Consider the following 112,040-nt stretch of genomic DNA (forward strand, 5'->3'; position numbering starts at 1 on the left):
GTCTCAGGGGTGCAGCCTTTTCTATTTTATTGCATATTTCGAATCCAATTTTGTGATGTTGAATTTTTCCACACTCAAAGTTTTATATTTTATAGATATTCATAAATGTTATCAAGGCAAAAACTAATAATAATAAATCTGGGATACAAACATGAATTAAATTCAAATTTAAACTGATGACCTGAGCTCTCTCCGGTGAAGAACTCAGTCATGACTTCACATCTGCCCTTTCCAGACATCAGGGCGCTGTACCGTCAGAGCTGCGTTTTCACCTTGGACCACAGCCAGTGTGTGTTTCACACTCTGGTGTATAATTGCGCAAGCTCATTTAGTGTGAAGCTGAAAATGTCTCATTGTGCGCTCCCAGCTCCGTTCCCTGACATACTGCGAGGGCAGGTGGCCTCTGAAAAGGACACTTGTCCGTTTTGACGTAAACATGCGGAAACTGAGTCTGATGGCTTCAAAGATGCCGGTGACCTTTAAAAGGAATCATTTTGCAAATGACACTTATCTGTTTGATTAGAGACTTGGGAAGATTGAGGCCACTCTCCTGCATAGATATGACAGTCCGCGCCGAGTGCATTAATATACCCCGGAGTCTGGACGATGAGGTCATCTGTTATCCAACAACAGTGACTTTTTATCGAAACTTCTCACATAAGAGCAAGGATGTAACTGGCTTGTTGACCCGAACAAAAGTCTGAAAATGCAAAACGGTGGAGGAAAGCCCGCGCTAAAGTGTCCTTGAGCAAAACACAGAAGCTCCAACGGCTTTAAAGAACCATGAATTAGAATTTCTAAAATGCCTCAAAACATAAATAAGCTCGGTTATACACAGAGCTGCCACGATGACATCAGCCAGGTATTAGCATGTTAAAGAACATTATGAAGATTATACTGATAATCTGCAGCTATAAAAACACCACGATGATGAAGAGGGCTTTAATTCTTTTTACCGAGGCTATGTGATAACAGCGTGTTTAAAGCTGAGAACGGCATTGAAGTTCTCCTTTGAAAACAGGAGAGTGGAGTGAGTGGAGGGTGGGGGGTGTGTGTGTGAATAATTGATAGTGGCTGAGAGCGATATGAGTTTAGTTAATGTGCCCAGCAGCACAGGCTAAGAGATGAGCTGTTAGCTATTCCACCTCAGGCCTAAAACTCAGGCAGTGGAAAGAGTTGGATTAGAGGTCGCCACTGAGTCATCCGTCTTTGGATTTTTGCGTCGCGCCATTTACTCCATCTTATCGGCTGGTGGGCGCGTGTGTCGTCTTAATTTGCATGCGTTTGGTTGTGTGTGTGTGTGTTTGGAAGCGTCTGCACAGCTGTATCTCCCCCGGTGGCAGTGTTGCTGCGGCCCTCGGGTTTCTGTCTCTGACTGGTAATGGAGTGCTCCTGTCAGCCTCCCCACATGCCGCTCCATAAGGACGCTCCGCTCTGAGTTCTGTGCACACGTGCAAATGTTAGCTTATGCTGATTTCGAAACTGAGCACTGCTCAGCAAGCCCGCTCGACAGTCAGGCTCTCATTCGGTGCCACATTTCAGGCTAAATCTCCACATGTGCTCTGCTGTGTCTCCACATTACGTTCAGGCACCGGCCCGACCGATGCTTGTGGAGTTTCCTCTCTATGCGGCCGTGCGGAGGACTTTGGATTGCTGGGATGAAGGTCTGTTTATATGTGTGGTTTCTGGAGTGGGTCTGCCTTTGTTCCACCAGCGGTAACAGATAATGAAATGGAAAATGTGCAAGAATGATTATCACGGCACTCAGCGTGTAGCTCCGAAAAGATGCACAAGGGATGGGGTCACCAGGGATCACTTGGTCAAACCTGTGGCGACACTTTTTCAGACTGAAACACGTGATGCCTGGAATCCAAAATCTCAATCCTCCCTAACTAGAACAGATTTGGGTCCTGATGCCAAAGAAGCTTAAAGTGGGTTTAGCTCTGAAAAAGTCGGCCCTCATTTAGCTAAGTTAACAGGAAACACTGACACCATCTCCCAAGTGTCTCTGTACAATAACTGACAGCATCTCCCAGGTGCCCACGCTTTAGGAAGCAGAGGACGCTCTTCTCCATCCTCTTCTTCCATCCTCCTGATTTTCCAGACATTCTCTTCCTCCTGCTGTCACATTTGGTACAGATGGTTAGGCTCTATGGAGCAGCCTGTCAGTTTCCGTTTGGCCGCTTCAATGTGACAGCGGCTCTGATGGCTCATGAAGGGTCCCTGACGTCCCCAGCACATTCCTCAAAGAGGTTCGCATGCGCGCTTCTCACCCTGCCGAAGGAAGGAAAGGAAGATCCCGGAGACCACCCAAAAGCCTGGCAGTGGAGGAACGGAGGGAGAAACTGGGGAGTTTAGATGTAGAAGTGTTAGCTGAAAGATGGTGGGGCATCAGTGGGAGGAGTCAGGAGGACATGGGGGGGATAGAGGAGCAGAGGTCTTCTGGCATGACTGATTGCAGATGTGCTGCAGGTAGAGGAAGACGTGAACAGCTGATCGTGGCTGGTGCTGAACAGACTCCAGGTGGTCCACCTGATGCACCTCATCTTCCAAAGCCTGAGCTCTTCCAAGCCCCCGAGACAGTGCAGGGTGAGGAGGAAGAGGAATGAAAGGTCCCTGTGATGGCCTTCACATCCATGTGGATGACTGACGTTATCAGAGGGTTGTGAGGAGGAACAGGAGCCAGTCACAATTCCATCAGCACCTGCTGGTGAGGCTCCAGTTGAGGCTCCAGTTGCATAGAGAAAATATGCGATCAGTTATTGGCCCATAATGAAGTTCTGAGTTTCTAATGATCACTGACACTTCACGTTTAGCTTAAAATGATCAGATTATGGTGGGTTTCATTTTCATTAAAATACTTGCGGAGGGAGCAAAAACATCTGCATCAGGCAAACAGGAAGAGGAAGCGATGCCAGATATCTAAAAAAATACAGCACTACTCAAAAATCTGACCTGTGTCCCCCCCATTATTCATAATGATATAAAACAACATGCACGCGTCCACGCTCGCGTATTTAAGCTTTTTCTACCGCCAGGTCACGTGACTACATGCTACATTTTATCTAAATAAGGCAAATAAACATTATCAGTAATATTACACTCGCTGACCCTCAGCTGGTCAAAGTCCTAAAAACAAACCTTAGAGAAGTGACAGAAAAAAAGAATGTGTTTAATAAACGAGTGTAACATGATCTAAAAGGCTGAACTAAGAATGTTTAGAGCGACAGGAGCGACCGGAGGCTCCAGAAGTGACTTCAGGATTGAACCGTTTTCCCTCCGTCACCAGCAGAAACTGTCGCGGCGACTGAGTCCACTGTTCAGCTCCATCCCGGCTCCAGGATCAAGACCACCGTTTGAGGATTCAGGGTGGGAGGAGGAGGAGGAGGAGGTGGGAGGGGGTAGAGGGGGGGGATGCTCCTGTATTGTAGCGCCTCCGGGCAATGCTCCCAGTCAATATATATCTCCACACTCGCTCCTGCGCTCCTGTTTGGAGCAGGACGCGCCGCGGAGGACTGACACTCATCCACTCTCTCTCTCTCTCTCCCTCTCTCACACACACAGACACACGCACACGCGCAAACACACGCTCGTTCGTTCGCCGGGACGGGACGCTCTGCAGGTACCGATGAATATATTCTGTTCTACTTTTTGTTTTTAAGCGGCTGCTGGAACAAAATCGGCATTTGCCGCAAATACAATGATTATATTTCAAATATAAGTAGAGGCCTGTTGAAAAGTGCTGCGCTTGCAAAGCCGGATTAAATATCTTCAAACATGCACATTCATTTAACGACCTTTAAAATACAATTGTGAGTTCGATAGTTTCGTCAAATTAATGAGATTTGTCTAAATCATAAAGTGTAATTTATCCATTCAGATTTAATCTTGAATGGATTTGATTATTTTGTTTACATATAATTATTTTTAAATTCACAATAAAAATCAATTTGACTTGATTTTACTGTGTGGAAATATTGAATCATCTGCATTAAATTAGCTGGATATTTTTGTATCGTAAAGTGAGCAAAGGAAATCATTCGTAATCTCTTTCTTTTTTCCAGAAAACCTAACTCATCGCCTCGGCAACCAGACTACAGGTAAAATATTTACTATAACAGCATGACTTTAAACAGCAAGTTAGCATATATGCTGCAGACAGAGTCCTTCTGATTGGCTGCCAGTGGTGCCTTTGCTGTTGCCTGTAAGTTATCGATGGACCTCCTGAATTCCAACAATAAATATTAAAGCGGTCGGTTTGTTTTCAGCCATAAAAGCTTAAAACAAGGCCTCAGGGTTTGAATATGGGGCAACTAGGGGGGAGCAAAGTGTCTGTATAGCGGTGAGGGGATAACAGTGGCCAGGAGAGGGAAAAAACCTACTGTAAAAATGATTTTTATTGATTGGGCCATAGCAGCAGCTGTTAGGCTCCATTATGAGCTCAAAGCCCAGATCAGAGCCTGGAGGTGCCTACGGGAGCCAATCAAATGGTCAGCCAGGAAACAAGGCAGCTCTTGGGGGTCCAGTTGGCAGATCGGATGGCGATAGCCTGCTACCCTGTTAGTCTTTGAACGTAAGCCATCGCGCTGCTGCTTTTCCATCGATGAGGCCGTCTAATCGCTCAGGATAGCCAAGCATTTATCACCCCTCTTTGTTCCAACATCCCCCATTTCAGTCAAGTGTGACAGTGAAAAAAGTTTTATTCCACTTTGGTTTGGACCCTGAACGTCACAGACTTTCATCAGTGAGGGGCCCTGAGGGTAGTGACAAAATAAAAGCCTCAAAGCAGAGGCTTTTAAATTGGGGAGTGCGCTTCTCCTTCACATCTTCTTCCACTGCAGGGTTCCCCCAACGGCCTGGCTTAAAGTAGCAAAACATCACAAGCTTCTGTGATTTAATAGATGAAAAGAGCATTTATTTTAGGGCATTTGCGTTGATTTTAGGGAATTAGAGAAGAGATGAAAATGAATTAACTTATAGAGCGATGAAGAGGAACGGGGCATCATTTGATTCAGGGAAAAGATATAGAACATCACGTAGCATCACTCATTTCTTCCTTATCATAATTCACTCTCTCAGAGATGAGATGGAGGGCAGAACAGCTGAACTTAGGCACAGGCCTTGACCCATATCCCAGATCAGGCGCTAATGATGCCCTATAGGCACGACGCCAGTCTCTCATTAAGAGCCAGGCCTCGAACCCCGAACTCAGCCCGGCTGCTTTCTGCCCTCAGCCGGCCTCCGAGGGTCCGGCCCCTAAACTCCATTGAGGGTCCCGCTGCACAGGTGCAGTCGCATTTTCCCGCCAGCCTGGCCGCGCTGGCGGCCGACGCTGCAGTGGAACTAATGAGCAGTGGCAGGTACATTGAGAGCAGACCAGCCCGGGACCCCCTGCAGTCACGTTAGAGGCAGCACTCAGTTCAGGCAGACAACAAATGTGCTCTGATCCACATATGTGCATAATGATACTGTTAATTCTCCCCTCCGGTGCCTACAGAACTTTATTCTGTAAACTTTTCTTCATCTTTTGTGCTCCATCCTGGTGTGTCTGGTTCATCTTTCCCCTGATTTGTTCTGCTTGTGCACCTCCAGATCTTCGTCCGGTCACCAAATTCACTGCCGAGTGAAATGAATCCCGGCACAAAGAGCCACTCTTGAGCTGAAATCGACTGTTTGACGCGCCGGATCTCATCCCTTCAATCATGTCCAAGGACGATACGTGTAAAGTGACATCTGCCAGCAAGCACAAGGAGCGCAAGCCCAAGAAGCCTCACTACATCCCCCGACCGTGGGGGAAACCCTACAACTACAAATGCTTCCAGTGTCCCTTCACCTGCATGGAGAAGTCTCACCTGTACAACCACATGAAGTACAGCCTGTGCAAGAACTCGCTTTCTCTGCTCATCGAGTCGGACTGGCCGTATAAAAAAGGAAACCTTCTGCATCCGGAGCAGCTGCGACCTTTTCAGCCGGCCCACGGCCTCCGTGTTGTGGGGAGAGACGGGCTGGAACAGCTGACCGGCACCGAGGAGAGACAGAAGCTGCAGCAGGTCGCAGAAGAGGAAGGAGAGCAGAAGGGACAGGGCCTGGAGGATGAGGAAGAGGCAGGTGGAGGAGAAGGAGCGGAGGTCCCTGGGCTGACGAAGGAGAGCCCTGGTCTCACCAGTGGAGACAAAGCAGAAAACCCGATGAAGAAGGCCAAACCGCTGGAGTCTGAGCTCCTGGTGGCGGACATGCTGTCTCTGGAGGATCAGCTTCTGCAAGCACGATCGGTTGAGGTCGAAGCTCAGCTCAAACACTACAAGACATGTCTGACAGCACCCAGCGTGCTGTCGGAACAGTGGCGGTTGTTAAACTCCAGCCACAAAAAGGCCAAAAATGAGGGCGCCCAGTCCCGAGTGAGCGGTTCGATTCCCTGCTACCCTCCCCCGCCAGGCCTGATGGACTACCAGGACCAAGCCGGACTCAACCTGTCAATGCTTGGGGTGGGCTACCCCGTCGGCGCCAGTCTGTTCTCCTACATGAATTCTACCATTCCCGCGGCCACCGCTGGTGTCGCGGCACAGTCCCAGATCACCCAGTTTCCCTTCCTGGCATCGGCCGCCCAGCTGATGCACCCGGCCTCCAGCTCCCATCCCGACAGAGCCCTCATCCCCCCACGCCTCTACTACCCCTTCATGTGCGAGCATACGTTCAGACCAGCCTCTGGCCAGAGCGACGCCGGCAAAGCACTGAAAACGTCCCAGAACAGCCTCGAAGTAAATTCCCTCTCTGGTTTCCAGCCCAAAGTGAATTTGTGGAAAGTGCCTGCTTTGCGACCCGGAGCTGCTGTGGTGTCGCCTGGCGGCTGGGCGTCACCTCAGAGAGACTCCCCCGACCAGGGCTACAGGGTGGAGGCTAAGCTGCACGCTATCGCAAAGGAAGGTAAAGCAAGTTGGGGCCTCAAGAGGTCAGGCGCCCTGCTGGGGATGCACGAGGCCCCTGTGGAGAAGAAGCAGGCTGTGAGTTTAACTTTGGACCTTCTGAAAAACATTCAGAGCGTATCAACACTTAACATGGCGGCAGACAAGCTTCTCTACCACGACAGGTAAAGACAGTTTCAACATGAGAAAGGTTTTATTGTTTAAATGTGCATAAGGAAAATATTGAATGTGTGTATTTTGGTTACTATATATATAAAAAGGTGAATTACTATTTCCTCTCACCCTCAGTCTGAAGGACCCTCATCTTCAGGCACGACCCAGCGAACTGTGGTACAACGACCGAGTCCCCAGCCCCAACAGTGAGACGTCGTCCCTCTCTGCCTGCGGGGGTCCCAACAGCCGAGAATCGGCTCCAGAGGCAGTTGGGGAGGGGGCCTCAGAGTCCGTGGCTGCTCTCCTCTCTGACCTCTCAAAGGCCTTGCAGGAGTACCAGGACGCTGAACGCAAAATCTCCCACCTGGAGAAGGAAGACCTTCCAGCCCAGAGGCACCTGTGGGAGCACCTGAGCAAAATCCGCAGTGAGCTCTCCCACATCCACCAGGCGCTGGAACGTACAGGGCGCAGCAGCGACGGCCCCCTCGACCTGTCAGTGAAGAGGGGCTCCTCAGATCCGGGAGGTGACCTCGGCATGACAGAGGTAGGAGGCCTGAAAGACAACAGCGCAGAGACGGATGAAGAGGAAGAGGAGGAGTTACTGGAGGAAAAAAGGGAGGATGAGGAGAGGGCCATGAGGACGTCGTTGGAGAGCCGCAAGCAGTCGCTCGACATGCTGATCAAGATGAGCCAGGTGGGGAACGCAGAGCTTCTCACCCCCGGTGGTCCCAGCACCAGAAGCGGTTCTGCGGAGGCTCTGTGGCCCAACAGGACCACCAAATGTGAGGCAGACTCCAGCGTGCTGCTCTGCCCGGACGGACGCTCCATGGTGTTCACAGACATCCCCTCCTCTGTCAAAAACGCCAAGAGACCCCCTTCCATCCAGCGACTGGAGGTCCAGTGTCCCGCGAGCCCGTAAACAAGAGGAGGAAACCACGTGACTCATCACAAACATGTGTCTGACTGCACCAAAACACATTTTGCACCCTGGAAAACCCACAGAGACTGAAAAGGTTTCAGAAACGGCCCTCAGATATTGATTGCTGCAGACATATTCCCATTAAACTGTAACATCGGCACAAATGGTATTGACAATCTTTTATCTGATCCTGTATATATAAATCATGTAAGTAAAATGGTTTTTATAAGATGTCCTGTTTGACTGCACTTCATGATGAATTGTATTATAAATGCTGTTATTTGTTTCAATAAAAAAGTAAAAACTACGTTTATACAAGTGAAAGAATGAAATTCTGAAAATGGATCAGTGACAAAACTGATTTTTGTGAGGTGGTTTATTTCAACTCAATCAGTTAAAGAATATTTATAAGGAAAACCGTTCAAATAATTCTAATTTATTTACATTTTTAAATGATTTTAAATAATTTTGTTTTAAAACAATTTGGTTGGTTTTTAGATTAAATTTTTTGTTGAGAACCAAACGTGCTGATAGTGACCTCAACAAGATATTTAAGATTATTCCAGCAGGTAAAAATAAAGAACGTTTCACTGCTCACCCGGCGCACCAGCCCCCCCTGCTGGCCACTCTTCATATCACATGTTCTGTTACATGTAGCTGTGGAGCTACTCTCACTTTCATTATATCGATACACTAAATGGCACAAAATTCCAAGACAGAATAATTTTGGATGATATTGGGCTTCGGTCAGTTAGGTACCAACGCATCATTAATCCTTCATTAATGGCGACAGTAGCACCTTTTGGTCTTTTGATGTCAGGCTGATCCAAAGGTCACAGACCACCACCGGGGTCACCTGTAATTCTGCTTACAGTTTTATAAGGTCAAGGCCTCGAGCACCTCAGACTGACCACAGGACCCCCGTCCCCCCAGGCCTGGCACTTCTGAGGCAAAGGTTAGCTGCCACAACCAGAGGAGGCCGCCGGAGATATTCACCCTGCAGGGCTCAAAATGACGGTTCAGACCACGGAAGGAACGCGGGCGGTCCAGAGAACCGCGGCCATTCTGACACACTCCGTAGAAACGCCAGGTTAATAGCGCCCCCACGTGGACATAATATATTCAAACTCGACGTGTTTGCGTCTGTAATTCATTTGTTTTGACGCTTAAAACGTTTAAAATGTCGCAAACTGGCTAAACACGGGTAAATAATGAACCTTTAATGGACAACCGAGCAACATTACAATTTCAATTAAAGTATGCCAACATTTCCAAACACTTCATTTATTCGACGTGATACATTCAAATGAAAATAAAAAATATTCATACATTTCATATAGAGCTAGTGAGCAAAGTACGAGTTTAAAATAAAACACAGAAGTTTTCCGTATGGCATATATATGTACACAAGGCGTGGTTTGAATACTATACAGTGTGTATCCATAGCTGCACAGGTTTCATGTTGTTAAATATTCTTCACTCAGTTGAGGCACGACTAGATTCAGTGAGAGGTCAGGGAACGGGGCCAAGTGCTTCAAGACTGCCGCTTACAGTAAAACGTTTCATCACCTAAACTCGCAAAGCAAAGCTTATTAGTGTGAGTTCCCACTAAAGCATAAAATGAGGCAACATTCTGCAATTCTGGCATGCAAACTTCTAAATATTGAGATGAAATGTCTCACACCAAGTCAAAACTGAGCAAACAAATATTTCAGAATATAAGGATCTTTAAAACAACACTCTAGCATCACCAACAAAGTCACAAATGTTTACTAAATATCGAAAAAAGCCGGGAAGTTTGGTTGGACTGCAAGAGTTGAATAAACCCATTTGAGTCGGGTAAGAAAAGAAATTAGTCTAGTTCCCTCAAGTAGTCATAAGTGTGCACCCTCCCGTTTTATAAAACTCTCATACACAAGCAAATTAAGCATCACATTAATTTTCCACTATCAAACCATAGTTGTCATACAGCAGATGCCTCAACTAAAAAATTTTAAAAAGTGTATACACACACATACATGTGTGTATACACACACACACGTGTATATGTGTGTATATCCCTCTCTCTCTCCATCCAGTAGTTATGTACAACACGACTGGTGCAACAACAAACACATTACAAATTAATATAGAAACTACAATAATAAAATACAGCAGATAATTCAATTCATATTGGGAAAAAATATATATATACTTTTTTCTTTTCTTTTTTAAATCATACTGTGTATTGCTATCTGTTTTGGCATTGAAGAATAAAACGGCTGTCACGTACCATTTTCAGCTTATATGACACATCTCCACTATGGACAGATTACATATTTTTAAAGAATTCTTACACAGGTTGTATTAAATAAAACATTTCATTTAAAATCATCTGTAGCCTGAAAGCAGCCAGCGCAGGTTTAACAGGAACCTTAATGGGTTTTTAGCTTCAGAGTCTGAGAGCAGCAGTGCTGCAGCAATCCAGTCACCAAGCAAAGCCGCGGAGGAGAAACTGATTCTTCGGGTTCAGATCTTTTTGGAATCTTTTGCCTCAAATAGTTTCATGCGCTCCTGCACAGTCAGTCCCTCCTTCAGGCTCTGTTGAAGAGAAGACATGGGGTTTATTTGAGAGGTTATTCCACAACACAGAGGACACAGCAGCTTCTGGTTAGATGACTCTAACCCTTCAGACCCACGATCATCTCCAACATACACAGCTGGGAAAACGTGTTTGCCTCCTTCCACATTTATTTATTTTTTGTTTACCTATTTGTCACACTTACGAGACAAAGTTCAATACAAACTGCAAATTCTGGGTATAACTTTTATCTAGAGAAAAAAAAAATCCAACCATATATGTGAAAATAAATGAAGCAAACCACTTCTTGTGCCACCCTCTGGAGCCATAGTTGCAGTCAAATGTATGGAACAACTGTGCCACTCTTCTTCAGAGTTGTTTGAACTCATGGCATGAACTGCTTGTTTGAGGTTTTTTCCTTATGAAAGAAAGGCCTCCATTAAAACCTGCATTTTGTGTTGACTCGAGATATTTGTCACTAAAAGTTATGTGATGAAATAACATGTCGGTGCGCCAAAAACTCAACAAAAAAGGAGTAAGGGGTGAAAACTTTTCCCCAGCCCTGTAGGTCAGGTCTTAATGGGTTAATGTGAATGCAGGATGAGGTTATGATGGATACAGTCATGCCACACACGTGCACACAGAAACACAAAATGGAGGATGAACGTCAGAGATGTTAACATGTTAATAATAGTCTGTGATTTGACACATGCTCAGATACTTTTAACAGTTTAAGTGCTGTAAATGTGAAGTACAGGAATAAATGTTATTTTGCTATTAAATATGACCAGGCTGAAAACGATAAATAAAGATTGTAGCTTCTATATAAGTTCTTTCCAGAGGCTTCCAAACACTGCTGGCGCCCGTCATATTCAATGGACTCAGTCTTCGGCAGGGATCATGCAAGAGTAGCGGGGCCGTGCTGCGTTCTACATCATGCTATACCTACAGCACAGCGCGGGGCAGAGGTTGGGGGGAGAGTCATCCCCACCATGAGGGGGTCAGCTATCCCAGGACACCTGTTCAGTGACAGACTGACGGACAAGACAGACACATGACAACCCTCCAGCACTTGGCTGAAAACATCCTGACTGACAAACCGAGGAAGAATTACGCAAGAATGTGGCAGCTCGACAACAATGAGGCTTTACAGCAGACATGACCGTAAACACAGAATGATGAATTGCTGCGTCTGGACAAAAGGCTAGCTTAACACTCACCTTTGACCTTACGCCTCGGGACTGCTTGGACTGCTTCTTCATGAAATCTGGATTACTCTTTGATTTCATGATATCTGGAGACAAAATGGGAGGGGTTTAATTGCTGATGCAGCATCGCAGGATGTCAGATGAAGACCCACTGTGGTCAGTGTCGTTTTGAAGTTGATTTAATTACCATATCCTGATGTGACCGTTTGATCTAACGTCTTCTCGCCCAATGCTTCTGTGGCAATTAGCAGTTTCTCCTTCAGTTTGCTGATGTCACAGTCAGCCTTTGCTTTCACAATGCTAAGCTCCGTATAGATGTCTTTATATTTGTCTGTGGCATATTTCTTGTCCTGTGGACATGAAATAATATCATGTTTAGGTTTTATTAATTAATTTTCCTTCAACAAAGGAGAAATGATGTAAGCTAACCCTTAAAGCAGACTGCAGTTCATCCTTTAAAGAGTGGATTTCCTGTTTAAGATATTGGATCTCGGATTCCTTAATGCGAAGCAATACCTACAAAATGGGAAAAAAATTATGATTTACAAAAAGTCAATTCATGTTGGAGCGCATATCTGTGGTTTCAAGCAGACCTCCAGTTCATACACATCTTTGCCCTGGGTAAGTGGCGACAGTGCCGTTTCACCACTGAAACAGGAGCGCATCCGGCTGATTTCTGCAGTCAGTCGGTTATTTAACTCCTATTGGAAACATCAGTTTCAACACACGGAAAGAACTGGCCTTGTACACACCTGTATGTGTGTGTGTGTGTGTGTGTGTGTGTGTGTGTGTGTGTTCAGACCTGGTTGTGAGCGTTCAGCTCCTGGTTTTCTCTCTGACACTGCCTGAGGGCCTGGCGCTCAGCCTCCAGTGCCTGGGCCAGGTGAGCGTTCTCCAGGCATTTCTGAGAGTACTGCTCTGACAGCACCTCCAGTTCCCTCTGGATGGACCGCAGCTCCTCCCTGCAGTGTCACAAAAGCAAAATCTGGGATTTTCACAAACACAATTGCATTTTTCCAAGCCAAACAGTGGCAGAACAAGATGCAACAGAGGGGTTTTCCCTACAGCAGCACAGGTATTACTTCTGGATCACTCGTCTGATTTAATAAGTGGAATATTTTTATAAACGTACTCATATTGTAAGCGAAGTTCATCGATATCAGAGTTCAGTCCGGTCAGTTGGGAACGATGGGTCTTCTCCATTTCCTCCTTGTGTGCGTTCTTCATAGCCTCAATAGCTGCATTAAAGACACATCAACAACAATTAAAAGCCACAAATCCCTGAATTATGTAGAGCTCTTCTGAGCAGCTCAATTCACCAGCAATGGTGGCGGCAGTCTCTTCAGCCAATAGCCTCTCTCGCTCCTCCATGAGCTTGGAAATCTCCCTCTGGTGTTGTCTCTGGAGATCTTGGATGACCTTCTGATGCGTTTCTTCCATTGCAGCAAACCCCCGTTCGCATGTGGCCTACGAGAATAAAAAGTCCACGGTGCATCACGACAGCATTGCAGCAAGTTTTATTGACGATCCTTAGATGAGTGCGGTATCTATCGATGGCTAACTAGGCTACACAGGGTGTCATGCAAGTTCAGTGTCATAAAGGCATGCAAATGTATAGGATTTAAAGCCGGGACGTTAGTAAGAGAGGTTATTAACAGAGTGCAGTATTTAGAACTGAACGTGGGAAATGGCATGTCCATAGGTGCCGAGAATGACTGCAATAGTAAAAATGAATGAAACTGGAGTGGAGCTAAATCTGAGACTGTAAAGGGACACACACCATTTCCCAACGCTAACTCTCCAGTGTATATTAGTACTTTTATAGACTATTTCTCTATTTCCCCCTGTTACTCCCTTGTTACATGAGTCCACTAATGGAAAATGAAAGAGCAAAAACCTTAAGACTTTCAAAGTCTCTCTGGTATTTCTCTCTCAGGCTGGCCACATCTCCTTCTAGATGCTTGTTCTCCAGTTCATCCTTCATTGAGTTCATCTGAGTCTCCAGCTCCTGGATCCGATCTTTCAGAACCACCATGGAATCCACCTCTGACAGCTCCTGTGAAGTCTTCTCCTCTCTTTGCTGTTCTGCTTCCATTGGAGAGGCAGCTTCATCAGAATGAGGTGAAGGAGAACCTCTGGAATGTCTTTTCTCCTGCTGGTACTCCCGGACAACTTGAATGTTTTCTATATACTGGGAATGTAGCTTTTCCAGCTCCTCTTTGTGGATCTTCTGGAGCTCACAGATCCTCTGTTCAAACTGCTCCTCTAGATTCCTCAGGTGACTCTCATGTTGCTCTTCCATGGTATCCATGTCTACCATCAGGACTTCAAGCTTCCTCTGACTGTCAGATGTGGTCTCCATGAGGGCCAGCTCCATTGATGCCCGCCTTTTGTCTGCTAGTCGTAGCTCCTGCTCGTGCTCCAGCTTGAGCTCCCCGGTCTCTTTCTGGAAGCGCTTCTCCAGGAGAGCCAGTTGCTCCTGCTGCTGAGAGAGCTGGTTCACTCGCTTGCCGATCTCAACTTTCAGTGTTTGGTTCTCCTTCTGAAGGGTGCCCATAGTTTGTTTGAAGTTCAGCCGCTCCTCTTGCAGGGATGCTTCATATTTCTCCTGGATTGAGCCGATGTTGCGCGCATGCTGCTGGACAAGGGCATCCATGTCCTCACCTGTCTTTTTACACCAGCTCAGCTCTTGCTCATGCATGACCCGTAACCTGCATGCCACGTAAGCCACTTGAGCCTGAATGAGAGCTTCTTGCATACAAAGAGAGGTGCTTGTGAAATTATATGGAGTTTGGTGCCTCAGAAGCAAAGAGACCATTTCAGCCAGTTCAGGGTGGTCCCCTCCACTTTCTATGTCTTCAGCAAACTTGTGTAGAATGATCGCTTGCCTTTGAAGCTCATTGGCCAAGTTCCCATGTGCATCCTGGAGGGATTCAGTAGAGTCGGAAACAAAAGGGGGCATTTCTCCAGACAAGTGTCTGTCTACAATTTCCTCTGCCAACTCTCTGGCCTCCATCTTTTCAATCTGCTCCATGTAGGGAGCGAGTTCAGGAGGATGAATGTCAGCTAATTTCTGTTTACCAAAACCAAACCTATGCTTGACTTCCTTTATTACATTAGTCAAATCAGGCCTTTTCGAGGCTTCAATAATCATCTTCAGAGCCACTTCCCTTTGATGTAGATTTTCCCGGGCTTCAGCTAACTCCCTCCTCAGCATCTTGAACTTCTCTTCATAGGAATGTTTGAGGTTTTGAATAGAGTACACTAATTCTGCTTTGATAAAGGTGCTGAAAATAACAGCAGAATCAACATCTACATCTACTGGAACACAACCCTCTTTGGATTTAGCAACACCACCCCCTGCACTCTCCATGTCTTTCCAGAGAGAACTCTCCAACATTAACTTCCTGGTCAGGACATCGGCATAGACTACAGCCAAGCAGTCTTTGTCACTCTTTGTAATTTTTTGTATTTCTTCCCATATTTCTGCAAGACCCTGTAGAAGGTTCGGTTTCGAAGTCTGCAATAACAAAGCAATCTTATTCAACACTACAGCCTCAAAGGATAAAGTTTTGGCTAGAAGGTGCACTGCTTCTTTTGGTGCCTGCCTGGTTTCGCTGGGAATGGGGGACAGCTCTTCCAGTGTCTTCTGCCCCTGTCTGATGTGCTGTGATGCAATCAGCAAATCACTCTCTACCTCTGACAAAGACTGCAGCTGTGAGTCAGTAGAATCACATGACCCACTGAGAATAATCCTGACTTTCTCTCGACTGTTCTCTACACATAATAGAGCGTTGGTGTAATGCTTGCTGACAGAACTAGCCAACAATCCACTGCTGCAAACAGAGTCTTTATTAGCTATAGGTTTGCCTTCTGTCACCTTTAGATCAATTTTGGAAATCTGTTCCATTTGGGCAGATCGTTGTACTTCTAGATTCTGTGTGAGGTTCCTTAATTTGTCCTCAGTGGCCAGCAGTTTAGACTCCAGAGCATGAATGATGGAGATGAACTTCTCTGGATCACTACTGTGAGGAACTGTGGTTCCCTCAGTTAGCACAACACCTTCGCTTACACACTGATTAATGTTTTGTTTTGTCTCTGCAACGGTACTTCTCAAGTCGCTGGTGTCCATGTTTTCTATGTTCATATATTTTTGACACTGAATATTAGAAAACCGAATCCTTGGTCTCCTTGCAGTGGACTCTTTATCATCTGGTGAACTATTGTCCCCTTCTTTAATGCTCTGTTCTGGGGTTTGATGCCTTTCTAAGCGGAAATCAGCATAGTCTAACTGCAGGGCACTGAGATGTTGCTCTAGCTCTGCTATGCGATCCTCAGCAGCTGCAAGCTTGGCCTGCAGATCCTTTTCAGCACTACAGGGTTCAACTCTATCTAAGAGGTTCTGACTCATTTGGCAAAGAAGCTCCTCCTTCGCTTGCAGCTTCTGCTCAGTTTCCTCTAGGCTGCTGCCAAGTACAGACAGCTTTAAAAGGGCCTCTTTCAAATCCTCCTCTTTACGCTCTACCAGTCTCTCGTACATCTCCTTCGTTTGTCTGATATCTTCTTCTTTTTCTCTAAGAAACAGGCTCATTTTCTGAAACTCTTGAGTCGCTCTCACATAGGAATGCTCTAAGGTGTTGTAATCAGCCTCCTCCGTGTCCAAACGATTGCGGAGCTTATTTACCTCACGGTCTGCTTCTGCAATCTGGTTAAGTAATTCCTGACACCGACAAGTGAGCTGACCTTTCTCTTCTTCTAGCCTACGCACATTCTCCTTTAGAGACTCAACCATATCTGTCTTCTGGGCCAGCTCCCCTTGCAACTTCTGCATTTCCTCCCAGCATTCTTTCCTACCCGAAGCCTGCTTGCCTCGTAACAGGGCCTCTACCTGCTGTTCAGCTTCAACTACTCTGTTTTGCAGCTCTTTCTGTGCAGTTTCAGCTTCAGTTAATCTTTTACATAGATTCTGTTTTTCCTTGAGATGATTCTCTTGTAGGGTCTGCTGTTGGCTCTTGAGGCGCTCCTCCTTTAGTACCTGACCTTCCTCAGTAGCATTAAGCCGAGCAGTCACTTCCTGCAGCCTCTCCTGCAGTCTCTGTATTTCTCTCATGTGGTCTCGCTGTAAGGCTTGTTGGCGTTCCAGGTGTCTAAGAGCCTGGTTCCGCTCCAGGAGGCTGGCCTCGACTTCACGTAGTCTATCTTCACTCTCCTTGAGTTGAGCTCGTAGAGTGGTCTCACTGCGGCCATGTTCTTCCTCTTGTTCTTTTGAACGCTCTTGTTCTAGCTTGAGCTCATTGCGCATTCTGCCTACAGCCTCTTCACTGGCCAAGATCTCAGCCATTGCAGATGTTAACTTATCCTGCAGAGCCTGAATATCAGTCTCATGACGGTCTACAGCGTCTTGGGCTTCAGTGTAGCTCCTTTTAAGTGCCCGAATCTGCTGCTGAGCAACGTCCTGTTTGCGCTTTTGGGCCACCAACTCACTCTGCAAGTCTTCATTAAGGGCATGCAATTGCTGCCATGGCACTCTGTGCGGTGAGGACGGATGAGGAGTGGCACTCTTGAAAAAGATTGAGACAGTTTCATTAATGACATCACCTTACTTACTGACTGCTTACAGAGAGCCACATCTCAGGGTTACAGGAAAGGTTTTCCAGTTCCAACCTGACTTTTTCTAAAGCTTTCCCATGTTAAGCTTCCACTGTGCTTTTTCACAAAGTCTCCAATTAAAACCCCAAAACAACTGAACAATAAAAAAAAAGATGCCCAGAAAAGTGAATAACTAAATTTGAGGCAAATATAATGAAATATTCAGTTTGCCAAATGGGAGAAAAAAAAAAGAAATGACTTTGTTTACAACTAAAACACCAAACAGCATGCAGAAAAGACACACAAACAAAAACACACAAGAGAAAAAGCACAGCATAAGGCCTCTTAAACATATTTCTTACCTTAAAAGTTTCAGATCAAATCAATTTTCCCAAGAGATGTGAAACTCCGTACAAACAGTTAGTGAAAACTCATGCTAAGAAACACCACAACCATGCATGTCAGTTTCAGAAAAGCACCCACACCCGTTAGTAGAATTTGTAAGTTACAGGAGCCAAATATACTGTCTAAGTGGTACAAATACAATGAAATAAATCTAGTGTAATACAGTATACTGATCAATCAATGAGGTTGAAAAACACGATATCCTCATATTCTTTATGCTGATTTTTTTTGCAAATTACCTGTAAGGTAAATTAAAATGACATACTGGCCCTCAGAGGTGGGTGTAAGTGCAATACCTGTAATACATAGCCTTCTCTGGCATTCTGTTCCCTTCCTAAAGCATTTTCCAACTGCTCTTTCAAAACATTGTTTTCCTTCTGTAGTCTTTCCAGTTCTTTCTGCTTTTGCCCCAACTGCACAAAGAAATAAAATTAATTATTGAAGAAATTAGAAATTAAATGAGCACATTTTGACATGATGAAGAAATATATACAGTTGTGCTGGAAAGTCACTCCTACGTTAAATGTATGTTAAAAAAAAAGAGTTTGCTGTTTGGCAAACGAACAGCTTAATTAGGTAAGAGTTGGGTTTTATAATTGATGTCACTTTCCTGACAGTTATGATTGCAACGTGTTTCTCCACATTTTGCAAAACCCACCTCTTTGTCAAGCAGTGCAGCGAGCTCATGTGCAGGTAGTCTGTCAGAGGTTCCTAAAGCTGTGTTGATGGGCACTTGCTTCTCTTCCCTTAATGGGGTTGTCTCCACTTGGTGCCACCTCTGCTCAATCTCTTCTTGAACACCTGAGGAGCCAAGATCCTTTTGATCATCAGTACAAGGATGCACTGCAGCAGAATGGTCCACCTCCATTCTTCCTCGCTCTGGACATTCAGGTGTCTCTGGTGGAACCGGTGCTGCAAAGTTCAGTGTTGAAGTCATTGTGACGGTAACATTATTTGGCGTATGTGAAGTGCTGGGTGTGCTCTGTGGAGAGATGCTCCTCCAAGCATTTTCTTTTTCAGCCACTTCTTTCATAGGTGGGGGAGCACCTGGCGCACAAGAGGTTGGAATGGAGGATGCAGAGACAGGAGAAGATGCTAATGAAGAAGGGGAGGAGGAGGGAGAGCAATAGGAAGAAGCTGTTGAGAGTGATGAGCTGAGATCAATCGTTTCTGATCGTTCCCTCCCAGGTTTTTCAGTCGGCTCCATTTTAAACTCAGACCAATCGAATGTCTTGGAGCGGCCCTCTCGTCTGCGCTCACGGACTCGGCTTTTTCGGGGCTCAGAGGCAGGGACAGAGGTGCTGCTGCCAGTGGACTGTCTGTGACTATCAGGAATGGGGCTTGGCTCGGAGGTCGTCATTGGCTCTAATGTAACGTTTGCCTTCTCCGGAAGGGATCTAAATGAACAAAATCACAAAGACACAAGTTGTAAGATAAACACAGATATGAATTTTTCTTTGCTAAAGCTACATTACATAAAGCGTTGCATGAGATAAAGCAGACAGGTCAAAGAGCACCACCAACCCAATGCGTTCATCTAAAAGCAGCTTCAAAATGAACAAATCTGTAGTAAATGTTTTGTGTTATGTTGTGCATGTGTGGGTGGGGGGGAGGGGGGAACCTCCATTAAAAAGTGACCAATAATAAAATCTATTTTGAGTAGGGGTGTCAGCAAGTGGAATGCAAGGAGAGACAGAAATGAAGAATGAGAAATAGGTGTCTGAGTCACATCTATGCAGAAATACCAAAAATATCACACACTGCCTTGAAGAGAACTGATGACAAGAGAGGTGGCTTAAGGGCTGCGACGCACTAAACATAGGTTAAAGCATGTATAATTGCACATGGGAGTCATCTGAAAAGAACTATTAAACTGGAGGTCCCGATATCATGTTATAACCACCTTAGTCTTGTCACATTTTTAACTGTTATTAATTGGACTTTTAAAGCCTGTTCTGTTGGTGGGGGTAGGGACGTTGGGTGTGGGGGGTGTTATAGATACTAGTGTGGTGATGTTATTGCAGTGTGTGTCACTACAGAGGCACAACTGACAGAGATATTACCCAACAATCACATGACAGAAGGCGAAATGACAAACACGGGGCTGACATAGCTCAGCAATAACATCACTGTTTAAGGAGGGGGAGGTTTTTAAACACACAAGCACTCCAACCTGGGCTTCAGAACGGATAGTTTCAGAGAGATGTTTTTCCTGGAAGCAGGTTGAAAACACCAGTTGATGAAGAAAGAGGAAAAAAAGGAAAGAAAGAGTAAGGAAGAGAGATGGATCTGAGCAAATATGTGAAATCAACTGTGATATCCGTCACTGGATAAACTGTTAATCCTCATTGGGTATTACCGGGTGACATCTGGGGGGATAGTAGGTCGCACATTCTTCATGATGGCCTGAATCCAGTTACGACGGATACCAGAAGTCATGGCTGACAGAGTACATGCACCCTCTTTACACTGAAAACAGAAGGACACGTTATGCCTTTATAATCATGATTCCCAAGACCCAAATCTAATAAATCAGCTGACTGATGAGTACACTGTATGCAATTAATCTAATCTTAGCATATAACAGTGACCCCTGGTGGACATTTGATCATTTGTACAAGGTATAGTAGGGAATGCGCTCTGGCAAGGTGCCAGTTAACTTCTTGAGTGCAGTGAAGGTGCCCTTTAGCAAGGCACCGCTCCCCAATGTTGCCCCCTGAGTGCTCAAGAATGGCTGCCCTCTGCTACTTGCATGTTTATAATGTACCCAATACGCACACTACTGTGTTTGTATGCATGTGCACGTAACTTGCAAGTATAGGTTAGTTGCAAAGAAAAAAATTTATCTATATCCATGCATTTTATATATTTGACAAAGCTTTCTATTTCTGTGTAGATTCTCAATCATCTAGGTCATAGTTATCCAAGACGCAGAACTGAAGAAGCCTTCTGGATAGAAGGCGAAACGTCTTCAAAAGAGAAGAAAAACAGTCCAGTTGACACAGAAAACTACCTTGAGTTTTTATCTTTTATACATTACTTTGTCTGTGATAATGTAGTCAGATAGCTACATGTTCATGTAGTAGTAGTAGACTGTGGTGACATAAACCCAAACATGAATGCACAGTGACATCCAGTCAATAATAAAACCATTGCACGGCATATATCTGTAAATCCAGAAAGAGCCAATCAAGTGCAAAAAGTCTTTAATTTGGACAGAATTAGATATGTTTTTCATATACGGTTTCTAACCATGAGTCCACAGCCACATTTTTAAAACAAGTTTTGTACGAGTTCAGAAAAACATGGCTTAGAGTGATGTAATCCATGTGAGAGTGATTTAGTCATGTGACACCCATCAAAGGTAACAAAGGACTTTTTCAGTCCGATAAATGGTTTAACCTGATACTTAATTGGGTACCACTTGATGACTAAATGCTGTTTTTAGACAAGTGTAGATAATAAGACTCATTTTCACTGATGATAAATGATGCAGAAGAATATGCTGACTACAATTATCACTCACCAGAATTTGGAATCCATAATTCCTCTGAACTGAAAACTCCTTCACATCATAGCATGTGGAAAGATCAATCTCTCCATCCAGTTCTGATGCCTGAGGAAAAAAGACAAAATGACTTTTTCTTTCTAATAATAAAATATCAAATGGTAGTAATGTCAAAAGCTGCCTAATTAACAATCAGAAATTTAAGCTCAAGTAAACAAACAGTACCTCTTCAGCTATCGAGTCTCTGTAGTACTTCAAACTCTGATCTGTCAGGACGAACCAGTGTTTTTTCCACTAGGGAGAGAAAAAACATTTAATTCAACTAGTCTAAAATGACACCATCATCTGATGAGACCAATTTACCATTCCATCTTCATACAGTTTAGTCATCCATCCCTTTTTGAAGTTTAACAGATCTGGCTGCAAATAAAAGAAATTAGATTGACATCAATCTTTTATACAAAAATTAGGAACACACTGAACACACAACCCCACCCAGACTTTCACTACATTTTAAGTACGGTAGATGCGCAGTTACAAACATCAATGATGGCAGTATAATGTAACCTGCATCACCGTTTTTCATTTTGAACATTTGTGTTGCTGCCTCACAGAGAACTCCGAGTCCTGCTTAGTGAACCAAGTTAACTGACAACACTGGACTTTCCCTGTGAAACACAAACTGCTGCACATCGACACCAAGACAACACTTGAGATTCTATAACTATATAGAGCTAAGGCCTGCACAATTTATCAATACCTTTTTGTTGAGCTTCATCAGGTGTGGTGTCACTGTCTGGCAGAGAGTCATTCTGATAACTAACTGCCTTCCCTTCATATGTTGACAGTCTATTTCTTTCTGCTCCTCTCCAGGACATACATACAAATGAGTTTGCTTCTGTGCTAGCTATTTATAATCATCAGTGGCGGCAGCAACACTGGTGTGTGACCGTGTGTCTGCGACCCTGAGCGGGTGGGGTTTGCTGGCAGCTGCAGTTTGGCCAAGAGACCAACCACAGACTGAGTGGATCACCCCCAGCAACACGGTGAGAAGTCCTTAAGAAAACTCCAATAGAGTGGTACAAAGCTTTGGTAATACTGTTTGTTGGATGACATGACGCTGTGGTGCATGACATCATGTACATTCCAAAAGTAACAAACATGAATAGCAATTACACCACATGTACTCACAGTCATCGAAGACTCTGTAACTCTGCGGTCCAGAGACTTGGCTCTTCTTAAACTGGCAAAAGTAGCGTTAGACACATCAGGGACTAAATGGTCTTTTCCTGCATCCAGGGACATCTCCTATAAAAACAAATTCAGAGTTTAACTCTAATTATATAGCACATTGGCTGCTCCCCACATACAGTATAAACACTTTAATCCATAGTTTGAAAAGGTTGAACACACATGCTTGTTAGTCAGATTGCGCCTTTCACTGCGGCCTTGTCGCTGGATCATTGTGGTATCAGCAGAAGGCTCACTGGGGCTGCTGGTGTCCATGTGGTCTGCCTGCTGACCCTCCTCAAATCGCGAAATGATTTGAGAACGCCTAAGAGACACAACAGGAATTCTCACTTATTCCCGGACCACACACAAACAGTATTTATAGCCACACAACAGACTTTAAAATAAATTATGCATCTTGATCATTCTTTAAATAATATACATATATACAATAGCGTACTAAGACAGAAAATACATCTATTTCCCAATAATAGCATCCCCGATTATCCAAGATAGAGCACATAATCACCAAATGCAAAACAACATAATCAATATTACATCAAAGCACCAAATATACCCAAAATGAATGTGCAATATAGCGATAGTTTAAACATTATGGACAACACCACAATTTGGAACTAATATCCAAAAGAAAGTAACCCTGATGCATCAAAAAAATTAGAGCTGTGCTACATGATTATAGATTAGAATATGAGCAGAATGGAAGGTTAAACACACCGCAGAAGTGGCAGCAATGGAAACATCAATGGCATTACCTCAAAGCACGGCACTGTTGTATGTGTAATGTGGATGGACAGTGTGTGGGCCTCCACGAGAAAGGGTGAATAGATCGAGAGAGTATTTAAACCCACAAGCAGAACCAGTATGTATAGAAAATAAGTGTTCCCAGGGTGAACACAGATGAAATGACAGAAAGCAGGAATCAGCAGGGTTCAGCATTGGGACAGGGGCAGAAGGAATGGCTGAGAAAAAGCTCTGAGCAGTGCTGTTCAGGAGTATCTGGAAAAATCCAAACAATAAAACAAACTAGCAAGAGAAAATGATATAGAACAGAAAGTATTTTGTGCACTTACACCTTCAAAATTATTTCAGTTCCACAATTGCTGAGCAAACCTAATTACAAGTGCATCAACAAAGTAGCCACGGGGTGGTGCTAGAAGGTGAGCTGCCAGTTGATGACCTGGCATGCTGCACACATTTAAGCTGCAGCCAGCTACTACTGCTTCGTTAATTATTAGCATACTCACTGTCAAGGGACAAGCATTTTGATTGCCGTTACAATATGTTTGCTCAGCATTTATCTGCCATGTCAGGTGAGTGCAAATGCTTTGAAATATGAAATGTCTCTTGTTTGTTTTTGTTCTGTTTTTTTTTTTTTTTTTTTTTTCAGTGTGCCAACCTTGATACCGTACCTATCCTCTTACCTGCGCTCCTGCCCAAACAGGCGGGCAACTTCTTCCCTGCCAGGACTCCGCGTCCGTGCCCTCAACTCTTGGTGCTTTTTCTCTGGGCGGAAAGCTTCCCGGTAGCTCAGTCTGCGAGCACGCGGCACATCAGACAATGCTGCGTACTCATTGCCAGATCGTCCCACTCTGTTCTCTCCACCACACGTACTACCATTACTTTCTCTACCACCCTCGCAACTGGGTGAAGGTCCGCTGGGTTCAGAGTCCAATGAGCTTTGTGAGGAACTGATGGTGGAGTAACTGGGAGAAACAAGCGTACCTGGAGATGGGAGAGGATCTTGGGAGGATTGATAAGGGGACAGTTGGGGTTCTGACTCAGAGGTATACCTGGGACTGAGTGCTCCTACAGTGGAGGAGGATGCTGAAGAGCACAGAGGCAGATGCTGGGGTGGCTGAGAATGCTGAGCAGGTTGAGAACAGGGTTCCGACTTGGTCTTTTCCAGAGAAAAGTAGCCACTCTCCACTCGTACTTTACGTCCAGTAAATACGGTACTGCCATCTGAAAAAAAGCAATAATAATGTAAAAGCTATGAACACAATTTTGATTGTTAGCTATCTGACCACACAGTTAATCATAAGCTAAGCAACTTTGGGCTACACCCATTCGGTATCCAAACTAAAGTCTAGTTTGTTCGACTAGTGTAAGCACTCTGGGGGCTCAACAGCCTGTGAGACTACTATGTCTGGTATGTGGTTTGGTAATTCTGGTAGTTGAATCATAGCAACTGGACTCTTTGAGTTCCATGAAGACATTTCACCTCTCATCCAAGAGGCTTCATCAGTTCTAACTGACTGTTGGGAGGCCTAATAGTTTCATAGGGAAGTGCATTTGTACAACATACATATTTGTACAACAATGATAAAGCTTTCCTCTTCACCCTAAACACAAATGACAGCAAAGGATCATGATAGTCTCTGTAGACCATAGGTAATGTTATCTGCTCAGTCTGGGACTGTGCAGTGTTTCATATCACAGGAGGTAACTTGCTCAACAGACTCAGGGGCACCTAGGGTCTGTGTGAGGACACTGAGAGGACAATAGTATATTCAGGTTAGGAAATGGATATGCCAATATCTCTGTCCCCACCATCCTGGTAAGTGACGCAGGGGTCTGGGTGGCTTTGGCTCAGCTGGCTGATGCAGGAGGTACTCCGACTGCAGGGAATAGTGGTCCTGCTCCAGCGGCTCTCCTCCTGCCATATACTTGCACGGCTGATGGGTACGCGCTCAGCACTGGCAATGCTGCTGGGCAAGCACGGGATGCTTCCTCCACTACTGCTGCTGGTCACCGTCACCTTCGCTGGTCCAGGCTCCTGAGCAGATATTTGGTTTGGGAGAAGTGGATAAGAAAGAAAAAGGAAACATTGGGAGGTAAGGTCACAAAGAGGCTGCACAAAAGGAATACAAGGAAAATGGGGATCAAGGAAAAAAAGGAATACTGATAAACAACAATGAAAAAATATGTCTCTTTGTCTGCCATCCATTTAACCACAATAGGGTTTATTTATGTTTTAATAATGATTTTTTTTAATTGTTATTATTGTGCATGCCTCTGTGAAATCACTGGTGAAATTTTTTTCTAGAAAAGTGGAAAAGGGTTAAAGCCTGACAAAAAAATAAAATCAGAAATCATTCACAAACAGCACCATAATACAATTATTAATCGAGATCACATTTGTCATCCTTAAATTATTTAACATATAAAAATTAAACACTTGATCACATTAAACACCGTTGCCAAAGCCAAACCTCATGGAGACTAAAAGCATGACTTCCAAATCAAAACAACACTTAAGCAAAACCGTTTTCATTAATCCAACCAGAAACATGCTCATACGTTTGAAATCACTTTCAGTTTTCCAGTCTGGAAAAAAGAAAATCACAACTTTATGGCACCTTCACCTGGATTTCTTGGAAATTAAGATAAAAAATAGTCTGATTTAAAAGCCAGAGGGTTAAGCAGGATGAAGTTTTAGGCCAAGCTGAACTCACTGGGTGTCCATTCATGTCTTCAGTAGAAAAACAATGGGTTGCAGATACTCCACCCTGCCAAATCAAAAACGCCTTCCATGTTAATATTTTGCAGCATGAAACTAATTACAGGTAGCGCCAAAATATGTCGGCTTGTTTGAACTGAGATGTCAAAGGTAGCTGTTTTCTGGCCAAAGGAAAAAACTTCCAGACTACTACCGGTACACTATAAAGTTGCCTGTTACACAACAGGCAATGCAGCAAACACTAGCATTCCTTTTGATGACAAATACACCAATAAATGACATGGCATCACTTTTTATCTTCATTCAGGGACACAACCCAGAAGATAAAAGATATTGAAATAACTACTCATCTATTATTAAGAAATTGTGATTTTCCTGCACATTTCCAGTAAAGTCAACAAAAGTGGGGAAGAGTTGAGCAAGAAATATCAGGAACAATGCAGGGTACGTAATTACATTCTGTTATATATCTGTGTGAGTGCAAGAAAAGCGGAAAATAATAACTCATCAGGATTCTCGGAGGAGGTCAGAGTATGATTGTCCACAACTTGGTGCCCATTTCTGGCACAAGAAAAAAAACAAGAGAGCCAGACACAAATGATGGAGGTCACATTGGACACAGTTAAGGTCACTGCTGTGTCACCATAGTTTCTCTGCAAATGAGCCTCTTGATGCGAGCACAGAAGGCTCCGGCTCTGTTCTAAGGCGCCGTCATTAAAGGAACCCGACAATGAGTTTTATGTCCACACCACAAATATAAAAAGGAAAGAAAGGAAATCTTATTCTTATCTTATTGTGAGTGGTCTGTACAGCATTATGTCAACATTTCATTTGTCAAAACAGATTTACCCGGTGCTGTTAGTTTACACTGCATGCACTTCACAGGGAGCAGTCTGACAGCACTGACATTTAATTAGAAAACGTATCTCGTTACTGCCGATGGTACAAAGGGGAGTAATAATGGCTCACAGAGAGTTACTTTAGCAGTGATATCAATACATGGCTGTTGCGATGTGAATTTGGACCAACCTTGTACCACCAAAGTCAGATGGACAGCACAAAGAATGGTTGTAGCTGAATATATCTTATATATATAATATATATGTGCCACTGAATGCTACTGCTGACATCAGCAAAAACAGAAGTGCTCTTTGTATGTTTGTACAAGACATTTTGGTTTCTAAGCAAGGAAAGGAAGATGAGAAGGGCATCCTCTAAAAACTATCAATAAGGCACCGATGTTGTACAATAATATCGTGCAACAATGCAACAGTCTTTTGAATTTGCCGTTTATTGAATTTGGCTAAACTACTTCAGTGCTGTGTGTGTAAACAATGTCATTACCTGGTGAGTCTGTGGATCAACTTTGCGTTTTTTCTTATGATTTTGCTTGTTGGTCCTTGGATACACAGTCAGAGCCTCCTGCCAACTACAAAAAATAAAACATTGAAACACCAAATAAAGTAAAATAAATATACACAAATGTAAAGAACATCTAGGATGTATATCTAGCTTTTATTTCATGGCTTAATGTCTCCTCAGTCTTCTGAGTAATCTAAATTGAATATGTATTTATGTGCACCCAAGGTTTCATTGCCAGGTTAATGGAACTTTTACACATGCAAATGTGGTATGTGAAAAGCTAGAATTGACACATGGGAGCCAGATGGTTGGAGTAGGAGTGCTACAGTGATAGAACAGGTACCATAACGGAGAGTGGGTGCTGTGAGTCACAGCTCTGCAAGAATGACCCTCATACACACACGAAAGACAGCGAGGGGCTGTGATGCACAGGGGGAAAAAAAATCCTTTCCTTTGTATGGAAATCTGAGACCTGTGTAGGATGGTGTGCAGGCTAGAAAGACAGTGAAGGTAACAGTTTGAGAATGTGCAACGTCACTGCAGTGAGGAAGACGAGATCATCACAAACCAACAGCAGGGGGCAGGGCAGTTTTGGCAACCAAAGCAGTCGTGTCACAATTCTTATCCTCCTCATCCACTGAGACCACACAAACCATACACATCTCACAAAGTCAGCCTGTCCTCAGCTACAATATGTCTTACCCATTAATAATTTCTTTACACTCTGCCCGTATGAAATGCTCTTTTTCAGGGGTCAAGATGCACAGCGAGTTTTTCTGGCCCGTCCTGGACTCTCCATCGATGACATCAGAGCACTGGTTCATGTTAATTGTTCCCTGTGGTAGAGTGGTGGGCTGCAGGACATAATGGAGAAAGTGTTAAAGCAGAATGTGCATGTAAACACCTAACCATATTTTACACATCCCATCGAAATGAATGCCAGGACTGTCAAGCCACATGCTAAAATAAGAGTCTGGGCACAGGCAAATGTTCTTGATAGGTCTTGCTGTGATATTTTTGTGTTATGTAACGCAGCGTTTTAAAAATAGCAGAATCTTTTCAGCAATATCAGTGGCAGTTTATTCTAGAAACTTGTTTGGAATTACACAGGCTTCACAAGTCCACAATCAAAATACTGCATGGAATGTTTTATACTGTAAAAGTAGCATAAAAAGCTCAGCTGTGAAATGACAGTATAAGTTCATGGGTTCATTAAGTCATTTGAGTATAATCTGTCTCCTGTCTAGCTGTGAGGCATAAACCCAAGTATGCACGCTGATTACACTGAGCACCGTTAGCATAAATAACACTTCCTTCACAATAATCCTAGTGTGTGTACAACGCCTTAAGTTGTTACATCATCCATGTTCATTTAAACATATACGGTCTTAGAAAACATTGGCTGGACTTTCCCAATCAATGTGTATTTGTCAAATATGTTGCCTAACGTCAAATGATCTATCTATCTATATAAATAAATAAACACACATAGATGTATGTATACTCCAATAACAGATCGCTTGATGCATAAATACCTTCCTAAAAATACACTGAAAATAAGGTCTGTATGCTTACATAAAGCCATAGAAATAATCAGAAAAGAGAAATGTGGTTGGCCTGACTTCTAAAAGACCTTTGTGGGCAATGAGAGATCCTTCATAATCTCATGCTAACTGGGGATTTGTGCTGGTTCAATTAGGAAATTGAGTACTGCATAGCTGAGCACGCGGCACATAGGTAGCTTGAGGTCCCACTTTCACTAGCAGAAACATACAGGCGGAATTAAAGACACCAAAATACCACAATGTTTCCAAGCTTCCAAGTACAAATTATTCACAGATGAAAAATTACAACTCTGAACTAAACAAAATATGTCAACAGATAGAGCCTAAAAGAAAATTAAAAGGTATCATGTTCACATTAGCTATTGACTAAATAAATCTAACTCAAAGGACCCTGCAGTTGCACCATAACCATAGCCTGTCAGCAGCAGAGCAGCGAGGCCTTCGGATGGCTTTTAATGTGGACAGCCAAGCCAACAGTTAACAGTTTATGGTAATCCCACCCTTAGAGCAGACGTAAGGCCCTGTTTACGTTGTCACTGTTAAATGTTCTTCAAATGCCATTTTCATGCTGAACTTATAACTGCTGTTTATACTGAAAATAATAGAGTAACAATTTGATCTAAAATAGGAAAATAGCAACTTTGTTCCATGAATTGTAGCTATAGGCCAGAGAAAATCAAACTGGCGCATCTCGTGTTTGGATTCGATTTATGAAGTGGCCCACCTTGCTAAAGTAGTCAATTAGCTTGTGCTTGGCTCTTGTTTACATGCATTTTCAGTAGTCTACACCATATTATATATCCCCACAATTTCTGACACCCTTTTCCAGGCAATACATTTACTTAGTTACCCAGAGTGGCTCACAATTGGCTGCTGCTGTGGCCACATTGCTGTCATTAGCATAACGTTGAGCTTTTCTCAACAACTTGCCGCTCAAATCACGTTGCTCCCCGTCGCTCCAGTCATCCATCTACATGAGCATTTATTGAAAATGAATGGCCAAAATCTCTTTTGGTGTGAGTGCAGAATAAATTTGCAAACTAAATCCTTTTAACTGGGTACCTACTGCTACATTGATCTGTCTCAGCTGTTAGGTTCCCAGATCTATCTGGTGCAGAAGGTAGCTACTTATTTCAGAATGCACCTATGGAATCTCTAAAATCCTACACATTTTTGTGGAAGTAAATTGTGATGAAGTACTTTCAACACAAGCCTGAAGGGAGAAGTGTTATGTATATTCTCTTTGAGAGTTCACAAACATGGCAACCAGCTCTGCCATTATTACTACCGCAGCCAATTCAAAAGATACAGAAATTTTTCAAATATGACACGGTGGTGAATGTATGCTATGCCAAAAGCTAGGTCCAGCCAAAGCAGGATGAATATGCAGATTTCTTTTAGACTCTCCATGGGGGACTGCTGTCATTAGTGCCAAGTAGTGACATTCTAATTTAGATGAAGATGTTATGCCAATGGATGGAAAATGTTCCATCACTAAAGGGTTCTCAAGAGGCCAAGCAACAGCCGGGTTTGACACACAGGCAGACAAAAAGACTTTAGAACAGCTGGGCGAGGGCCTGAGCCTCCTTCAGACTGGACAGAGATTGGCGTGAGCTTGACCTGAGAGCCCTGTCACTCTCAGACATGAGAAAATGAAAGGAGGTTTGCGGAGAGACACCACAGTGTATGTTGAGGAAGAAGAGATGAAGTTGGAGGTTAAGAACAGTCGTGCTGAAGGATAAAAAAGGATTTTCTGGACCATGATTGTGGACTACTGGCCATCTGTCCATGTAAACAAATCTAGAGTACACCAAGTGGGCTTGGGCATTGACCCCTGGTCAGAGGATAACCAGAAAAATGTTTCAAATTCCAAGAATAGATGTACAAGCAGCTTTTGGCCACAGCTGATAATCACAGGCACTGGATTTGATTAGACATTTAAGAAAAAATAAAATCATTTGCGCAAAAGATTAGAAAGATTAGAAAGCTGTTTTCTCAAAGCTGATCGTAACCAAGATGTTTTTGAGTGCTCACACAGGCGGGTAGAGTGGGGACATAGGGTATGATCTGCACTGGAACCATGTGGAAAATAGCACATTATTCCCTTGTCTCACTAGGATTGGCATTGTCAGCTGATCCCCAATCTTCTTTGGGTGACCCATTGTGGCTGGAGCCCCTGAACTTAGGCCCCCTGAACCCACACCTCTCTGTCACCTAGCCTAGACCCAGTCGGTTCTCCCTGGGCCATGGCTCTCTACAATGGGACCTTTGTGAGTTCACACAATGTTGGATTGTCAGCTGCTGTAGTCCACAGAGCCACTCCTCCACTTAACCCTCAACAAGGAAATGACTGAGACACGGGCCCCAAACAAGTGTCCTTTTGTCATCAGCACAGAAATAATGAAGCCACCATAAACTTATGCTAGTCTCTGAAGTTATTCCTATAACATGAATACTGTCTCCACAGCAGTCATTGTGCAGAGTCTCAAATGGAGACGGACAAATCAGTCATAATATCAATGTGAGTCTGGTGATGATAAAACAATTTCAGCAGCACTAATAATTGAGATATATGAAGAAAAAAAACTGCAAATAAACTGGCAAACATATATTTGGAGCTGTTGTTGATCCTTTAAGTGGAATAACATGATACAAATTAGAGTGTGCTACTGATAATCATTATCAAGTATAAATGAGTCAATCATCTGTATTATTACTTATTAATAAGAACAAGTATATAAGACATAAATAAATGTAATTACCATTTTTTGTACAGGAGGAGAAGGCAGAGACTTAACGAATGTTGTAAAAACCTGTTTATTTCCCTGTCACTTTGGATCAGAGGTGTCAAACTCAAATACCCAGTGGGCCAAAATTCAAAACTGGGACAAAGTCACAGGCCAACATTGATATTTATTGAAGAAAATCTTCCTCCACTTACAACACGGAACCTTTTGATATGGACCTAAACTAGTTTTGCTCAACAACTGAACATTGAACAAGCAAAGCTTAACACGATACAATATATAATTTATTATTGCACACGTGCAAAATCGAAATTCAAATAAAAAAAACACATCACTGGCATTCAGTTCTTCTCTTTTAAATTTCAACAGCAATCTTTTGCTATTGTAAGTTAATGTAATGTAAATGTAATGCCTTTTCATCTCTTCTACTTTCTGGCACCTTTGAGTCATTTCCAGCTGCTTGTGCTTGTCTTGGTGTTGCGTTTTATAGCGTCATCTGTGTTGTGACAGGTCTGTCTTTTACATATCTAAACAGATATTCTGCCTCTTACCTGTTCAGAAAGGTCCTATTTTCTGCCTTTCCTTTAATCATTTTTCAGAGGGGTAGTGCGGTGCCAGAATTAGCATTAGCATATAAGGTCGCTATGACTACATCCTCTTTCTTGGTGGTTGGCTAGCCACAAATTGGCTCATTACCACCACCAGCTGATGTAGAGTGTGGATTTTCACACCAAAACACCAGCAGAGCATTCTGGTATTTGTAGTATTAGCACATGCGCTTTAAGCGATAATACCGGTGGGCCAGCTCTTATAGTCAATTGGTATGGCTTTGGGGGCCAAATATAATTACATTACGGGCCAAATTTGGCCCACATGCCAGAGTTTGACACCTATGCTTTAGATGGTTTGTGAAAAATAGTGCCCGCAAGTATAGCAGCATTTTAAAATGCATTCCTCTGTACTCCACTCTTAGCTATTTTGTAGCCTACAAAAATCTGTTTCTCTCTTATGATACATTGGGAGAAATATTTGCTTAATTGGGAACTGTTTGATGGTCAGACTTTAATTTTCGGTTGTTGAGAAAATCATCTTCTACTTATATTAACATTTTTTGATTAGACAATCTAATTTTATGCCATTAAAATGGAGCAGTCATGAAATTATGTCATATTTGCAATATATTTTCTAAACTATATTTTAAGCAATACATTTGATAAAATAGTAAAATGGCACCTAAAATAGTGCACAAGCATAGACATGATTATAAACACCTGTGGCATCTGTTATTTGATATGATGTGCCAACTTGTCTGCCAATGTTGAGGGTGACAAATCACAAAGTTATCTTCAAACAGTTTCCAAGTTCTTCACCCTTCAGAGAGGAAAGCAGCGCTGGCACCCTTCACCCTGACTCATGAACATGGCTGAGAATCAGGTCTTTTCAGGGGCCAACATCATTACAGATAACAACAATTGTGCAATGAATCTTTCCTTAGCAACTCAGGATAACAAGGGTAAACAAGATTTTTGTGAACAGTGAGCATTCCGACAACCAGCTGTGGGGAAACTTTCTCAGGTGCCAGACTGATGGAGTCACCTCTGATCTTACCACAGACATCAAACATTTTGTGTGTGTCCGATACAAATCTACAATAATGCAACTACAACTACATTCTACTCACAAAGCAGAACGAACCCATTAGCACAATCATCACAGATTGGGAATCTTTGTCATCTTACAATTTTAGCATAGATAAATGAATGTTCAGAGAGGGAACTGAGAGGTGATGCTGACCTTATCATCAGCTACAATCTTATCCTAATCCCTGCCTCTATGGTACACATATAGCTCTATAAAACAGCCACATGTTGGACATCTGACATCTCTGTTGGCAGCCCGTTTAGTGCTGCAGGCATTTTCAAAAACACCTCACTCCACTGGTATGCATTCAAGGCGTTTGGACGAGTGCTTCAGCATAGGGCGAAGCTCTGACTCGGGACTCGCAGCAACAGAAAACATTTCAAAGGAAAATAACAACACACACATTTTTCACATTTGTACCAGTGTTGTGGGTGGAAGCAGAACGGTTCTTATGGAGAACAGTGAGAGGAGGTGGGTGGATTCACGCCATTAGGAGGCCAGCAGCTGACAAATGCAGAGGCGGAGGATGATGAGGGATAGTTGGTGGATGAAGACTGGTTAATCCGACAGTACAGCAGAAGTATTTTGTTCCTATTCTGTATTGCATTGGCAGTCTGTCTATCTATCTATCTATCTATCTATCTATCTATCTATCGAGACACACGTGTGTGTGTGTGTGTGTGTGTGTGTGTGTGTGTGTGTGTATAGAGTGAAAGAACAACAGAGCAAGAAGGAGAAAGCGTAACTATGAGCATATAACACCCATCGTACTCACTGCACTTGCGTCCTGTCCTATTTTGAATTGATACACAATTCTAATGCTCACCTATAAATGCCTCAATGGACCTCCCCCTCCCTCCCTTCAGATATATATCACACAATCCTCCAAATGTATTTTCGGGGCTACAGGCAGCCTCCTGCTCCTTCAAGTTCCCAGAACCAAGCTTTGCACAATGGGAAAACATGCCTTCTGCTTGGCTAAACCTCACCTATGGAACAGCTTCCTTATCCAGCTGGACAGAGTCTAGACTTAAAGTTGCCCTAAAACTAGGCATATCACATGTAACAATATATGTATTTTTATTATGTAATGATGTGAGTGTGTGTATATTATGATAAAAATCTGTCAACTCCAATAGCTTAATAGAAACTGCTTTTTCAGGAAAAACTTTGAAAATGAGGAAAGGATGTGTCATCTTTCCTATCAATAAGCTACACAATTTTCCACAATGCAGAGGAAGATTTTTCCAGGGGGCACCGTACACAGTGTTATAAAACCTTCAGATATTTCATTGCCTATTTTTCCATTTCATTTCTAAGAATTAAACAATCATATGCTTTAATGGGGTTTTCAACGAACAAACAAAAAGCAAGTATTTGTCAATATATGTCACAGTTATGCATGCTTCAAAACCTAAATATAAATGGTATCTGTCAATGTTAATACATTCAGACAGGTACAAAATCAAATATTATATGAAAGACCTGTTAATAAGTCATGTTGTTTTTGTGCGCTCCTCTAATTTAAGCATAAGTATCTCTTTCCAGTGCATATCTAACCCATCTCTTATTATGCGATATATTTGACAGCAGTGCTTTACACTAACAGTGATTAACTTATCACATAACATTTTCTCTCAGTGTTTTTATGCAGCAGTTTGAGTCAAGATAAGGCATAAAGGCAAATAGAGTAAGCTCATTAGGTGCTTTTTGGAAGGCATGGCTGATAGCTAATCCAACAGCTAATTTTGGGCCAAATCCTGGGGAAACTGGAGGAGTTTACTAAAGATCAAGTGGCTCCAATCCATCATATTTAGTTTACAGGATATGTGGAATTTATGAGCACAAGTAAGGTTAGAAAACTGAATGTCTCCTGGGAGATATTGTCTACTCCAAATAAATACATCAGGTATGTCCAGGAGATTATATTTTGATTTCCAAGAGCCGATTCCAGAATTTCCTTCTCTCTAAAAATAGCGGTGATACAAACCACTGACCTTAAAAGGTGTTGGATTTGGCAGGGCACAAAGCTGAGGTGAAAGGTTAAAGGTCATCCAACACCCCTGCAACAGTTGCACATCTGAATGAAGTCAAGCTACAGCTGTGACTACTGCAAGCAATCACAACAAGATAAGAAGAAGAGCAAGATATTAGACACCCAACCTGGGCAGACTTTACAACTGAACTTTACGTTCAGTTGTAAAGTTGTAAAGTTAATGGCATCTGAGGATAATTCACAATGATCTGGTAGGAGCCTACAGTGTACATGTGAATTCCTTTATACATTATTTCCAAATGTTTTCTTAATGCATGTAACTATTTAAACAAACTTTAAATTAAACCTTTTGTCAGGGTCCTGGTCTAGAATATAGAAAAAAACGGAGCAGAAAGTCTGTCAGTCTGGTTTTATAAACGAGGGAGGGTTTTGGGGGTAAAAGTTACACAATGTTGCTGGCTGGGCTCTCCAACACAAATTATTTATTGGCCAGTGAGAACAGGAACGAAAGAGAGAATAATAGAAAGCTGGGATGCAAAAGGAAGGGAACGTGATTCAGACTAGATAATGAGGAAAAATAAAACTGTGGACCCTGCTGCCGAGACTGGATGCTAGCTGAGCCAAACAACTCGTGGAGCCGGTCTTTCTGTAGAATATGAATAGCTGCAATCATTAAAAAGTGAATACAAAGAACACGAGAGCAAAAATATATCTGGTAGAAAAAAAAAGTCTAATAAGGACTCTTCACCAGGGCAAAACCAAGGACTGCTATTAATTATTTTTAGCTAAACAGAATATAATGGGTCCATTTAAAGGAAAACTGATACCTTATTAGAAACCAGTTGTTGCAAGTACCAAAGGTGCTGATGGATGTAATGGCCCATGTTAATTGATCCTGTCCACAAACTCATGCAACAGTGCACTCTAATATAAGAGACCAGACAGTTGGACTTGTCTGTCAACCTCTTGTCATTAGCTTGTGTGTGGAAACCAGATCAATAAAAGCCAAAAATAAATGTGCATTATTTCTGTTGGAAGACACAAACATATGTATCTTAGTTGAAGGGCCCTCTGCAGTGCCTTAGGTCAGGCATTTACCAAACTCTCCTCACATTTCTAACTTAATACTTGTTAAAGGCAGCACATGCTGTTTGAGAGGGACAGCTCATTCCCCTCTTTGCATGCATGACGTGTGCACGGGCTGCAGAATAATGTAGTTTTATTATGATTTGAACTTGATGAGTGCATTTTGATGGCCATTATTTTTAGACTCATTAGGTAACTCGGCCATGGAACACAGACACACAATGACAAATGAGCGATGTGGAAAGAAAGCGCGTTTCCAAAAAAAAAACCTGACAGGCGAACATTGATTTAGCATGATGACCTAAATTCACAATGGGTCAGCATGATATAAAAAACTAATTTTGTATTTACATTATCAAATGTCTTTGTTGGGAGGAAGAATTCTTTCACTGCCAGGTCCCTTAGAAAAGCCCTCTAATGTTAAACCAGGTTAAAGACACAGTGTCAGTTAGTATTAATCTGCTTTAGTCCAACATAACATGGTGCTGATGCGCTTTCTGTCAGCTGTCCAAACTTAACATACTGTAATTTCCAGTATGCTGTTGAAGTTGTGTAGGAGTTCTCTTCAGCTCAAATCTTCGAAAGCAAAAGAGCGACGCTGGATAAGCATAGTGATTGATGTGGATGACAGAATGAAAGGTGGGTAGTCTGCAGAGAAGAGAATGAAACAAAACATCTTCAACCTCTGCAGAGATGAAATGTGAGGAACCGGTGCTACTGCATCATAATGGTTTGAAATTCTGCTTAACGCACGACCAACAAGGATAACACTTATACTGTAGATACAGATGTTCCTATACAGTAGATGATGTTATATACACAGTGGTACCAACTCAGTAATCGTTTCAGCGACCGGCTTTGTCACTGGCCTTCCGACTTCCCCCTTCTACAGTGCATCTGTGATTGTAAAAGAGCAGCAGAAATGCTTTAGCAAAGGCCTCTGTCATCAATTTGTGTCATGTTTGGAGGCTTGTGCACAATGACATGCACATAAAAGCAGAGTAGCAGAGGTAAGGGAAATGCGCTAGGGTAATTAACCGTGGTGTTTAAATTGAAGTCACTCTTAATGGACTGAGTGGTTACTAAAAGTACAGATTGTAATGCTTGCACTCTCAAGCTTACACACACTAAAATCATTAGATTGAAGACTCCACCAACTAACAATTTAAAGGGGGCAGTCACAAATGAGCATTGCCTGGAAAACTATTGAGAAAATCCTAAAAATAAACACCCAAAATCTTCTTTAAATACAAATCGGGGGAATGTTCTTAGTAAATATGGTATTCTGGGCGTTAGCTTCATTTGACTGGCAGTCCCACTGTTGTAGACCCTGATGATTACAAGCTGTGTGAATGACTGTTCCCATGGTTTTGTGGCTTTGTGCAATTGGAACAGTGACCCCACTGTAATCCACGGCTGTTTACATTCCAACAGATCAGTTCCTTCTGGAACCATGGGGAAGGAAGGGCAGGGGTTAAAGAAGACTCTCACACACAATATCTACAAAACCAACATGTCTTACCAGGAGCCCACTTATTAAAACAATCCACAATGATACAATTGAAAAGGCTGATTATTCGTAATCAACACAGTATTTGATCAGAATTCCAACGTTCCATCTATTTGAATTTCTTACATAATGCCTTCCAAATAATGAGTCATCTCCAGGCAGTCTTTTTATTTTTCCAACTGTACCAAGCGGATTTCTAACCCCCAGTTAATATCCATAGTTTGTCAGGGTGTGGTGTTGAGCCAACACTTATCCCCAGTAGAAAATGCCTGGAGGTAGCAGCACAGCACAAAGGGAAAGCCGCCTCAATTCTTCAGAAGCTTCTCTTTCCCAAACAAACATTAGAAATAAGAAAAATATGTTACAAAAATTAGTACTTTTGTCATAGGTTTATTAATGTTTCCACATGTCAAAAGGTCTTGCAAATCTTAAGAACATATGTGCTTCTATGTGCAGGATTCTGACAGACAGCGAAGTTAAAAGCACAAAAAAGTGAAGGAAATTTAGACAAAAGTCAGCTGGCAGCTGCTCCCACATTAGTGGGGCAGTGGTCTACTGTTTAGCTAAGTGTCTCATTAGAACAGAGTGTTCTAGTTGGATAAACAAGGGAGCTCTGCTATAGTCAACTGCAGCCAATCTCTTTTATTATCAAATTAAAGTTTTAATGTACTGCCAGGGGACCTGATGTGCAAATATTACCTTTTGGGGAAAGGTAATATTTGCGAAAGATTTCAAATTCTGTCCATTCTTCAAAAAACTTTTTAAACCCACAGAACTGCCCTCATGGGGTGATAACAAATCTTTGTGTGCCTTTATCTGTTTTCTCACACCATCTAACAAAAGGTGCGAGTAGCTCCTCTTTATGACACGTGTGCATGCCTTTTTAATCTGAAGGGTTTTCTCCAAGCCTCCCACAGAAAACACCTGTTGCTGGCACGGCCTCCACAGTCAAGTACCCTCGGTCACAGGTGCCACAAACACCCACATGCAAAAACAAGGGCTTCAGCTCTTCACATATTCTGTTCAACTAGGCTTTTCTGCACGGGCTTCAAAGCTGTGTCGGTAAATTCTGCTTCTATAGCTACGGTGTAAAGATTTGGATATGACAACCTCAGCCCACACGCTTATGCATCACTGGTAAAACGTTCTGTTCTATAGAGTCACAGCACAGACAAGACAAGCGCTCCATAACAGTCACTGTCCTGTGTCACACATGGCACTGTTACCTTACTAGACAAAGGCACAAAGCATGTTGCCTTGGAAACACATTGCTGTAATAACTGCTTATTTGATCTGAAATCCTGCCTGTGCATGCTGCAAATAATGAAGACTGGATTGAGATTAACCTTAAAAATGCACTACAAATTCGTAGTTGGTATTTCTAAAATGCAACCAGCTAATTCACAACAAATTTTAATTTCTCCACTTGGATTTCAATGCCAAGAGCAATCCTTTAAGAGCGATGCCAACTTGAGCGTTGCATAGCAGCACATATTCATTGCAAGCCAACATTTTCAGCTATTTACCCACTCCCACCATCCTCCCAGTCAGGACTCATTTTCTCTACTTTTAAAAGGAAGGACCTGTATATTGCATGCAATGTATCTTCAATGGCTTTATGCTATTTGTATGGGTGTAATATGGATGCTGATAGATGGATGCTGACTGTAGGTGGGTGGGAATCACCAGAATGATTAGCTCCCTCAGACCTTTGCTAACCCATTTTTGCTTGCAGAGCAGTGTCACATCCAGAGAGTTAGGACCACAGTCTATCCGGGTTTGGGTAAAACCCAAGGCCCAGATTCCAAAAAACTGGGTTAGAAGGAAAACAGAGGGACTCATCCACAACAAACTTGTGTCAGAGGAGTACCGGCATGCTGGGGAGTGATGTATCTTAATGAACAGAAGGGGGGCATTTTGCAAGGCGCTACTGTTCTAGCTAAGGAGTCAACAACCCAAGCCATCCACCCACCCAAATGCAGGAAGGAAGACAGCAGCCACCTCAACCAAAAAAACATCAGTGGGTTATTTTATCTATCGTGAGTGCTTCCAAAATTGATGTATTATGTAAGAAATCTGCAGACCTTGATGAATGTTTCCATTTGTCTCTGAAGGATTTCAGTAATTGATAGGAAACATTGAAGACCAGAAGAATGTGAAAATGATGAAACAGTTTCCTCAGTTTCATTCCCTGTTAACCTCAGACTCTCGTGTCTAATGTGAATTAGGTTGTGGTAAAGAACTTCAGTTAAATGGTTAACTGCAGACAGTAAAGCTAATGCTGTGGCTGTGGCTGTCCACTTTCTTTACCACGGATACAGGATTGTATGGACAGCACTGGTGCTGCTACATTTATCATTTAATTAGACTCGTTGAAGGCTTAACAGCAAGTCCCACTGACGTCAAGAGCCAATAGGAGATTTGGACGATGTAGTTCTGTTCTCATTCTAGTGGTCTGAACACCTTAAAATCCAACTACTGTGCTTAGCTGGCTAGCTTAAGCATTGCTGACCTTGAGGCCCTCCCAATGCGAGTTGGGGAAAGCTGTGGCAACACACCTTGGGAGAAAAGTTTGCTGTGTACAAACGTGCCCATTTACTGCAAAGGTAGAAGCAATTCTCAAGTATTCATACACTTTGGTGGTATTTATGGGTTGTTGGGTATTACAAATGTTTTTGGAGAAATTTCTCTGCCTCACCGATGTGATTCCATACAACCCCTCGTATGGACCAGGGAATGTAAACATGCCTTTGATTCTGCAAAACTGCTCCTCTGCAGTGCCACTGTGCTGGCTGCTCCTGACTTCATTAGGTCCTTTAAGATTGAGGTGGATGCAAGGGCTACAAGGGAAGGAGGTGTGCTTCTTGATGATGGCATGGACGACCGTCACCCTGTCTCCTACATCTGAGTTAAGTTCAAGCGCCATCAAATTCACTATTCCACGATATAGAAGGAAACACTAACCAGGCTCCTAGCCTTACAGCATTGTGGGGCTTATACAAGGTACAGGACCTGTGGTAGTTTACACAAACTACAGCCCCTTTGGGTTCCTGAACAAAATGTGCAGTCATAACTAGAGGCCGATGCATTGGACACTGCTCACCTAAGGACGTGAATTGGAGATCAAGCACAAAAAGTTTGCTAACAATATCATTAGTGAGTGCAATTGTATTCTCTGTGGCATTCCTGTGTCTAGGTAGATGGCTTCTTATAAGGGAGGGGATATTACATCCTCTGTGTCTGAGGGACCGTGACCGTATATTGCAGAGATAAACCCTTGTTCGCAGTACCTGGGTTTTTGTTCACGCTCCCACTGCTCTGGTCATTTCCACCATTGTCACAAACCCACGCTCCTTGCCCAGCCTCCCTTCGCTCATTCTTTTCTATGTATTTTTCCTAAAGATCTTCCATGTATGTGAAAAAAACTTGTCTGCTTCTTGCAATTGATGAATTTATGTTGCTCGCTTTTGTGATCTCCCCATAGTAAAAGGTGTAAGGGTCATACCATCTACAGGGGACACCTGATGCGGAAAAATTATATTGTTGTGGGGGTACTGCAGTGCAAGGAGTTGGTAGTTGTTAAATTAAATCTTCCATAGCTAATCTACATATGTTGGTGTACTAACCTGCAGAATTTAATACCCAATCATACATCCTCAGGAATACTTTTACTGCCCATCTACACGGAAAACATCGGTGGATAGCTGACAAGTTTGACAACAATTATTCTAATGGCTGTGATGTGACATGATTCTATATTTGGCATCGATTCATATTTCCATCTCTGGGACCTCAAGACCTCCTGCCCTCCTTTTGATCGTCTATTCAGAGGAGATGAAAAGATGATGAGTGACATCCAGGGAGACTGATGAATAGAAGGAGGACATCCGGCTCTTCCCTTTGTCTCTTCCAGTAAACACCTCATCTGGATATTTTCTGGCATTATCGTTCTAACCAGTGCATTAGAGATACTGTATATTGCCTCAAGTTTGAAGAGAAAAATATTACCTGCACATTTTTAAACTGTAAAAAAAAAAAAAAGGCTTTACTTTATAAGTAATAATTAAACTGAAATTAGCCTAAAAACACATAAAAAAATGTCAGAACTCCTGCTTTTTCTCTTATGTACATCCATAGAGCCTCTGTCCTCTTTGCCAGAGAGTGTCACATATTGTATGAAAGGGTCCCCACCACGGGCTAATACTGTTTAAACTACCTCTGCATTCACCTCAGAGCAAAGCACATTCCATTTTTAGAAAAATAAAATCCACTGTTGAGCATTGCTTCGGTCAGTCAATATTCAGCACGGCTGAACTGAGCAGGATATCGCGTTTATGAAATGAAAGCGATCTCCTGCTCAGACAATCCCAAATTAATGTATTATATCAGCATTAATATGGGGACGACTTATTTGCAGCAATAATTACATGTCTGAAGTGGCCTTTCCAGTTCTTAAAGAACAGGACGTTAACAAGGCATGCTTGCATAACTTTGTAAGCCACTGTAGCAAATATTAAGCTAGGCACATGATTTTAGTATCAACATAACCCCTTGTGACACAACTGTTGTTATCTTAGTGCTGAACACACTTGTAACACGCTAACTGGGGCTGTCAAATGTAAGGCAACACGTAAAATCCTGAGGCGACTGCAATATATTAATGCTACTAACTAAAATGAATTGAAATAAGAGTAAGTGTCGTATATGTCTTCTTTGTTCTTCAATTTCTTTGGTCTGCTTATTTCCAAATTGAAATAAAGATTTTAAAAATTGTAGAATAAAATCTTATTTTTAAGTTCCACTGCTTTTTTTTTAAATTAATTAATGGTCAGCCATTGTACAGAGTTGAAGAAAAGGTATTAAAGTAAGAACAAAGCCACTGATCAGATACTGTCCTTCAAAATGTAGACTGCTAAGAAAACAAAACAAGCAGATAAAAGAAGAAAATATTTGACTCACCATTTCATCCAGAGCGTAACGGAGTAGGCCATGCTCATACAGTATGAAAAACCTCCTTTGCCATTTCTGAAAGAAAAAAGAAAAATAATGGCTTCACAAACTCTTGAATTTAAAAATAGGCAGTGTGTAAATATGCAATGGAGTTTCACAAATGTTAAAGTATAAAAAAATGCAGCACTTTGCTGACCTGGAGACCGTGATTTAAATGATCAGGTGAAAATCTCAACTTTTATACAGTAAAAACATGTCAGGCAAGACTCGTCACACAAACATTACTAGACTACAGAGGGAAAGAATGGCATGCAGTGGTAGCCCAGCACATCATGCACCATCACGCTGGAAAAATGGGCCGGAAAAATGGGCCAGACTGCTGTTACAAAAGCAACCATTGGCTCCCAGTTCTCTTTATAAATGTACGTGTTAATAAATAGAGAAACATCTGCTTTTTAAGTGGCCAAAGAATAATTCACTTTACAATACTGCACATCAATAAAAAGATACGCACAGAAGTATGAACAAACACACACACAAACATTCCTTGAACTTGAACTGATGATAGTTATCTCCCAAGATATTTTATTATGTGGACTGCAAGATGCTGAGATATAAAGACCGTTTGGAAGCTATGGGCCAAGCCAAATTTCATTCAAACTGTAATAATTCTGCACAGTATGTTGGTTGGAAAGGTGGACATTTTTTGCAAATTCCATGCAGTCAATTTCATTAATCTTTTGATGACTTCTCCAAGGCCCCCCTGTCATCCTAATGCACCATTTCATCTCTGCTCCACGTCTCCAATTCCAACTCAGCTCACGTCATTAAATATTAAAAAGTGCTTTGTTACCCAAAAGGTCTCAACATGGTGCGTAAAAAGAAACGTAAATAGAACACTGAAATGAATACATGAAAGGAAAGATATGGTTGAAATAGACCTGCTAGCGATCAATTCTGCCATGTTGCTGATGAACAGATTAGCTGCAGACAAACGACCGAGTGGTCCCAGAACATGACTCACAACACGTCAGCTCTTTTTCCTCTGTGATTAGACCGTCGGTCGAACCTGACCATCCTGCTCGCCTCAGCACTATGTATAGGCCAATAATATGCATGTTTTTAAAGCTGAGGGTGAGAATAGACCAAACACTTTAGTAATTATGTCAGGGCAGCACCAAAATGTTGACAGTAGTTTGAGTTGAAAGATTCAGAGGTGCTTTTCCTCAAAAACCCCATATGGAAGCCATCAGTGTGGCTGTGAGAACTGGGACTTTTCCTTCTCCTCCCCCCACATTCTCTCAACTCCTTCTTTGGGATGCACCACCACACTGTAATCTGGGAGCAGATAAAGGAAGTGGTGCAACAGTGCAGGGCTCCTATTACATGATGCTTGGAAAACAGGATTTCATAAAATAAAAGTCAATATTAGGCTCATTAGTGCCCGAGAATGAGGCTTCTTCTGATAGGAGGCCAATCCTCCCACAGGAAGCAGCTGAATCCATGGAACGGTGTCAGGAGTCAAAACAACAAGACCTCCTGTTTGTCAGATGTCAAATGAGTGCTAATGGGAAAACTGTGCAGGGCAATGAATGTTTTTAACATTTGCAGGTCTGTAGGGGCAAATATCAAATATTTATCCATGCTTGTTATTGAACGCAGATATAGTATTGCTACAATGAACTTTTGCAAAAGCAAATGGTAAAACAAAGGGCTGCATAAAGATTTTCGGTTGAACATTACTATTCTGTTTTTGCATATAACAAAGAGTATTTTTGGAGGATTTTTGCTGAAAAGCTAGTGTTTCATTTATGGGTAGCGAGTGAATACACCGTGGAAAAACAACATACGATACTGCTTTCAATGTACATTTTAATTTGATGCCTAAGGCTGGAAGGACTTACCCGAGATCTGTGTAAAGGATTGTCAAAATTGGTTCCCTCTGGTGCCAGCAACAACCACCCTCCATAGATAGGTTTAGCCTAGGAAAGAGAAAAATACAATTACAACGTACGGTCGCAAACATCAAAAAGGAACAATAACAGCTTGATCATGCGTATTAAATGCAGTTTTGAAACTGCATATTTGAAGGCTTCACAAGAATTTATGCAGTGGATTGGGACAATAACACACATGTTTGAGGTAAACCGAGAGGAGTATATTAGTTATTATTATGCCTTCAATCAACTGCAACTACATTCTGCAGTTGGCTTTAGCCCAGAGCACCATGCTGTCCTGGGGGGGGGGGGGGGGGGCAACACATGATGTTCCCTCTGATCCGGTAAGTAGGTGAACTGGAGTGCGGAGGGGGGAGCAGAAGGCAAAAGTTAGCATTAAAAAACACAAAACTGTGGATGAGCAAGCGCGAGAGAACGGAGTCTGAGAGGTTCTGTGGCCACAGTTTTGCAATTCACTACTGAGAGATGTGAGCTGTCCTGGCAGTCTTGAAGAGTTCTGGTATGAGTTTGAACTCCTGCATACTTGCAGTCAGCTTTTGTTTGCTGCGCCAGGGAGATTCTGCATAACAGAGCTGTGGGGTTACTTGCATAAAAGTTCATTTTACTCAGATTTTAAAAAGAAAATTCTACTCAATGCTCTTAGCAAATATTCACATACTCCCAAACCTATGGTTTTATAAATTAGAAAAGGTGGGTATAAATGAGAGAAAAGCTTTGACATGTAAAACCACCTGGCACCTCTGTATTCCTCCAGTGGGTTTGATTATAGTCGTAACTTGATCTAGAGTATAATTAACATTAAAATCCTGTTCCATTTTGATTACAGGAAGCACAGCATATTAGTCAGGTGAGTGAGTGAGTCAGTACAGAAAGACAAACTTTGACAGTTGCTGTAAACGCTCCCGGGTTTGTGCACACTTGCAACGGGGGGAACTTCCAAAGGACAACAGGAGAGACGATAGCACACAGGATGCAGATGAGACTGTGATAATAGGACTATGAGAACAAGGACTGCACCAAATGTTGAGGAGGAAATCATACTAATCATAGGATACTGGCTTCCTTCTCTTTGAAGAAATTCAAGGAATAACGGTACATGAACCAATGTTCAAGTTCAGAATAGATGAAAAACATTTACCACCTTCTATTTTAAAGATATCTTAGAGTATATAAGCATTTTTATGTTGCACTTCAATAGCCTGATCTATCAACCAAGATACCAAGAAGACACCAAATATCTAACTGAATGCATATTTTCATGCATTCAAATGCAGTAATGGTGGTGAAGTCACACATAAATTATGCACAATGTTATTACAAAGTAGTACTAACATGCTTAATTGTGGCACTGCACAGTGCATACCTTCAGAAAACAGCTGTAGCAAGAACCTAAGGGAAAATAAGGTATGCGTTGCAGTAATGCAGATGCACCATCATCCTTCATTCGACCTGACATGAGCCCAAAGTGGTAATTCATCTTCAGACAAGAAAATGTATCTCACTGTACATCTAGGTCATTTTTTACCCCTCAGTGGTTTAATGGAGTCACTTGAGTTTAGTGTTTATTTCACTACAGCCTCCCCACCCTCACTCACAAATGATTTGGTGTGTTTGCAAAAAGAAACCCTTTACGTTCTGAGAGATGTGGAAACTTGAACGCTGTGACCGGCCTATTCAGAGTCTGACAGCAGAAGATAACCTTTGACTTTGCATGGTCATCAAAGCACGAGAGGTGGGGGGAGAAATTCCCCAGAGAATTTCCTCATTTCCATTCCAACAGAAGTCGCTTATCACGGTACCAGCAGATGATATGCCTGTTGGTACCATGGGAACTGAACCAGTTCTGCTATAATGAAGACAAGTGAGGGAGCGTTAAATCCAGTCCATACAGTCTTTCTAATCATTCGCCACCAGAAAAAAGGCAAAAAAGGGCTCTGTGTGACCTGATCCGTCCAGTCACAACACAAACCAGGAACAACACAGACCACAACAGTGGAACATCTTCATTTGGAACTTGTACATTACTGGAAAAGCCCAAATACCAGTGACAGCGCTTCCGTTTTCATGTAAAACATGCAAGAAGAGGGTAATTTTCAGACAAGACAACAAACAGCTGCGTGAATTAAGGCCAATGTGAGACCTGGGGCAAAAAAAAACTATTGTAATTAATTTACCAAGCCTTTTGCACTTCACAGGCCAACTCAAAATCCATCATCCGAGCCACATTCAGTCAGTGCAAAGCGCATTTATTCACCTGGTTTAGGTCCTCGTCGTTCAGCAGATGTGATTCTCTTGGCTTGAAGCAGTTCTGGCATTTACTTTTGTTGAATATGTTAGCTTGAAATTTTCGACAGGGGTTGTCTTTGAATGACATGTTGACAGCGCACACAGGGGGAAAAAAAGATGAGAGGAAAATGCACAAAAAGTTCCTGTTTGTAAAGCGAAGCGGTTCCCTTCTGGCACACCGACGGCTTGGGAGTCAAACAGCTGATGGAGAAGTATAATAGGTCAACTTTCTAGAACAAACCCGTTAGAAAAAAGATGCGTGAAAGTCCATTGAACAGGCAACAGTTGATTCGGACGCGCTCGGTACCTGAATAACCTCCCGTTAAGTGATATCTACCATAGTTACCTTGCGCAAGGGGTCGCCTCTGGCCGCTAACGTTGACCTGCTAACTTTTTAGTGCGTAACCTTGCTAAAAGTTGTCAAATAACTCCCCCAATAAGGAGGCAGGTGCGCCGGTCTTCCCCTTAATTACGTCCCCCAACGACGTGTCTACGTATCACAGGTGTCACTCCGGGCTTCGAGCTCACTGCAAAGGTCCTGTTAGCTTCCATCGAGCGGAACGTTTCCTACCGAGGGAGGGAGTCCACTTTGGCCCCCCTCTCCCTATCTAACAAGTGACACCGCGCTCATTGCTCTTTCACCGGCTTTCACGCTTCAGACGTTTCCATTCAGGGAAGAAAATTCCGTTGGCCGGTTCCAAAAACGCCATTTGTTTGTAAGTCACGCCGTCGGGTCCATATGGTCGGCTCGCTTTCGTCGTTGCACCCGTCCCTGGTACGCAGACTGCGGTGGATGTTTTCGTGAAAATCCTCACTTGGGCCGTGAGTCCAGCCAGTGGAGAGAAGGGGCGGTGCTCAAGAGAGAGTGGAATGTTGACTGGCAGCAAGGTCGACCAATCAGCTTTAGAAATGTGCTCGCGAGCTCGGCCTGTTCCTTTAACTGTCCAATGGAAAGCGCCCTATAAATTCCGCCGCTCTCCCTCATGCTAGGTGGGCTTTAAAGAGCCTACGACAGAAGTAACTTCAGTTAACACACGCCTGAAATAATATTTTCCGTTCGAGATTAAAAAACCCATAATAATAATAATACATTGTTGGGGTGGGGAGGAGCTTGCAAAAATATTGTTTTTAGAAGATTTTGGGGTTTTATAGCCTACATGTTTATTTTTGTCAAATTTCGTTTAAACCAACAAGCTCACGATGAGCCGTCAACTTCAATTCGATGATCATGTTCATCACCATATAAAATGCCATAAACCACAGTGCATTCTCAGTTATTTCTCTGAATAAGAAAATTAATTGAAGATTTTTGTTCCTTAATATAATTTAAGCCACCTTTGGTTTCTGTAGAACTCTTATGATTCAGGCATTTGCTTAAAAAAAAACCTGTGTTTGTTAAAGGCGTAAACCATTTTGATTCCAGGCTTAAGAGCACCATCTGATGGTGATAAATGACTCAGTACTGTTCAGCTCTTCTTTTCTTCGAGATGAAAATACGTGTGAGTCACTTGAAGTGAGTTATGGCTAGGTGAGGATACGTTTAAGAGAGTTGCAATCACGTGTTTTATTGACAATTTAAGGTGCTGCTCAGTGGAACAACACCGATCCTCCGGCCTTTGGTAATTAGCTCATATATAAAATAATACATTTTTTGTGAAATCTGACAGTTTCATGATACATACGTCTGATACAAATCGTGTTCTGTATAGACTACATTTGTTAAAATATTGGTAGATCTCAGATTGTAGTTGCAACATGTATGTATGTACGTGTGTGTGTGCGCGTGTGTGTGTGTGTGTGTGCGTGCGTTTGTGTGTATTGTGGGAGTTTAGTGAAAAGTAAGCACTTGCAAAATATTCAACTTCCACTCTTTGCTTCAGCGCCATCCTCAGGAGAAAAATGTAGAAAATAAAAATAAGGAAACTATACTTTCAGAGACTTTCAGACTTTCTGACGGTTTTATTCATGATGTTTCAGGCAGTTTGAGACAGGCATAAACATAAATTAAACAGAAAAGTTCAGTTTTGACACTAACTTTTAGGGTTTGCTTGTGCAAAATGTGGTCAAACAGCAGAATATCATTAAAAAATTTGGAGAACATTAATGTGACCATTATGTGTCATAAACATGGCCTAAAACCTTCCTTCAACATTCTCATGCATTCTAAAATACAGCTTTTGCATTTTAACTATGACTTTACACAGTAATTTGAATATGTTTTGGATTCCCAACATTGTCTGTTTTGTTGCTTCCATAGGTTCCCTCCTATTTTCAAGTACTTTCAGGTATTTTCTCTTCAACATAATATCCAATGAGACGCTTAAAGAACATTTTGCTGCAATTCCTGCAAAGGTTAAGAAGTATGAAATAAAGTGATTATTTCTGAGAAATCGAAATGATTTCTCAGGTTCTTATTTGATACGATGTAAACACAAACTGAAACAGGATTATATTTCCACAACTTTTATCACACGAAAAACAGATTCACTTACTAGGAGAGGACATGAATTGTATAATAATTAGGCATCAAAATAGCACTAATGCAGGCTTAAAAGAGATTTGCCTTCTTTTTCATGTCATTCCTCTTCCAGAGTGGAAGTTTGTCAAACTCTTGAATCGTCATGCCAAATACATCAAAGAAGGAATCAGGAGACAGGTGACGCTGTAGAGAAAAGCAAGACAGCGGTTACTGTCCATGCTAAAACAATCTGTTTTCATGTTTTACTCAAACAGCAGGTTCTCCTTAAAAGTTAATAACAGCAATGACTGTGATCAGTCCTCCAAGAGCAGTCACGTTGGGAAAAAAAATGCCTTCGCCTTACCTCCAGTCGTGTCCTGTCAACATTTCTGGGAAGTTTCACTCGTCCCCTGTTAGCCACCATTAGCATTTCATATGGATAAATCTGGATATAAGATAGAAAAGTCGAGATAAAGGGTTCACTCAAACATAACCTTTTAGCCCATTTATCTACAGCAGAGATATGAGATGAGGTAGGTAGATGGAATATCTTCAAAAGAAACAATTTTAGTTCTTTTACATTTAAATCTCACATAGTCAGAAATGGAGATACCCCAGTTCAGTGCTGTTTACAAAAATGACCAAATAATACTTGCATTGGGTTCAAACAAATTAGGCATGGACACGCCTCTGCCCATTCCTGCTAAAGAACCATCATGGGTGGGCTGTAAGGAGACACAGCAGGGTTAGGCAGTTCAAATCTGTGCATTCAAAATACTTTACAAGTAAGGTAATGTTCACATACCTTATAGTCTGAAGGCAGGAGAGAAGAAAGGCAAATGAATCATTTCCAAAGAATTATTCATGAGTTCATCCTGTGACACTTGGCTGATAAAGACCCACTTACCTCTGAATGTGTCTCCACTGTACCGGGAGAAATCAGCTGATCGTGGCTGAATGAAAAAAAAAACACAAAATACAACATGGAATTGACTCAATTCTATTGTGATTGTTAATTCATCTGACCTAATACAAACAGAGAAACCAAATGGAATCTATGTGCAAAAGTGTGCTTCCATCATATAACCAAGACTGAGAGAAAAGAAGTTGCTGTCAGACAATTTACCAAGGTAAGGCTGTTGTGCCCATATCCAGGCAAAGAGGTGGTTTGGGAGGTGGAGGAATTTGGATCTAAGTGAAAGTGAAACAGCAGACAGATTAGTGAGGCCATTTACAGCCAGACGTGGCTCTGTGCCTAAACTGTCTTACTGAGCAAAATTTGCTTTCAAGCTCTTAAAATAGCATTTTTATTCTCTACTGACACTTTTTTTTTGTAATCCTCCTCAGCTGAAGTCTGCATGCTCAGTGTTTGAATCATGAATCAGTCTTAAATGCAACTTTACAAACATCAATAACAGAAAGATAATGACAATTCACTGGTATTTTATTTTAAAAATCCAAATAAAAGTGAATATTTTGTGTGGTACCTTGCTGTTTATAAATCGGGGGCTTCCTGTACATGTTGAACCCGTCATCTGCAGATAGAAAATGCAGAAATGCATCTTTATTCAAAATAGTTATACTAAAATAAAGCACAGCTAAAAATAATCCGGTCACACAATCAAATACATCAATACAGCATGTGTGTGTGTGTGTGTGTGTGTGTGACAAAATGACCTAGTTTGCACAAACCAAGCAGAATTTATTAAAGATCCAACCAAAAGCAAAGCATAGTAATTGCTCAAAAAATGCAAAGAATAAGTGATAAAAACTATAAGATAATGGGATTTAAAGACTTTAATGCCTGTAGTATTTTAATAAATGATTGTGTTTAATCATTCAAAGACAACTGAAGCGCCACCATCAGGGCAGTCAGGGTGCAAAGTTAGTTGACAAAGAAGTGCAACAAAAGCAGGAGAGGGAATAAGGGTGAGAGGGGGTGAGGGTCCTTACCTTGGTTGTGAGGGAGAAAAGTGTTACATAAAGGGGAAGAGGGACTGCTGTCTTTGTTTTGAGAGGATAAAGACGCAGAGAACATCAACCCTGCTCATGATCCCACAGCAGGAATTGAAGGAGACAGGAGAAGGTGGTGAAACAGGGCACAGGTGAGCAAAACAAACAACTCAAATTCCTTTGCTCTCCTCACCTGGTCGGTGGAAGTGCTGCGGTGATCTGGACAGAGAAGGGGTGTAGCTATGGCGACTGTATATTGCATTAAGGCCGAGGGAGCCATGGCTTGTCGATTTTGGGATGCTCTTTCTCTCATCAAAGCTCTCCTTCCAGAGCGAGACCAAAGACGTGGAAAAATGTGCAAGAAATCCTTTAACTTTGCCAGCAAGCAAATGTTCAGTCTAATCTACAGGGATTCAGTGGAATATTCACCTCCGTGGTTTCAGATACAGCCCCTAGTGACTAAATGGGAAAGACACAGAGAAAATACCTTAAAAAATGATCACAGTTAACAGGTCCGTCAGTACTGCGTCACTAATCAAAATGATGCCACTCACTGGAATGTCACATGCTACAAAACCAGTGTGTGTGTGGGAGTGGGTAGGTGGGTGGGTGGGGTGGGTCGTAATTTGAACAACACACAGGAAATTGGAGTTGGTGTTGGAATTTAGATAAAGGCGGATAATAAAGAAAACACAGTTTGTGACGAATTGCTGTAAAGTTGGGAACTCACTACACAACTTTGATGGTCCTGACAGGTTTTGAAAAGTCCAGGAGTTGAGCAGATTTCTGTGTGACGAAAGACTGGTGTTTCGCACCAATATGTGGCTGTTTAGTGGGGCGTGTTTGCAGTTGGGTCGGTCATCAGATCACACTACAAAGTTTGGTTGACTGTGACTGATTTCAGACTGAGTCTGCATCCCTCACCTAATTTTAGGGTTGACCCTTCACCCCCAAACACACCACATGCTATCTAATCTTGCAGACTGTCCCTAACTGGTTCAGATTGGTGCAGACATTGCCCAACTACGAATCGTAAGCAAAATCTGTCCCAAAAAATAAAATCTTTTCGTACTTCCTCATCCTAAATTGGTGCAGGAGTACTCTGCCGCATATTGTTTATTATGATATCAAAAATAAATAGTGTTTTCTTTGTCAATGCGCAGTATTGATTTTTGTGATGGTGCCATGACATTTGTGCATGTCCAAAATGAGTGTCCATTTTCAATGTCAGTCATAGTCTGAATGGAGCATTCGGTTAGGTTACCTTGACAACGCTTTGACTGTCTTGCCTGTTGCGTCTCTTCTCCATAGTAGAGGAGCTGGCGTTCACATTCTCATAAGATATCATATCAGGATGCTCTATGTCAAATATAGCCTTGACTCTGGGAATTGCAGCTAAGTCTCGGTAATCAATTATCTCATTATCTACTTTTGCCTGGGACCAAGACAGGGAGGAGATAGGTGGGGAGTGGGAGATGAGGAAACAGAGGAGGGAGGACAGAATGGGTCAGGTCAAAGGTTGCTTAATACATCACTGCATGGAGGAACTAGACCCTAACCCCACAACACCACAGCAGTCTGATTTTGGTACATTTCAGAGTTTATAAGAGTCCTTCTGCTTCACAACATCATTTGGTTATGTGGGGGTAGAGTTTCTATTCCACACAATTGACCATTAAGGACAATGAAAGCACCAGGTTGTTTTTGAGATCAAATGCAATCTAAATTGCCAACGCATTTAACTTGTTAAATTAAATAAATCTAGACTCCTGTTCAATGTGTGGTTGATGCATCAACATCTGGAGTATATCAGATATTATAAAAATGATCTTCAACCACAATTGAAATCCTGTGCCTTTGCCACACAAACAAATTAAAACTATTTCCGATGAGTCAAGGTAAAGAAGATACATAACAAAATAAAGGAATAATGTTTTTATTCTAAGACTCTTTTGACTTTTCCTATAGTTCCTATGGTTCTTTAATGCTTGCATCTATTTTACTGGCGAAAGAATCATCTTGCAGGACAGACATTTTGTCCGTGCGACTCCCCTGCATAAATAAGGGATAAATCAAAAGTAAATCAGCCCACGACAGATGGAACACCATGATGAGCAGACGCCGCTGGAGGAACTTACAGAGATGGTTCGACTGGGGCTGCCTGGAGTGCATGAGCCTGGTCTGGAGCAGGAGCTCTCAGATGAGGATCTGATGCTCTGAGAAAGACACAGACTTGCTGTTAGTTGGGTTCTCAGTGCTGAACCATGACAAGGTTTCTCTTAGACCCCCTTAGATCTTTGTTTTTAACTGAGGTTTTTATGACATGTGGCGGGAGCCTTGAAATATCTATTGTCAATAACTTCTGACATGCAGTCAAGACAGCAAAGCCAGTCATGCCATAAACAACGCTGAAAGGCTACAAAAGGAAACAGTTTTAAAAGTTGCAATATTTAATCAATTGAACAAAAAAAGACTTATATGATGTTAATGTGGTTAATCTAAAAAGACCACAGTCTGTTTATTCAGGGGAAAACTTCAGCTGCACACAGCAGGCCTGCACGCAATATTAACCTTCAGTTCATGAGAGGGGAAAAAGTAATCAAGGCAGGGCGTTTTCGGCCTCCTGGCCTGCAGGAAAAAAAGGGTTTAGGCAATAAACACCCGCTCAGGACAGTGACAGACACAAATATTTACATCATTTTATATCGTAAATGCAGCAGCTGGATATTCTAAAGTTGTCATTATCTAATTACAATCTGTAAACATATGCCTGCAGTCGAGCATATTTACAAATAGTTAAATGGAGCCAGCTATTCAAACGCTCTCGATGTGCTACTCCACGGTTGACTTTTTCAATCATCTCCTTGTTATGTGACACAGGAATGTCCTACCCTGTAGCCGTCCTCAGTTCCGCTGCTGTTCCTGCAGTGAGGGTGCCAAACGGAAGAACCTGTGTGGACAAGCAGGGACAGTTAATTACCCTGGACATGGGGGTAAATCCTCTGGGCACAAACGTGCTCACATACCTTGCAGGTACATTTCGTCCCCTTCTGTAAACAGTTTGCCACATTGGCTGCATTTTGCACAGGTGGGGTGATAATGTTTGGCCCCCGCCTGTGTAGCACATAAAGAGACAGATGCAATCTGCAGTTAATCTGTTACAACAAGGATTGATCATTACTTTGAATTACCTCTTAACATTATCTAAGTTGTGCAGCCCAGACAGACAAATGAAGTGATGTGGCACCTTTAATCAAATGATAAGTGAGTACTGGCTGGTGCTGGCTGCTCACCTCTAGAACTTTTCCAGTTATAAACTTCTGACAAGCTGCACATTGAATCCCAAACTTATTCTGGTAGTCCCTCTCACAGTAGGGAATGCCATCCCTGAAGGACAGAGGAGGTCAGGTCTTATTTCTGTGTAAGCTGTAGTTCAAAGGTGGAAGTGCGAATGCGTATTTACCTGGTGATGTATTCTCCGCACAACACTTTGTGGCAGATCTTACACTTGAAGCAGCCAAGGTGCCACTGACCTCCGAGGGCCAAAAGAGCTTGGCCGTTCTTGATGTCTCTGCCACAGCCAGAGCAATCTACACACACACACACATACACACACACACACACACACATGAAGAGCTTAGCTGTTTCCTGAAGTTCACAGAAAACCAAAAGCTTTTTAAGGTTGGATCCTCTCCCATCTACAGTTCACACTAGGGTGACTTTTCCTACTTAGTCTTATTGTGAGGATGAAGAGAATTTAGGAATCTTTTTTTAGCATCCTTACACACATAACTGTAACCTTTGTATTTGCCGAGGCCAACAGGTGTAGCTCTGCCCTTGAACGACAGGATGAACTGAACACCCTGGCTGGTACATGAGCCAGAGACGGACAAAGTTCAGGACATAATCCTGTCTGATTATGTTTGTATGGGAAAGTCTTTGATCTACTTTTAAACTCAGCGATTGGATATTTCTGATATGAGCACTTAATTGAATCACCTCACTCAATTCATGCTGCACTTACTGTTGGGATAGCTGAGCTGAGTCGGAGACAGCGGTTGAAAACAGTGCTGGCAGAAGAAGTCTTTGCCACTAAAGGTTACAAACTCCCCAGCAGTAAAGGACTGTCTGAAGAAACAGAACAGCGTCATCCATTATGACATATTTGTAAAATACTCCTTTTCATCAATGTGTTCTCTGCATAGCTTTGAATGATATGGGTTTGAGTCCTGGCTGCTACCAACATCTGGAGCTTTGCCTCCTTTGTTAATGTCTGACTAAAATCTTCAAAACACTTGAGTGATTTAGGTAGGCTTATTTAAATGGGATAGACACTTCTGTGAAGCAGAGGAAGAGTTAATTCTCACCCTCAATCTTTCCAAGTTTTCTGGGCACTGTTAGGTATTGCTCCGTGAGTTTTAGATATAAACCATAAACTGAAGGTGAACAATCACTCATTAATTCAACAACTATGATTAATTAACTGTAAAGTTAACCAACTCTTTTGTGACAGCATATCACCAGAGGGGGATCGATATGCTCTTGAATTTGGTGAGCTCCTATATCTTTATCTCTATATACCTTTCTTTGTAGATTTTTTGGTGAATTTGCATTTCAAGACCATCAATGATGTCAAAAACATAACTAGACTGGGGGACTTTAAACTTACTTGCAAACGGTGCAGACGAAGCAGGCAGGATGGTAGGTCTTCCCCAGGACCGTCACCACCTCACCCTCCACAAATTCCCGGCAATTGTTGCAGAGCGTGCCGTGAAGCCTCTGGAAGTCCAGGGGGCACAGATATTCACCGTTCCTCATAAAGAAGCCGCTCTGAGCCATGTCGCAGCCACAAACTGCACACACGCAAAAACATGTTCCAACAGAGATCAACTGAATAATAAATGTTCATCATTTCTGAATAACTGCACTGTCAAAGTCAGCTGAGTAGTTTGCAGCGACAAAGAATGTCATTGCTATCAACTTTATATCCCCCATTTAATAACTAGCTGGTTAGCAAACACAGCTGTTGAGGTGGTGAATGCCTTCCAGCTCTTATTTGTTCGACAAAATGGTGTCAGGCATTTAAGCGCGAGTGATGCCCGTTAAATGTCAGGGAGGATGTGTATTTGACGAGAGACATATGATACCTTGATTCTTACGCTGCTTCTAAACATGCCACAACACAAGCCAAGGATAGACACTCCAAGTATAACCTGCTATTCACAAACAATGAAGACAGCATTTAAATATTCTCATTATCAAGCACTGAACTAATGTCACACAACATGGTAAACAAGAGTTTATTGTGTCCCCTGTTGTACAAATGTTTTAATTACCTCATTAAAGCCTGTATGCAGAGAATTATGGGGGAATTCTGATGCTCTTGCCGCTTCAGACCAGCTTTCTCTCAGTTAAAATGCTGCAGGGTTTACTGCTCTGAGAGTCTCTTTGTTCCTTCTGAGCTCTGAACAGCATCGCAATGTGATGAAAAGGCAAAAGCACGAGAAGCTCGTCACTTTCAATTAACGGGGACAATGGCCTGCTGAGGAAATCTGTTTTTCGGCCAGCAGGTCCACTGAATGCCGGACAAGTTGGGAGGTTTTCACAACCGCCCATTGTACATGGAATAAGTTGATTTAGATGGAATAGATGGCAGGGATAGATTGCTAGTGATTTTAATGCTGAAAATAAGCAATTTTAAGGCTAAATGTTAGCTGTGTGCTGAAAATGCTGCCTTGTTCTCATGGGGCAGCAGATACTACCCTATTCTGCTGCTCATCAGGCAATCTTGGATTCTGTCTAGGTTGACCATCAAGCTTTTCTGGTGAGATGTTTTCCTCTGAGCATCTTTGCAGGATGCCGCTCCTCTACTGACCTTTGCAGGTAAAACACTTCACATGGAAGTGGTTGGCCTGGACTCGCAGCACCTGTCCTCTGCAGGGTTCACCACATCTGAAGCAATGGACCATCCGTCTCCCTGATGAAGGACTCTGAAGGCAGCCATCCTGCGTGTGCAACACTGCCATGACAAAACACTGTAATTACCGGCTTATAACGCATAAAAACCACTTTAATGTGTATGACAATGGCAACCTGTAGGTTTTTGATTTAGTAATTGCCTTGAAGAGCAACTTAATTAACATTTGCTATTTACACAATCAATTATTCTACAGACATTGGCACTTATTGTTGCCTATGACCTTAAACTTATCCTGCAAATTGTCGAAAATGATTCTTCATGTAATTTACTTAGCCAACATACTGGTGTTAATGCCCCCAAGCTGCTGGAGTGGCAACAAATAGATGCTGAAGCAAAGCAATACCTGGTCAACCGACTCTGTGCAAAATATAAAAAGTGTAACTGGATGGTCTGGTAATTGTAACTGGTTGATCTGGTAATTTTAAAGTCCCAACTATGCAGTGCTTTGCTCTGGTTCATGGTTGAAAGTCCAAACCAAGTCTAACATTGTAGGCTTTAAAGTAAAAAAAAAAATTTACATTTTTAAAAGAAATTATTTTTTAAAACTAAACGAAAACCAAACCAACTATTTATAACGCTAATACCTTCGTGTGTGTATTATTTTATTGATAAATCCGTTTCAGAAGATTTGCAGCTTCTCAGTTTTTAACAAAACAACAAAACAAACTACTGATTTCTCAAATTATTCTACTATCACTATTCACCTTGTTTGTTACCATTTGTTCTCTCCTTCACGTCTAACTGCTGCAGCCAGCAGGAGGAGCGGATGCCTGAGCAATCTAATCAACCCTTGAAAGGTCTTGAATGTGATTAGTAGAGGAGAGAAAGGAAAGAATGCAGCGCATGGCCCCACCACCTCTCCCTGTGTGGACTTGCATGATATTTTCATGCACAGAATCAACAGCCAATCTCTTATGGAAATAAATCCTGCATGTTCTGTTATACTAACACTACTTTAAGTGCCAGCACACACAGGAACAGCCCAGACTTGTGAACACAGAAGAGAGAACAGTTTTTTGGCCTCAACCCCACCTCTGGTGTGAGAAATCGAAATTCAACTGTAATTTTTTCCTGCTCACAGCAGATGATGTGACCATAAGTGTCCAACAAGTAACCAGTTCTCACGTATAGACAAGTCCCTCTTCATCATGAAACAATGTGATGGACAAGGAACAATTTTATCCTTTATAACAAAGTTTGCCAAGTCTGACAGTGGAAACAGGATCCATCTCAGAGTCTGCCAACACAGACTGAAAACTGCCCTTTGTCCCAGAGCACCTCATATACGTACGTCCACAACACCATCGTCATGCCAACACAGTTACACAAGAGTAAAGGTTTACTTTAAGATGATGGATGGAGAAACAACACAAGAAGGGAGCTCATCTTGTATTGCTTCACCTTCACAAGCATCTTTGTTATGGTAACTGTGTGTGTCATCCACATGTTCTTGATCATGCATGATGCTGATACAGTGTCATGGATTAGCAAATGATAGATTTAGACATAGAGCAAGTGGAGAGAAACCTGAGAGGGATGGATAATCACACCAGCAGTCTATAGCAGACATCTGCCTGTGTATGTCTGGATGAGAACCTAGTATTTTTCCTCTTTAATCATCTTCAATTTACCGTAGTCGCAGTTGCAGGTTCCATGTCATTATGAGGATGTGAACTACTCCTTTGTTAGTTTTATCAAATATACTTCCTGCCCAAGTTTTACAAAAAGTTTAATATAAGCTTGCCTACAGCAAAATTATGTCTATGGTTGCATAATTATGCTGACATTTTGTTGAGTACATTGTAATATGACGGCTCATTTCCTAATTTGGAAACCACATAATTTTTTTAAATCTTCATATTCAAAATGTGGCCGAGTTTGAGACACTTGATAGATACGACTTTAGGAACTGTGTTTTTAGACTATCATCATCAACCGTAATTACTGCAACAACAGAATCTGTGTTCTATAACACACTACACGACAAAAAAAGACCAGTGCTGGGATACCTCCATAGCTGTACTGTTAAACAAATAACATGCTCACAAATCATAAATTACACAAAGGTAAATTAAAACACACATGACACACTCACAGAGAGAGAGAGAGACACAGAGAGAGAGAGAGAGAGAGAGAGGGAGGGAGGGAGAGGGAGAGTCTTCTACCTTTCATGACAGTCGCTGTCTATGCGTCTGTGTGCGATCGCTGCCGAGCAGAGAATGTGGAGACTGGACTTACTGGACCGCTGGTCACGGGGGAAATGGGGGTGGTCCAAAACACAGAGGGGCAGGAGTGTGTGTCTGTGTGTGTGTGTGTGTGTGTGTGTGTGTGTGTGTGTGTGATGTAGCAAGAGTAACTAATAATAAATAAAAATAAATACATTTTAAATACTCGCAAAGCTCTTTAATTGTGTAAGTTGCACAAACTCCTGTTGTGAATCTGTGTATTTCAGCTCCGACATAGAAATACATTTATGATGTGAAATGAATGCTGACATAAAGATATTCTCTAGCTCTTTCTTTATCCACCAAATAAAGTCAATATTTGCCTTTTGCTACATTGAAGCACCTGTGATGGATGCAAATTCTGGAGGCAGATCAATGAATGTGAAATGATGGTTTGAGGCCAGATTACTTAATGCTGTCCTATTACAGCTTGGAAAACAATGTGTGTGTGTTTTTTAAAAATATATTTATGTAAAAAAAAATACAAAAACAAATAAATAAACAAAACCCAAACAACAACTCAGTGTCCATAATATAGAATTATTACATTTACAACAACAAAAAAGTCCCTTAACATGAAATATAAGCAAAGCCTTGAGTTGTGTTCCTCCAAGTTTCTGCTGATTACCTGACATCTGTGCTGGTATACTGGCCAACTTCTCACACAGAACGTAGTCGTTGGGGTTGAGGAACGGCAGCTGCTCCATCATGGACTGTTTAGGAATGAGGTAGAGAACCTCTGCAATTTCCCCGTCCTCGATTATTGACATGCGCCTGACAGAGTTCTTCCTCTTGACACGTTCCAGGACCACCATGTCACTGCTGGAGCCGCAGATCCGGCCGAGTGTGTTGAGGTTGAGGAGGCTTGACATGCTGATGTCGTTGAGACGTTCGGCCCAACAGCTCAGGCTGCAGGTTGAGTCCAAGTGAGAAACCATAAAGATGTCACAGCCCTCCCAAACTGCCCTCTGTGACTGAGCCAGTGCCTGTCCGTGTGTGTGTGTGTGTGTGCGTGTGTGTGTGTGTGTGTGTGTGTGTGTGTGTGTGTGTGGCAGGCAGGTAAAGGACTAACTCCAACCACGACCCGTTAAGAAGATTAAGTAAGTATATTTTTAGGGTTTATCTTCATGGTAAACAGGATGTAAGCTCAAGGATGTCTGTATCAGATGCCCTTCCCTTAATTCCTTGACATTCACCAAGAATCTTTCCACATTTATATTTACTCAGTGAATGTCAGTTTAAGCCGAAGCTGTGAACTTTACCTTGAATATTGAAGAGTCCACCAGATGAATGCAATGGCCTAATATTCAGCATACTTCCCCAATCCTCTGACTACAAATACTAAATTGATTGTTCTAGTCCTTTTGTATGTTATCCAGGGCACATTAGTATTTTGAATAACACTAAAGGGATATTTTAAGTAAAGCTTGATTATCGATTAATTATTCAGACAAGTTGCCCTTCAGGTTATTTTTATTGTGTGCTTCAGAGCTAGATACGTTTCTCAAATATTCACAACAAAAAAACCCAACCGTGTCCATCGGAACTGAGCCAAGTCGTTAATTAATGACACCCACATTCATTTGAATACCAGCAGTCAAATGAAAGGCAGATATGTTTACACAGCTAAGTCAACATGTTACTTGTCTTTCTTGTCATTTGAGTTCACCAGACATGAGCAAAAACCCAATCCTGTTGAAAGTCCAGTTTATCCACAGCAAATAAGCATGGAAAGAGCTCCACCTACTGATTTAAATGTGCTAACATCGAGTTAAGTGGTATATTTCAATGGTTTTTGCTGCTTTGTATGTTGTCTAAATGCAGAATATGCAGCATTTCACAATTATCTGAGCTACATATGTTAAGCCCACTTAAGTCACCTCAGGTATTTTGAAGCTGCAGGGTCACTGCTGATAATGAGCTCGCAACATGCTAACTTGCAACAGGGAAAGGTGAATTTAGAGAGATGATTAAAAACAACAAACTCAAAAAACTTTCCCCCTAACAATTTGCCACATAAATTAGAATAGAACCATCCGGATAGGTTTATAATTTTGTTCTAAAGCCAACAATCATGTCTTTCTCTGGTGATTGAGCCCATTATTTGGAAATTTCTATATTTAATTCTTCTAAAGCAGTTGGACACATCCGCCAAAATATAATTCAATATTATGTTATTCAAGTTTTGTTTTTTCTAAAAAGAGAGGGATCAGAGGAATCAGAGGAAGTGAGCAGGGATGAGAGGATTTCACTTCATTGGAGATCTGATTGACATTTCTTGAGCGTCCTGTTTGAGGCTCAGTGACTCTCTGTCGTCGTCTTCCTCCGTCTGCTTCGAGCTTTTCCTCGTCTTGTTCAGGATCCCGTCCTGGGGAAGGAGAGTCATCAGCACAATGGCTGCTGCTGATGCATTAAACAGAGGACGGAGTGTGTCTGCAGCCTCACCTGTCTGTGGTCGGAGATGTTGAGCAGCACTGAGGTGATGATGCAGCAGATGTTGTTGAATAACAAGTAGATCATCATCCACTGCCAACGCCACAATGGAATTTTTGCCTTACTGGATAAAAGACTGCACGTCAGCGAGTGTGTGACAGAAAGTTTGGCTATTCAAGGTACATTTACCCGTTTTTGGTACCCAAGATGGATCCGATTATCAGATTAGATATCCCAGTTCCAGCCACGGACACGGCCCCTGTCACACCGATGGCGGTTCCCAGAGTGGCCCGAGGCACCACCAAGGCGATGGATGGCCACGTGCTCACCTGGAGTAAAGCACAGACTTGTTACTACACCCTAAACAGCTCCACACAGCGGGACTGGCTGAAAAAACCTTTTCAGTTAAATTCACACCAATCTTTCTCACCACATGCACGAGACAGCCAACTTGTGTCCCCTCATCTTTACAGTTCCATAAATATTTACTGATGATATTACGATATTTTGTGCTGGGCTAGCTGGCTTTGCTGATATATGCCACAGCATGAAAACCATTTTAGTTACACAAATAGCTTAAGAGCCCAAAGTAGAGCCACCATGGATGTGGTTCGGGTATCTTGTCAGAATGCCTCCCAGGCATGTCCATCCAGGAGAGCACCCCAGGGCAGACATAGGAACACCCTAGGAACCCCTTTAAGGAGCCGCTGGAAGTGGCTGGGGAGAGGAGCGTCTGGGTTTCGCTACTGAAGCTCTTACCCCTGCGACCCCGGACGTGAATAGCAGGTGTAAGATGGTCATACATTAACCGACATTTCTTTGTAGTTAATTCAATGCTACATTCAAATGGATCCAAACTCACAGCAACAAAAGAGTAGGCCAGTCCCAGCCATAGAGTGGAGATGAGAGGAGAGATGTTGGTGAAGGCCAAAATGGCTGACACGGGCAGCGTGAGGATGGTGCAGGCCAGCAGAATGACACCCCGCAGACCCACAAAGTCCTGGAACGAGCACAATGGCAGAGCTCAAAGGTGAGCTCCTCCACTCATAATAATCCGCAAAGGCAAACAAGTCTGTATTCTTACTATGAGACAACCTGCAACAGTTGTGAAAACCAGTGCAGTGATATAAATAGTTCCGGCAACATTGGCTGCCTCCTCCTGACTGTAGCCGCTGAACTTATCAAGGATAAACTTACTGGGGGAGAGACAGAAGATTGTCATGATTACAGCAGTGCATAACATGGAAAATCTGACTGAGCGTCTGTGATCTATGTGGCATGAGCCCAGACAGCACCCAGGATATTCCCTGCATGAGAATTCAGCGTCGGCCCTGGCAGTTGGCACATGTTGACAGACATACCTGGCATCAGCAACGAAGGGTAAAATGATGTTGTAAAAAAAGGTGATGCTGAGAGTTAGCAGGTAGTATCTCAGTGGCAGGAGCTTCACGTCCTGAATCCTCTACAGAGGAAGAGGGAGAGTAACCTTTAGGAGTGGAAAAATCAAAATGGCATCTGGTATCAAGCTTAGTGCCGAACAACATATATGCACATGTAGAGAACCATACTATTTTGCTAGACTCCTCTTTGATGATCCTATCAAGACCCAACTGCTTGATCCCCATCTGGTCCAAGAATCCAGCTATGAGGGCCGTTCCAAAGGCAAAAACACACAGCAACGCACCTGCAAATCAAAGCCTCGTGTGTGAATCTCCACGTGTCTCTACTCCGTCAGGACCCGTGTGGCAGACCTACCGCCCCAGAGTGTCCACTGGAGACCATATGTTTGTTCAAAATTATGAGTGATGAAGAAATTCAGGACGGAACCCAAACGAGAGAAACCTATGGTCACCCCGAAGGCCATGCCCATCTCCTTGCCTTTGAACCAGAAAGCTGTGATGCGATCCTGCAAAACTGAGTAGGATGCAGAGAATGGAGTGAAAAGGTCCTCTGAGGCGACGCTGGTTTATGATTTTGAACGTGTTTGCTTTCTTACCAACTACAGATCCGCTGCCCGCTCCGAGGAGCAGTCGGCCTGCGAGCATCAGTGGCAGCAGGTAGGGAGTCCCATTGAAGTGGGAACCCAGTGCAAACAGTGCTGAGCCCAAAATACACAGAATGGAGAACAGATATATTCCAACTGCAGAGGTGGGGAAAAAAAATCAAAGTTATGATCAAATCAGCATCATAGATTTGTAAATAACACACCCACAAACTTACAAAAGTTTCCCAATTTATCGATCAGGAACCCAGACATGAGCGTCACCACCACACCCCTGATGAGAAGACCCAGAAAACATGTAAGACACTCGCCAAATCCTCTTATGAGGAAGTGTGTGCGAGAACTTACGCCCAGGAATGGACAGCAAAAAGCAGATTGTACTGCTGGGGGGTCATGCCCATGCCCAGGACACAGTCGACTGTCCCGTTGACCTCTGTTGCATTGGGACAGGTCAGGTTCTGAGGAGAGACAGCATCATGTAAAATGATCAATAAATACTGATCAATAGGGCCTGTAGGCTACTGCCTGCCCTTCCTTACCCCCTGGAACTGATCCTGCAACACACTGGGGATGTCATAGCAAAAGTAGGACCCAAACGTCTGCAGACAGTTGAAGAGCAGCACCACAAAGCGATAATAGCCTGTAAATGGAATGAGAATGAGGAGGAGATAATTCATTTCATCGAAACACACTTTTTATAAAGTAATTATAATCATTCTGCATCATATGAGAACTCCCTGCTTTTTGTAATAAACCACCTTATTGCAGTACACGAAAAAAAAACGTATTTTTTTTAATCAAAAAGGAAATCATCAGTAAGCAACCAACTGACTCTTCAAAGAGCTTCGGGACAAATTTAACCTCCGTGCATGAATGATTACATTGACCTTTTTTTTTTTGTAGTGACATGGAAATGGAAGAAAAGTTGAAAAAAAGGGAAACTTTTTTTTTTAAACGTTTGTGCATGTACAAATGCAAGATGTGAATCAAGCACACAGGAGGATTTAGGACAGGATACCACCTGTGAGGGTGAAGTTTTGATCACCCGCGCTGTTCGTTCACCAGACTCAGATCAACCACGCAAACAACAGGAGTCCTTGCAAGGGAGAGTCGAGCAGCAGTTCAAGCTTCCTCTGTCAACTCTGCTCGTCTGCTGCTCGCTCACCTCTTTTATTGGTCAGGATCTCGTAACTCATTGTCTTCTGACATCTTCTCCCATCTTAACGAACTTCTCTAATCTTGACCAACAGGATACATCTGGGTGCTGGGCTTGGTTGGAAGCAGCTTCAGCACTTTTACAAAACACTCTCATGTTCTTCTTTTCCTGTCAACATTCCTCAAACACTCAAAATCTACATACAATAGCATTTAAAGATAATACTAATAACAACAATAACAATAATTCTTCTCACACACCTTTATGCCAACGCCTGGATCACATACACTCACCGGCCACTTTATTAAGTAGACCTGTTTAGTGGCTTGTTATCACAGAGCTAATCCACCAATCACATGGTGGACACTGCATTTAGGCACGGAGACATGGTCAAGACAACTGGCGGAAGTTCAAAAAGAACACCAAAAAGGGAAATAAAGGGGGACTGAAGTGACTGGTTGTTGGTGCCCGACAGGCTGGTCTGAGGGATGGTCCAAAAGGAGGAAAATATCCAGTAAGCAGCAGTTGTGTGGATGAAAATCTTGAAATAAAAAATAAATTTTGATGTGAGAGGTCAAAGAACACTGCTTCCAGATTGTGGAAAGGCAACAGTAACTCAAATAACCAACCAGAGAATGCAGAATAGCATCTCTGAACACACAATATGTCCAACCTTGAAGAAGATGGGCTACAGCACCATGGGCCTCACATGTGAGCTATGAACAGCAAAGTGTGGCTACAATTTTGCATAGACTCAGTAAAATTTGACAATAGATGACTGGAAAAATTGAAGAATTAAGGCAGTGCTTAAGGCAAAACTGGGTTCCAACATTTTACTACTTGATAAAGTGGCTGGTGATTGCATAATTTTTGTTGCTGGATTCTACACATAATACATTAACCCTGCATGTCATTATAAACTGTCTGGCCAAAAAGGTTTCCGTTGGATTTACTACATGGGAGCAACTACATGGGAGCCTGTTATTAGATAATTACTCCCTGGGAGATGATCTTTCAGCTGGTAACAAGTTATTTAACCTCACCTGATGCAATGATTAGCTTCTCATTTCTCATTGACGTCCGTCAAGCAGAGAAGACATACAGTATAAGGAGACTGAAGAAACTACTAAAATTGGGTTAAGAACTGTCCAAAACCCGAATAACAACTGGGAACCATCATCTTCGAGGAAGAAATGTGGGCGGAATAAGATCCCTGAACGAATGTGGCCAGCGATCACTTGAATATCTGCTGAAGTCAAATTGTGGAAAAACAACAGTAGAACTCAGGGCCACTAATCAGTGAGACTCATTAGAGAAAAAGGTGTCACGTTGCTGGGGAACCCAAAGATTGTGCTAGACCATTGGAAGGTCAAATGGTCTGATGAGTCCAGATTTGCCCAGTTCCTGAGTGATGGGATCCCCGGGGTAAAGAGGGAGGCAGATGCAGTGGTCACGCCTCGTGCCGACTGTACCAGCCATGATCTGGGGTTGCTGCAGTTGATCTGGTCCAGGTTCAGCAACACACACACAGCATGGAGCCAGCGCCTGCCCTAATCACTACTAGGGGCACTCCAACAAGATATTCGACCGTGGGACTTTTTGGTGGGGGCGGGTGGTGCATGTGGCCACTCAAATGGAGCTTTTTCTTTATTTAACTTTTGATGTCAGCCTTTAACAACAGACAGATTAGGAGCTACTACAGTATATGATGTCACGTCTTCCCAACATACATTAGTTTACTTAATGAGTCACTACTGTGCATCAAACATGTGAGCACTTATGCACCTGAGAGCTGCATTTAACATCTCTGAGAAAGGAAAAACAAGACAAGGTGCAACTCAAAGTTCTTTACATACCCCCCCCCCAAAAAAAAAAAACTTATTTACTTTAAACTCATCAAAACACACATTACAAAATAAATACATGCAGTTATTATGAAGACATAATGTAATAATATCGTTACCTTTCTCTACGAGCGGCCTGAGCAAGATGGACGACATTGTTGAACCTGGGATTCACATGTTTCCCAGATACTCCACCATACTTACGGAGAGGAAGATGTAAAGCAAGCCTGTCATCTCCTGACAGGTGTTTTGCTCCACTCGGTACTTATGTAGAGCTGACAGCCAATAATAACCAATCACAGCACCGCGTCTCCTCTGAGGGGTGGTGCAGAGCCAGCGGGAGCAGGCCAGTTGTGCGGAGGCTGACAGAGCTGTGTCTTTTTATTCAGAAACAGCACAATAGTGGCAGCAAATATGAATTCAATTAACAATTCTTAATTGCTGTAATTTTTGGTAATCCTTTTGTAGCTCCAACACCCTTTCACCTCTCGAGCTCCAGGGTCCCCTCAGTAACTGACCTTAGTGTTCTGGCTGGTGCAAACACATGTAAATTACCATTTATAAAATTGTGTGAACACTACCAGGCCCTAAAGCGCCTTATTAAAATGTACAATGAGGGTAACCTGTATGCAGATAGTTGTTCCCAAACCTACAGGCACGATCTAATGTTTGCTGTCACTATGCTAACATGTTAAAGGAACATGCATTTGCATCCTGGCACCGCGTAGATGACGTCCTTATTTAGACTCTGGAAGACATTTTAAACAAGCTTACTTCAATAACCCCGTCAAGGTGATGTAACACGTACATTAGTGTCTCAATTGTAGAATAAGAAATTTAAGTGTCTGTTCTTGAGATTTCAGACATTATTAACATGTAACTTATCTCTGAAAGATTGCTTCAAAACAAAGATACAAAGACACTAAGGCTGTATTCTTGTGCACAATGATCCCAATCTGCCAAAATCAAAAAAATCTGGATGTCACAGAAACATCCTGAAACATTTTGGTCAGCGAGGTGACATATTTGAATGTTTACAGGATATATTTATAGTATTAGTTAGACTTGTAGAGCCTCTGAGCGTAACTGCAAATTATTATAGTGTATGCTGTGTTTCACCATTTGTCATTTACTTTGGGCCAATGTCATCCTGATATGCTGAACACGTTTAAAATATTTAATCATTCTGACTATGCACATCCCCATCAGCTGTTCTGTACAAGCCTGACACTTGTCAAGTTAGCTTTTTGCTATTGTAATGCTATTTTGCCCATATAAAGGATTTCTGGTCAGACAATTATGACACATTTTTGGTATATTACATTGTGTGAGTTTTAAGTTTATGGTACTTGCTAAGACACTTGGGAGGTAATGTTGAGGAACACAGGAAAGTCTGAAATAGTTTTCATTTTTAGTTTTTTTCCCCAAATATTTGTTGATAAGAGAAAAAAAAAAAAAAAAGAAAGAACAAAAACCCTAAAATGTTGTAGAAGGTATGATGAACAAGTCAGTGGAGAACAACGGAATTACCTACAGTATTTAGGCCTACTGTAAGATTAATATGGTAGCTTTGTACAAACATTTGTGGCCAATACTGCCTTTGCTTAATTACTGTGAATAATTCAGGTCTTCATGCTTCATTAGACAAGTGACAGATGACTAAAATGTCTAAAATATTATACATGACACATGATATACATCACATACAAACTGAAACGCCTTGATATGTCATACAATTAAGAAGAAAAAGGTACCTAAAACTCTTAAAGAATAAATAAAATTTAAGAGTTAACAGAATGAGACCTAAACCCTTCATCATCCTCTCTGTGCGGCTCCTCCTCTGCCTCCCTGAGTTGCTCTCTCTCCGAGTCTGTCTGCGCCTGCTCTGACCTTTTCCTGGTCTTGTTCAGGATTCCGCCCTGCAAAAAAAGGAAGACCTCAGCACACGTTGGCTGAGCCGATGCACAGAAGAGCTGGCAGCGTCTGCCTCACCTGTCGGTAGTCCGCGATGTTCAGCAGCACGGAGGTGATGATGCAGCAGATGGTGTTGGCCAACATGAAGATCATCATCCTTTGCCAACGCCACAAAGGAATTTTAGTTTCACTGGACAGGAAAAGGAGAAAACAAGAAAAGTCAAGCTCCATAAACAAGGTCTGGAGATCCCACAATTCATTACAATAATAACACTGAATAATTCCTACCTGGACTTGGTGCCCAAAATCTGTCCCACAACCAGGTTGGATATGCCGATTCCCACCATCTGTAGGGAAGTTGCCAGACCCATGGCGGTTCCCAGAGTCGCCTGAGGCACCACCAGGGGAATAGACGGCCACATACTCGCCTGGAGTACACAAACAGGCTCCAATATAATGCAGCTGTATAGCACTTCATTTACATAATGGGAAGATTTTACTGGAGGACATCACTGTTCTTCTTAAAGCTAGCTAGTCATGCTAAACCACAGCTGGTTGGCAAGGAATCATCAGCTACGATAAAATTAAAATTGAAGTATATATGAACTAAGCTTGAACTGAGGACCTGGAGAACAGGGATATTAACCTCTCCAGAGATCTGACCTCTTTCACTAACTTCTAATTTCATGTTATACATATACCGGTATCTACTCATCATATGCCATAAGGCCAGTGTGCATTCTGCATGATGACTAAGCTTCTACCTGTGTTCATTTAAAAAAGATCTGCCTGAGAAAAGACGTGTCAGACATTCATGGATAAAAAAACTCACAGCAGCAAAGGAGTAGGTGACCCCCAGCCATATGGTGGAGACGAGAGGCGGGACATAGCTAAAGGCCAGGAGACCAAACACAGGCAGCGTGAAGACGGCACAGGCGAAGGCAAAGATGCCCCGAAGGCCTACATAATCCTGAAGCAAACAGGTCATCAGAAACAACATTCTAACTGAGTGGGAACAGAAACCGATTCACATGCTTACTATGAGAATGCCAACACTGGCTGAGAGGACCAGCGAACTGTCGTAAACTGCTCCGGCGATGTAGGCCGCCTCCTTCTGACTGTAGCCGCTGTACTTGTCCTGAATAAACTTACTAGACAACAGAACAGATCAGATCACTTGTTCATTTTAAAGTTACATCATATTTAGGTCTCAAGGCTGCGCTATATTATTTAGTGGGCCCTCGGCCCTTGAAGAGTTCAGTGTGAATATGCATCTGTTAATGTGTGACCAGTTCTAAATGTACATCATGTGTCAATCATAAAGCCATTTCTACAATAGGAAGTGAGATCTTAGCGTTGATGGCTCTACCTGGCATCTGCGATGAACGGGAAGATTCCATTGTAAAAAAACATGATGGTCAGCACCAGCAGCCAGTATCTTAGTGACAGGAGCTTCACATCCTGGATCCTCTACACACACACACACACACACACACACAGGCATTATTTGTATTATTGTAACGTTATGTAGAGAGGGACACATTAAAAACAATATGACATCATATTATAACCCTCTAGGTCTAGTTAATTTGCCTCACACTTTCTGATACATCTGTACACCAGTCTAAAAAAACAAGACAAGCTAAAATGAGGAAAATAGGCCTAGAAAATATACGTACTACTTTGCGGGACTCTTCTTGGATGGCACCATCAAGTCCCAGCTGTTTTATCCCGACCTTGTCCAGAGTACTGACTACAATCGCTGATAAAAAGCCCAGAACACACAGGAAGGCACCTAGAAAAAAAGGGTAGTGGTCCAGGTGATTTTAAGGGCCAATGTAGCATAGGTGATCATTTACACGTGTGCAGAATTACCGCCCCAGAGTGTCCACTGCATTTCATATTTCTCTTCGAACTTCTGGGTGAGGAAGAAGTTTAGGACAGACCCAAGTCGAGAGAAAGCCAGGGTCAACCCAAAAGCCAGTGCCAGCTCCTTTCCTTTGAACCAGAAGGCTGTGATCCGGTTCTGAACAACTGAAACAGATAAGCAACAGAGTCAGTGATACTGTACTGGATATGAAAACAAGGGTTTTGGTGAGTTGTCCGTACTGGTCAGAGATCCATTTCCTGACCCAAATAGCAGTCGGCCCGTGAGCATCAGAGGCAGCAGATAGGGAGTTCCTTTAAAGTGGGACCCCAGTGCAAACAATGATGAGCCCAAAACACACAGAAAGGAGAACAAAAATACTCCAACTGCAGAGGGGAAGAACAAGGAATAGGTTCATCAAATGGGATGTTAAAGCAGATGCTAATTTAGCACTTCTAGACCTGAGAGACTTACAGCGGTTTCCTAATTTATCAATAAGAAATCCGGCCAGGATCACTACCAATGCATTCCTGTTGAGAGCATAAATGCAAAAATGATATGCTAAAGTCACTCATCAGCCTTTTACAGTATAGCTATGTGTGTATTTGCATACGTCCAAGCATAGATGGCATAAAGAAGATTGTACTGCTGGGGGGTCATGCCCAGGCCCAACACACAGTCTGTTGTCCCATTGATCACTGTTGCGTTGGGACAGGTCAGGTTCTGGAGTGGCAGAATGTTAACAATGGAGTCATGTGGAAACATCAATCCATAGTGATCAATACTAGACAGATGCTGTTTACTTACCCCCTGGAACTGATCCTGCAACACGCTGGGGATGTCAAAGCAGAAGTAGGACCCAAACGTCAGCAAACAGTTAAAGAACAGCACCACAAAGCGATAATAGCCTGTAACAAGACAAATAAAACAATATATCATCGAATAGTAATAAAGCCCACGTTATTCCAGTTTAGATCGACTTTGGTTTTTAATATTTCTTTTGGAGCAAAAAGAATACTCAAATAAATTAATAGATAACAGATGTACACATTAATACTGCAAAAAGCATTTATACTAAGAAGAGAGGGGAAATGAATTACTTATTACTTGCTTATTGTGGTAAACGATAAAACTTTTGTTTTTCATTTTTTCAGAAGAAACGTTAATATAAGTAGAACCTCCAAGAGTTTTAGCAACTTCCCATTTGGTCACATGCGCGACCCCAAAAATCAAAACGCTGAGCGGTTCACACTTAAGACCTTGCAAAACATAAATAGATGAAATATTATTTTACCTTTTTCAGCCGGCTGAGTCATGGTGGCGCGAAAAGGTACGGAGACTTCTTAAAACTAAGCAGTTTACATGCCACAGCGTTGATAAAGTCTTCAGGTTGTTGACATGAGCTTTCTAGCATACCACCAGTTTGCTGGAGGCTGACCAGAGTAGATCTATAAACGACAGGGATGGCTTAAAGACTGTATAACGCCGCGATCAAATGGTTTGGAACTCTGTGCTGCCTCTTCGGCTTCCGTAGAGCAGTGTCTAAACGTGAAACTAGTCTGATTCTATTAATTGTTCCCTAGATAAATCACGTCATGTTTATAAGTAGTCGTATGTGTCCCAGCACAAATTGCTCATTGTATTATGAGGTGTAATCGTACTTGGGACAAACCCCGCAGATGGTATCAACTTGTCTTGTGTCCATCCATCTGGTGACAGCTGCTGTGTCTCTTTGTACCTTCTGCTGTTTGCTTCTAAAAGTAACCCTTTCCAATCTTTCAAAGAATTCAATTCCGAGAAGTAGAAGTAGTCGTTGCAGTGGTAGTCCAAAACTAAAGTTTGAAATAGCAACTTTTAGGTTTTATTGTTGAAACAGCAAAGGTAATCATTTTCACCTTCAAATTTGATTTAAAAAATGTTGATATTGTTTCAATATTTATAGTTCTCTGTGTTAAAACAATCTGAAAGCTAGGGATCTGACTCTTACTAAAATAAGATGGGGAAGTGCCAAAGCAAAGTTAAAAGTTTTGACGCTGATGTGGCAGGAACTATCTGCGCGTTTCAACTCTTTTGTCCATCTGCGGACACCGTCGCCGTCATTGAAAGCTTTGTTTTCATGTAGATGTGAGAGTTTTATGGCCTTTGTCGGTCTGAAATGTCAGTGCTGCACAGAGCTGAAGCATGGGACATGTCTGAATCCGAAGAAAGCGACACTCAAATGCAATCAAACGTAACGATTGATGCGAAGAGCGCGACAGAAAATACATCCTTAACGCAGAGTCGGAGCACAGAACACGAACGTCTCCCATCGTCTTCAGTTACAGAAGGACGGACCTCTGCTCGACCCGGTGGACCCGTCACTGCGAGTCCTGCACGAAAACGCCGATCAAAGGAAGAGATCGAGGCGGACAGAGAGACAGCCAGGCAGAGGAAGGAGGCGAGGGAGAGACAGAGAGCAGCCAGAGCCCAGGAAAAGGAGCAGCGAAGACAGGAGCAACGGGGGAGGAGAGAGGCCGCAGATAACCTGAAGTCCCTTCGCCCAGAGAACTACCTGAAGAGTCTGACTGTCTGCATAGACCCCGGTATACCAAGCTGCCTTCAACGAGAATTATCAAATAGATATAAGTCTCTATTTCTGTATTTTCAGCTGAATAATACGATGACGAAGGAAAGGCCCAGTGCCATCTGGCCTGGATATGGCTTTCACACAATGAAAACATCATGAAATGATGCTAAAGTTTGACTGTCTGTGCCCTTTAATTTAGCTCTGTTACAACAAGATGGCTCAGACATCTTGCTGGACACTTTGGCTACTCTGGAGTGGAGGTTTGACATCACCCCCCAGCTGATTCCCCGCAGTGTCACCTGGAGTAGAGCTTTGCTGCAGGTAGTTCTCGCTCACATGTAGCGATTCGCCTGACGGTTAAAATGTTAGTCAGGTCATGCAGGAGTCACTAAATGTTATTGTGTGTAGCAATTAATTGATCATTGTGTGGTTAGTGTTGGTTAATATTTGATGCTTTGTCTTCAGCAGGGAGATGACAAAAGTGACTCTGTGGAGGAAGACCAAGTGGTTCTGGTTCTGGATATGAGTGACTTTATTGAATTAGTTCTTTCTGTGAAGAAGGTATGGCAGATGGATTCTGAAATAAAACCTCTTGGATGCTCTCTTTGGAGCCTTCGTTGTTTTTAATCCTTTCTTTTGCAGCTGCTCAACAGCAGAGAGGACGGGTCAGGTGAGGGCTCTGTCACCAATCCTCTTTTGGAGGGTCTCAACAGGGAGATGAGGAAGGTGGTCATGCTGTTGCTAACAGAGTCTCATCCAGATTGCCCGTAAGTGCATACATCCATGTAGTTAATAAATTCTCAGAAACCCATAGTTATTTAATTTTGTCTTTCTTGCACATTCTATGTTCTATTTTTAATCCTTATCAGCAGGACCCACCCTTCTGATGAACAAGAACTATATGAAGCCCTAAACACAACACTGGGGATGGAGAATCCAGACATCGAAGAAGTCTGTTTATTTTGGTTCTCTTTTCTCATAACACCACAGTAGCTCCATAGTCCAGATTCATCCATTTTACAGAAAGTTCTTCTGTCCTCCCCAGGTTCTTGTGTACCTCCAAGTCCATAAAAATATGTCAATGGTCTGCCTGGACAACTGGCAGGAGATCACAACCCATGTGTGTGCTGTAACCAAGGCCTTATCAAAGCGACCTTTTAGGTCAGGGCTGCTCTGGACAGATGAGGTGAATGACCATCAGACATTACCTGTCTCTCGTCTCTTTCTTCCTCCAGACTGCTGACAGAGCGAGCAGAGCTGCCGTTCTGCGTGGAGGGTTCATGGGCCAGTGGAGTTCGTGTGGACAGCGACGGATCAGGGCTGATCCAGGTCTGGCGGAATCAGCTCCAGCAGCTGAATAGAGTCAGCCCTGCTGTGGCCTCTGCTGTGACTGCAGCGTACCCGTCTCCTCAGCTGCTGCTGCAGGTGTGCCAGGCTCATTTATCTCACTTCCGTGATAGTTTGTTACATTTAGGCTCATTAGTTTAAGGTTGTGAATGAACTCTTGCATCGTTTCAGGCATACGGGGGCTTGGCAGCAGAGGCGGACAGAAAGGGGCTGCTGGCTGGGCTCTTGGTCAAAAGCGGAGATAATGAAAGGCGCGTAGGGCCAGAGATATCTGCCCGAATCTACCGTTACCTCACAGCCCAGAACCCACAGTTGGTTCTGGACTAATTTGGATGGTTTTCAGTGAAGATGAAACGTGTTTAAAGACATGTAACCACTCAGGTGCTAACAAGGTCGTCTTTACAATCCCAAAATATGCATAGAAATTACAGTGATTGTAGATAATATCGAATTTTTCTTCTGAACTTTATAGATTGTAATATGTAAATATATTGTTGTAACAAATGATATTTTCTAAAAAAAAAAAAAAAAAAAAAAAGGAACAATGCAACAAGACTTGTCTCTTTTTTAAATATTATTTTCTGGGATCACAGATAAAAAAAATCACCCTCTTTTCTACAACAGCAACCAACTGCAGTTGGTATTTAATCTTGGCTGTGAACATGCATATCAAAGTCCCAAAAAAAAATATTTTTACTGTAAAAAAAACCAACAGCTTTCAGCCACTTCCAACATGGAGCCAGAATGACCACTTTAACACTTTAAAAGTCATACTCGCCATTACACATTAATTCAGGTTTGACTGCCATGAACATGCTAAATATAGTGACGATCCACTCCAGTACTGGCTCTAAGTTCACCTTAAAGGTTCGTGGTGTGACCTTTCGTTGGCAGTGACAGATGTGTTCCGGACACCTTTGTTCTGCTGCTTCATGTCCAGCGACATCTTTTGCTCTGGTAATCCTCTGGCTCAGAGCAGCAGCTGTCGTAGTCACTGCTGGGAGGGGTTGGAGGACAGTAGCAAGTGCAGGGACAACCCCGACGGGATGTTACACAGTCACACAGGGGTTGGTCTGGGGTAGGAATCGGACTGGTGTTGAATACCGTAGAGGGGATGGGACCAAGACTGCAGCTTGAAACTGGCTCTTCCTGGAGGTTTTTGGCAAAGTCCTCATACTGCTCTGAGGCATCAGGGCTGCTGCTGCTGCTGAGCGTGAACACCCAGCCTAGCTGCACCTGGAGGACGGTGCGCAGGCCTGGGGGCACATCCAGCTCTCGAAGCACATCCAGGTTGGGGGGCATCGTCTGCCGCAGCTGGGCACAGCAAAGGTACTGAAGGGTGGTGGGTGTGTGACAAGCACGGATTACCTTCATACTACTTTTGGCTGCGGTGGAGCACACCATGGGATAGAACTTCTTGTTCTGCAGCCTCGTGGCAGCAACGCCTACAGCAGACAACAAAACCAGTTCAGAAGAGTGGGTCAAATCAGTTTTACGGACCTTTTGGCTTTGCACATTGTACCTATACAGCGGCGATTCTTGTAGAAGGTCAGGGTCCCGTGCCAGGTGTCCAGATGTATTCCAATAATGGAGCCCTGGCCAAACTGAGATGAGAACTTCACTTTGTCACCTTTGTGCTGCAGATAACCTGACCAGATGATAACAGAACATTTTTACTTAAACAGTTAACCTGCTTGCCTACAGAAGTCAAACAACTATCTAAATGGGAGTTAACAGTAGAAATGTTTCACCTACCTGTGTAGGAGAGGCCCCAGCTAGCTTCATCATGGCCCAGCAGGCTCCCAAAGTTGTACTTGAACTTCTCCAGGTTTACCTCTGAAGTGCCAATTCCCACCATCTCCACCAGCGTGGGAAAGGCATCACATATTAGAGAAAAAAGTGCTGACCTGTTAATGGCCACACATTATTCAATACCCACCATATCTGTCCCGTAGACAGGAGAGGTCATCTTCACTTCCCAGAAGTGCTGGCCGTCTGCGAGCTCCTTGGTTCCGCGGATGGCCGCGGTGCCGGAGCTGTAGTCTAGGTGGAAGCTCACCTTCCTGTTGCCACAGCTGAGGAAGGCTCCAGAAGACTTGAAGTGGTTATCCCACTCCCAGTCAAAACCTGGGTGAGGAGCACAGAAACAGAGAGATATGGGATCGCATATGAAATATGTAGTCGTATTCTCATTAAATCCTAAAATAGCAGGTGGGGTATACTCAAAGTCCAGGGTATTCTCACCCTGATCATCCTCCCCACAGAAGCATTCACTGCCGAGGCCGAGGCCGAGGCCAGACGTGTCCTCCTGCTGTTGCTCGCACTGGCAGAAAGACTGGCCGAACACTGGCACCACGCTGGACAAGGCTGCTCCTTCACAAGCAATCTGAGGAGCCTGCAGGTAAGCCTGCAGCTCAGGCTCTCGCTCACTCATCTGCTGGGCAGCAGCAAAGTAAGATGACAATGATTCCGTGTGTTCACTTAAGTGGCAGTGACGAGGATCAGAATATCAAATAATAATGAATAATGACTATTATTCTAATGACAATGAATATTATGAATACTCAATATTATGCAGTATAATGATGGCAGCAATGCTTTTAAGGACCCTAATAGGATGGCTCATAGTCCAGAGTCAGCATGGAAGTCTTCCCCCTCAACAGGGTTCACAGCTTGTGTACTAAATTAGACCCCTTCCAAAAATACTGGACCCAGCTTCCCTGTCTGTAACACATACTGGGGCAGTCGCAATAGTATTAGTGTTACATATAACTTGGTACAAGAGGTAAAATAAAGTATACTTTGAAAGGGAAAGAGGTGAAATTCCCTCATTACGGTGCAGGAGTGCCTGTGTGTCATTTTTTCCTCCTTTCTCTGGTTGTTCAGAGCCTTCACTCACTTAATTTTGTTAATTTATTGCTGGAATAAACACCTGCTTAAAAACAGTGGCAACTCTAACAGAAATGTATAATCTAAGCAGTAACACAGAAAATGAACTGTGGAGTAATTACAAGACAGTACACAGTACATTTCATTATATACCAAACCTACATGGAAATATAATTTGCTTTATTACTTGTCTAAACCTAATAATAGTAGGAAATGTCTCCTTGCTCTATTCTCACGGGCTCACCTGCACCATAGGCCGACCTTCCTGTTCTTCCTGCTCTGAAGTCTGGATCAGGGCCAGGGCATCTGTGTCCTGCCATACCTCGCTCCAGACCAAATGTCGAGTCCGTCCATTCCTGCCCTTTCTCAGCATGGCAGTTCTAGGGACAGCACACCCAACACCTCCTGACTACTTGGCCCATGCATGGCTTAATGTACCGGTATATTCATTTAGAACATCCAGCTCTACTCCCATTTGATAAATCATTTCATATTTGATATTATTTTTACACCATTTATGTTAAGATCTTTTCATATGAGAGACTTGAGAAATAGAGAAGATTGTGGTGTCTGTCATGACCTCTGCTGAAATTCCTGATATCATGATTCCCTAACCTACAACAGGAAGTAGGTTAGGGAATATTTTAAGAGTACCGGTATAGAACTGACAAAGCTTCAGGGGAGTAGACCTGATCTTGACCTGATCTTGGGGTTCCAGCTCCCCTGTTTTTATCACATGTTGCACTTGGCAGCAGGAAGTATTTTCCTGCACTTGTTTTGCACTTAACCCTGGTTCACTGTGCCGCCGTGGTAACCCGAGTCCATTCAGCCTCTGCTGAGCACAGGCAAACCCAGGTCATTGTAACAGGCGACTATATGTCATCATCAATGAAAATATCTGATTTCAATACCTTTGTGTTTACACCCCTTGGTCTATTGCCCTCTTTATACACTAAAAACTGTAGCATTAAAACTGGGGAGTAAATATCCAGTCAAGGTATCAGAATTCCATTGGTTACACAGTAAGTAATCCCACAACCATTTTGTAAAAAATCACATGTGTCTCAACCTGATAGCATGTCTCGGTTAATTCCACAACGGACCGTGGCAGCTGGTGACCGCTTTGCAAGCAGGTGTGGGAGTTAAGTGCCAATAGTTCTGATTAGTCAGTCTGGTCTCGCTTTAATTAGGCTTTACCCTACATACATTAAGTCTATCATCTGTACGGCCCAATCTGGACAAATTACACTGGCAGTGTCCTGACTGACTTGACATCAATGCAGACAGTACAGGACTGTCAGAAATCAGAACTTCTTCACTCTTGAATGATGGGTTTTTAGTGATCCACAGATCAGTGGAATAAAAGCTTCTCACACAGTCAAGGTTTATCCTATACATAGCAGTCACTGCATGTTCAGAAATTAGCATTCCACCTGATATTGGATATTATCTTTAACTGAAATGAACACTGTACATTATATGAAGCTGACTTTGCTCTTACCTTACAGAAGTGTTCATATATTCTGTGTTGGAGTGGCTCATCACCAATTGCGTTCCTCTAAGATATCATGTATCCAAAACATGTGAGAACTGTGTTTGACCCACATCTGAGGGCGAAGTTGCACGTAAACATGCCTTCTGTGCATCGTCGCGATCCTATTGGATGAAGATGGGTGTGGGCGGAGTTTATGTTAATAGTTTGGTTACCAGAACTAGTTAACCAGCTCTGGCCCATCGTTGGCATAGATGGTGATGTATACATGTACATATTCTAGGAATTTCGATCACATTTTTAGCACAGTATTTTTTTATCTTTTAGCTATAGAGTCAAAGTTATTGCACCACCTTCCGGTGAAAGGAACTTACTGGTACACTTGTGAACCCTGTGAAATTGTGAACCTTTGTACATGGGTCGGAAATGGTGACAAATTCAATACTATTGTATTGATCACCTGACATTTGATTCAATATTTGTTTCACTTTTCCGGTCTTGCCAGCCTTGCGCATGCGCATTCTGAGCCTCCGTGCGCACATCGTACTAGCAGGCTCGTGGCTAATGGGACTGGTGTGTGATTGGCTGAACGGTGGGTGACGACATACGGAAGTTCAGTAGTCTCGTGCTATGTGTAAGGAGAAGTTCTGTATTTGAAATATGGAACAAAATACTGGTAAGAAGAAGAGAGCTATGATTAAATTAGGTCAGAAGGTTTTGATAATATTTGTAGATAACTCAAACTTAAGAAAAACTGCAGTTTGAATGGTTTACATCTAAGAGATGCTGATGAAACATTTCATAATAGTTCTCAGTGTATAAGATAGGTTGTTTCTGCCACTGCTGTTAATAATTAGTCATGGTTAGTTATTATTATCACTATAGCCATCCCGAAACCTAAAAAATGTAATGAGAGATGATGTGTTCACATCTTAAACAACAAAATCTTCCGGCGGTAATGTAATGATTCGCTGACGTTTAGCTGTGCGTGTCTCGGTAAATATGGTCAAATTAACCAGTTTCCCCTCATTTCCACATGAGACGGGAACATGGCCCAAGTCCGGCATGTGGTCTTGGTTCTGTCCGGGAAAGGTGGAGTAGGAAAGAGCACCATCACCACAGAGTTGGCTCTAGCTCTCAGGCATGCTGGTAAAAAGGTGAGTTGTGCAAGCAGCAGGTTGGCGTCACCATACATTTTGATGTAATTCATGTACAAATACAATATTTCAAAATACACTGTGGTTATTAGTCCACTTGCTGCTGGTTTGTCGTTTAGGTTGGCATCCTGGATGTTGACCTTTGTGGGCCCAGCATCCCTCGCATGCTCAGCATCGTGCGCACTGACGTGCATCAGTGTGACTCAGGTTGGGTGCCTGTCTACACAGATGCCCAAAAGACACTTGCGCTTATGTCTATTGGCTTCCTGCTGGAAGACCCAGATGAAGCAGTGGTGTGGAGGGGTCCTAAGAAAACAGGTATACTCTAATAATGAAAGTACTCCTAAATCTTATCATGTACTGTTGCAGATTGTGTTTTCTATAAGATTCCCTTTTTTGCACATCCAACAGCTTTGATTGGCCAGTTTGTGTCAGATGTTGCTTGGGGGGAACTTGATGTGTTGCTGGTGGACACACCACCAGGGACGTCTGATGAACATCTGGCAGTGCTGGAAAACATGAAAAAACACAGCAGTATAGATGGAGCCATCTTGGTAACCACACCTCAGGTAACCGCAGGTCTGGACAACTACCCTTAGTAGACAGTGGCAGATCAAATTATAACATCTTTTTTCCTCCTGTGTATTGACTGCAGGCAGTGTCTACAGGAGATGTGAGACGAGAGATCACCTTCTGTAAGAAAACAGGAGTAAAGATCTTGGGCATCATAGAGAACATGAGTGGATTTGTTTGTCCTCATTGTTCGGTGTGTAAACTTTATTTTTGGACGTAAACCCCACATGAAGTATTTAGCAATCACGTGCCCAGGGCGTTTTGATTGATTAAATCGTTGTTGTTTTTTTTTTAGGAGTGCAGCAACGTCTTCTCAAAGGGTGGCGGTGAAGAGTTGGCGAAGCTGACCGGATCAGTATTCTTAGGTGAGCTTTGGGAGTCATTTCGTGTAATTCCTCCTTCCGGCCACAAGGCGTCACCAACTCAAAGGCAAAGGCAACCGCTGCTGTCCTGCTAAAATTTTTGGAACAAATTACATTATAGCTGTTTAAGATTGAAAGTGTGCTTCAGGCCCTTCCATAAATCTTGGTCTATCATTTAAATGATATGGAGTTTTACCACAATGTTGTTGGCTAATACTGTTAACAATGATCATCCATTTTGTTATGATTTAAATGCCAAACTGTCCACAATTGGGATATTGTGTTTTTCAGGCTCGGTGCCCTTGGATCCTCTGCTCAGCAGCAGCCTGGAGGAGGGCAAAGACTTCATGCAGTCGTTTCCCAACAGCGCCACCTTCAGTGCGATCAACAGTATTTGTCAGACTCTGTTAAATAACCTTGAAATTGATTGAACACTCTCCTGATGTCTTTTTCTGTTGGCACCCTAAATATGAATGTTGACCCTCTGTAATTTAAAAGAACACATGATCTTTATATAAATAAAAGGTTGTAGATTGAATAAATAAAAATGCTACATGTCTTTGGAAGCCATTCATATCCAAGTTATAATCTTTAATTTGATTGTGACACACGTCGGCACATCAGGATTACTTTGATATTGTTGATACAGTGTTTAACTTGGGGCTTCAGTCAGCGTTTCTCCGACAGGAATAGTTTCAGAAAACTCCAGATGGAATCGAATCAGATATTTCGTAAACCTTGGCCCAGAGCAGAACACCAATATTGCTGGGCTTCATGCTACAAAACGGTCTCAACATTTGGATTAAACCAGCACTTTGATCTGGAGAAGTCTTCTGAAAGTAGCCTGCGCTTCCATTTCAAATGCAACAGCAACAAGACACTGGAACCCATGCAGGACCTAAATGGCTGGAATGTAGGAGAGATGTGGGACATCTACAGATGGATGAGTCAAATGGAGAATGAGTTGAAAATTTCACTGTGAGACCCATCATGGGGCACACTCCTTTAATGCAAACAGCAGAACTACAGGAAAAACACTGGGAAAAATCTGTAATGATTAGAGTACAGCTACACATAAAACTTCCACTTCACCAGCAACACCAAAGGCAACCTTATTAACCAAGAATTACACCCAGAGGAGAGGAATTCTGACCACTTATCACAAGTATCCCATTGCATTTAATCTATCTAGATATTTATAGATCTATATATGTATAGTATATCCTGGGGGGGGGGGGGGGGTTGCTGCATTATAGACTTTCATTAATTGAGGAATTTCTTATAAATAAAATCTGTGAGAAAAAAAAAAGACAGTCAATATACATATTTCTTTACAAATAGATCCTCAAGATTAATGCAGAAATGGTGTCAATTCTCTCCCCTCCAGGTTGTTTGGGGAGGGGAAGCTGTGTGGTCCTCTGGTCGGCTCCGATTGCCTCTGCTGGCACCAAGGCCTCAAATAAGTGGAAAGGAATCATCGTACAATTGCTTTGATACACACGCACACACGAGACAGACGAATCACTACGTTGCTCATTTACATGTTTACTGACACGACTGTACACACTGTTGAGATAAGACCATAATTATGGTGTCATTTTAACTCATTTTCCTCCCACTTTTTTTTTTTTTTTTTTTAAACAAATTTTCCCACATTCTACACTCCAGCAGCAACAGAGCACAGATCTTGCGGCGGAGACGTTGTGGATGATTATTTTGTGGACAGGATGAGGGCGACAATGAGCCCGTACAGACCCAAGACCTCAGCAAAAATCAGGATGAGGATCATGCCCACGAATAGCCGCGGCTGCTGAGCTGTGCCTCTCACGCCCGCGTCGCCCACTATGCCGATGGCGAAGCCCGCTGCCAGGCCGCTCAGACCCACGCTCAGACCAGCTCCCAGATAGAGGAAACTCCTGAACAGAGATGAGTGTTAGAGGACCGACCACCGTTAATGTTGCGCTCAGGAACAGCTCATTTCCTGTCTGAGGGTGCATGACATTGAACTGACAACTGCTGACAGATGTAAACCCTCGACATGCTCTCTTTCAACTCGACCATGACTCATGTAAAAGGACAAAGTTTCCATCTTTTAATGCGTGCAGTAGATCAGGGAGGTGATCTAACGGCCCTGGCTCTACAGTTGTTAATCATTTCTAAACACTGTACATGTTAAAAAAGACAACAACTCTGCAGCACGAAGCCACACATGCGCTGGACTCACTTGTGGAGGGCGAGCCTCTCGACAATGTTGTTGGCAATCAGCACGGCGACCACCAAACCGTAAATGGCTATGATACCCGCCATGACGACGGGGATGATGGACTTCATGATGAGCTCTGGCCTCATGACGGACATGGCGGCGATGCCTGTGCCGCTCTTGGCTGTGCCGTAAGCTGCGCCCAAGGCTGGTGAGGGGGAGACAAACAGAGGTACACAAGAGGTCAGGTTGTCCACAGAATCCCAGACACAACGAATGCAGGAATGAAACGGGTCGTTGAGCAACATCTGTTTCTGTTCCTGCTGAAAATACAGCATTGCTCCACATGGGGAAACAGGAGTCCATCAGCAAGAAGAGCAGGTTATGATTCAAACTGAAACTGGACACATATCTGCAGAGCTGTAAACGATTCCTTCAATTAGATGGAGCTCTAGCAGCTATAACGCACACAGGAAACCATGACAGCGCACCACATCCCCAGAGACAACACCTGTGAAACACAGAAAGCTGTAACATCTGTGAAAGCACAGGCAGCACTCCTGTTCCACCAGGCAGGACAGAAAAGAGCGAGCAGTGGTGGGAAGGACGCCAAGCACACGTTTAAATATCTAACTAAATGACCCACTAAAATGTTAAGTGCTGTCCATCTTTGCGACACCTCTAAGATATATAGCATTTAATATTTTGGCTGCTTTATTGAAAACAACTTAAACACTACATACTTTGATGACACAGCATTTTTAGGACATTTTAACTCGCCGCAGATTAGAGCTCTGTGGCAAGACATGAATAATTGGCCACAATAAAATACTGGAAAACCAATGTAACAAGAAAAAAAACAAGCCTCAGAATTACACAGAACATCCAGCACACAGCCCAAGGTGCTGATAAAGAAAGGCCATTCTCCTTCTGGTCTTTGGTCATTCTGACACAGCGCACCGTGAGGTCCCGGGTCCAACGCCTCCACTGCCTACTGCCATCAATACAAGATTAAACCATTATTTAATGAGAATATAGTGGACATCACAAACATGATGGAAAAGATGACTTGGAAAGGCAACAAAAAAGTAAATCCAGTCACTAGTCACTGATGCAAAATTCACCATCTTTTACAAAATACTACACTGACACCTTCCTTTTTTAGTAGACCATTATTCATTATTAAACATTAACATCACAATCAATCAGTAAGATAACCAAGCCGTACGCTCTGGTAGTGCAACAGTGCTCAAACCATCGCCCAGTTTTAATGCACAACAGCTTGTGCATTTGTGTTGAAATACGTTTCTAAACACTGATATTAGGGTGGAACCCTTTTAAATGGCCAGAGATCATCTCCCAGATGGGATGGCCCGGATCAGAGGGGGCCTCCAGCTGCAGACGATCGCACATGTCCATAAGGTATACACGAGAAGGTCACATTTTCAATACTTTGCGCTGCGTACGATGCTTCTGCCTTAAACCTCACTATACACAAGGCAACATGGAGACGTTCTCAAACACCTTAAGCAATCTGTTACATCACAGGAGGTGGAACCCTTACAGATGACTTCCTCTTCATTTAAGGGAAAAAATAAGGTCAAAGGCTACATCAACTGGAAAAACCGCTCACTTCTAAAAAAGAAGCAGTTGATCACGAGCAACAGTTTAAGCAAACAGCATCGAAGATATTGACACTATTAAAATGCATTCACTCTTCAAATAGTTAACTGTAAAACTGAAATGGCCTCTGCTTACATTCATTAAGGATTAGTTATACTCTAAAGGACAGAATCCTTTAATTGGTGGCGTATAAATTTGAAATGCTGGCTTGTTCAAGGTATATTCCAGCCATGTTAGACGTTAACTGCCTGAAGGTGCAGCGGGATCAATTTCACTAGTGGCATTTGCTCAGCAAGTAACTGTGTCTACAATTCTGACTCAAAAATGAACTAAACCCAGTAGCAGCCAAGTAACTAATACAACATTGTATTCAAAAAACTCATCCATTATCTAAAATTGTGTACATCCAGTGTAAATGCCATATGCAGCTACCATCATCATCCATTTAATGTAATCTTGAATCTTCATGTAAAACCTCAACAATTATTAGATATGGAGATTTTACATCTGCCTGTGTTGGAAACATGTGTAGACATCCATGCATGGTAATAAATCGAGTCATATTACAGTAAGATGACATCCATTCCTGATGGTTACGTTTTACTTTGCTCGTATTAAAGAATGAAGCAGTCCCGGAGGGCAGTTCCCAGCTCCGACCATGTGACGATCATGTGATCTGCTGTCATTCCTTTGAGCAATGAGGAAGTAAACCAGCTGAGTCTAGTTTCCAATGGTCACTGCTTACAGGGAACCTTTTTCCACACAATTTGCATCAAAATATAACTTTGCAAAAAAATACAAATAATCAGAGCGTAAAGCCTTACTCAATAATGCAAGGCACGGTCAAGCAGCATGTCGTTATAATGACATAAAATACTTGGTAATGTCGACCATTGAGCACCGCTTAAGTTGGACGGGTCTGGGTTATTACTACGAATCCCAGTTTGTCGTTTCCGTTCCAAAAAAAAAAAAAAAAACCCAACAAATTTTGCTAACGTCAAGGCTAACTTGTGTAGTCGTCATCCGCTAGCTAGTCATGATAGAAATAACCATTATTTTTCCGCCGAAACACAAAATGGTGATCGTGACACGACCTCTGACGAAACAGCACCATACATACAATACAATATGAAAAATGAGTGCTGACTGTCCGTCCACTGTTCACATTTAAGGAAAATACAACTCAAGGCTAGCTTTGCTACGTTAACGTTAGCAAGGTTAGCATAAGAAGTGAGTGCAATACATGCATAATACAAGACTGTGAAAAAGATGGAAAATGGCTTGGCAATCATTTTGATTTTCTTCAAATTACTATGTGCGTCAATGTAAATAGTGATGACGGTGATAATTACCACTGAAAACCATCGCCGCTGAGGCACCCATCACTGCGAAAAAGGGAGAGTATTCTGGGCCTTGGTCCGTCATTTTTTTTTCGGGACACGATATAAAAATACACAAAATGTAAAAAAAAAAAAAAAAGAAAGTCAGTCAAACGCGGACTCCACAAAAATGGCACTTCACGAAAGCAAGAAAAGGCCACAGGCTTGAAGTCGACGACACCAGGAAGCGTGAGACCAGCTGACAGTGAACCGAGCGAGTCACGACTCTCCCGATAAATACCCGGCGCAGCAGCACAAAATGGCGAAGCGGAAAGTGTCACCTGATTGGGGAGAAACGGTTCGGGGAGCGGGGGCGGGCAAAAGGTTAGCTAATTACACAGTGTATTTTAAAATTACCTTTATGGATCAAAAGGTGTGTATCTCAAATGATTTAGCGGTTAATACGTATGAAAGTACACATTGGGTTTTTAAAAAATCATTATTTCGAAGGTCACCCCCGTTAAGCATGTCTTTGGTATGCCCCGCTGCGGGTTTCCCTTTGATGTCCTCACCCGTCGGCGTCAAAAGGATGGAATGATGGGCAAAAACATTGAAGAAAAAAGATTCTGTAATGGAGTAATAGTAAAAATCTGAAATGTATCAACATGGACTATGACTAGCAAATTAATCTATTCTTTGTTTATAACATGCAGAACAGTTAACCATGCTGCATAACTACATGCATTTATCTGCTGAGCAGCACTGTGGTTAACATTCAACTGTGATATGCAGCAACTAGGAGCATTAAAGTGAAAGAATTCAAACTGTATGCAACGGGGGAGGGGAGATCCCCTTCCTTCCTTGTATACCTTCCAGCAAGAGCACACAGAGACCTAGGAAGTGTGTGTGTGTGGGGGGGGGGGGGGGGGGGGGGGGGCTCTGCTCTTGTCTAGTCAGCAGCAGCAGAAGACCCCCCCACTGAAGCCTCTTCACTCGTGATACAATTCCACCCCAGCATCACAGGGCCTTCCTAACACATGTCCAACACATGATCTTTGGGGATGGGGGGGATGCACTGATGTGTTGAAGGTCACAGTGGCAAATGCTTTTCACCTGGTTGTCCTTCACCTCTGACTGGCACGACGGGAACGTAGATGTGGACGTAGGTGGAACCTTCATGTTGGGTTATAAGGCTCTTTGTGCTTTTTGACTGGTTCCAAAATGAAAGCTCATGTAAGAACCACATTATTTTCATTTGTTTACATTGATATCTATCATTTCTAATCATTTTTTAATGCTTTTCCTGCACCCCTCTCTGATCTAGGGTGTGTGTGTGCGAAGGGGGTTAGTGAAGACAGGCTGTTTAAACACATAATCATCTCATTTCTAAGGGCTAGAGAGCATCATTTTCAGGAAATGCGCCAGGCCAACTCAGAGTCGTAGCTAAATATAGATGTGCACGTGTGATTAGCTGTGTGAGTCTGAATGAAGAGCCCACCCATGATGCAGGATGGAGACTATGCCATCATTAACGGCTCTGAAAGGAAGAGCCCATTCGTTTTTTAATCTGCGTCTTATTGCTGCTAATGGAGACGTTTGAATCCAAGACATAAATGATTCATATCAGACGAATATTTCCCAGTCATGCAACTCGCCGTCAGCTTCCTCAAGACACCCAAACAGAATTAGACCTGCGCCAAAGACAGCTCATTAGTCATTTAGTACCGCTTAGCCTTTTCTATTCCACAATTAAATATATATTCGGTACAGCTTGATATATTGTACCAATCAAAGCTAGTTTAGGTTATATGAGCATGCACGGGCAGGAAAAGCCAAGGATACAGGTTTAATGGGTCAAAGTCATGGTCAGCTGCCCTAAAATGGCATCTGACAACTGACTGTCAGAAGAGTCTCTCTGTGGGGACAAAAAGAAGATGGGATGAAATGAGCACTGAAGACACAACAGAACTTAAAGCATATTAGTTTATTCACATAGAGATTACAGTTACAGGAAGACAGCACCTTTACCCTACAGATGAAACTACACTTGGCTAGCAGGGTACAATTTGTGGACAGTCATTACAATGTTTGCATCAGAAAGGACGGAAATAAAGGAAAAAAAGTCAGAAAAGGATCTTCATCAATACCCATGATGTGTAAAGTAAAAACAGCTTATTTCTTTACCAATGTGTCGATAATAGTTTCTGGTATGAAAAAAAACAAACCAAACTGCCGTTTATTTGTCGTGGCAAGAATGGCAACACTGATCTTCACCGCTGACGTTCACAACAATAATTCACATGTAAAAACTCACGTCCACAAAAAATCAAAACATCTTTACATTTCCTTGAGAACATGAAAAAAAAAAAAAAGAGTTTGACAGAGCCATCTGGTAAACATGGATTCTTAAGGACAGAAGAGCCATCGGAATTTTGGCTGATTTTGAGCTAAATCACAGCACATGTGACTGAATTTACATTCAGGGATTCAAACACCAAAACACCAAAGATGAAATGCAAAAATAGAAACTGAAAAAGGTCTCAACTGGCTCCATATTTCATTAATTGTGGATTCTTTGTACTGCACTTCACTTTAAACACGTGCACCACTGTACATAACTGCCAATGCAAAAGTAAACAAGGACAGAGAGATTGCATTTTTGTTCCCATTAAGAAATCTAGAATAGGTCCATTAATAAATTAAGCCTATATGATGACGTGGGACGGGTGGTTTGATTTGCACGTGGTCCATAACTGTACGCTTCTACATTGTTTATGTAGTATTACGAGTTCATGGCATCCTGGAAACCCCAGACCTCTAGCAGCCCAACCTGGAAGGTCTCAGCACAAAGTGGCGGGTTGTCAAAGGTGGTGCACCTGCCAGTGCGGCCATGGTTGAGCTCAGAGTCGATGTAGAGGGCGTTACCTTCACCTCCCCCTGGACACCAACAAAGGCACACATTTGGCATGAATCACTATTAAAAAGACGCATGGCTGAGTTGGCCCAGTAAGCTACAGTCCACTCACCCACTATGATGGAGTCGACGGTGCCGGCCATGAACATGGAAGTATTCTTGGAGTTGAGGTTGAAGTGGCGGGCGGAGAGGAAGGGGGAGATGTCTCCGGCAGGTTTCTCTGGCTGCTTTAAGCCGTTGTTTTCTGCGTTCTGGCCGTCAGTGGGGGCCAGCTCTACTTCCTCCTGGGTCTTAACTGAAGAGGCTAACTCAGGGTGGCGGATCACGACCCACTCATAACGTTCCATCTCTGGTTTTAGCTAACAAGGAAGCAAAGCATTTGTCATGGCACACACCAGATTTAGTATCACTGATTTCATGTTAATAAGTTCATCTTAACTGCAGCCTAAGTCACTAATCCCTCTTAGCTTATGTGACAATCTGACCACTGTTTAGAGAAGTAGCGTCACTCTTTTCTATCGTTAAGACTTCTCATGTTACGGTCTAACGAACATGTTCACTGGTTTACACGTGAATGGCCCATACCTTTTTTAAAAAAAAAAATTCTCCACTACATATGAAACCTTTTTGCTTCATAACCTCGTGTGCAATGAACATGTAGGTGTGGTTCCCTTGTACTCACACAGCCAGAGGAGATGCCGAGCGTACGTCAAAGAATGTTTACTTTGTGTTTAACTGCTTTGTTTGCATTAAGACTGCCAACTCTTGGCTCTTCACATAAGTTTAAAATTAACATAAGCATGTTAAGAACTACAAAATACATAAATGCAAAATACAATCACAAAGCTGGCATAGATTGCAGAATATTAACAGTTTATACAACAGTCAATTCGTTGGAGTTTCAAAATATTTCTCCCAATTTTGAACTGTTTCTGTCTCCACTGATGAAGAATTAAATTATTGCTGCGCTAAACAGATCAACTAATGGAATAAAAGGCAACATCAGAAGGACGTCAGCTGTTGTAGACGTCTCAGTTTCCATTAGGTGTCATCTGACATCCAGGTCAGACACTGAGGGCTCAGGTGTTTCTGCTCCTGTACTGTAGAATAAGCACATGCTGTGCTTGGTCGTCTGTGCATCAGCACATAAGGCAAATTATTTATACATACATGACTGGAGAGGCAGGATACTTGGCTGTATCTAACTTTGTGTTTTAATTACATCATATCCCAGAGTTCCAAGCAGATAACCCAATGCTGACAGTCCAGGTGAGGTACTCTCATTACAGTAAACTACATTTTCCCAATTATACGTCAATTTGCGACTAGTGGCACAATGCTCCAACTGACATGAAATCAACGTAAACGACTCGTCTTCCAATGACGCCATCTCCTGATCAAAACCGGGTACTGCAAGCAGTTCAACTTTAACGCCATACACGTCTTCATTGTGCCAAAACATTCCAAAATGTTTAAGTATCAGACATAAAACGGATAACGAAAAAATAAAAGTGAACTTACTCTGAAGACAAAGCACTCGCCTGTGCCAAAGAAGCTCAACTTATTGCCACCTCTTTTCCGCTCCTCCCAGTCTGTAGACAAGAAAGCTCCACAAACCTGAAGCCGGACAAAAACATTGTTGTAAGCTGCTAATATTTGTAGAACATGTGCAGGATCAGCGATTCTCATTTGGCTGTTGCTTACATCACCGTCTGTTGTGCGGATGAGGAGCAGAGTGGGCTCGTGACCTTCACAATGCGAGTAAAATCTGTAAGTGGAAATATTGGGATGAAAATGCACATTTACCTCTAAGAGTTGTGTAATCACAAATATAGAACCACCTAGGCCTAAACCAGACCGGGCGTGCTGTACCTGTTCAGGCTGCAACCATGATTGGTGGTGGTGAAGAGGAGGTGTGGTTGGCACAGGGCGAAGCGCTCGGGGATCCACGACCAGATGTCCCTCATCTCCTTCACGGTGACAATCTCAGAGGAGAAGTTGTCAGGATTAAGAGCCAAGTGCACATTTTGCCTGCAGAAAGTAAAGAGAAACTTCAACGATCAGGATCGAGCACTTAATGTATACAAAGGCAGTAAAAAAAAATAATATTTATTTTTTTAAATGGAAAAAAAAAAAAAGATGAAGAATGTGGAGAGCAAAGAAGACCCACCTAGAACTGTGAAATAACCAATGTAGCAAACACCGTGATGGAACGAGGTTGGGACAGAAGATGGCGGATGGAATTAAACACGACATGCCCCAGACAAAAAGAGATAACACCGTGATGTGAATGGAAAAACACCACAACAAAAAGTAAAACAAAAGGGATTTTCTAATGAAATGCAGCGGTGCATCTGTCATTTGCTCAACGGGACGGAGAACATCAAAGTGATCTTAGCAGAGCCCCGTGAAGAAAGCTAGGAAGAAGGTTTCTAAGGACACAGAAAGTTGTGTTCACAACACAATATTGATTATACCGCTTCTGGCTGACGGTGATGCCTTTCTGCTGCAGGGACCTTTCATTGGTGAGCTGCAACAACGTGATTTCTTTGCGGCTGAACAGACGAATGGAGAAAGCTTTCTCAAGCAGCTTGTCAGGCGTGATGACCGAAGCGATGCCTTTGACAAAAGCCCGGATGTCCGCCCTGACTTTGTCAGAATCCTGCTGCGGCGGCTGGCCGCCCTGGCCTCCCTGGACCCCCGCCTTGTGCTTGCGGTAGAACTTGAGCAGCGCTATAGCTACGCGGAAGAGAATCTTGTAGCCCTCCACCAGGAAGACATCCAGGATCCTGACCATATGGCTAAAAGGCAGGTCACCCAAAACCCAGCGCTGCCAGTCCGAGTACACCTCCAGCACATCCTGGGCTGTGGCCACAATCAGTTTGTGGGCGCTTGTGCAGTATTTGTTGGCCAGGTCTCCAAAGGTCATGCAGCCCGACTCATAGCTGAGGAAAGTCTGGTCCAGCAGCCGTTTGCCCGGCTCGTTGCAGGCCAGTATGCGGCTGATGTTCTCGAAACACTGAGCTTCATCTTTACTGAAGTGCAGGAGCAGAGATGTGACAGCAGGCAGTGAGGGGCAGTAGGAGATGTCTGGCAACTGTCCAGCCACGCAGCTGATAATCTGATGCGCTGAGGTTAGAGACTCGGCCTTTAGGCAGTACTGTGGCACAGGGTTTCCATCCACAAAATCCGGAAGTGGAAGGTGGGAGGACTGCCTCTTAGTGGCCGCGTTTCCCATAAGGTCGCGATACACTTCTGCATCTGGGGTGACCGTGCGACAGGGAATGGCTTTGATTAACTGCTGGTAGACTTGTGCACGGAGTTTGTGGTTTTTCGCCCAGTAACCCTGCCGAGCCAGCTGTTTGAACTCTTTTAGGTCTTTACAGTCGACCTTGGTGGGGCCGCTGCTTGTGGCCAGATCCCCCATTTGGTTCCAGTCCACAAAGCTGCCATATTCTTCATCAGCCATGGTGATGGATACTCGCTGGGATACCTGAGAGGGTGGAGAAGAGGGATACTTGGGGTGTTGAAATGACTTTTCCTTAACGGCCCATGATGGTTACTGGAAGACAGAAACAGATTAATGCAACAATCGCAATAAAGAAACCTAACATCTTATAACTGGCACCATCTTGGTATTAGACAGAAGTAAGTTTAACCCATTGAAGGTTTTTCCCCACAACAGGTCATATGCAACAAATTTTCATGTATGAATCTTGAATTTTCCACACTTGCTACAGTAAATTTGTACTGCAAAATAGCCTCGTTACATCCCCGCTCCCCATTTATGCGTCTTAAGGAGTACGAATGCCTGCCCAAACTTCGCATTTCAGATTCCATTCAGGCTCCAGTCCATTTATTTCATGACAATAACAGCTTAACATTGCTTATCTGACAATCAATTTGCAAAAGCCGAATGCTAAAACGATGTTGAACTCCTCTCAATGGAAAACCGTGAGCACACGGAGGTGTGCGGCCTCAGATCAATTGCAATTTACTGAAAATAACAGCTGTAACCACCAAGAAATCATTTTTCTGCAGCTTCATGCAAGTCACGCTGCGATACAGAGCAGCACATTATTCCTCCATGTAAATATGGATCAGTCACGATGGCCTTGACTGCCCGCATCAGGTTTCCTCAGAAACAACACATTGGATTGAATTAAGGCTTCTGTGACATTTGGCCCTCAGTAATCATGAAGCCAATAAGCCAATTAAGAGCTGAACAAGAAAAAGCATCCTAATAATGTAGATAGAAATGCTATTTAACCCCACAGCAGATCCAGGACGCCCAAGTTTAGACTATGTCCACTACAGATATTTCCTAAAAAGAAGGAACATTGTTTTAAAACATCCATTTAAACGTTCCAGCTCATCCTGATGCATCACTACAGAGAAAAGGGGGGGCCCACAGCGTTAGGGTTGTTTAATGGGATCTCTTTGGATTTTCTTAGCAGCAGGGAGGGAGCAGAAACATGGCTAACCCCTCGGTGGGGTGTGTGCTGCAGCAAGATCACAAAATCTGTGCCTGCAAATATTAACCTGCTGCCGGACTGACAGTTGCAAAAAGCTGCGCACATCCAGCCCCGTGACGCACGAACACCCAGGCAATCCGTTTATTCCAAGAGGGCAGCAGCTAACGCAGCTGAGCTGGCGGAAGCGAAGAGCTCGGAATAAAACTAAACCTGAAACCATCTGAAACACCCTTTTCCATTCACAGCTGCCAAGTTAGCATCGGCGGCGTTAGCTAGCTGCAGGCTGCTCCTGTCAGCTCGGCTCGGCAGCTAACCAGAAGCCAGCCCGACTACTAGCTGCGTGACACAAGCTGCGTGACAAGACAACACGCAAGACAGGGCAAGAAAGGAGCAGTAAAACCCGCCCGACGCCGCACGAACATGCAGCGTGCTGTCCGACATGCGAGCGACATATGACCGACCGTAAACCAATTTGGGTCCTTTCGATTCTGAGGCTGTCTTCAAGTTTGCTCGCGTGATGAGATTGCAGCTAGAATTCGTGGGAAATCGTTTGACCGGCGAACACGATGAATTGTTTCCCCCCGAGAAATGCTGGTAGTAAAGAATAATTAAGTATTTATGTTGAGGAAATCACCGTTGTCCTTACCTGGACGCGACGTGTCTTGAGACGCGAAGCCCGGCTGATATGAAGTGCTGTCGGGCATGCGCAGTGAGTCTCTCGGGAGCGCGCCTCTGCTGGAGCTGCAGGGGCTCAGGTGGGCTAACTAAATATACACAGGGCTCAGACGCGTTACTCTGAGCACAGGACCCAGTTCAAAAAGATCAAATGCTCATTTTACTCATGACGTGACAGCCACCGAGCAGTCCCAGTAGCCTTCAGCAACATTGCTAGCAATTCAAACAAACAGATAATTTCCTAATAGCTAATAGGGCTGGAAGTCAAAACGCCAAACTGGTCATTCATTAAATAACCCAGTATCCTGGCATTTTTAAAAAAAAAATTCAATATTTGTTTACTTGCACAAGTCCACTTGGAAAGTACATTAGATTCCCCGGGATAACAAACCCTCTCTTTGTCCTGTACTCAAAGCAACACATGACACTTATCACAGATAATAAAATTATAGGACCAGAATTGCTTTTGCACAACAAATTGCTGTGTTTTGCCCTTTAAAAAAAAAGAAAAAAGAATGATGTTTATAGCTCTCATTTAGGTGATTCAGTGTTGTGGGAAAAAGCACCCCATACTTTTTTATCCCTGACATCTGTAAACTGTGCCTGTAACGTCTGTGACAATAGTATGGAATGTCAGTTATAAACTGCATAAGACTTTTATATAGTTCCGCATACATGACATTACTTACACATAATGTTTGATGTCTAGAGACTTCAGCCCGCCCGTCTCACATACACAAACACAAGAAAGCACTTATACAGTGCAACAAATATTCCGTGTTAGCGGCACACACTGCGAATGTACTATAAAGAGTGGGTGTAGCTCTATGAAACTGTTATTCTGTGTCAGATAAACCTCTGAGCAATTAACAAGCACATTATCATTAGAATAAGATGAGGTTCCTCTAAAAATGCACCTAATTATCCGATCTGCTGCAGTCAGCAACTTTAAAGAAAAAGGTTGAACCATAAGTGATAATGCACCAGTTGTTCCAGTTGTAAAAAATAAAACCAATTAATCGAATGCAATGGATTGCACATCATTTGGATAATTGTTTTGATTGTTCATAAACAAGCACAACTGGGTTTAGCTGTGTTTATTATCGATTATTTTTCCGGCAGTACAACAACCAACCTGATTTAATTGAAAGCACATACGCAGCTCAGGCAGATATGACAGAGGGAACCAAACATAATGGTAAATTCCGACCTTGGTTGAACAATGTTTCCTTTTTTGTGTTTACATGACATGGGTGCAGCTGCTTTTCTCTTGTTTAGAAGAAAGTAAGAGACAGGCACTCAGGCCACCATCTTATATCTCAATCTGTGTAAATGAACACAGTACAGTAAACTGAAAGCGAATTAACATCTTTCCACTGGTAAAATCCCAGCTGTGTGTTTCTTCTTTATTATCTAGCTCGCTATATTGTTATTTCTATTTAATTTGCGCTGTTTCGTGTTTGTATTGTGCCATTCATTGGCAGAAATTTACCCCATTTGAGCAATTTAAAAGAGCCAATTGAGTATCACTTCACGACTGAGGCTTAAGTCTAGTCTGAAAGAAACTGTGTCACCCAATAGCGTGGGCTTCATTGTGTCTCTGAAAGGCCTAAGTGGCGCGCTGGTTATTGTCTTCTTTAAAGGGGAGTCGGGTTACTGTGGCAACTACAGGATGCCGACCACCAGGCCCTGAGACAGCGAGAGAAGGGGGAAAGAAAGTGAAACAAAAACGGAGGCAAAACGCTTCCAGGCCCCAGCTTTATTTTCTTTTTTTTTTGTAGGAGTTTTTGGGAGGCCGAGGCCTGCAAGTGGGCCAGGGTGAAGACCAGAGGAGGTGAGAACGTGGGTAGGTGTGTGTGTGTGTGTGTGTGCTGAATGATCTTTTCTTCTCAAGCGTTGCCATCTGTCATTAACATTGTTCGGTGACAGCAATGTTTCTTCACTTCTTGCTTATCGAACACATTTAACAGCAGATTCTCACCCAGCCATCGCATCTATTTCTGCCTGCAGACATTTTTCATATTAAAAATAACTCCTTATTGCTCATTGTTCAAAACATTACAACTGTGTTTATTTGTCATTGATCCCATTGTAATTTCTTTTGACAGCTTCCTGTGAACAGAGGGTCATGCATGTTGCGCTGCGGCCTCGCAGGTACAGACTGCCTAACTTGATTTGCTTTTGTAACAATCGTTTTTACTGCACATCCTGTTTTAACTGGCTGGAATGAGAAGTGTCACAATGAAAATTGACAGTTGTAGTCATGTTATCAAGCATGCAGAAAGAAGCAGGTTCCGGATTCTTGGAACAAACGGGTCCGTTGTTTTATTGTGAATATGAAATTTCACATGGAAAGCCTTAAACCTTCTCTTCAGGGTTGGTGAATTTACTGGTCTGATGAAAGATGCATTACTAACACTGATCTGTGGAACCCACAGGAGGTTGACATGGATCAGGTTATTTCTTACCTAAAAGTTCTGTCACCATTGAATTATTTGCATTTTATTGTAGCCAATGAAAGGCAAAGCCATGCAATCTGCTGAGGTTTTCCAGCGATTAAACCTGTTGCCTGCTCTTTTGCGCCCTCTAGCGGCTGCCTGCTACTGTGTCTGTGTCTGTCGGTGCTGACCATGCTGCTGCAGAACCTCTGGATGCCTCTCGACATTACCCGAGATGATGCGACCGGAAGGTCACCTCAAGAACAAGGTAACGTACGCACTGAGTTTGTGTTGCATTGTGGGTTTGTATTCCACAAGAGGACACAGATCAACTCAACTTTGAGCAGCGGAAACACTTTTTTAAGCCAGCATTGTCATTATTTGTTAATCTAAAAATGTGATAAATTACCACAGTTTGACCTTAGTGGCCTTATTTCCACATCCAGGGAGGGACTTGATATGGTGAGGGAGATGGAAAGTAAATATTAATATAAATCAGTATTTTGTTTGGAGCTGGCCTCCACTAAAATGTTTTTCTTGTAGTTTCCAGTTTCACTGCAAATTAAACCGGGACTATAAAGGTCACCTTTAAAATTACAATAATAGCTAAAAATCAGTCCAACAATGGAGACAAGAGCTACACCATTTACAGTTTATTGGTTACCATTTGACTCATCTTAACTTATGCACATCATTTTAACAGCGTAGGCAATCTAGAGCTTAAAAAAAATGTGTTTAATGTACCGTATAAGCGTCATTCGTAAGGTACAAATCCACATCTCTACCAGGAGGTGGCACTAAAACCTAGAACCAGAGCAATAAAGTTGCCTGTGTAGAACCTCTCAACCGATCAGTTTTCAGATATCTCAACAGTGGCGAAAAAACAGGTTAAAGATAAAGTTTCTCTCTTCCACCACACAATTACTGACCTGTCTACAGGAGTGTTTTCACAGAAGTCCCCAACAGAAAGAAATCTTCATATACTGCCAACTGTCAGCATCTTGTCTGTGGGTGGGTGGTGGTAGTGTTGGGGGGGGTGATGGGGGGGCAGTTCTCAATGTAAAACCACATAGCAGTTACACACAAATGCAGGTTTGTTGTCAGAAACTCTGACTAATTTAATCTCTATCTGTCATATAATATCCCCTCAGGGAAATCAACATCTGTGAAACCATGGAAACTTGGAAAACACACACAAACACACACACGTACAGTATTTGTTTTGCAGTCAGTCCAGTTAAAGAATAACATTACATAACTGGTCTATTTCATGATACACTGAGCATAACTTGCAGTTCCCTGTACACTCCTGCTGCTGATGAGGCTGTTTGATACTGTACATGTGTGACACGTCATGTGGTATGTGCTGTATACGCAGGTCAGCGTGGCCACACATTCCATAGGTTGGCTGTTCGCTTGGAGGCTTTGAGCACTCAGGTGCAGAGGCTGAGCAGAGAGAGAGATAAGAGTCAGCTGACGGGAAACCACCTGAGCCTGCTGCTGCAGGGGTATTCCGCACTTACCCTTCATACACCGTGGAGACGCTGTCTCATGGCGGACGTTCATGCAGTGTGTTGCTGCATGTGTTTTTGTCTTCCAGCTTCAGGCGGAACCAACAAGGCTTGGCTCAGTTAGTAGAAAAAGAGCTGAAGAAAGTGTCACAGCAACTGGACACGCTCAGCCGCCTCCATCACCCCGAATCCCACATGCTGTCCCCTCTTGATGCCCTCAACCTGCGCACAGGTGAAGCCCTGATTCTCTATCTTCTTAAAAACAGCTCCCAAGGGTGAGGACAAAGCACCTGGATTGCCCTCTAGTGGCTGGCTAGTGAAATGGAAGAAGCCCGCTTGGTTTTTATTTGACACCCAACATTTTTCACAACACAATTTATATCCGATACAATGTGAAGATCCACTCGTCATTTAGATGCTGGTTGACAGACAGCAAGATGGCGGCAGTCAGTGTTGTCTGTTCAATAATCGGCTAATATTAGTTTATTCTGTTGCTGGCTGTCATGGTTGATTGACATTCTGTGCGAAATACATGGTTCAAATACTCACTAAACGTTAACTACACAGTGAAATTAACAAGCTGTGATAATGGAGGCAAATGGGAGGGCGGTCAAAGGGCATTGGGTGCAGGTGGTTATGGGGGATGGAGTCCTTGAATAGAAGTTTAACAAGCCCCATAGAATGACGGTTGATCAACCGGCTCTGGGGAGAAAAAAAGAGTTGACATCTATAAGGTGACCCTCAGGTAAGAGTCAGCATGCACATCGGGTTAGCACATAAGGGTCAGTTTGTGCGTGCGTGCGTGTGTGTGTGTGTGTGTGTGGAGATTGGTGGTGATGGGTTTTCTTCCCTGAAAAATGGACACATGGCCTGTGTCTGTATGACCTCTTCCCTGAAAAATGGACACATGGCCTGTGTCTGTATGACCTACAGTACACACACACACACACACCACCCACATGCACGCAAACAGACACCTGCCCGTCAGCAGCCTGTCCTCCTCCCACCCACCTCTGGCATTACCTCACACCCATAAAACACAGCTGAATTACCCAGGAGTCCTTTCACTACGGTGTCGACTTAGTCTCTTGTTTTTGCTGAGGGAGGCACTTTTTTTAAGATGCGTGTCTATTATATGTCACTCTCTTCATGCTTTCACACCTGAGCTATGCCATTTGGGTTTTTTCTGTTTTACTAGGTTGTTTTATAAAGTTAAATATTGTATCTTTTGGCATGGGCTAGCATTGTAAAAGGGTATGTTTGGTAGGAGGCAGGTTGGTCAAGTGTGTGTCTGTGTGTGCATTTCAGATGATTGACACTGGGAGTAGATGGTGGGGGTGCTCACAGGAAACGGCCTCTGAGAACACATCTCCTACCTAATGTTTCATACTACTGTTCCCTGCTGTGAACCATCCAAATGTTGTGTGACCTCGTTAACATTTTTATTGTTTCTTGCACTAAATCATCTGTCCAGGATGCTTTAAAAAAAATAAAATACTGACGGTCAATGTTGTGGAATAATGATTCAGACTTTATGTTACTTACAACAGCCTCCACAGGGCCTGATGAAAACTGTGAGGTCCCTGTGGATCCTGCATATCCGCTATGCGCACAGAAAGTAGAGGTAAGACTGCAGTAGCAGTCCAAAAGCTGGATACGGGGGTCAGGTTTACTGTATCTTAACCCTCTATTTCGCAGTTTCTGCAGGCCCATTGGCAGTCAGACCCCTGTTATGCCTTCTATGGGGTGAATGGTACTGCTTGCTCTATACTGACATACCTCAGCAAAATAGAGGACTTTTGTCCCCCTCCTCATGGAAGAAGCCACTCATCTCTGCCGTGGCATCAGAAGCCACCCTCTTCTACAGGGAAGGTAGTATGGATTGATTTAATCCACTCTAAAATGAGGGGTTCTATGCCCTTTTTGATGCTATGACATTAAACAGGCTGAGATTCGTACGACCCTGAGTCCACTGTATGAGGACCTCAGCAACAGCAATAGTCCCGCTGTGAACTTCATACATTCCAGAGTGGAGAGGATGTCTGCTCGGTGGATCCGAGCCGGGCTGAGGATGAAGCAAAGGGTCAGCAGTGTGGGCTCGAACCAGATGAGGGTATGAAGTTTCGAAATGACATCAAAAAAGTGCTCCCCATGGTAACGTTTTCCACTCTGGACCTGTAGGTGCTGCTGTATCCAGGGGCTCTGGCCGGGACCGCAGGGCAACATTTTGAAGCCATGGTAGAAAGAGGGGGTCCTCTGGGGGAACTGGTTCAGTGGGCTGACCTCAGTGCCTGTTTGACAATCTTAGGTCACAATCTGACCTTTAGCACTTCACTGCAGCATCTCCACAGGTTAACATTAGCTACCTTCATCTGACACAAGCATGCTAACTACATGGCTCTGATGCAATCAGTGACATGTTGTTGTGACTGGCCCAGGCTGATAGGTGCTCCACCAGGGGGTGGCAGCTGTCCAATTCAGAGGCCCTTGACCTTCGACCTCATCTATACCGACTATCATGGCCTCGCTCACCTTCATGGGGCAATGGGACTGGCTTTCCTGCATTATCAGTAGGCCCAGTCTTTCTTATATTATTGGAATTTTTGTTTTTTCTCTTTATGATTGCTTAATTTTAGGAAACCTTAAATGCTAAAAGTCTTACGTGTTATTGTGACTGAATTGTGACACCTAAAGATGCGATGAGTTATTTAATGGACTCTCTTTAATCATTGGAGGTGCCGCTTCAGAATCCTGGACTCCTTTGGTACGGAGCCAGGCCTTTAACCTGGACACTTATGCACGCAGCCATGGATATAAAACTCTGTGGGGGAGCTGGGCCCTGCAGCCTCTGCAGTACATGACGATGTTCCGTAAGTCTCTGTCTTCCTCTTCATGTCATCAGTAGATATGGTGCATATAAACGGATTTTATAGTTTCCCAATACCTTAATGGAAAATAATATGCTCCCTGAATATTCACTATTTCTTCCCAAGCAGCACTTATTCTTTACTCACACCCCTCATAGTGTTTGGATTTATAGCCGAGGCTGAATCAGGTGGGTGCCCAGACACAGCTCTCATTCCAACACCTCTCTCTGTCATCTTTCCCACCCTGCCGGGAGATGGAGGCAGGCTGGACACGCTGGGCCTTTCTGCCGGAGCCCGGATCACTGTTTATTTGTCCTGCTGAGGGATGAGAGATGGTTTTCAGCTGATGGTGAGAAAAGGGCAGAAAAATAGAGAGACAACAAATAGAAAAAATGGGACGGAAAGAAGAAAAAAGAGAGAAACCTGCGAAAAGGGTCGGTTGGGTGTCTTTTTTAAATGAAGTGGGAGAAGGGTTGGATTTTCAGGAGACAGCTGAAGCACGGACACTGAAGGCAGCCGAAAGAGCTTGAATCACCTGCTTAGGTTCCCCGAGGAGCAGCGACGTCACAGCTTGGTCTCAAACATCACGTGTTCTCGATCGGGTCTGCATGCTGTTCCAAATCTCTACTTATCTGATAAATGAGTTCACATGAGTTCAAGTGTCAGTGATGAGTGAAGACAAAAGGAGCAGCGAGGAAATTTACTGCTGCCGCGATGGGAAATGAGTGAAGATTTAGCACCTCTTTTAAACATTTAGACGGGGGAGAAGGAGACACATTCCTGCAGACATTTCCAAAGATGTGGATGTTCCTCCTAAAGTAAATACTCATCTTTCAAACCAGATTTAGTGCCTTGAAGGGTAGTTGCTTTCCCAACCTTACAGAAACAGCTTTGTTACATACAGTATGTGAATCTAAGCTGATAAAAATGGAATTGTTTTTTATTTAGAATGGCCCGCTTGTGTTCTTCACAATTCCAGTAGTGATTTATTGTAGCCATTCCTGTAGCTCACACACCTGATAACTCCTTCCTGGGATTTGTGAGTGCGGAGGAGGCGAGTGAGGAAGAGCAAAAGACGGATCCCAACAGGAAAGAGAGGATAGCAGTTGTCTATGGCAAGCAGGAGTACATGTGGCAGGTATAAAGCATATATGCGTAAGTAGAAGAAACCAGTGTGTTAGCATTAGCCTGTCCTAAACCCACCCACCCATGTTGTGATGATCAGGGTAAATCTGAATATGTGGGCTTGATCAGTGAAGAGCTGGAGACCCACGCTACGGTCTATCAACCTCCCGGACATTCCTCTAATCTGCCAAGCTTCATCAAAAACCACGGCCTGCTGAGTCAGGATGACTTCCTACAACTAATGCGCCGAGCCAAGGTCAGATTCGTCGGAGAGCACTAAAACTGTAAAATCTCTCCTAACATTTGCCTTGTACTGCGAAAGTTAAATAACAAGCAAGCTTTTCTTACCCTCTCAGGTGTTTGTCGGTCTTGGCTTCCCCTACGAGGGCCCCGCTCCCATTGAAGCGATCTCTCTCGGCTGCGCGTTCCTCCAGCCACGTTTCAGCACCTCGCACTCGTCAGACAGTAATGACTTCTACAGCGGAAAGCCCACCACGCGACAGGTACGGCAGCGCAAACACCACAACTTTAGCAAAACACGATCGGGTTTCAGCCCAGACATGTCGGACCCCAGATTTCCTCCCAGCACCCGTATGCGGACGCATTCATTGGCAAACCCCACGTGTGGACAGTGGACCTGACCAACAAGACCGCTGTGCGCGAAGCGGTCCGGGCCATTCTACGCACAGAGGTGGTCAACACAATGGTTCTGCTCTTTCGTTATATTTTATATAGGTATATGAGCCAACATTCCAAGGTTATGTGGTGGTTTTTGCAGGTGACGCCTTTCACGCCACGGGAGTTTACGTGTGAGGGAATGCTGGAGAGAGTTCATGCTTATGTCACTCACCAGGTACCATATTTAGTATATGAAAACTAGCTTTACTGCTTGTCTTTGCCAAGTCACTTGGTTCTGCGCTGAAAGACCAGCATATTTGTATCAGTCTTAGGGTTTTTTCTTGGCTCTCCTCAGAATTTCTGCAGTAAATCTGTCCCTATTTGGCCACCACAAAGCGCACTGAGGCTACACCTGGGTCCTCTGGGTCAGTCCTGTGTAGATGTGTGTCAGCGATCTTCTCACGTCTGTGAACCAGCTCTGTTTCATCACCTCAACAGTCCTGCTGCATTTTCCAGGTGACAAATCAGCAAAAATAGGTGGTGGAGTGGAAACTCCGAGTTCACGCTTTTGCCTTGGCTTGTTTTTGATCATAGCTTGCAGTTAAACTAATACCTGATCACCAGTTTTCGGTCTTTTAGGCTCGGGCTAGGCTGCTCCAGTATGAAGCAAGGTGTGAATCACCTGTTTCCTTCATATAGCCCCTGGGGCCGACACTGTAGCCTTCAGCAGGAGCCGCTGCTCTTCAGCTGTGCTGGATCGGACCCTAAACAGCGCAGGCTGTGTCCCTGCAGAGCTCACATATTTGGACAGGTGGCGCTCTGCCTCGACTGCATCTAATGCTGAAAGAACTCAGGAAACAGTGGAAAATGGATGAAGCCCAGGCCAAACCAAAGATCCATTCTCAGCCGCACAGCTGTCCTGACAACATCACTGGGTCCCAACGAACGTTGACCCAGGAGACCCCTCAGCTGTATTTAAATCCAGAATAGGCGGAACTGAATTGTTTGTGTTTTAAAAACTTTTCATTTGGTCTGGGAAAATTATGGAAGTCGGGATTAATGATGTTTTCTTGAGCCATTTCAAATGAAATTGCACCATTTTCAAATAATTACACCTGACTCATTCTACCCAGCATTATGCCTTGAGGACTTAAAGAAGATCCCCGATTCATGAACAATCATGGAAACGTTATACACAGTCATTTAGCGCCACGTATAGCGTCTGAAGCTACACAGACGTATCCCATCATCTGAGCCTGCAAGAAGAAACCAGCGATGAGACTAAGCTTCAGCTCAGGGTCAGTGTCAGTAAGTTATGGGGTGCTGGACGTACATGGCACAGCTGTTAGCAACGACGACTCCAACGATGACCACAAGCTGTTATTTCTGAGCTGGATCAATGTGAGGTTCTTCTGGGAAATGAAACCCAGACGAGTGTTAATTGACAGACCTTTTCCACCTACGCACTCAATATGACCGGAACACATTATCACTCGCGGATCAGGCAGCTCAGGGCTAAGAGGACCCGACTGTGATTGGCATGCAAATGCATGTGAAATGATCCGTGCAAACATTTCTGAGGACGTTGGTGCTTTCCGGTGAACTCACTTGGCCCCGTCAACGGTGACTTTTGCTGTCCAAACGTGATGGAAATGAGTTTGCCTTTTTGTCAGAAGTCTGGAATAAAAATGGCCTTTTACTCAGAGGAATGGTTGTGAAACTTTGTGGAAAGTGTTGTGTCATACATGAATGATTCATGCTAATTAATATCAGTTACATGTGTGAAACTGTGGCCCACTCAAGGGTCAGAGAAATCAGCACTGAGGAGCGTGGAATCAAATACAATAACACGAAGATGAGGATGCAAAAATTGTATAGTTTCATTTTTATGAATCTATGTGATAATATTACCTTTAAATACTAAAATGATGCCTAAAATCAAACTAAACAATAAAATTACTTTTTTGATATTGTAGGAAACGTAGTGTTATTACAGTCAGTTTGGACTTCATTTATAATAAAAAAAACTTTTTTTTTAAAAAGATAGTGAAGTAAACAAACAGTTTGTGTTATTTCACCGTCACTGGATGATCCCAGAAATGCCGACAGATTCAGGCATGGAGTGAATATTTGTTGAAATATGTCAGCCTGGACAACATGACACTGTGGAGGATCAGCACAGGGACCTGTACCCACGCTGAGCCCCACCTCATAATGTTGAAATAATAACAGGAAGGTTAGAAAACAATGAATGATTGATGGAGGAGCGAAAAATGAAAGAAACCGGTACAAGAAATATGAACCAGTGTTAGCCAGACATCATGGAATGTTCATGCAGCAGCAAAGGTCCAATAATGTTTGTCTAAGTGCTTTTTAATTTTACATGAGAGACAGGAACTCTTTTAACCACACAGGGACTGGTTCCCCTGTGCCATTTGAACTGGAATGTGCCGGCAAATCAAACGTCAGCGCCAAGAATAATGTGGGATCTGGTGGATGGAAGCACTACACAGCGTTTCCCATCAATTCAAACTTTTAACCTGTGCCACACCTGTCCCTTTATGACAGATAACAACACAAGCACAGAAACCTCATGCAATGAACAAGCGACCAAACAAGCGTTTTTGCTCCAGACTTTATGTTTAATCAAATCCATCACTAATTTGCTCAGATAAAGCTGTCAAATTGGGCGTAGTTCATGTTAAAGGTCCAAAATGATTGCTTTGCAAGGCTTTAAGAGCAACATCAAGCTACAACTTAGCTAGGTTATCGCGCAGTTCTGCTCTCTCTCCTTGGCATCATTTTTGCATTGCTTCCCAGAGTACCTTTTGGGTCCAATCAAACACCACGTCGGAGTTTTCATCCACTTTCTGGTCCACCACAGTTGTCTCCCATCATCTTCAGCATTTTTATCTGTGCTTCATTCTCATGACATCTTAACACAGTCTGGGTCCAATCAAGCAGGTTTTTACTTTAAATCCCTTTCTCACATTAACTTTGCAGCTTGGGAAGAGGTTTGACCTTTCCAACCCCCCTCATTTTTGGAGTGTTAGTGATGAGAAGAAGGCATCCTCTTCATATAAACATTTCCCTTTGTCAGTCACACGGTGAGAACCTAATACGAGTGGGATCACCTTTGAAACGAAGCAAAGAGATATTAACTTTTACACCACACTGATGTTGAACTGTATGGGCCACATTGCCTTTTAGCTTTGCAATAGCAAATATTGTCCGAAAGGGGGCAGTGTGGTCAAGCTACACCAGAAGCTGCACAACATGACGCAGAGCAAGAGTACAACTCTGCAACCTGCTTAGGAAGTTGGTCACACCTGAGCATAGACAATGAGAAGCTCATGGAAATTTGTTTTAGTAAAATGTGGATGTAAAGAATGAGCAACAAATGGAGTAGCTAACCAGTTATTTCAGACAATGCACTTGCAAAACCTGGAGTGGAGAAGGAGTGACGCTTAACTACCAGAAGAAAGCAGCTGCTTTTATTGAAACCTGTTATTGGCGTGCCAAGATTACACTCAGCAACAACAATCCTCCTCCCTGCAAGCCAATAAAACGCTAACAACAAACACTTGGCTTGCCTCAAATGCTGTTAGAAGCCACAGAGTTTGGTCTTAATGATACTTGGTAACTATTACAGACTATTAAACAAAATAAATAAAAGAGGAAAAGACGGGGGAATAAAGGAGTTAAGAGGTTGTTTCCGGACACACAGTAATGTAGGTAGCTAGGAAGCTTGTCCACCATTCCATGTTTTCCCACAATGAAAGAAGAACAGCCTTATCTGCTGTTGCATCAATCAGCAACAGTCCAGAGAGCAGGTTCTGTACGCTTGAACAGTCCTGGATACGTACGGGCCTTTTTATAAATTCCCCAAAACGTTTTGTGCCACTATCCTCAGCATACCTGAGGAACTGTGAGGCGATCATGCCTTCCTCTGTGTTCAGAGTGCAGCTAATTTCATTGTATTTATGTATGTATTCTGCTGAGTGCCGTCTGTGACCTCCAGGTGACAGGAGAGGTCATCTACATGCTACGACTGAAGAGTAAAGCAACCTTACATTTTAGCCACCATGTCTGCACCGTGCACTGCACTGATCAAAATTCCTTGACGCAGACTGATTATTTTGAGGCACACACAAAAACGTGTGAGGAAACCCAGAGCTACCAACCAGCCGCGCCAAAGCCCCCGTCATCTTTCACGCTACAACCCTGAACCACCTTCATTTACTTGAGGCCCATAAATTGGCTGTTAGTTTGCCATTAATGGCCCTTTTTTGGGTGGGATTTATGGCAAGTGATAGCAATGGTGTGTGTGTGTGTGTGTGTGTCTGCCTGTGTGTTAAAAGCCACCTTTTGATGTGACCCCCGCTAACAGGCAGTGCGCCTGCCCACATGCTGCACGGTGCCTTTGCCACACACGGCTGTAGCGTGTGACTCACACAAGCACATTAAAAGATATTAAACTGCTTTTCTGCTTTCATTCAGAGTCTTGAGAAGTAACAGCCGAGCCGGGTGGTTCACGTTAAAGTGTGCGCCATTTCCTCGCCTGTGATTAAAGACGCCCAAACAGGGGGTCTCTATTGTTTTGCTACACCTCTGATCTCAACCTTTTAAATGAGCATACATCTTGTATGGGTTTTTTTCCTGGAATATGTTGAAAGAACAGAGTCTGGATTTTATGGTGATGATGTGGTTTCAGGGAGGTTTAATACTAAATGTCCATCAATTATTTGGTCTTCAGTATCAACGACAACAAAACATCTGAGTAAAAATCTGTGAGAATAAGGGAAGATACCCAAAAAAGATTTCAAAAGCCTTAATGCTCCGGTTCAAATTATTATGCCATACTTGTTCTATAATGGCTTCTCTATTTATTTTTGGGTTCTTTTTTTGAAAGGTTTGTAATACAATGAAATTGTCAACCTCTACTAAACTTTTCATGCTCAGATTTGAATACAGATTCATGCTGCACTTTTATTTTTCTCTGTGGATTTAACAATTGATGTCTAAGTGAACATCACAAAAAGTTAACAACTATCCCTTTTAAAGTGTGACTCTGTTCTTAAATATATGAGACTCAGTGTTCCCACTGGATTTTTGTTTTGCCTTCACACCTCCGTCCTCTTTTCTCTGGCTCACAGACACTGTTGTCTCTATACCTGCCCATCTTTCCTCCCCTTTCTGCCCACTTCTCTCCCTCTCTTTTCAGAGGCAGATGAGAAGTGTGATAGCAACACAGACAGCTGAATGCCAGTTACCACTGTGATGACAGATGCCAGCCCAGGTGCACATGCAGCTGGAAGCCAAGGAATGTGTGTGTGTGTGTGTGTGTGTGTGTGGAGGGGATGGGGGGAGCAAGAGAGAGAGAGAGAGAGATTTGTGTGTGTGCCAGCATCATTGTGCGTCGGACATGTGAGGAAAAGGGACCTGGGTGCCCATGAGGACACAGGTGTGTGAGAGATAGCGGGAGCGTGGGAGAAGTCTGCAAAACAAGCCAAGCAAAGAGCAGCAGTGGGGGCAACCCGGCTGACCTTTGACCCTTTTCATCATCCAGCTCCAGCCTCTACTCTGCGCCTCAGCTTTTACTCATTGTGCAGACGTTTGTCTGTCGCTCGGTGCTCACGGTCCCAGCCTGCCGGACTGGGTAAGACGCGATATCATGGCAGGGTGTTTGAAGAGCTCAGAATACGTATGGTTATAAATCTTTCTCATTTTTCACATACCTTTCTTAATTGATGAGAGAAAATATGATGTTTTCCATATTGTTAAAAATCCTACTCGTAACTTCTGAGTCATCACTGTAAAGTCAACCCCCCCCCCCCCGTACACCTGTGAGACACTTCAGCAATCGTTGCTTCATTTGTTCTTTTCTTCTTCCCCTTCTTTTCCTCTTCCTCGCGCTCCCCATCTCCTCTGGGAACATTCCAATGTGCTTCTCTTGTGCACCCTTTCCTATTCGCCCTCCAATCCCCCCACCCCCTGTCCTGAGAGCGGGAGGCCGCAGCGCCATCACTCACCACTTGGTGATAACCGGTACAAAGAGGGCCTTGGTGGCCTTGTTGCAGCCGCTCAACGTGCATCGCCACTGGGGAAAGACTGGAGGAAAGTCTCCCGCCTATCCCAATCCCCTCCAGTCCTCATCTCCACCTCCTCAGACGATGAAAACTCTGTCAGTGAGGATTAGGATGGAGCGTTGTGCACTGACGCGGGGAATAACGGTGATAAAAGCCATGCCGCTGCACCTCTGCCTGTCCATCCGCCTTTCAACTTACAATGTTTCACTTTACACCAATTTTGGGATTCCAAGCCTTTCATGCTGCTCTTTACATCTCAAAAACAGCTGTTAAGCCTGATCTTGCTTGGCTAAGTGTCTCGCCAGTGAATATAATGATCAAAGTCTGTATGCGGGCACTCCCAATTTTCAGGTATTATATAGCTATTCCATGCAAAGTGCAGACAGTCCCAGGAAGATGTAGCCTAATCCAGGCAGGAAATGATGGCAGACATAATGAACCCATTCCTGACAATCTGAGACCATGTTAGGATGCTCTGGACAGAAGTTGTTTAGTTCAGGGTGATGTGGTTTGCATTCCCTGGTGTGTCCTCCAGCAAAAACAGATTGACCTTCTTAAGAAAAAACGAAATTAAACAAGGTCGGTTCTAGTTCCACTTGCAACAAAGAGTGATAGCAGGCAAATGGGGTGTCTACTGCGACAACAGTGGGTGCTATAAAGGCAACGTGCTGAAGGATTCTGGGAAGGGGGTATGAAGTTGAGGGGGGGCAGTGTGCTCATTCTCAGGCTGGCACAGCACCAGTCTCACTTCATGGTGAGAGAAAACGGGCGCCCAAACAGAGTGGCGGGAGGTTGCAGGCTCCGAAATTGATTTCATGCCGGAGTCAGACGCAGCCCCAAGGAAGAGAATATGTGTGCATGTGAGCATGTGTGTGTGCGCATGTGTGTGTGAGCTAGAGTTCAGTGTGAATTCCAAGGGACACACAATAGAAAGATGAAATACAGAGAGACATAGAGAGAGAGAGAGAGAGAGAGAGAGAGACATAGAGAGAGAGAGAGAGAGAGAGAGAGAGAGAGAGAGACACACAGAGAGAGAGACATAGAGAGAGAGAGAGAGAGAGAGACAGACAGAGACAGAGACAGAGACAGAGACAGAGACAGAGACAGAGACAGAGAGCGATAGATGGAAAAAAGAGGGGCCGACCTGCATCAAACAGCCAAATCTGCATGTGAAAAAGCGTGATGCTGTTTTGTTGTTGCTGCTGGTTCTTCGCTCTGACTATCTGCGCTCAACAGAAAACCGGAACTCCAGTTTGCATCGTTTCAGTAACCATCAATGCAAATGGGACCGGCTTTCAGTCAACTATCAAGCTCTGGCAACAGCACAGAGAAATTCCATCTTTACTATGCTATAAAAACATGGCTATTTGCAGATGTACCAATGACTGAATGTGTTCTTTAGAGTCCTGCTTTCTGGCAAATTGTCTATTTTTTTTGTATGCTTCTCTCTCCTGTTTTGCTTGCTGTAACTTCCTGTCACCTTCATCCTTTCCCTTGATCTTCCCTTCATTCTCCTCTCTTAGGCTCTGCCCATTCTCTCCCTTTCCTCCGCTCTTTCCCCCTGTTCTTGGCATCAGTGGCAGCATCTCTTTTAAGGCACATGTCAGGGGAACTGTCTGCTGCTTTCAAAGGCCTTTGTGTCCAGCCTTTCTTCCCCTTAATTTGGTTTCCCCCAAACACTTTCCCATAGCATGGCCGTCTCGCCCTGTTTTCTCCCAGCTACCCCTGTCCTGCCTCTCCCTCCCTCTTATTCCTCCAAACGCCCTAAATACATTTTTTTAACTGTCGATAAAGTTGTGCAATGTGACATAATTGAACATGAATGACTGGGCACGATTAAACATCTAAAACTCTTAAATTGTAAAATTCAATCAAGCCAGTTTTTTTTTTTTTTAAGAGCACATGTTTTGTTGTCTGGATGGAAAACACACAGAAAAACAGTATGATGGAATGCTTTTTAAAAAATTCCACAGCAAGAAATATTCAGTGTCTTATGACAAGCAATACCAGGCCCTCCGGTGCATCCTGGGCATCCGGTTTCCCCGCTGCCTTCTTCCCATGACTTCTCTGACCGCATAGGTTTCTTCAGGGAGCTTCTTGCCATGGCAACGCTTTCCAAAGTATTGTTCCGTTCGCAGGCCAAGAGGGAAGATGACCTTGCAACAAAAGACTATTTGTTTACTTTTGCGAGATGAAATAGATGAAGGCCTCAGCAGAGAGTTGCAGACAGTTGAAAGTTGGAAGGAGGACTAAATTTCTGGAGACAAGCGTGTGGCGCCCATGGTGGGTGAGAGGTGACGTCAGGGTTTCTTTGCATGTGTGCGGTGTGCTCACCTCAGGCACTCACATGTGGTTTTAATCCACTGTATGAGGACAGACTCCCTCCCTTAATCTGCACTCTTTCTCCCCACGAACCCTCCATGGTGTCTCTGTACCTGTCACACCAGCTCTACCTTGGCTCCCTTTCTTGCATTTCTGGCATCAGTCTTCCTGTCTTTTACCTTGCCAATAACTTTTTTCCCCCTACGGTTTCACCTTTTTTCTCCCTGATAAAGTCTGCCCCCCCACCATCTGCTGAGTGCATCTCCTGAATTCTTTGAAACGTCGTCCCACCGGAGCGTCGTGACTTTGTCACCACTGGATTTCTATCTTGCATCTCACTGCCTTGAGGGTGTCATGCTAAAAACATCTTTCTTCTTCTTCTATTTTTTGTGTGTTTGTGAGTAGAGTTGGATCCTAAAGGGGGTGAGAAAAACACATGGAATCCACAGAGAATGAAAATTCCAAATGTTCCGAATCTTTGCTTTGAAGGTGTGTGCAAGTGTGTGTTTCTGTGGTTCTATGTAACTCATAATCCTGCTCAAGTGTGAAGGAGATGTGGTGTCATG

The 112,040-nt window shown here is 43.1% G+C and overlaps 10 protein-coding genes and 1 pseudogene across 27 annotated transcripts; 4 read left to right on the forward strand and 7 right to left on the reverse strand.

Moving 5' to 3' along the window:
- The first annotated feature begins 3,304 nt into the window (after positions 1 to 3,304).
- On the forward strand, positions 3,305 to 8,287 carry prr35 (proline rich 35). Its single transcript, XM_029825280.1, has 4 exons — positions 3,305 to 3,622; positions 4,065 to 4,100; positions 5,593 to 7,087; positions 7,212 to 8,287. The coding sequence occupies exons 3-4, from the start codon at positions 5,703 to 5,705 to the stop codon at positions 7,993 to 7,995; spliced, it is 2,169 nt and encodes a 722-aa protein (XP_029681140.1). The 5' UTR covers positions 3,305 to 3,622; positions 4,065 to 4,100; positions 5,593 to 5,702; the 3' UTR covers positions 7,996 to 8,287.
- A 910-nt stretch (positions 8,288 to 9,197) lies between these two features.
- On the reverse strand, positions 9,198 to 47,932 carry LOC101067528 (myosin phosphatase Rho interacting protein). 10 transcript variants are annotated; one of them, XR_003886576.1, is made up of 27 exons: positions 47,049 to 47,932; positions 44,741 to 44,818; positions 42,846 to 42,911; positions 28,044 to 28,195; positions 27,324 to 27,408; positions 25,975 to 26,028; positions 25,070 to 25,370; positions 24,310 to 24,481; positions 23,941 to 24,222; positions 22,679 to 22,820; positions 22,457 to 22,573; positions 21,629 to 21,685; positions 21,491 to 21,559; positions 21,284 to 21,373; positions 20,117 to 20,226; positions 19,931 to 19,969; positions 18,416 to 19,154; positions 18,054 to 18,170; positions 13,661 to 17,323; positions 13,083 to 13,230; positions 12,896 to 13,001; positions 12,566 to 12,725; positions 12,357 to 12,464; positions 12,193 to 12,279; positions 11,951 to 12,113; positions 11,505 to 11,849; positions 9,198 to 10,575 (listed from the first exon to the last, which is right to left on the reverse strand). XR_003886576.1 is itself a non-coding variant. In XM_029829474.1 (26 exons), the coding sequence occupies exons 1-26, from the start codon at positions 47,166 to 47,168 to the stop codon at positions 10,504 to 10,506; spliced, it is 7,458 nt and encodes a 2,485-aa protein (XP_029685334.1). In that variant the 5' UTR covers positions 47,169 to 47,932; the 3' UTR covers positions 9,198 to 10,503. The 10 variants fall into 10 exon arrangements, 2 of the variants coding, with proteins under 2 accessions (XP_029685334.1, XP_029685418.1); XR_003886591.1 differs by having other exon boundaries at positions 11,505 to 11,589; positions 11,776 to 11,849; positions 23,941 to 24,481; XR_003886583.1 differs by having other exon boundaries at positions 11,505 to 11,646; positions 11,776 to 11,849; positions 23,941 to 24,481.
- Positions 47,933 to 49,024: 1,092 nt separating this feature from the next.
- Positions 49,025 to 60,652, reverse strand: LOC101067305 (actin-binding LIM protein 1-like). 2 transcript variants are annotated; one of them, XM_029850476.1, is made up of 21 exons: positions 60,325 to 60,652; positions 57,367 to 57,510; positions 56,161 to 56,344; positions 55,516 to 55,619; positions 54,955 to 55,081; positions 54,785 to 54,878; positions 54,518 to 54,605; positions 54,383 to 54,441; positions 54,063 to 54,119; positions 53,630 to 53,707; positions 52,756 to 52,926; positions 51,921 to 51,950; positions 51,685 to 51,814; positions 51,492 to 51,581; positions 51,026 to 51,073; positions 50,665 to 50,729; positions 50,446 to 50,491; positions 50,344 to 50,351; positions 50,195 to 50,263; positions 49,903 to 49,983; positions 49,025 to 49,742 (listed from the first exon to the last, which is right to left on the reverse strand). In XM_029850476.1, the coding sequence occupies exons 1-21, from the start codon at positions 60,632 to 60,634 to the stop codon at positions 49,629 to 49,631; spliced, it is 2,097 nt and encodes a 698-aa protein (XP_029706336.1). In that variant the 5' UTR covers positions 60,635 to 60,652; the 3' UTR covers positions 49,025 to 49,628. The 2 variants fall into 2 exon arrangements, with proteins under 2 accessions (XP_029706336.1, XP_029706346.1); XM_029850486.1 differs by lacking the exon at positions 60,325 to 60,652 and adding an exon at positions 59,637 to 59,701.
- A 499-nt stretch (positions 60,653 to 61,151) lies between these two features.
- LOC101067084 (major facilitator superfamily domain-containing protein 1-like) lies at positions 61,152 to 67,368 on the reverse strand. Its single transcript, XM_003961430.2, has 13 exons — positions 67,251 to 67,368; positions 64,671 to 64,771; positions 64,480 to 64,589; positions 64,350 to 64,405; positions 64,126 to 64,269; positions 63,885 to 64,043; positions 63,698 to 63,813; positions 63,491 to 63,591; positions 63,214 to 63,325; positions 62,992 to 63,129; positions 62,319 to 62,458; positions 62,142 to 62,253; positions 61,152 to 62,064 (listed from the first exon to the last, which is right to left on the reverse strand). Exons 1-13 carry the CDS (start codon positions 67,285 to 67,287, stop codon positions 61,945 to 61,947), a joined length of 1,446 nt encoding a protein of 481 aa, XP_003961479.1. The 5' UTR covers positions 67,288 to 67,368; the 3' UTR covers positions 61,152 to 61,944.
- A 929-nt stretch (positions 67,369 to 68,297) lies between these two features.
- On the reverse strand, positions 68,298 to 72,415 carry LOC101066857 (major facilitator superfamily domain-containing protein 1-like). The gene is made up of 13 exons (XM_003961429.3): positions 72,207 to 72,415; positions 71,720 to 71,820; positions 71,526 to 71,635; positions 71,387 to 71,442; positions 71,155 to 71,298; positions 70,921 to 71,079; positions 70,725 to 70,840; positions 70,415 to 70,515; positions 70,085 to 70,196; positions 69,878 to 70,015; positions 69,334 to 69,473; positions 69,124 to 69,235; positions 68,298 to 69,050 (listed from the first exon to the last, which is right to left on the reverse strand). Exons 1-13 carry the CDS (start codon positions 72,226 to 72,228, stop codon positions 68,913 to 68,915), a joined length of 1,449 nt encoding a protein of 482 aa, XP_003961478.1. The 5' UTR covers positions 72,229 to 72,415; the 3' UTR covers positions 68,298 to 68,912.
- A 449-nt stretch (positions 72,416 to 72,864) lies between these two features.
- LOC101066633 (probable crossover junction endonuclease EME2) lies at positions 72,865 to 75,363 on the forward strand. Of its 3 annotated transcripts, none has more exons than XM_029851332.1 (8): positions 72,865 to 73,494; positions 73,678 to 73,799; positions 73,947 to 74,039; positions 74,121 to 74,245; positions 74,348 to 74,429; positions 74,524 to 74,639; positions 74,714 to 74,903; positions 74,997 to 75,363. In XM_029851332.1, the coding sequence occupies exons 1-8, from the start codon at positions 73,068 to 73,070 to the stop codon at positions 75,150 to 75,152; spliced, it is 1,311 nt and encodes a 436-aa protein (XP_029707192.1). In that variant the 5' UTR covers positions 72,865 to 73,067; the 3' UTR covers positions 75,153 to 75,363. The 3 variants fall into 3 exon arrangements, with proteins under 3 accessions (XP_029707192.1, XP_029707185.1, XP_011601759.2); XM_029851325.1 differs by having other exon boundaries at positions 72,867 to 73,494; positions 73,944 to 74,039; positions 74,351 to 74,429; XM_011603457.2 differs by having other exon boundaries at positions 72,869 to 73,494; positions 73,944 to 74,039.
- Positions 75,364 to 75,388: 25 nt separating this feature from the next.
- Positions 75,389 to 79,358, reverse strand: spsb3b (splA/ryanodine receptor domain and SOCS box containing 3b). Of its 4 annotated transcripts, none has more exons than XM_011603481.2 (7): positions 79,216 to 79,358; positions 77,959 to 78,094; positions 77,070 to 77,259; positions 76,765 to 76,952; positions 76,581 to 76,683; positions 76,348 to 76,473; positions 75,389 to 76,270 (listed from the first exon to the last, which is right to left on the reverse strand). In XM_011603481.2, the coding sequence occupies exons 1-7, from the start codon at positions 79,254 to 79,256 to the stop codon at positions 75,756 to 75,758; spliced, it is 1,299 nt and encodes a 432-aa protein (XP_011601783.2). In that variant the 5' UTR covers positions 79,257 to 79,358; the 3' UTR covers positions 75,389 to 75,755. The 4 variants fall into 4 exon arrangements, with proteins under 4 accessions (XP_011601783.2, XP_011601775.2, XP_011601787.2 ...); XM_011603473.2 differs by having other exon boundaries at positions 77,070 to 77,262; XM_011603485.2 differs by lacking the exon at positions 79,216 to 79,358 and adding an exon at positions 78,784 to 78,852 and having other exon boundaries at positions 77,070 to 77,262.
- A 393-nt stretch (positions 79,359 to 79,751) lies between these two features.
- nubp2 (nucleotide binding protein 2 (MinD homolog, E. coli)) lies at positions 79,752 to 81,856 on the forward strand. The gene is made up of 7 exons (XM_003961426.3): positions 79,752 to 79,882; positions 80,248 to 80,363; positions 80,483 to 80,681; positions 80,775 to 80,932; positions 81,019 to 81,129; positions 81,232 to 81,301; positions 81,590 to 81,856. The coding sequence occupies exons 1-7, from the start codon at positions 79,867 to 79,869 to the stop codon at positions 81,727 to 81,729; spliced, it is 810 nt and encodes a 269-aa protein (XP_003961475.2). The 5' UTR covers positions 79,752 to 79,866; the 3' UTR covers positions 81,730 to 81,856.
- An 18-nt stretch (positions 81,857 to 81,874) lies between these two features.
- On the reverse strand, positions 81,875 to 86,749 carry atp6v0cb (ATPase H+ transporting V0 subunit cb). The gene is made up of 3 exons (XM_003961298.3): positions 86,474 to 86,749; positions 83,523 to 83,706; positions 81,875 to 83,214 (listed from the first exon to the last, which is right to left on the reverse strand). Exons 1-3 carry the CDS (start codon positions 86,544 to 86,546, stop codon positions 83,010 to 83,012), a joined length of 462 nt encoding a protein of 153 aa, XP_003961347.1. The 5' UTR covers positions 86,547 to 86,749; the 3' UTR covers positions 81,875 to 83,009.
- A 1,656-nt stretch (positions 86,750 to 88,405) lies between these two features.
- tbc1d24 (TBC1 domain family, member 24) lies at positions 88,406 to 94,631 on the reverse strand. 3 transcript variants are annotated; one of them, XM_011603412.2, is made up of 8 exons: positions 94,476 to 94,631; positions 91,832 to 92,916; positions 91,525 to 91,530; positions 91,227 to 91,385; positions 91,059 to 91,122; positions 90,876 to 90,971; positions 89,467 to 89,713; positions 88,406 to 89,377 (listed from the first exon to the last, which is right to left on the reverse strand). In XM_011603412.2, the coding sequence occupies exons 2-8, from the start codon at positions 92,821 to 92,823 to the stop codon at positions 89,223 to 89,225; spliced, it is 1,719 nt and encodes a 572-aa protein (XP_011601714.1). In that variant the 5' UTR covers positions 92,824 to 92,916; positions 94,476 to 94,631; the 3' UTR covers positions 88,406 to 89,222. The 3 variants fall into 3 exon arrangements, with proteins under 3 accessions (XP_011601714.1, XP_011601720.1, XP_003961474.1); XM_011603418.2 differs by having other exon boundaries at positions 94,464 to 94,572; XM_003961425.3 differs by lacking the exon at positions 91,525 to 91,530.
- A 1,528-nt stretch (positions 94,632 to 96,159) lies between these two features.
- Positions 96,160 to 104,766, forward strand: LOC101065726 (alpha-1,6-mannosylglycoprotein 6-beta-N-acetylglucosaminyltransferase B-like; annotated as a pseudogene).
- The last annotated feature ends 7,274 nt before the right edge of the window (positions 104,767 to 112,040 follow it).

This window comes from Takifugu rubripes, chromosome 1 (genome assembly GCF_901000725.2).
Source record: "Takifugu rubripes chromosome 1, fTakRub1.2, whole genome shotgun sequence".
NCBI classification, from domain to species: Eukaryota; Metazoa; Chordata; class Actinopteri; order Tetraodontiformes; family Tetraodontidae; genus Takifugu; species Takifugu rubripes.

What these genes read in the sequence shown, in the direction of transcription:
- prr35 (XM_029825280.1), top strand. Translation starts at nt 5,703, where the DNA reads ATGTCCAAGGACGATACGTGTAAAGTGACATCTGCCAGCAAGCACAAG. An exon ending in AAGCTTCTCTACCACGACAG is followed by an intron (nt 7,088 to 7,211) that starts GTAAAGACAGTT and finishes TCTCACCCTCAG; the next exon opens with TCTGAAGGACCCTCATCTTC.
- tbc1d24 (XM_011603412.2), bottom strand. Translation starts at nt 92,823, where the DNA reads ATGGCTGATGAAGAATATGGCAGCTTTGTGGACTGGAACCAAATGGGG. An exon ending in CATGGTTGCAGCCTGAACAG is followed by an intron (nt 91,123 to 91,226) that starts GTACAGCACGCC and finishes TTCCACTTACAG; the next exon opens with ATTTTACTCGCATTGTGAAG. An exon ending in CGTCGACTCCATCATAGTGG is followed by an intron (nt 89,378 to 89,466) that starts GTGAGTGGACTG and finishes GTTGGTGTCCAG; the next exon opens with GGGGAGGTGAAGGTAACGCC.
- spsb3b (XM_011603473.2), bottom strand. Translation starts at nt 79,256, where the DNA reads ATGAGCCACTCCAACACAGAATATATGAACACTTCTGTAAG. An exon ending in TATATGAACACTTCTGTAAG is followed by an intron (nt 78,095 to 79,215) that starts GTAAGAGCAAAG and finishes TGCTGTCCCTAG; the next exon opens with AACTGCCATGCTGAGAAAGG. An exon ending in CAAGAATCGCCGCTGTATAG is followed by an intron (nt 76,271 to 76,347) that starts GTACAATGTGCA and finishes TGTCTGCTGTAG; the next exon opens with GCGTTGCTGCCACGAGGCTG.
- LOC101066633 (XM_011603457.2), top strand. Translation starts at nt 73,068, where the DNA reads ATGTCAGTGCTGCACAGAGCTGAAGCATGGGACATGTCTGAATCCGAA. An exon ending in GACTGTCTGCATAGACCCCG is followed by an intron (nt 73,495 to 73,677) that starts GTATACCAAGCT and finishes CCTTTAATTTAG; the next exon opens with CTCTGTTACAACAAGATGGC. An exon ending in TTATCAAAGCGACCTTTTAG is followed by an intron (nt 74,640 to 74,713) that starts GTCAGGGCTGCT and finishes TTCTTCCTCCAG; the next exon opens with ACTGCTGACAGAGCGAGCAG.
- atp6v0cb (XM_003961298.3), bottom strand. Translation starts at nt 86,546, where the DNA reads ATGACGGACCAAGGCCCAGAATACTCTCCCTTTTTCGCAGTGATGGGT. An exon ending in AGCGGCGATGGTTTTCAGTG is followed by an intron (nt 83,707 to 86,473) that starts GTAATTATCACC and finishes CCCCCTCACCAG; the next exon opens with CCTTGGGCGCAGCTTACGGC. An exon ending in GAGAGGCTCGCCCTCCACAA is followed by an intron (nt 83,215 to 83,522) that starts GTGAGTCCAGCG and finishes ATCTCTGTTCAG; the next exon opens with GAGTTTCCTCTATCTGGGAG.
- LOC101067084 (XM_003961430.2), bottom strand. Translation starts at nt 67,287, where the DNA reads ATGTCGTCCATCTTGCTCAGGCCGCTCGTAGAGAAAG. An exon ending in CAGGCCGCTCGTAGAGAAAG is followed by an intron (nt 64,772 to 67,250) that starts GTAACGATATTA and finishes TTCCATTTACAG; the next exon opens with GCTATTATCGCTTTGTGGTG. An exon ending in GGGCAGCGGATCTGTAGTTG is followed by an intron (nt 64,044 to 64,125) that starts GTAAGAAAGCAA and finishes CATCCTACTCAG; the next exon opens with TTTTGCAGGATCGCATCACA.
- LOC101067305 (XM_029850476.1), bottom strand. Translation starts at nt 60,634, where the DNA reads ATGGTTTCTCACTTGGACTCAACCTGCAGCCTGAGCTGTTGGGCCGAA. An exon ending in TATACCAGCACAGATGTCAG is followed by an intron (nt 57,511 to 60,324) that starts GTAATCAGCAGA and finishes TTGTCATGGCAG; the next exon opens with TGTTGCACACGCAGGATGGC. An exon ending in TTGACAGGACACGACTGGAG is followed by an intron (nt 49,743 to 49,902) that starts GTAAGGCGAAGG and finishes TTTTCTCTACAG; the next exon opens with CGTCACCTGTCTCCTGATTC.
- LOC101066857 (XM_003961429.3), bottom strand. Translation starts at nt 72,228, where the DNA reads ATGACTCAGCCGGCTGAAAAAG. An exon ending in TATGCCATCTATGCTTGGAC is followed by an intron (nt 71,443 to 71,525) that starts GTATGCAAATAC and finishes TGCTCTCAACAG; the next exon opens with GAATGCATTGGTAGTGATCC. An exon ending in CCGTTCATCGCAGATGCCAG is followed by an intron (nt 70,197 to 70,414) that starts GTAGAGCCATCA and finishes TCTGTTGTCTAG; the next exon opens with TAAGTTTATTCAGGACAAGT.
- LOC101067528 (XM_029829474.1), bottom strand. Translation starts at nt 47,168, where the DNA reads ATGTCATTCAAAGACAACCCCTGTCGAAAATTTCAAGCTAACATATTC. An exon ending in TTGATCCACAGACTCACCAG is followed by an intron (nt 26,029 to 27,323) that starts GTAATGACATTG and finishes TTGATTTGGCAG; the next exon opens with GGTGGAGTATCTGCAACCCA. An exon ending in AAGATGTGTATGAACTGGAG is followed by an intron (nt 12,280 to 12,356) that starts GTCTGCTTGAAA and finishes CCCATTTTGTAG; the next exon opens with GTATTGCTTCGCATTAAGGA.
- nubp2 (XM_003961426.3), top strand. An exon ending in TCAGGCATGCTGGTAAAAAG is followed by an intron (nt 80,364 to 80,482) that starts GTGAGTTGTGCA and finishes TTTGTCGTTTAG; the next exon opens with GTTGGCATCCTGGATGTTGA. An exon ending in TCTTGGTAACCACACCTCAG is followed by an intron (nt 80,933 to 81,018) that starts GTAACCGCAGGT and finishes TATTGACTGCAG; the next exon opens with GCAGTGTCTACAGGAGATGT.